This window comes from Alexandromys fortis, unplaced genomic scaffold (assembly GCF_014885135.2).
Source record: "Alexandromys fortis isolate MF-2015 unplaced genomic scaffold, M_Fortis_MF-2015_v1.1 scaffold_312, whole genome shotgun sequence".
Taxonomy (NCBI): Eukaryota; Metazoa; Chordata; class Mammalia; order Rodentia; family Cricetidae; genus Alexandromys; species Alexandromys fortis.
In genome coordinates, this window is record NW_026068184.1 from 671,402 (window position 1) to 812,291 (window position 140,890).

At 49.5% G+C, this 140,890-nt stretch overlaps 4 protein-coding genes across 7 annotated transcripts; 2 read left to right on the forward strand and 2 right to left on the reverse strand.

The window, feature by feature from the left end:
- Positions 1 to 12,122: 12,122 nt before the first annotated feature.
- Positions 12,123 to 55,158, forward strand: Por (cytochrome p450 oxidoreductase). Its single transcript, XM_050129261.1, has 16 exons — positions 12,123 to 12,259; positions 36,311 to 36,502; positions 47,040 to 47,088; positions 49,153 to 49,281; positions 50,012 to 50,161; positions 50,631 to 50,755; positions 50,873 to 50,962; positions 51,366 to 51,464; positions 52,369 to 52,485; positions 52,578 to 52,696; positions 53,363 to 53,544; positions 53,632 to 53,781; positions 53,909 to 54,179; positions 54,262 to 54,407; positions 54,506 to 54,591; positions 54,683 to 55,158. The coding sequence occupies exons 2-16, from the start codon at positions 36,324 to 36,326 to the stop codon at positions 54,825 to 54,827; spliced, it is 2,037 nt and encodes a 678-aa protein (XP_049985218.1). The 5' UTR covers positions 12,123 to 12,259; positions 36,311 to 36,323; the 3' UTR covers positions 54,828 to 55,158.
- Positions 55,159 to 55,319: 161 nt separating this feature from the next.
- Tmem120a (transmembrane protein 120A) lies at positions 55,320 to 63,427 on the reverse strand. Its single transcript, XM_050129262.1, has 12 exons — positions 63,221 to 63,427; positions 61,428 to 61,546; positions 61,105 to 61,221; positions 57,081 to 57,140; positions 56,789 to 56,884; positions 56,548 to 56,637; positions 56,387 to 56,452; positions 56,226 to 56,287; positions 56,049 to 56,141; positions 55,876 to 55,940; positions 55,718 to 55,786; positions 55,320 to 55,637 (listed from the first exon to the last, which is right to left on the reverse strand). The coding sequence occupies exons 1-12, from the start codon at positions 63,299 to 63,301 to the stop codon at positions 55,524 to 55,526; spliced, it is 1,032 nt and encodes a 343-aa protein (XP_049985219.1). The 5' UTR covers positions 63,302 to 63,427; the 3' UTR covers positions 55,320 to 55,523.
- Positions 63,428 to 66,977: 3,550 nt separating this feature from the next.
- Styxl1 (serine/threonine/tyrosine interacting like 1) lies at positions 66,978 to 93,668 on the reverse strand. Of its 4 annotated transcripts, none has more exons than XM_050129264.1 (9): positions 93,516 to 93,668; positions 86,265 to 86,368; positions 85,407 to 85,468; positions 82,083 to 82,254; positions 74,617 to 74,762; positions 73,474 to 73,619; positions 71,729 to 71,826; positions 70,240 to 70,352; positions 66,978 to 67,228 (listed from the first exon to the last, which is right to left on the reverse strand). In XM_050129264.1, exons 2-9 carry the CDS (start codon positions 86,365 to 86,367, stop codon positions 67,097 to 67,099), a joined length of 972 nt encoding a protein of 323 aa, XP_049985221.1. In that variant the 5' UTR covers position 86,368; positions 93,516 to 93,668; the 3' UTR covers positions 66,978 to 67,096. The 4 variants fall into 4 exon arrangements, with proteins under 4 accessions (XP_049985221.1, XP_049985220.1, XP_049985222.1 ...); XM_050129263.1 differs by having other exon boundaries at positions 86,265 to 86,371; XM_050129265.1 differs by lacking the exon at positions 70,240 to 70,352 and having other exon boundaries at positions 86,265 to 86,371.
- Positions 93,669 to 93,929: 261 nt separating this feature from the next.
- Mdh2 (malate dehydrogenase 2) lies at positions 93,930 to 108,085 on the forward strand. Its single transcript, XM_050129305.1, has 9 exons — positions 93,930 to 94,116; positions 99,966 to 100,134; positions 101,072 to 101,155; positions 102,891 to 103,000; positions 104,144 to 104,269; positions 105,333 to 105,410; positions 106,876 to 106,975; positions 107,270 to 107,421; positions 107,782 to 108,085. Exons 1-9 carry the CDS (start codon positions 94,051 to 94,053, stop codon positions 107,911 to 107,913), a joined length of 1,017 nt encoding a protein of 338 aa, XP_049985262.1. The 5' UTR covers positions 93,930 to 94,050; the 3' UTR covers positions 107,914 to 108,085.
- Positions 108,086 to 140,890: the final 32,805 nt, after the last annotated feature.

Sequence of the window (140,890 nt, forward strand, 5' to 3'; positions counted from 1 at the left end):
GAGGGATGGGGGTGGGTACTAGGGAGATGGGGTGGGGTGGGGCAAACGGGGTAGGGGTGGAAGATGAGGGTGGGAGTAGGGGAGAGATGGAGATGGAGTGGGGGAGGGATGGGGGTGGGTACTAGGGAGATGGGGTGGGGGTGCGTTAGGGATGGGGAATGAGGGTAGGGGAGGGATGGGGTGAGGGTAGAGGGTAGGAGGATGGGTGTGGGGACCCCTGAGCTCTCTGGCGAGGCAGCCTAGCCTAAGCCTCAGGTCCCAGTGAACAGTCCTGTCTCAAAAAAACAAGGTGTGTGTTGGGCAGTGGTGGCACATGGCTTTGGTCCCAGCAAACACTGGGGGCTACACAGAGAAACCCTGTCTCGAAAAACACAAAACAAACAAAAATCTATGGTTCAGGGCTCAGCTCCTGAGGAACTGTCCACAAGGCTCTGATTCCTCATGCATGCAAACACATACACCCACACCCGCATATACACATGTGTATCTCCCACGTGCACTCACACACGTTTATGCACACACTTGCACACCATACACACATATATACCCTCACACACATGTGCACCACACACGTTTACCACACACATGTGCACCACACACATCTACCACACACATGTGCACCTCCACACATGTTCCCTCACACACATGTGCACCACACACGTTACCCCCACACACGTGCACCCAAGTACATGTGCACCACACACACACCTAAGTACCCTCACACACATGTGCACCCACACTCATGTGCACCCTACACACAGTACACCCACACAGCACACACATAGGTACCCTCACACACATGTGCACCACACACATACATGTTCACTCACACACACATATGAATCCCCCCCCCCCAGAACAAAGCCAGAATCACTCACGGACTTCAGGATCCCATGAGGCCAAGAGCTGGTAGAGTTAGGGAAGGTCTGAAAGTTAGGGAAGTGAGTCCCACTGCTTCCCCTCTTTATTCTGATGCTAAGACTTATAAGGAAGCTGTCTTTCACTCATCTGTCTGTCATGAGGAGCCTCAGAACTCCCTGAAGAAGCAGTCAACGGGGGCTTGAGAAGATGAGTCAGGCAGTTAAGAGCACTTCTCACTCTTCCAGAGGACCCAGGTTCAATTCCCAGCACCCACAGAGCAGCTCATCACCTTCTGTAACTCCAGTTCCAGGGGGATCTCACGCCCTCTCCTGGCTGCTATAAGAACTGCATGCACAGGGTGCACAGACATATATGCAGGCCAAACACTCACTTCAAAGGATAAAAATATTTAAAAAGAAGTGGGGGAGGACAGCATTCTCTTCCCATTCCCTTTGGCTGACAAAAAAAAAAAAATCTGATTTCTTATCAGAGGAAAACAGAGCAGAGCTTTGACCAAGGCCAGACCTGTGATTGAGCTTCTGAATGTCTGAATGGATTTCAGCCCTGGGTCTCTGAACTTTATTAATTCAAGTTGCCTGGCCTTGGTGTCATCCTAGCCTTGTGAGTCTAAGTAACTCCATGGACTTACGTCCCTCACATTCCAGGGCAACACTGATAGCATTTGAATTTGTATTTCATCTAGTTTTTCCTCCAGGGTGGTCCTCTGTGGTATCTTGTAGAGGGAGTCAGTTCTTTCCTCTCATCGTGTGGGATTGAACATAGGTCGCCAGGGTTGGTGGCAAGCATTATTACCACTGAGCCATCTTGCTGGCCCCACTGGTAGCTTCTCAGCTTCTCAAAGCTGTGTTAGAGGGCTAATGTGCTGTTTTGGCTTTTATGCAGTGCAGGGGATTAGCCCAGGATCTCACAAGTGCTAAATGTTCTCTCTCTCTCTCTCTCTCTCTCTCTCTCTCTCTCTCTCTTTCTGTCATTCTTAGCCTGGAACTCATGTAGATTAGGCTACTTTCAAGTTTGCAGCCAGCCTTCCAAATACTGGAATTGCAGGCATTAGCCACAATGCTTAGATTGTAGTGTGTGAGATGTGTGTATGTGTGTGTGTATGTGTGATGTGTGTGCATGTGTGTGTGTGTTAAGGTCAGAGATCAATATTAGGTATCATTTCTCAGGAGCCTTTCACCTTTTAAAAATATTTGTTTTTATTTTATGTGTATGAGTGTTTTGCCTATAGTTGTATTAAATGTAGCATGAGCCTGCAATACCCACAGGTCCCAAAAGAGGGCGCAATATCCTTTGGGACTCGAGTTGTAAGGCTGGAAGGGGCCATGTGGATGCTGGGAACTGATTCATGATCCTTTGAAAGAGTTGTCAGTGCTTTTAGCCACTCAGCTGTCTCTCCAGGTTCTCTACTCTGTTTTTTGAAACAAGGTGTTGCTAAGCTTCCTTCCCAGAGGGAGACACAGGAGATCTACCCCTTCTCCTCAAGTCCTAACAACAAGCTGAGGTATGATTTCACCAAAGTTTACTTTGGGGAGCCAACTTCTTGATAATTTGCAGGGGTGTGGGTGGCCCTCCCTGACAAGGCTATGCTGGAAAATCTTTGCTCAGCAGGGAAGAGAACTTCTGCAGAGACACATAGATAGACCCTTCTCCCTTAGTCTTCCCCGCCTATGTACAGCAGCCCCTCCAATAGGCCACATGCAATTAAGGCACAGCCACATATAACAGGTTGCCAGGAGTGGCTAGATTCTCAGGTGAGGGTCTTGTGACCCCGCCCCCATGAAGGGATATAAACAGTCAACAGGTCAGGTGGGAATGATCTTTTTTTGCGGGGCTGGGGGGGAGGGAGTGATCTTTTTGTAAAGGGAGAAGCTGAATTTCCAAGATGGCAGTTGTGAAGGAAAGTCACACCAAAACAACGAATAGGCCTGACGTTTGACAAGCAGCTTAGGGTTGACAAGCAGCTTAGAATGGTTAGTCAGCAAGCTCCGGAATCCTCCTGCCTCTGCTTACTAGAACCTGGTTACAGGTGCATGCCACCACACCATGAGTGCCAGGATCTACCCCATCCTATGCTTGCCCCATGCTTGCAATACAAACATTTTACTGAGGGGAGTAATTTGGAGTAACTCCCCAGCCTGGGTTTGTATTTTCTTTTTAATTGACTTACTTATTTTTATTTTATTTGCGTTGGTGTTTTCTGCTTGTATGTCTGTGTGAGGGTGTTTGGTCCCCTGGAACTGAAGTTTCAGACAGTTGTAAGCTGTCATGTAAATTCTGGGACTTGAACCTGGGTCCTCTGGAAGAGCAGCCAGTGCTCTTATCCACTGAGCCATCTCTCCAGTCCCCAGGTTTGAAAAGAAGAGATCTTACTGTGTAGTCCTAGCTGGCTTCGAAAGCACAGACTTGTTCCTGCCTTTAAAAGCCTACCACTCTGGGCAGGCAGTGGTGGCAGGCACACACCTTTAATCTCAGCACTCGGGAGGCAGAGACAGGAGAATCTCTGTGAGTTCAAGGCCAGCCTGGTCTACAAGAGCTAGTCTACCACCCTGTCTCTTAGTTTATACTTCCTAAAAACCAGCCACTCCCTTTGGCATCAGCGTTACATAACCATGTTAATTTGGGGCCCCTCTTTCTTCTCATATGAAGACCAGGCACTCTTCAGCCAAATATGCCGGTATTTTCTGAGATGTAGAAGAGGACCGTGTACCCAACCTTAGAGACACACCATGGGTTCAGGGTATCTGAAGCTTCTATGTACCCATGACAGAAAAAGAAGCCAGGATGTGAGAGGTGCTGAGAGGTGTGGGGTCAGAAACAGGGCTCGTGAGAATCACAGCCGGAGAGGACCCCCTGGTTGAGAACATAGAAGCTGTGCCCCTGTAAGAAAGAGCATGTGGAACAGACACACACTCCCTGGGGGCTGGGGCAGGCATCCTAGAGGATAGACCCCACACTCAGGCCCTGGGGAAGGCAGGCTCTGCAGGGAGAGCAGAGCAGGGATAGCTGGGAGATGCTTTGCCAGCCCACTGTTAGTAATCAGGTCGGGTACACGGAACGTCTAGCTGGCAATCCTGAAACACCTATGTCCCAGTTTCTTCTTCTGCTTTTGCTGTGATAAAGAATACCCTGATAGGGGCTGGAGAGATGGCTCAGAGGTTAAGAGCATTGCCTGCTCTTCCAAAGGTCCTGAGTTCAATTCCCAGCAACCACATGGTGGCTCACAACCATCTGTAACGAGGTCTGGTGCCCTCTTCTGGCCTGCAGGCATATACACAGACAGAATATTGTATACATGATAAATAAATAAAAATTAAAAAAAAAAGAATACCCTGATAAAAGCGACTTAAAGAGAGAAGGGGGTTGTTCTGACCCGCAGTTCAAGGGCACAGTCCACTACACCCACCATCTAGAAGCAGAGATAAATGCATGCTGCTACTCAGCTCTCTTAACCCACTTAGACACCCCAGGATCCCAGCCAGGAAATGGCACTGCCCACAATGGGCAGAGGTCCTCTCACCTCAATTAACCGGAACAAGATAATCACTCCCAGGCGTGCCCATCGCCCAGCTCACTGGGGATTCTGTCAGACTGACAACATAAATCATGACGTTCTAATAGTTGGTGGACCTTGAGATGTCGACTAGATGTGACACCGTCACCTGGGGACTTTAAGATACCTTCTAGTTCAGGAGTTTGAAACAGCTATCAGACTGGGGACCTTGAGAGCACTCACTAGGCAGAGAATCTTAGGGTGGATCCTTCCCATTCTCTGGACCTCTGGACTCTTCTGTCGAGTGTATATTTCAGAGAGATTTGCTATGATATCGAGGACATGTTACATCTCAGCAGTAGAGCCCCTGCCTAGAATCCCCCAGTGAGGGGCTGGGGTGTGGCTCAGTGGTAGAGCACCTGCCTAGAATCCCCCAGTGAGGGGCTGGGGTGTGGCTCAGTGGTAGAGCACCCACTTAGCCTGAATGATATAGCCTGAGTTCCTCCTCCACTGCTGCAAAGGTAAGTGCTTTGCTATAGTCTGCTAGAAGACCGTCTAGCTCCACTGTAGGTGCTCTAAGAACTGGAGTGAGGTAACAGATCTACCATCCTGTGGCCCCTTTTGGCACTTTCTGAGCAGTCTTTCTGACTGCCAAGCCTGTACCTACAGCCTCTTCCCCCCTTTGTTTGATGGTGAGAGTTCAAAAGAGACAAGAGTCAAGGCAGGTGGCAGTGGCTCACACCTTTACTCCCAGCATTCGGGAGGCAGAGGCAGGTGGATTTCTGTGAGTTCGAGGCCAGCCTGGTCTACAGAGGGAGTTCTAGGAGAACAAGAGCAGTTACACAGAGAAACCCTGTCTTGAAAAACCCAAAACAAAACAAAACAAAAAACACAAGCATCCACAGAGTCTTGGGCAAGACAGTCCTTCTCTCCTAGAGACAGTGACATGTTCTGGGATGGCATCAGTCCAGTCCTTCCGCTAGGCTGACACCCAGGCCTAAGCTGTGTACCTCCAGTTACTTTGCCAAGGGGGCGGGGATCACTATGGCTTTGGATGACTTTGTTCCTGTTTTTGGCTCTCCCTGTAGTTCTTTTCCCATCCCTACCCACCCCGTGTTTTAGACAAGGTCTCTGTATGTACTACCTTAGAACTCACTGTGCTGCCCAGGTTGACTTTGATCGTCCTTTCTCAGCCTCCGAAAGTGACACACGTGCCACCAGGTCTGGCTTCCCTTTGGACTCTTACTACTTCATAGAGGAAAGCTATGGAGATCCAAGTGGAACACAGGTCTCCAATGCCTCTGCATTCTAGACCTAGCGGACCCATTGATTCACCAAATAAGATTAAGCATGTGTGATAAGAATGGCACTAGCCAGTCAGGATAGGACACAGAATTGTCAGCACTAGAAGGGGTCTGTCCCTGGAAGAGTTTCACAGAACCAGGTTCAAGGAAAATCCATACCTTTCTTTTATAGCTTTGTTTTCAATGCTAATGATTGAATCCAGGCTTCACAAACAGAAAGGCTTTGCCACTGAGCCACACTCCAGCCCCTCACTGGGGGATTCTAGGCAGGGGCTCTACCAGTTGAGGTTTATTCCACTGGATCCTCTAAAGTACCAGGTAACCTCTAGGCAGAGGAGGACTGCAGAGAAAGCACTCTGTGACTCTGACTTCAGGGATGGTTTGAGATGTTGTTTACACAGGTACGCTGTGACAGCACTGCCAACACTGTTGACTTGACCTTTAGGTTCCAGCTATCAGACCACAAAGAAGAAAGCGTATTAGAGCACAAACCCTGTGAAACCCCAGAATGCAAACACAGAGGTCCTGATAGTAGAACCTGGAGGCAGAGATGGGGACAGAGCTAGGGGCAAGGGCTACGTTGCGTAACGGTAAGAGATAGCACGACTGCTCATGGCTCAAAAGCTAAAGGTCTAGGTTGCTGCATTAATCATCAGGATGACGAAGAGGAACTAAATTAAATTAGATATCAAAATGACTACATTGGAAAGATGTGGAAGTGAGGGTGAGCTGTGGGTTCAATAACCTTAATCATATATATATATATATATATGAGCAAGACTTAAATATAGTTCTTGTCTACACAGTGAGCTCTAGGCCAACCAGGGCTATATAACAAGACCCTGACTCAAACCAACCAACCAATCAAAAAAAAAACATAAGTCTTCGATGACGTCAGAGTCAGCACCTAAAATATCAGGCATAGGGGGTGGTGAAATGGCCCAGCAGATAAGGATGCTTGCCTGAGTTCAGTTTCTGGGAGCAACATGGTGGAAGTTGAGAGCCGACTCCTGCGAGTTGTCTTCTGACCGCCACATGCGTGCTGTAGCACATGGACACCAACACCCCCCCCCCCACACACACACTAAAATAGGTAAAAATAGTAAACACGCACAAACATAAAACCCAACAACAAAACTTGGGGATAGAGCCAGCCCTGGTGACAAAGGCCTGTCATTCTAGCTACTCAGGGGATGGAGGGAGGAGGAGCAAAGATCGAAAGGTCTGTCTGGGTTACAGTGAGTTCAAACCTAGTACGAGTAACTTGGGGAGACCCTGCCCCAGAAGAAAACGTTTTCAAAAAGAGAGCCGGGGCTATAGCTTGGTGTCAGGCTGTGCACCGGCCTAGCAAGTGGAAGGTTTTAGTTCAATCCCCAGTCCCACAAAACAAAAATGGAGCTTAGGACAAAAGCAGTCACAAAAATAGCAATTTAAAATGTCTCTGTAGGAGTCATCAAGCCCCGCAACAAACAAATAAGCAAGCCAACAAACAAACAAACAAACAAACAAAACACTGATTGGTTAGCTTGGAATAAGAACCAAAAGAAAGGAGAAAATGGGGTGAGCCTTGATCCCCTCTGGGTAGCCAGGATAAGCAAGTGGTGGGGGGTTGGCAGACAGCTAGTGTCTGTAACCAGCCCTTAGGTGTATCTTGTCTTAAAATTGAGAAATATGAACTATGATTTAATTTAAAAACTATGCTATTTCTTTGTGTGGGGAGACACACACCAGGACACGTACACCATGGTGTATGCTGCGGAAGTCAGAAAGCAATCTGTAGGTGTCATTGTTCCCGCTACCTCGTGGGTTCTCGGGGATGGAACTCACGTCAATAGACTTGGCTGCAGGTGCCTTTACTGGCCGACTTCCCACCCCCATTAAAGAAGGGCAATTATGGCAGAATGTACCAATTGTGTGTATCATCAATGAGCTCTCATCCCTGTCTTTTTGTTTTTTTTTCTTAAATAACTAGATGCTCCTTACTTACAGATTTAGCAATAATAAAACACAGACTTGTTTCTGAAGACCTTCACTAACCATGTGTCATTAAACGTCCGCATTTGGTTATAGCCCAGCAAAAGCACAACCTCTCAGCCAAATTCTATTTATTTATTTATTTTATCTTGATTTTGATTTTTTAAAATATTTATTTATTTATTATGTGTACAGCATTCCTTCCATGTGTGCCCACAAGCCAGAAGGGGCACCAGGTCTCATTATAGATGGCTGTGAGCCACCATGTGGTTGCTGGGAATTGAACTCAGGACCTCTGGAAGAGCAGTCAGTGCTCTTAACCACTGAGCCATCTCTCCAGCCCTGATTTTGATTTTTTTGAGACAGGGTTTCACTGTAGTTTTAGAGCCTGTCCTGGAACTAGCTCTTGTAGACCAGGCTGGCCTTGAACTCACAGAGTTCTGCCTCCCCGAGTGCTGGGATTAAAGGTGTGCACCACTACTGCCCACCTCTTTGCCAAATTCTAGTTCACTTCACTTCTCTGTGCAATGCTGGGAAACTTCATGTAGTTAGAGTAGTTTGTGCTTCCTTGGCCGGGAACTGCTGAGTTCTGTCTTTTGCCTACTTGCGTTAATTAATCCTGCTTATTTAATTAATTAGCAGGGGCTCTTTATTCTGGACATACTCTTTGCTTGTAGTTGCAAATATTTTCTTCTAATTAGTTGTCTTTGGAGACGTGCTTGCTAACTTTTGACACACATCAAGTATTTATCTGTTTGTTTCCCTTACATTCGTCTCATTTGTTTGGTGTATGGATGGGTGTATGGTGCGGCAGCCAGCGTGTGGAGGTCAGAGAACAACTTTTGGCAGTTGGTTCTCTCCTTCCACAGAGAGTCCTGGGGATTGAATTCAGGTTGTCAGGCTTAGCAACATGTGCCTCTATCTGCCGAGCCATCTCACCAGCCATATTTAGTTATAGGTAAGAGCTCACTATGTAGTCTAGGCTGGCCCCAAAATATCATACCCAGCTTCTTCCTTCCTTCCTTCCTTCCTTCCTTCCTTCCTTCCTTCCTTCCTTCCTTCCTTCCTTTTCTTTCTTCAAGTTCTGATAGCCCAGAGCAGCCTCCACCTCCTCATGTAGCTCCGGATGTTCTGGAACTCCTAATCCTCCTGTGTCTAACTCCCAAGCACGGAGATTACAGGTTTTCACCATCACACTCAATTCATGGTATTTCTTTTCTCTTCTTCCTTTTTCTTTTTCCGAGACAAGGTCTTGTTATATAACCTTGACTAGTTTAGAACTTGCTGTCGAGACTAGGCTGGACAGACGATCCTTCTGCCTCTGTCTCTGTAGTGCTGGGGTTATCGCTATTCGTCACCAAGCCTGACTTTTATGACATCCCTAAAAATATTTGGCCAAGTGGTGGTGGTGCACACCTTTAAAAGATTATTTTATCCATATAGAATCTGATCGTGTATTAGTGTGAGGCCCACCCCCCACCCCGCCACCTATTTATTGACTGTTCATTTTCAGAAGGCAAAGGCAGTGACCAGGACATTGGCTGAGGAGCACAGGAGAAACTAACATACAGTCAGGAAGCTTCTGGAGTCACCCAGGTGAAATGTGAACCTAAGAGCACTGGCGTCAGGTGAAAAGCAGTCACCGGTGTGACTCAGTGATAGATCACTTGCCTAGAATTCCCCAGTGAGATGCCTGGGGCGGGGCTTGAAGAGACAGTCCTTGCCTAGCATTCAGAGGCCCTGGGTTCACTGGCCAACAGGGAGGGAGGGAGGGAGGGAGGGAGGGAGGGAGGGAGGGAGGGAGGGAGGAAGGAAGGAAGAAGGACAAAAACTAGCCACAAAAAAGTCCCTCACCCCAATCAGATCTGTATTTCTGCTCTAAAGGCAGAAGAAGGAAGTAGGATTTCAAGGCTTAGCAGAGCATCCGGGAGGCATTCGAGCGGTGTTGAAAGGCTGACACAAATATCGGGTATGGCTTTCTGCTGCAGCAATCGCATGGGTTGCTGTAAGAGTCCCCTGTTGCTCATTCCCTAGTTGGACTGGGCCAGCCCTACCCTGAGGTCTGTAGTTCACCAAACCTGTTGCTGGGGTAGATTCATTTTCTGTGTCAAACTGGTTCCTTCCTAGCCATAGGAATCGCAACCTTGGGTGCCATCGTAATCTCTTTTTGTAGGATTTTATATTACACTATTTTATTCATGGTTGCCTGTTTTAAGAATTTTTGAAGCCAGCTGGTGGTGGCGCACGCCTTTAATCCCAGCACTGGGGGACAGAGGCAGGTGGATCTCTGAGTTGGAGACCAGCCTGGTCTACAGAGTGAGTTCCAGGACAGCCAGTACTACACAGAGAAACCCTGTCTTGAAAAACCTAAAAAAAAAAAAACCAAACCAATATTTTAAAATTACATTGTGTGTGTGTGTGTGTGTGTGTGTGTGTGTGTGTAAGTCAGAGGATAAATTCCTGGAGTCATTTCTCTCTGTCCTTATGGATCTTCAGGATCCAACTCAAGCTGTCAGTCAGGCTTGGCAGCAAGCACCTTTCCTCGCTCAGACATCTCACAGGCCCATCCCTGTCTTAAACGGGGAAAGGGCCAGATGTGGCGAGCATGCCTGAAAGGAGCTCAAGGCCAGTCTTGGCTGTATGGCCTGTTGGAGTCCATCCTGAGCTACATAAGGCTCTGGCTTGAAAAACAATAATGTGTACATCCTAAATCCCAGCACTGGGGAGGCAGAGGCAGGGGGATCTCTGAGTTTGAGGCCAGACTGGTCTACAGAGTGAGTTCCCGTACAGCCAGAAAGAAAGGAAAAAAGAAAAACAATAATAAAGCTTATATATATACACATACACACACATTTAATGAAGATGGAGAGAGGTCTCTGAGAGAAGTTGCTCACTGGTCCAAGAGGAATTTGTAGTAAAGCCTATCTTCTAATTACTATTATTATTATTTGGAGACAGTCTCACTATATAGCCTTGATTGGCCTAGAGTTCTCTATGCAGGGCAGGCTGGTCTTGAACACACAGAGATCCTCCTGCCTCTGCCTCTGCAGTGCTGGGTCACAGCAGAACATTAAAAATTTTTATTGCATTTACTTTTTATTAGTGCGTGTGCAAGTGGCATACATGTGTCAGAGGGCAATCAGAGGGCGGCAGTTCTCTGCTTCCGCTGTTCCTCCTGAGCACAGACTGAGTCATCTTGAACAACAAGCACCTTTTACCCAGAGAGCCATCTTGGGTAACCTTTGCTAATAATAGTAACAGTCGTAAAGATAGTCTTTGCTGTCTAGTGCACTCACTCTTGCCCTTAGGAACAAAGATTGTTCAGTCACCCAATTCTCACGTTCCTGTTACCCCAAACCTGTAGGGGGCAGAGATGGAATTCTTAATTTCAATACAGCTGAATTTTCTGTTCTTTTGAATTTTTTTTTTTTTTTTTTTTTTTTTTACGAGTAGCTCAGACTGGCCCCAAACTCATTATGTAGCTAAGAGTGATTCTCCTGTTGCAGTCTTCTGAGTGCTGGGACTTGTTCCACTTTGCTCCGTTTATGCAGTGCTGGGATGGAATTCAAGGCTTCCTGCATGCTAGGTGAGCGCTGCACCAGCTGAGCTACATCTGCTGTGAATTTTTTTTTTTTTTTTTTTTTTTTTACGAGTAGCTCAGACTGGCCCCAAACTCATTATGTAGCTAAGAGTGATTCTCCTGTTGCAGTCTTCTGAGTGCTGGGACTTGTTCCACTTTGCTCCGTTTATGCAGTGCTGGGATGGAATTCAAGGCTTCCTGCATGCTAGGTGAGCGCTGCACCAGCTGAGCTACATCTGCTGTGCCTCTCTTTTATTTTGGAGGCAGGTCTCACTTGGTAGCCTATGCTCTCCTGGTCCTCGATCTGTAACAGCGTAGGCTGGTCTCGGACTCGGAATCCTCCAGCCTCAGCCTCCTGAGCGCTGGGATGACAAGCACGGCTGCTGGCATCCAGATTTCCAAACCTTGCTGCCATCGCCTCTTCCCTAGCCACTTTCCTCCCTCCAGCCGGCTAACTTTCAAATCTCAGTCGGGGACCCCCGGGCCAACGGTGCCCGCATCAGCCTCGACACTATCAGCCGACAAAGACCTGAGCTCGAGGCCAGCAGCAGGAGACCACACGAGGTGACGCCCAGCCACGATCCCGCATTGGCCCAAGAGAGCGAGTTCAGCTGCCAGGGGGAGAGGCAGGGTCACGCAAGTACAAGCTGCCACAGTCGTGCACCCCTAACTCCGATCTAAACCCAGGGCTGGGCGGGGCCTCTTCGAGAGGGGCGTGCCGTAACCCAGGCACCCGTGCAAGGCCTGGGGGCGGGGCTTCTCTGAGGAGCGAAGTGGGGCGTGGCCTAGGAACGGAGAGCTCGATTTAGGGGCGGGGCTTTCCGAGCAGAGTTAAGGGGCGTGACCCACTGGGACCGTACCAAGAAGCGCAGATTTGGCAGGGGAGCAAAGGAGGCCACGCCTCACCCCCTCAGCCTTCGGGAATGGTGGTAGCGCCCCAGTGGTGCGGGCTTGCGTCCGGCCCCAGTGCCTCAGAGATCTACCCGGCCGCGCACGGTGTGTTAGCGGGTCGGTACCGAGGGGCGCTGGGTGAGTGAGGATTGGGAGACTTCGGGGGGGGAGGCTCCGCGATTCCGGGTCACCTCCTGTCGTTACGACTACCCGGCTGGTGACTCCGGGGAGGGTTTTTAGGCCGGATCTCCGCGCGTTTCACCCCGTGCGGAAGGCGAGACTAACCACCTCGGCCCTTCTCTTGGGGTGGTGCTTCCTATCACGACCTAACCTGTCGCGGGGAGTATTGAGGGTCGTCGTTTCCAGACGCCCCCCTATAGCAGCCTTCACCTGAGGGTCGGATCTTTGCATTTGCGGGTGGGGATCCGGTCCTGTCGACTCCTCTCTCAGGCAAAGCAACATTCCCTCTCCAAGCCTCAGTTTCCCCACCTGCGCGACGGGACTTTGGGGGCAGCAGATTATAAAACCCACTCACATTAGAATGAGCTCTATGAGGAGAATAGGATCCGGCAGCAATCAGGTGGGCTCAGTGGAGGTAGCCTGGAGTCGTCCAGCTTGCATCCCTGGGGCAGTCACCCTCTCGGGACAGTGTCTGCGACACACCTTTGTCGGGCTCTCTTGAAGCAGCAGTGACACCCGGAGCTCTTGGGAGCAACTGGGTGAGAAGTCGAGTTCTGCGGGACGGCAGGAGCGAGGCATCTTTCCGGTACTTGACCTGGACTGTCCCGCTCCCCCCCCCCCCCAATTTTCTTTTCCCAAGACGATTCAGCATTGTGTAAGCTAGTGAGTACCCAGGATTGAGGATTTCAGGGACACTTCAGTGAAAGCGGCTGTGTGTTTGAAATGGAACCATAGAACTTCAGAGGCTAGCTCGGAGCCTAGCCATGCAGGAGAATAATGGAAGCACAAAGGGAGGCTTAACTGGTGGGGACGGCCCTGGGTTTGAGTCTTGCCACTTTGGTAGGATACATACACCATTCTTTTGAGCTTCAGTTTTGGCTTTAGTTGTCCCACTGCTTTCCCCTAGGGTTGCCTTGTTTTTGCTGTTTTGTGACCAGGTTTCATTATGCAGCCTAGGCTGGCCTGTGCCTGCCCTTGAACTGATTGATTCTCCTGTCAGCCTCCTGAAGACAAAAATTCTAGGTGTGTGTCACCTGGCCTGACCAGGGTTGTGACATTTTCAATATTCAGGAGATTGAAGCAGGAGAATGTTTGAATTCAAGGTCAGCAAGTTCCAAGTCAGCCAGGGCTGCACATCGAGACCCCGGCTCAGGAAAACTCTCTGAGAAGAAGAAAGAGCCTGGCCACTGGTATTGAGAACTGGGCTGTTCTTTGTAAACCAAGTGGTTATCTAGCCATGGAGATTTGTTCTTACTATACAGGGCAGTAACTCCTGGAGCTGTTTGTAGCTTTGGTTCATTAACCGCACACAAATTCTACTCTCATAGATTCCCCCTTGAATGGTAATCTTTGAATTGACTGGTAGTGGGAAAATTGGCTCAGAGAACCCAGATAGTAAAGTCAGGAAACCCAGAATGGTCCACCTTCACGACAGTTACAGTAGTCGCTTTATAGAGTTTTCACAGCCAGGTAGTGGTGGCGTACACCTTTTAATCCCCCAACTCAGCAGGCAGACGCACTCTGTAAGTTCAAGGCCATAACCAGGGCTACAGGAGGGACCCTGTCTGAGTTTTCACTTTTTTTGGAGAGTGAGTGGATCTTAACTTTTATACCCTCTGATATGGGAGTAGCCCAGTCATTATCAAAAAGTGGCCAGAAAACAGGCCTGCACTGGAGAGAACAGGATATTATAGTATTACCCTCACATCTGGCACTTGAGAAAATGAGAGGCAGGAGCTAGGCTGGAAGATTCCAGAGTTGGACTTTGGTACCTGGAAATCACAGGCTTGATGGCAGTGTGGATACCTCAGGTGAAGACATCCTGGCAGTAGGAGTTTATAAACACCCACAGGAGATGGATGTCTGTGGCCTGATAAACCATTTCACTCTGGGTTGAGGTTTTCTTAACTCCTTGAAAGTCAGGATCCTCATCCATTGGGTAAGTCTCTATGTACTTAGCAGATAGATTGTTTGGAAGGAACTGCCTGCCAAGAACAAAACATTTACTTACACTGCAATTTTGAACCTTAGTTGTTTTGAGACAGGGTCTCGGGTCACCCAGACTGACCTTGAATCCCCGATCCTCCTGCCTCTGCCTCCTGTGTGCTGGGATTATAGATGTGCACCACCACTCCTGGCTCGAGTGTCTACTTCTTAGGGATTTCCCCCCTTTGTGAAACCTTACACAACTGTCACACTGTCTTTATAAGAGGCTCCAGCAGCATCCTTGGCCGGTGTGTAATCACTTCACACCCCAAGCCAGGCCTCTGGGCCTCAGCTGAGTGAGCCATAACTTTCCTTAGTTTATTTTTTCTTTATCAGCTTTTCATACAGGTATGAAATCTATTGTGTATTGGGCATATTCCTTCACACACATACCCAAACATTTTTACTTTTTCTTTGCCCATTTGCCCTGTGCTAGACCAGCACTCTACCAATCCACTCAAGACTTGAGGGCATGGTAAGATCTTGTTTCAAAAAAGAAAAGAATAGGGGCTGGAGAGATGGCTCAGAGGTTAAGAGCATTGCCTGCTCTTTCAAAGGTCCTGAGTTCAATTCCCAGCAACCACATGGTGGCTCACAACCATCTGTAAAGGGGTCTGGTGCCCTCTTCTGGTCTGCAGGCATATACACAGACAGAATATTGCATACATAATAAATAAATATAAAAAAAGAAAAGAATAGAACCAATAGCACAAAGCAGGACTGAGTTCATACCCTCTTGTATGTCTTACTGCACATTATAGTAAAAGAAACAAATAGTGTCTATAAACAGGAAATACCACTTCATAGGGTTTTCTTTCTTTTTCTTTTTTTTTCTTTCTTTCTTTTTTTTTAATCCCCCTCTATTGTTTGTTTTGTGACAAAGTCTTGTCACAAAACCTTGACTGGCCCAGAACTACTTGTATAATCCAGGCTGACTTCAAATTTGTAGCAATCCTCCTGCCTCATCCTCCCAAATGTTGGGTTTACAGGGGATGTATCAGCTCCCTGGTGCCAAATCCTCATTTTTATTATTTATTTCACATGGGCTGCAGCGCAAAGCTCATCTTTCCATACAGTTCTGCTGTTTGGCATTGGGAAGAAATCTGGACTCCCTGCACTTGGTGCAGTACTGGGCCAAAGGTAGCTTATCTGTTGGGATAAGCCACAGGTACACACCAAGCTTTGATTTCTACATCAGTAAAGCTGGGGAAAGAATCTCTGTTCCATCAGTCTCCCGGATTAGCTTAGAAGCTTGCTTAATTTTTATTTTAATTAATTAGTTTAATTTTTGTCATTTGTTTTTTCTCATGCAGTGGATGGTCTTGAATTCCTGGTCCTTCTGCCTCCATCTCCCACAGATTAGGTTTTTTTTTTTTTTTTTATAAGTCCTTGTCTCTAAGTAGCAACCCTCCTGCCTCAGTCTTAAGAGTGATGGGTTTCCAGGTATGCCCCACCATGCCCAGGTAGAAGGTAGCTGTTGATTCTTGCTGTTCTTGGTAGGCTTAGGTCCCCATGGAATGACACTTCAAAGGCCCTTAGGGTGTTGTCTTTGGCTCAGCTCCTTCTTGCTGGGGACAGAAGCAAACAGAAAACTGAATACGTATGGCAGAATAAGCCAGATTTATCCCTGAGGTGACAGATGAGAGGTGCTTTGTAGTGTTGAGCGCTCAGTGGCCACATGGAACAGAACAGAGCAATGAAGCATGCAAAAGGAGCGGCCTTGGGAGGCCGGGAACTGTGCCAGGCTCTAGGCAGCTAGTACCACTGAGTCTTTCCCTGTCGGTTTCTCATTGACCTGAAGCTGGCTGATATGGCTGGGATGGCTGGCCTGCACATCCCAGGGATCCACCTGTCTCTGCCTTCTCAGCACAGGGGTTTACAAGTGCATGTCAGCATGCTGGCTGGTTTTGTTTGTTTGTTTGTTTAAGCTAAGTTTTAGAAATTGAAACACTTTACCAACTGAACCATTTCCCCAGTCCTTGTTTCTTGGGCTAATTTTTTTTAAATTATATTTATCTATGGGATAAGGGCATATGTTCTAAATACTATGTCAGAGAACAGCATGGAGGACCCAGAGACCAAACTCAGGTCATCTGTTGTGGTGGCACATGCCTTTACCCTCTGAGCCTCCTCACTTCCCTCTTCGAGTTACAGAGTCTTCTGCTGTAGCCCAGGCTAGCCTGGGATTCACTGCGTAGCCCAGGCTGGCTTTGAACTCAACACAATCCTCTTACTTTAGCCTATCAAACACTAGGAAGCCAGAAGAGGGCATCGGATCTCCTGGAACTAGAATTCAGAAAGTTGTGGGCTACCTGGCATGGGTGCTGGGAACCAAGCACAAGTGCCTTTAATTGTTGAGCTATCTCTCTAGCCTCCTCACCCCCGCTTTTAAAATTGAAATTTCATTCATTCTCTGACCATGAAAACATAAACATTTCACTTTTAATAGATAATCTGATGTTTTATTTTCTGCTTTATTATCAGGTGACATAACTGCCTTGCTCACTGAGCCATCTTACTTGCCCACTTATTTCAAGCTTTTGTTTTGTTTTTCAGGACAGGGTTTCACCATGTGTAGCCCTGGCTATCCCTGAACTTTCTTTGTAGACCAGGCTGGCCTTGAACTCACAGAGATCCACCCTCCTCTGCCTCCGCTTCCCCAGCTCTTATTTCAGTTTTAAGGTATGTCTTAGATGGAGGCCAATCTCAGAATTATCTTTTGATTGGCATAATGGGGTCTGGGATCTTCTGGTCTCCTTTGTATACTACAGCTAAGAGAACTCTACCTGTGATTTCCAGAAACTCAGCAGCTTCTGACTGGGGATGTGGCTCAGTAGGTACAGCGCTCACCTAGCATGCATGAAACCCTGGGTTTCATCCCCAGCACTGCATGTCATAGGACCCTGTCTCACAAAAGGAGAGAAGGAAGGAAGAAAAGGAAGAAAGGAAGGCATTTGAAGGCTAACAGAGCACTCCTGGCTATGCTTCCTTGGCAGTGATCTGTTCTGAGAGTGGACAGGAGATGGCCTGTGGTAGGCAATAATCATGGTGAGTTTGGCTTTGGTCCGCCTAATTGTATAACAGGGAGAATAATAGACAAGGTGTGCTTGCTAAGGTGGAACTTACGTCATTTACTTGCCAGTGGAGTTACAGATGGTATTGAGTCATTTGACTTTCTGTCCTCTGGTCATAGCTTCAGTGTCTGTGGCCCTTCCCAGCCTGACCTCTTCCCAGAGTTCAGTCTCCACATCATCTCTTCCTGAGGTGGTTTGTGTTCATAACACCATGAACTTGTAAGACTTTGATCTTCACAGTGTGTGTGTATTGCATGCTGGGTCTGTTGTATAAAAGTTCACAAGACCGAATAGATACACACAAACTCTCGGTAACCTTCCCAGCACACGCATGCAATGATTGAGGGTCACCCGGGGTCAGTTTTCAAAACAGCAAACAGAGATGAAGGCCCTCAGATACACAGATTGTGTCAGCCAATTGTGCCAGGCACCTCTGAGGTGGGGCTGAGGCAGGTACACATTCCAAACATCACAGAGTTTCCTGACCTGCGTTTGTGGTCTGGTGAAGAAGGTTATGTGCTGGCTTTGCTTACGGGTTCCGCGCCTTTCTGATTGTTTATGAAACCACAGTATCACCTGGACAGGTCCCTTATATAATGTGATTTGAGAACCAGGAGTATAGCTTAATGAAGGAGAGTGTGTCTGTCATTGGTTTGCTCACTGGTATTTCGTGTGTGTGTGTGTGTGTGTTTGTGTGTGTGTGTGTGTGTGTGTACATTTGCCATGGTATGTGTGCGGAAGACAAAGGGACAACATTGTGAAGTTGATTCTTAATTAGGTTGATCCTGGGGATTGAACTCAGCTCTTCAGATTTGGCAACAAGCACCTTTTCTCACTGATCCATCTCAGTGGCCCCTAAAACAGTATTCTTGGGGGGAACTGGGGCTGTCCCTCAGCACTGGAACACTTGCCTGCTGTGTTGGAAGGTCCTGGGATTCCATCCCCAGTACCATAACGCTAAATCAAGTTCTTGAAATGTGATCTGGAGTTCTCACAGTATTTCAGCAGTCATAAGCTGCCACCAACATGGTCTCTGTTCCTGACAGTGGCCCAGCCATCTTTCTGTTCCTGGCCCCCAGAGTTCTCAAGGACAAATGCTACCTTCCCCTTTCCCTTTTATTCCGGGTCTGCAGCTGCCATTACATCTTGTCTGGTTTGGGTCTTCAAATCTTTTCTGTGATTGCATGGTCTTACAGTAGCTGTTGTGTTGGTCCTCAAATTGACCTCTCTTCTTTAAGTATTTTTATTTGTTATTATTAGAGTGGATACACGTGTGTGTTTACGATGCACGTGTGTGAGTGTGTGCCACAGCATAGGACAGCTTTGGAGAAGAAGCAGGTCTCTCCTTCCATCTTTACATGGATCCCAGGAATCAAACTCAGGCTGCCAGACTTACAAACAGGTGTCTTTACTCACTGAGTCATCCTGATGCCCACTCTGCTTTCTTTGAGACAGGATTTTGCCATGTTCCAGGCTGGCCTGGAATTCATAATTCTCTGCTTCTCCCCACCCACTTCCCAAGATCTGTCCATGGTACCATTGCTAGATTGACCCCCCCCCCCCCCAATAGTTTTAAAGATTTATTTTTATTTTTATGCGTTTTGCCTGCATGTAGGTATGTGTACCACAATGTGTACCTGGTTTTGGTAGAGCAAGAAGAGGGTGTCAGGTCCCTTGGAACTGGAGTTATAGGCAGTTGTCAGCCACCACATGGGTGCTGGGATGTGAACCTGGGTCCTTGGCGAGAATGGTACACGCTCTGATTGATCTTGAAGACAGTTTTTGTTTTTGTTGTTGTTTCTTTGTTATTTATTTATTGAGATAGGGTCTCATGTAGCCCAGGCTAGTCTTAAATTTGCTCTGTAGCCAAGACTGCCTTTGAACTGCTGATCCTCCTGCCTTCACCTCTCGGGTACTGGGATTACAGGCACTTCCTGCCTTGCCTCCCTCAGATGCTGCTCTTTCCCACCCCTTGTCCACTTTGCTTAAGAATTTTTGTGCATCCAGAGGCAGAGGTGGGTGGACCTCCGTGAGTTTGAAGCCTGTCTGGTCTATAGAGTGAGTTCCAGGACTTCCAGAGCTGTTACACAGAGAAACCCTGTCTCCAAAAACAAAAACAAAGATTTTTGTGTATGTGTTTTCAGGGAGGTACTGGAGGCATGAAATCAAGGACTCATGTGTGCCGGTACATTCTCTACCTTTACTCCATACCCACAGCCTTGCTCACGAGTTTAAACCACTCTCCTTATCTGCTGAGTACATGTTCTTTTTTTTTCTGTGTTTACCTTTTATTAAGTAGCTAGTAACCAAAGGAGTCTAGCCAGACATGTAGCTTATTTCTGTAATCCTAGCCCTTGACTGAGGTAGGAGGACTGCAAACCAGAGGCTGGCCTGGACTACATAGTTAGACAGACAGTGTCTCATAATGTGAAATGCAAACTTTGTACCCCAGTGGCAATATAGTTGGAATGGTAGGTGAGTTCAGTGAGAGCAGAGAACTTGCAGTTATCTCTGTGAGGATAAGCCAGTGCCCGGAGCAGCACCAGACATAGGATGATAAGCACTCAGATGACAGTATAGAGGAGTGTAATGAATGAATATGATCATTCTCCCAAGAATATTGCTCATCTTTGTCCTGTGTGTTGACTGAGCCCAGATGTCCAATTAAGATTGTTATTCTAAGGTATAGTAGCTATGAAATTTTATTTTTATTATTTTATTTATTTAGAGGCAGGGCTTTGCTGTGTAGCCCTGGCTGACCTTGAACTCAGAGATCAGCCTGCTTCTGCTTTCAGAGTGTTGGGATTAAAGATGTGTGCCACCACAGCCCAGCTATTTTTAATTTTTATATTAAAATTGTGTGTATGCATGTATATGTACATGTGAGGGCATCAGATCCCCTGCAGCTGGAGTTACAGGTGGTGTGAGCTAGCGAATGTGGGTGCTGGGAAGTGAACTCAAGTCCTCTGAGAGCTGAACCTCGGTCCTCTGGAAGAGCAGCATGTGCTCTTAACTGCTGAGCTGGCTCTCCAGTTTTTTGTCAGAGCCTTTTATCATCACAACAACTAGAAAGTAACAAATGCGCAGGAAGTATTTGTAAGTCTGTAAGTTTATCGAATCCCACACTCTCTTCCAGCAAAACCAAGAGCTTAGCAGGACCTGGGAGGAAGTAGTTAGTTGTATCAGATGAGAATCAAGAGGAACTCTTGGGCTGGAGAGACGGCTAGGCAGATGATTCTGGCTGCTCTTCCAAAAGACTGGCTTCAATTTCCCAGCACCCACATGGCAGCTCACAACTGTTTGTGACTCCAGCTGCACGGGAGGCAACCCCTTCACACAGACATACACGCAGGCAAAACACTAATGCACATAAAATAAAAATAAATCCTTTAAGAAAGAGAGGAACTCTTGCGACTGAGCGTGGAACTCAGCGCAGTGCCTCCTGGCAGTCAAGGCGAAGGAGTGTGAGACATAGCTGACAGTAGAAGGCACAAGGCAAGTAGGTCCCTCACCTGGTGTGCCTTTCCTGGGCCTGCCTTTGTGTGCGGATCATTGGCACCGGCAGCTAGCAACAGCCCGGTGCTCAGTGTTCACAGAGCACTTAGTGTCTGCCAGGCGGACTCAGATCCGGGATTGTGCTTATGTGGGATGGAAGGTGTTAATAGTGGAGGTCAAGTCGTGGATAGAGCAGTCCAAAGAGCACAGGGATAGGGAGCTGCAGAGGTGGCCCAGTTCTCAACACCCACATGCTTTGGCTTACAGCTGCCTGTAACTCCAGTTCCAGAGGATCCGATGTTCTCTACTGGCTTCCCATATACATACCCGTATACAAACAAACACACATATACACAGAGTTAAAAATAGAATAAAAGAATTTTAAAGAAAGAATGGAGGAGTGGTACCCACAGGGTACCCTACCTAGACCTGTGTAGATGAAGGGATGAGGCCTCAGGCTCAGTCAGAACTCTATAAGGGTAAAGCTCTGGGGATGGGAGAAAGAGGGCAGAGTCAGAATGGTACCTTGTGACAAGCAGGGTTCTGGCTTGGGGATCTGGGGCGGTGAGTGGGAAGAGATGCTTTGCCCCAGTTGGAGGTGTTAGGTGCTCAGTCCCTCCCACATGCACCCTCTTGCCCTTCTGCCGGAAGAGCACTTTGCTTCCCTGCCTTTGCGTGATGGTTTGAATCAAGGACACTAATCCAGGATATCTCTCTCTCTCTCTCTCTCTCTCTCTCTCTCTCTCTCTCGTTTTTTTTTCAAGACAGGGTTTCTCTTTGTAGCCCTGGTTGACCTGGAACTTACTCTGTAACCAGGCTGGCCTTGTTACAAAAGTCTGCCTGCCTCTGCCTCCTGAGTGCTGGCATTAAAGACATTTGCCGCCGCCACCACTCGGTGCTCTGCCCTCTCTTTGCTTTTCTGTTTTGAAACAGGGTTCTAGTAAGTTGACCAGGCTGGACTTGAACTGTGTAGAGCAAGCTGGCCTCAGTCTCACAGCCGTTCTCCTGCATCTGCCCTCTGAAGTGTGTGTATCACCATACCTGCCCCTTAATTCTTAAACCATAGCAGTTTAAGTAGTTGTCCATCAGGAGTTGTGTTTTATTTGTTTACTTATTTTATGGATATGGTTTGTCTGCGTATATGTTTATGTCTGTATACTACATGTGCACAGTGCCTTATGGGACTAGAAGAGAGCGTCAGGACCCTGGAACAGGAGTTACAGTTATAAGGTGCCATGTAGGTCTTGGGAATCAAGCCTGGGTCCTCTGCAAGAGCAGCAAGTGCTCTTAACCACTGAGCTAGATCTCTGGCTTCCCATCTTGGTTTTTTTTTTTTTTTTGACACATGGTCTCTCATTGGCCTGGGGCTTACTGCTGAGTTTGACAGACTGACCAGTGAGCTCTAGAGACCCCTCCAGCCGGTAACTCCTGCTCTAAGGGATCTCACGGCCTCTCCTGGCCTCCCTAGACACTTGAACTCACATACATACACATAGTTGAACATGAAATAAGTAGTTTTAAAAATACTACTTTAAATGGAGAGTGTGAATTGAACACTCTTTACACGGGTCCTGGGGAGGGGACCCAGGTCCTCGTGTTTTCAAGGCAAGCATTTTCCTGACTGAGTCTCCCCAGCTCCAGCTCTTTAATCTCATCTTGTGTTACCCTTACAGGAGCTTGCATGATGTCAGGTTTCTCTCCATTTCTCACAAGCTTTCCTGATGCTCCCATCTTACATAACCGCACTAAAATGATCCAGAACCGGAAGTAGTGCTGGTACAGAGTGATTAAGTCAGACACTGACAGACTCCTCTGTGAAGGGCCAGATAGTACATTCTCGAAACTTGTGCGCTGTAATGTCTGACAGCTGAGCAACTGTTGTTTTATTTAGCAAGAAGGCAGCCGTAGGTGGCGTGTGAGTGAATGGGTATGGCTGTGCATTCCATGAAAGTATTTGAGCATGTAGGCAGTGGGCTCTGAACACGGGCCAGAGCCTGCTAACGCCTGGAGATGCCCCACAAGAATGGTACCCCGTTCTCAGCTCTAAATGTCTGCTGTGATGGCTAATCTTTACTGTCAACTCCTCAGACTCTAGGGTGCCCAGGAGATGGGCTTCTGGATATGCCTGTGAGGCTTATCTTATGTCATAGGTGTGGGAAGACCCATCTTGACTGTGGGTGAGTCTGTTCCATCATGGGGCTGGAGAGATGGCTCAGTGGTTAAGAATGTTTACTGCTCTTGCAGAGGACCTGAATTCAGTGCCCAGCAACCAGATCAGGCAGCTCACAATAGCTTGTAAGAGCTCCAAGTGACCTCACAGCCTCTTCTGACCTTGAACACCTGAACTCACGTACACATGACCACACATATACACATAATTTAAAATAAAATAAATGCATGTTTTTTAATGCTACTTTTAAATAGAGAAAGAGAACTGAACACAGCATTCATTTCTGGCTTCTGATTACGGGCATATTTGACCAGCTGCTTCACTGTGTAGCCCGGGGCTGGCCTTGAACCCGTGCTGATCTGCCTGCCTCAAACTCCCAGGTAGGTACTTAGATTAGAAGCCTGAGTCACCACACTGAACTAGTTACCTGGTTTTCTAGCTGGCCTTTGTGTTTGCCATCCTATCTCTTTGTCACCTGCCATCTTGTATTCCTTTGGTCAAGAAACCCACAATGGCATTTGGAGCTGATTTTAGACTCACCTAATCAGGAGCTGGGCCTTCTTATCTGGCCTGTGTATTTTAGACAAGGAGTATCTTCCCCCAAGAAAGGTAAAAGTCACACTCTGGCTTGGTCTGTCCTTTCTTCTGGGTCACAGGTTCCTGGCCTCCTTGGATTGCTCTCTGAAGTTCATAGCTGGCTTTCTTGCTCTCCTAGGCTCCTGTCTCTCCACAGTATAAGTATGCCTTAACCATGAAGGGCTGCTGGGAAGCAATTGTTTTTTCACAGTTAATTTGACAGTAAGTCAGAAGCCTTAGAAATACTCCCTTTGGTTTGGATTTGTGTGTGTTTGTATGAGTGTGGTGTACTTATATACGCATGTGCATTTGTATGTGTTCATGTATCTCACTGTGTTTCTGTGTATGTGTGCACAAATGTGTTTGTATGTATAAGTGTCTCTGTATATGTATATGTGTATCTGCATGTTACTGGTCGTATGTATTTCTGAGTGTCTGAGTATGTATGTATGGGTATGTGTCTCTGTGTTAATGTGTATGTTTATGTATATGCCTCTGTTTATATGCATGCATTTATATGTGTATCAGTGTGTCTGTCTCTATGTGTGTGTCTGACATGGGTCCCTGTGTCTGTATATATGTGCATGTGTGTGTGCATCTGCCTGTGCCTCTGTGTGTATGTGTGTCTGTGTCTCTGTGTGTATGTATGCCTGTGCCTCTGTGTGTATGTGTGTCTGTGTCTCTGTGTGTATGTATGCCTGTGTCTCTGTATGGATGTGTGTCTGAGAGACAGAGTGAATTGATGTTGGGGATGGAGCCCAGGACCTCACACAGTATTCAGTCACTGAACTTTACCCCTTCCATGTTTGTTTTCTACATAAATTTCAGGCCGTTTTCTCCCATAACCACAGTGCAGTGAATTCACATCAAGAGAATAACACTGTGCATGAGCTATCCATCACAGCCTGTCATTTCTTTTATAGCAGAAGTCTGCTTTCCAGTCTAAGGTCACTTGCTAGACCTAATTTACTACTCATCCCCTTTGATCTGGAGGAGCTTTTTCTTTGTCTTTCACAACCTTGACATTTTTCAGAAAATAGGGCCGTGTTTTTGTGGTCAGTTTGGATTCATGTGGTGTCTTCTCATGGTAAAATTCCAGTTAGGTATGCCACTGCTGGGCTGCTCTGTCAGCCTCTGCCGATTGTTTTCAAACTAGCCATGTTCTCAGCAGTGAAATTCTCCCCTTTGTTAGTTTATTTTTTGAGTCAGGGTCTCCCTACATAGCCCTGACTGTCCTGGAACTTACTATGTAGACCAGGCTGGCCTCTAACTCACAGAGATCTGTATGCCTCTGCCTCTTGAATGCTGGGATGAAAAGCATGTGCACCACCATGTCAGGTTTCAAATTTCCCTTTGTTGTCAGGAATCTTATTAATCATCAGAGGTCTGTGTGGGGGCTGGAAGTTGATGTCTGCTATCTTCTTTGGTGGTTCTCTGCTTTGCTTTTGGAGTCAGGGTCTCCCATTGAACCTGGCTCCTCAGTTGGCTACCCTTGCTGGCCATTTATCCCACAGCATCCTCTTGTCTCCCCCCCTAGTGCTGAGATTGCAGGCACACATTGCCAAGTCCAGCTTTTTACATGTTGCACAGTCAGCACTTTCCCCGATTCTACAAGCTCTAGTGCTCATGGTTAGTCACAGCAGTCACAGCTTGCGATTTGGCTGTGGCTTTGTGTCTCCCGTGAATCGTGTATTGGAAGCTGAGCCTCTGCTATCCTGATGTTGGCATTTTAAGGGAGGGGGGACTATTGTAGGTGACCGAGTCACTGAGGTGCTACCTTCAGGAAAAGTTTAAAAATAGATTTATTTTATTTTTAAACTACGTGTGTGTGAGTATGTGCATGTGAGTGCAGTGTCGGCGGAATTCAGAAGAGGGTGTTGGATCCCCTGGAGCTGGACTTACTAGGATGATAGACTTGAGCAAGAGGGAGATAATCCGATCTTTCTGTGATTCATCACTGGCTGTCTGATGGACAGTTGTCACGTGTTTGGGCAGTCTTTCTATGCGAGGCTGCAGTTTATCATTGTTTTCAATGGCAGCATAGCATTCCGTTGTTTATGTTGGAAGCAGAGGCGTCCAGGGTGAGCATGCTGCCAGGCCGAGTAGCAGACACCTTCCAAGCAGAGAATCACTGCATCCAAGAACCCTCTCTCCCTTTCTCTCTCTCCCTCCCCATAAGAACATAGCTTTAGAGCTAGACATGAGGACTCACACCAAGAGCCCCAGCATTTGAGAGCAAAGAGCACCTGCCTAGTAGTCTTCAGTGAGGGGCTGAGATCTTGACTTGGCAGTAAGATTACTTGCCTAGTTTTTGGTACACATCAAGTATTTATTTCTTTATCTTTTACCTTTATTTATTTGTTTCATTTATCTTTGTGTGTCTAAATGAGTGTGGGTGTCCTTGTGCCACAGCCTGCATGTGGCAATCATAGGGGTCTCTTCTCTCCTGCTGCCCCCAGTGTGGAATGGATGGAATGGGTGTAAGTGCCCTCACCCACTGAGCCATCTTGCCCGCCGAAGTGTTTCTGACAACAAGTACTGTATCTAGGCATGGTGGTACATGCCCTATGTTCCAGTGCTTAGGAGACAGAGGCAGGCGGATCTCTGAGTTCAAGGCCAGCCTGGTCTACAGAGTAACAGAGTAAGTTCCAGGACAGTCAGGGCTACACAGAGAAACTTCTCAAAAACCAAAACAAAGCAAAACAACAACAAAACGAGTCAAAGTGTAACTAAGTATGTCAATCAGCCTTTGATAGGGGAATGCATCTGAATGTGTATATATATATGTATGTATATATATATATATATATAATATGTTCTTAAATTTACAGGGTGGGGGGGGCAGGAAAGCTAAATTGTAAAGAGAAAATGACCCACATAGGGTGAGAGTCTGGCTGGAGTTTTTATTCTTAAACCTGTAATTTTTTTTTTAAGGGAAAATGTCATATGTGAGGTCAGAGGACAGCTTGCGGGAGTGGGTTCTTTTCTTCCACCATGTGTGTCCCCAGAATTATTTGAGCTCATCAGACTTTTTCCTTGCAGGCTGACCAGAGGGAGGGGCACTTAGCTTCAAGGGGGCGACCCACGTGTGGACGTTGGAATGTCACTCAGCAGAAAGGGTGGTGCTGGGGCCTGGAATTCCTTCCTGTTTGCCAGGAGGAGCCAGTCCTTTGTTCCTGGAGACTCAGCAGGGCATGAAAAGTCCCTAATGCAAACACTCTGGAGGCACGGGGCAGAACAGGCTGTTTATTTCCCCTGTGCAGTCTCTTAGAGCAGGAAGCCTGGCTCTGGGCATGGCACAGGCTGTTCCTGGGGCTGGTGTTTCCAGGAGAGGCCATTGAGTCCTGGAGCTTGAGTTACAGGTTGTTGTGAGCTGCTCAACGTGAGGGTAACAGACGCGTCCTCTGCAGGAGCCGTGCGTGCTCTTTACCACTGAACCGGCTGGCCAGCCTCCCCGGGGACCCATGTTTTAACTAAAGAAGTTAGTGTCTTTCTTTTACTTCTACCCTTCCTGAGCCCTTAGGATCTGCCATGAGCTGATGTGTTACTGTGCCCATTGCTTGCCCTGTCTTCTAAGCTCTTTGTTTCCTGTGCAAGGTCTTACTCTAGCCCAGCTGAACTAGAACTCACTCTGTAGCCCAGATTGCCTCCACTCAAAGCGATCTTCTTCCCTCATCCTCCCAAGCACTGTTTTGTCTAGTTTGCTCTTGTTTAACTGTGTGTATAGGAGAGATTAGGGATGGATGGATGGATGTAGAGAGTGATAGGGAGGTTCCTTTTGTGTGTGTGTGTGTGTGTGTGTGTGTGTGTGTGTGTGTGTGCTCATGTGTACCCGGTGGTGTTTCTCAGCTACCATCTGTCTTGTTTCCTTGCACATCCATGTGTGCCCCAAGGAGGCCAAAAGAGGGTGTCAGATCTCCTGGAGCTGGAGTTACAAGCATTTGAGAGCTGCTTGACATGGGTGCTGTGAACCCTACCTGGTCCTCTGGAAGGGCAGGAAGTGTTTCTAACCACTGAACCATCTCTCCAGCCCCTATACTTTGGTTTTTCACAGGCCTGGAACTTGCCAAGTAGGCTGATTGGCCAGGGAGCACCCTGTGCTGAGATTACAAGCGCAGACAACCATACGTAGCACTTTTCATTTGTTTTTTGTTTTGTTTGCTTATTTGTTTGTTTGGTTGTTTTTTAAGACAGGGTTTCTCTCACTGGCCCTGTCTGTCCTGGAACTCACTCTACAGACTAGACTGGCCTCGAACTCACAGAGCTTTGCCTGCCTTTGCCTCTCAAGTGCTGCAATTAAAGGCGTGCATCACTACTGCCAGGCTTTGTTTTATATTTTTTTTTGTTTTGTTTGTTTGTTTGCTTGCTTTTTGAGACAGGGTCTCTTTTTGTAGCCCTGGCTGGCTTGGGATTCACTGTGTAGACCAGGCTAGCCTCAAACTCCCAGATATCCTCCTGCCTCCACCTCCTGAGTTTTGCTATTATTACAGGTGTACACCACATGCTGGGCTTATGCAGTGCTAGGGATGGGACCAAGGGCTTCCTTTACCCTAGGCAAGTGCTCTACTTACTGAGCCACACCACCAGCCCTAGACCACCCCTTTTTCTGGGCTTGGTTAACTGCATGTGTGGACAAAGACTGATTTCTGCTAAGTCATGCATGCCTTCACTGGTGCCTCTGGTGGCCACCTTCCCCTTTAGCCACGTGTCAGTCATACGGTTCCAAATTAAGCCCTGTTATGTGGGGGAAAGGCCACCATTGGTCACTTGGCTAAAAAACGTTCTCTGGGATGCTAAAGTCAAGTCCAGGCAGGATTGGCACAGGAGCTATAGACACAGAACTTCCTGCAGTGAACTTCTCATCTGGACCCTGCTCACCCAGTTCTCCTGTTTCCTTGGGGCTCTAAGACCTCTAAGGTCCCTCGGTCTGGCCTTAGACTTTTGTTAAAGCTCAAGTCTACCCCTGTCCTTCCCGCCCACAAATCTGCCTCTGGCTCCTCACTCAACTCTTACCATATTCCAACCAGTCTGACGAGTTTGTGCTTCCTGGTCTGTCAGTAAAGGGGCAGATAGCCCCAGCTAGCCTGGAACTTGCTATGCAGTCCAGGTTGGCCTCTGGCAGTGTTTGGTGTGCACCATCACCCCCCCCACACACACACACACACATACACACCTAGATTGTCATCTTGGTATTTGCCTATTTTGAATTTCAGGTGATCAGTCGCTTCCAATGAGACATTATAAGAAAGTCATCAGTTGTATAATCAAGTGGATTTTTTTAATGTGGGACCTTCCTGGACTAGGGGTTGTCACTCAGTACACATTTGCCTAGAATTCCCCAGTGAGTGATTGGAGGGGTGGCTGAGTGACACAGTGCTTGTCACAGGCCCTGGGTTCCATTCCTAACAAAAAAGAGGAGTTTTCTTTGTGCTCATGTCTGGATCTGAGAACTCTTGTCAAACTCTGGTTTGAGCTCAGAAGAAGAGAGAATTTTTGTTGTTGTTTTTGACATTTTAAAATTATTCCTATTTTATGTGCACTGTTTTTTGGGGGGAGGTTGTTTGTTTGTTTTTGTTGGGTTTTTTTTTTTTTTTTTTTTTTTGCTTGCATGTCTGTTTGAGGGTGTCAGATCCCTTGGAACTGGAGTTACAGATGGTTGTGAGCTGCCATGTGGGTGCTGGGAATTGAACCTGATCCTCTGGAAGAGGAGCCAGTGCTCTTAACTGCTGAGTCATCTCTCCAGCCCAGTTTTTGTTTGTTTGTTGGGGAGGATGTATATGTGTGGGGGCATTATTGTTCTTTTAAATGGAATGGAGATTTCATTTCACGGTTTACTCCTTTTTTTCCCCCCTAGTTCTTCGAGACAGGGTTTCTTTGTGTAATAGTCCCACTTTGTAGACCAGACTGACTCAGAGATATCTACTTGCCACTGCCTCCCAAGTGCTGAGATTAAAGGCATGCACCACCACTGCCAGCCTCACTCTTGGCTCTCCAGAAATTGTATAAAAACAATTTGACATTACTTACAATTTATACCATTTTTTGTTTTGTTTGATTGACTTTAGTGCAATATAATCTTCACAGGTAATTTTAGATTAATATTGTTTAAAAAAAATCAAGGTCACGCATAGTGGCATACACATTTAATTCCAGCACTCACAAGGTAGAGGCAGGTGGATCTCTGAGTTTGAGGCCAGCCTGGTCTAGAGAGTAAGTTCCAGGACAGCCAAGGGCTGTACAGAGAAAACATATCTCAGAAAAAAAAAAATCAAGTTTACATCAAAAACAACTTTCCAGAGCCATTCAGTGTTTACTAAAGTTGCTGAAGCCAGTCATTCAGAGAGATCTCCATCGGACACAGCACAAAATAACCAGACCAGTGCTGCGTGCGCAGCTCAGATGGCAGAGGACTTGCCAAGCGTGCAAGAAGCTCTGGACTCAGTCCCCAGCACCACATAAACAAGACATCTCACGCTTTTGATCCCAGCACCCAAAAGGCAGAGGAAGACCAGAAGTTCAAAGCCAGCCTAGGCTACGCTAAACTAGCCCATGCCGTGTTGTTAAGCTGCTGCAGAGAGGGACAGGCTGGTATTCAGCTCCTGGTTCTGAGATCTGTAGACCGGATGGACAGTGGTGAAGTTGAGAGAGCCTCTAGAGCACTGTGTTGATCGCCATGATGGTGGCATCGCAGCCTAAACACTCTGAGAGCAGTGCTTGCTGACAGGAAGGGCGTGATAATCACAGCCTGTTTCACAAACTTGGAAAATGTGTCTAAGGCTGTCCTTGAACTTACAGACACAGCCTAGTTCTGTCTGCCAAGTGCTGGGATTAAAGGTTCCACTGCCTAACTTGAGACCCTGTTTTGTTTTGTTTTTAATTCATGATAAGATTTTTTTTTTAAAATCACCGTATCCAAGAACCAGGAAAAGCTGAACTTGAACGAGAGAAGATAATAGGCAAATGCCAACAGGAGGATAACACAAAGTATAAAAAAGAACCAAACAGATTGTAGAACTGGTGAAAATGACGGAGGGAGCCAGGTGTATTTGGGGCTAGTCTCAGCTACATACTGAACTTGAGGCCAGCCTGGGCTACATGAGACATTCAAAAAACAAAGGAAAAAAGGACTGGGGATGACAGTTGCCTGGTGTGCATGAGACCCTTTGGCTCTGCCCATGTTTCTGCTGCTGTGGTAAAACTCTCCAAACAGAGGCAGCTTAGGGGAGGACAGCGTTCATTTTACCTCACAGTTCACACACACAGCCCAACATTGACAGAAGTCAGGGCAGGAACTCAGGCAGGAAGCCGGAGCAGAGACCTGGAAGAAGAACACTGCTTCCTGGCTCAATTGCTTGCTTATGCTTAGCTATCTTTCTTCTATAGCCAACTGCCAAGAGAACCACAACCACAGCGGGCTAGGCTCTCTCCTATCAATCAGCAATCAAGACTGTTTCCCATTGCTGTGCCCAGGGGCCAATCTGATCTAAACAGTTCCTCAATGAAGGCTTTCCTCTCAGATGGCTATAGGCTAGGTTAGCAGGACAATTAAAACTAAGTAGAACTGGTTCATTCTATCCTCACCACTGAGCTACAGAGAGGAGTTGAATAGTCAGTCAGTGAGCCTGAAGATAGAACCTTAGACTCTCTGGTCTGAACAAGAGGAAAACTGGATTTATGTTGGTGGAGGGAGCCTAAGAGTCTTGTGGGAGCAAGAATAAGTCTTTAAGGGAACTGGAGAGAAGGCTCATTTCAAGAGTGCTTGCACCCTTGGGGGAGGGGGAGGGAAATGGGAGGCGGTGGCGGGGAAGAGTCAGAAATCTTTAATGAATAAATAAATAATTTTAAAAAAAAGAGTGCTTGCACCCACATCAGCCAGTAACATCAGCTCCAGGGGAATCTTACACTGCTTCTGGACTGGCAGGTGCCTGCTGCCACATTGCATGTGCATATACATATATACATGCATTAAAAAAAATAGGACTTAACCCAGAAGCAGAAGAGAGAGGTTAGGGCAGGAAGGAAGGAAGGAGGAAGGGAGGGAGGGAGGGAGGGAGGAAGGAAGGAAGGAAGGAAGGAAGGAAGGAAGGAAGGAAGGGGGGAGGGAGGGAGGGAAGAAGGAAAAAGTTCAGTAAAGTCTTGATTAAAAAGAACCCCAATGTAGCAAATGATATAAACTGACATTGAAAAAGATACTAGAAAGGGAGTCGGGGAGGGAAATGGGAGGCGGGGAGGAGGCGGAAATTTTTTTTTCAATAAAAAATTATATTAAAAAAATTTAATAATAAAAAACAATGAAGAAAGAAAAAAAGAAAAGAAAAAGCTACTAGAGTGGGTGGTGCTGGCGCACACCTTTTTCTCCCACTCGGGAGGCAGAGGCAAGCGGATTTCTGTGAGTTCAAAGCCAGCCTGGTCTTTAGTGTGAGTTCCAGGACAGCCAAGGCTGTTACACAGAGAAATCCTGTCTTGAAAAACCAAATCAAACCAAAGAAACAAACAAAAACCTCCAGCTACTATAACTGATTCTAAAAGCCCCAACCCAAAGAAATCCATACCAACAGCACATGGGTTCAGATGCCAGCCTCGCTGGATAGCCTGGTCACAGCTCCCAGTCACCCTTGGAGGCAGATTGCCTTGAGGAACAGTTTTTCTGAGAGCCTTTGGCAGGGGAACTGTTTATTAGGCAATAGTGTGATTTGTTTCCTTAAAGTTTTCAGCCCTCTGGAAGCCTCCAGACCTTGGCAGAGTTTTGTGAGCTGAGCAGTCGGACCCTCTTTCCTCCCTGAAACAGTAGGGTAGACACCGGGTCCCTTGTCTAGGCATATGTGATTGCTAATGACTGCCACTAGGCTATTTATAGTGACCACTGTTCTGCACCAGACAATGCTGCTTGCTTCTCTCTTTACTGTTTTTGTACAAGTGACTGACTCGTCCTGCATTGAGTGCGGGGTTGCCTGAGTCTTGTCTACTAACTGGAAGCTGCAAAAATGCTCAGTGGAGGATGGAGGATGACCTACCTGGTGCTCCAGTGTCATAACAGTCTCTGGAGAAAGAATCTTTTCGGTATTAAAAAAAAAAATCTAGCAAACAAAAAACATCTTCTAATCCCAGCACTTGGGAGGCAGGCAGAGGCTGGTGGATCTCTGTGAGGTCGAGGCCAGCCTGGTCTACAGAGCGAGTTCTAGGACAGCCAGAACAGCATAGAGGAAGACCTTGTCTCAAAACAACAACACCAAAATTTTAAATTCATTTCTAGTATATCAGTTTGTTTGTGTGACAGTACAGATCTGGAGATCAGAGGACAACCTGCAGGAACCAGGCCTCGTCTATCATGTGGGTCCTAGGAATCGTACTCAGGTCTCTAAGATTGGCAGCAAGTGCCTTTACCCACTGAGGTGTTTCAAGGGCCTGAGCCCTTGTGTTTTTGCCTCTTAGACTCTTTAGGAAACTGGCGAAGCCCCCACCAGCGTCCACTAGCATGAATAGGCAATAATTGGGCTATCTGCCTTGCATTCAGAGATCGCTTGCATCTCCTTGCTAGGGTAGAAGGCATGAGCCGTCATCACACCTGGATTAATTTTCTGAGGTCGGCTGAATCACAGACATGGAACCTACAACTTCAGAGGGTTAACCACACATTTTGGCTTGATCATTAATCTTCCTCCTTTCACCAGCTGGCCAGTTTCCACAAACCTAGAAAGGCAAAGATGGCAACTCCGCTCCAGGGAAGGGTAGACAAGTTGGACAGCCTAATTATTGGCTATTCATGTTAGTGAATGTTGATTGAAATAGCTCAGTGAGTCAACACAGCTGCACCACCAATCCTGGCTACTTCTCCTGAGTTCAGAGTCAAGACCATATATTCTACCAGGTGGTGGTAGTGGGACAGACCTTTAATCCCAGCACTCAGGAGGCAGAGGCAGGTGGATCTCTGTAAGTTTGAGGCCAGCCTGGTCTAACCTTATCTAGGAGCTTCCTCACAGATTTGTCCAGAGATTTGTTTCCATGGTGATTCTGAACACTGTCGAGTTGGCCATTGGTATTCGGTCACTCCAGGTATGGTGGTACACATCTGTAACTCCAGCATTCAAGAGCCTGAGGTAGGAGGATCTTACCTTTGGAGCCAGCCTGAGCTACATTGTTAAAAAATAAACATGAAAAAAATAATAAAAGGACCTCTATGTAGGGAGTAGTCTGACCATCAGAAGCCCCTCTCGGTGGGCTGAATGTGATTTGGGGGCTTAGGGGTATACCAGTGTTCCTGTGTTCCAACACTCTGCCATCTTCAGAACTGCCCACAAGGAAGGCACCTCCGTTTTAGAGCTGTGCGGTCAGCCTTGTGACTTGGCATTGTGAGCATCTGTCTACCTTTCTGGAAAGCGGGGGTCTGGGTTATCAACACTGCCTGCTGCTTCTCAGAGGGGTACAAGTGCAGGCTTCTTTCTCTGTGTTAGCATCTCAACCCCAAGCAGACCTTTGTTGGCTGCAGCTGGCTCCAAATGTCTGTTTCATCCCAATTCTGTGAGACAGATTTTCCTAGAATCCTCCCTCAAAGCAGGGCCTAAACGCCTCTTGGTCTGATTTTGTGAGCATTTGACAGAAGGTGCGTGGGCTTGTCAAAGACGAAGACAAGGTTGGACAGACACAACCAGCCCTGAATATGTAGTGTGGTTGAAATATTTAATACAGTGTTCTTGAGGACAGCAGAGTTAAATTTGTCCTTTAGTGTCAGATACCAGAGGATGAAGGCTGGGGGCGTGGTCTAGAAGTACAGCCCTACAGCACCGCAGTGGAACTCCCTACTGAGCTGTGTTCAGCCTTAGAGCCTGCCTAGAATCCCAGCGAGGGACTGGAGATGTGGCTCAGTGGTAGAGCACTTATCTACTACGTGGGAAGCCCCGGGTTCTAATCCCAGCACCACCCGGTGAGGACATGTCAGGATAGAAGTCGCTCTGTTGGAAAAGCGTGTGTAAAATCTGAGGAGGAGGCTGGTTCCAGTGGGCTGTAGAATGAAAGAACAGATAACCTCAGATTGAGGCTGATCCAGTGTTTTCCTTGAGGCTCTGACAGCAAACGGAAGCTGACCGGAAGCCACTTCAGAGGGCCTGAGTTGCAGAGCTGTGACTCAGGCATTTCTGGCTGAGTCACAGGACTGTGGGGAAATAGAAGGCGTGCCTGCTCCCGGTTCAGGGCCTCATGCTGTTCAGCTGTGCCCCAGATCAGCTCCACCTACCTGCCAGCTCTCCATGCTGGAAAAAGGCCAGCCAAGCCCAGTGTCTCCCCAGGACTGAGAATGAGGAAGACTTCCTTAAGATTGTGGCTTACTGCAGAGTGAGGATGGAGACTAAGACATGGAGGGCAGGGTGCAGGAGATGCCAGGGCCGCCTTTCCAGTTGGCCTCTCCCTCGGGGTCCCCTGAACAGCATTTCGTTCTCTTGGCAATGATGGATGACTTCCTGTGTAATGCAGAGATGGTTCTCTATTTTACAATGATACCAAAAGCCAGCATTTTAGTATCTCATAGGTTTTCAGGGAGGTGATTTTGTCCAACAGACCATGGAAGTGTTTTGAGCCTGTCTCATGACACCAAGATATTATAGTATTTGCTGGGTTGACTCTGTGTGTGTGTGTGTGTGTACACGAGAGAACAACCTTAAGAATTGTTCCTCAGAAAGCCAACTCCTGATTTTGAAACATGGCCTCTCATTAGCCTGGAGCTCAACAATTAGGGCAGGCTGCCTGGCCAGCGAGCCCAGGAGTCCTCTTGCCTTTCATCTCCCCAGCACGGGGATTGCCACCATACATGGCTTTAGAAGTTTATCTTTATTTGTGTATGAGTGGATGTCTGCTAAAGCACCCATGTAGGGTCAGAGGGCAGCTTTCAGGAGTCCATTCTCTTCTTCCACCGCCCAGCCTTTGCAGTAAAGGAGCCATCTCTCTGCTGGGGTCTGTGCAAACAGCATGACCAGCACAGTGTCAATCCAGGGAAGGCAAGAGAATATGGTTCAGCACCACTCAGTAGCTGGTGTTGGTTCAAACTTCAGGCAGCTTATTTTAAGCAGAATACAGTTTGGAAGAAAGTATGGTGATAATTAACTCAATCCATGTGCTCAACAAAGCTTAAGACACGATTATATTTACACTTTTGTAAACTACAAGTGACGTCTTCCATAAAGATAGGTTCTTTAGATTTAAACTAAGGGAGCAGGCTCAAGGTAAACAATGCCCATGATAAGGGTCTCCAGAAGGATAATACTGTAGATCGATCCAGGGGAGCCAGTGTGCCCTGTCCATACACATAGCACAGAGGTCCCCAGGTCATTACATCCGTCCACAGCCTTCTGGGCAAAATCCAAATCTTTCCCTTTGATGAGACAACTGGTGTGTTTAGCCTTCCTGGTTCCCTTGGTGCTAAACTGTGAGCACAAGGCTCTCCATGTTTCCTACAGGGTTGGAGGTGCTCAGGGACACTGTGACCCCATGACTTCCATTCTCGTTGTTGGCTAAGGGGCTCATCCTACCCTGTGCAGAGCTGACACCATCAAGGTGGTTTCGGTGTTGGCTCTTTCCTAGGCTGTAGCTGCTGGACTGAAACCTTGCTGAGTCAGCCCATGCAGCCCTCACGCTGAAGAGTTCAGATGGGCACTTCTGCCAGCCCCAAGGCCACTCTACCCCTCCTCACTGATACCTGCCATTTCTCTCTCCTGACAGTTCTGTCACTGATATGGGGGACTCTTACAAAGACACCAGTGCCACCATGACTGAGGCAGTGGCCGAAGAAGTGTCTCTTTTCAGTACGACGGACATGGTTCTGTTTTCTCTCATCGTGGGGGTCCTGACCTACTGGTTCATCTTTAGAAAGAAGAAAGAAGAGGTGCCAGAGTTCAGCAAGATCCAAACAACGTGAGTGGTGTCCCTCAGAGTCCCCTTGGCCACCCCGTTTGCTGGGCATCTTTGGCACTTTGTCCTTCTTGGCTGTTCCCTATTTGGGGTTTGAATTTGGGGTGTGACCCTACAGGTAGATGATGCTTTAAGTCTTCTTTAGTAATAGACATACATCAGACACATACACGTGGGAAAACAAAGCAGAACTGGATTCGGTCTTACCTTCTCCATCAGTGATTTCCTGAGCCAATGCCTCCTGACGTCTTTGCCCACTGTTTCCCAAGCCCTTCCAATATGTGTGGTTGTAGCTGAAGTAGATTCCTGACTTCACTGAGTTTATAGTCTCTTGCTGGGCCAACTGCAGAGACATTGAACCTTTCCCTCTCTGTTTCCTGGTCTGCTTAGTGGCTCAGAGAGCCACTCTCCTGGGCTCTTTGAACACTTGATGAGGTCATGGCGTGAATTGACCCACGGGGCCTGAGTTCTCTCTGCTGCTACATGTGTTAGTGTTGGAGTGTGAGTGTAGTTTGAGCCAGGCATCCTAAGGACCACTGGGATGGCATAAGAATCTGAGGCCTGCAGCCCAAGCAATCAAGTGGAGACAGGGGGGTTAGGAGTTCAAGGTCATGCTAAGCTTTGTGCAAGCCTAAGCTGTCTGAGTCTATACCCCCCAAAAATCAAAAACAAAACCAGAAGAAAAGAAAGTACTTTATTGAGAGTGTGAAAAGTACTTTGTAGAAAGGAGTTTACGCAGTGCCTTAATACGCATTGTTTGGGTGTTCACCTTCTGCCCCTTCCCTCCTCGCCCTTAGCAGTGACAGGCCCAGGGCCTGATGACTAAAAACTAGCCGAGCTAGGCTAAGCGACACATCCTAAGACTTGCCTCTGCACGGGAGCTTGAATCCTATCCTGCAGGTTGGGTTACACTGGAGGCTGGGGACACAGGAAGGGCAAGTGAGTTGGAATCCAGCTAGTCAGGATGCGTTGTGGGTGGAGGCAGGACGGTGCTTGTGGTGAAAGTGTGTCCTACTGAAGAGGAAGTGATCAGTGGCCTGGCCCGTGTCCCACCATCTGCTGCTGTGAACAAGCTGTGGGACCTGGAGCTGCCTCCCCACTTCATCGTCACCTGCTTATTGTCACCATCACTGGGCTGGGCAGTAAGATATCTGAACGTGGTGGCCAAGCCTCAAAGCCCAGACCTGTAGCAACCAGTCAAGAGATGAAGGCAAGGGAGTCACCTCATCTACAGAGTAAGCTGAAGGCTTCTTACCTGCACAACTTAGCAGAGAGCTTGCCTCAAAAACATCAAACAGACTCAGGAAAACAGCTCACTGGGTAAAGGCGCTTGCTTGCAAGGAAGGCTGGCAACCTGAGTTCTGTTCCTAGGACCCACATGGTAGAAGGACAGAACTGGCTCTGTCGCTGTCCTCTGGCTGCCACAAGTGCATTTTGCTCGTGCACCACTCTCTCTCTCTCTCTCTCTCTCTCTCTCTCTCTCTCTCTCTCTCTCTCTCTCTCACACACACACACACACACACACACACACACAAAGACACACACACTAGGAATAAATGTAATTTTAAAATAAGAAGTCAAAAGCCTGGAGCACATCTCTAGTCCCCGCACTCGGGAGATGGGTGCAGAAGGATCAGCTATACAACAAGATGGAGGCCAGCCTGGGCTACATGAGATCATGTGTCAAACAGAAGCAAAGAACAGCTGAGAGGCAAGGGTGATGGACAGGACTTTGTAGAAGCAGGTTCTAAAATACCCCAGGGTGCCTCATCTAAGCAGGCCCCTGCGCTGCACCCTTAGCTGTCCTCCCAGCCTGGTGGCTGGGCAACTTTGGAGTGCGACTGGGAGACACATTCCTGGAGGACAGGAAAGGGTTTCCCTCAGCATAAGAATTCAGGACCCTGTCCTGAGGGTAGAGCCACACCTAGGCTAAGGGGACTAAGGGAGGAACTGGCGAACTGGAATCCAGTCTCTCCAGCCTGGGCTGGCCCTGGGTACCTTCTTGGGGTGGGAGCATTGTTTGTGATGAAAATGTGCCCACCTGGAGATAAAGGGACCAGTAGCCTGGTCCCACCCTCCAAGCTGGCCTTGTTCCACCATCTGTAAAATGGAGGTTCCACTGCTCCACAAGAAAGAATATGAGATGCAGAATGTTTTTCAGGGGATAGCTTCAGCTACAGAGCGAGGTCAGGGCCAACCTAAGCAACTTCAGCAAGACCCTGTCTCAAAAACCAAAAGTTGCCAGCCTTGATGGGTGGTGCACACCGGTAATCCCAGCACTTGAGAGATGGAGGTAGGAAGAACAAGAGTTCACAGTCTCTAGGCAAGGTGACACATGCCTTTAATCCCAGCGTTTAGGAAGTAGAGATTTATATGGCTGGCTGGTTTTTGGTCTGAGTTTTTGGGTTTTTTTGTTTGTTTGTTTTTGAGACAGGGTCTTACAATGTAACCCATACTAGCCTCAAACTCACAGTGATCTTCTCTGTCTCCGAACATTTCTGGGATCAAAGGCATGTGTCCCCTGCTCTTTCATGCTTTGCTTACTTAGTTACTTACTTATTTATTTTAGTTTTTTTGATACAGAGTTTAGCTGTCCTGTAACTCCATAGACCAGGCTGGCCTCGAACTCATAGAGATTCACCTGCCGCTGCCTTCCAAGTATTGGAATTAAAGGTTCCCTTCCCCTCCCCAGCATACCATTATATTCTTATCATGGCTTCTGGTGACTTCTAGAAATGATGTCATAAAGTCTTTGAAGGTCTTAATAGGGGGTTGCGTGCTATGCTATGGAGCATGAAACCATTGAGCTTAGGTTATGTATGAGTGTGTGTGTGTGTGTGTGTGTGTGTGTGTGTGTGTGTGTGTGTGTGTAGATATGTGCCATGGTGCAGAGAACAGCATGCAGGAGTCAGTTCTCTCCTTCCGTCATGGGGGTCCTAGGGCCATTAGGCTCATCAGCAGGCGCTTTTACTCGTGAGTCATGTCTGATCTTACTTATCTTTTGAGGGCAAGTCTCACGTAGCCAGGCTTGCTGTGTTGGATTCTGGTCTTTCTGCCTCCACCCACCCTGTGCTGGCATTACGGTTGTGCACCACCTCGCCTGATTTATGTGATACTCAGCACCGAAAGGGTGGCGGGCAGCTTTGTGCAGATACAGCAAATGCTCTTCAGACTGAATTGCATCCCTAGCCCCAAGGGTGTGGATGTTTACACAAGCCAAAATAACGAGCCAGCTGCAATCTGGCCAGCAAGCACTCCAAACACAGAGAGGTATACAAGTCAGGAGGTGCCCCTGGGTACCCAGGTAACTCTCCCTGGGAGTTTAAACCTCTGCGGCCCTCCCACAAGTCTAAATGTAGCTAGCTCCCTGAACCTCTGAACACTGTCCCGGGTGCCACTGACCATGTGTGCCCAATAAAGATACCAGAGCCTGGAAATACCTACTTTCTTGGGCCAGGTTGGCATCACTGGCAGAAAGTTTACCCCTCCTGGAGCTGAGAGAGGGTGCACTGCCCTGAATTTTCACTTGAACTCTTCTTGGGCAGAATTCCTGCTGCGAGAGGTACCCACCACAGAATGGAGCGTGTAGCCTATCCCAGGCTGTCTGGTACAAAGAGAAGGTGGAGGTGGTGGATGCTTGGTGCAGTCTTGGCTCACAGTCATAAACATCTGTGCAAAAGCACCAGAACAGAACAGCTGTAGCCCTGTACATAGATCCTCTGGGGTACACTGTCCTGGGGTCAAAGGTGTACATAGTTAGGGAGCCTAAGACATAGGGATTGGTTTTGACTCGGGGTGAGAAAAGGGTTCTAGAAAGGGCTGCAACATGAATCTAGCTCCAGAAGCAGAGCAGGATTTGGGCAGCAGTGATGGTGTCCATAGATGGAGGTGTTGGGGTGGTTTGGGGAGCGGCAGGGGAGTGTGGGAAGTATAGTTAGAAGGGCAGGTTGGGACCAGATACCAGAGGGTTATGGGAGTGGCACAATGACCAACCCTGATTTCACAATGGCTGCATCCAGGTAATAGGGAAGGCAGTGGGGGGGCAAGGGCAGGAAGAGGTTGGAGAAACCATTTCAGGGTGTGGTTCCCTGGGGGGTGATACTGTCCCAGGAGAGGCTGCCCTTGAGGAGAACATAATGAAAGTTGATGATTGGACTCTCGGTGCCTAGAATAGATAGGAGGGTGTTTGCTTTGACATGCAGGCTAGAGCAGGTTTGAGGAGAGTGAGAGGAAGAGTTTGGGGATCCCCCTGGAACATTGGGTAGGGCTTGTTAGGACTGTGGATTGAGGGAAAGCCGGAGTTCAGACTCTGACATCTTCAAAAGCAGTAGGGGTGGGGCATGGCTGGAGAGAAGAGAATAGGGACTAAGGGAAAGGGTAAAAGCCAATTAGAAGTTAGGCCAAGTGTGGTGCCACATACCCGGAATCCCGATGGCTCAGAGGGTTAAAGTGATGTGCAATCATGGGACCCCGAGATAGGGTCCCCAGGACCAGTATAAAGAAAGTCAGGCATGGCTACACAATCGCGCTAATCCTAGCATTGATGCCTAGAGCTCGGAGGACAGCTTCCAGCAACCAGCGCTCTCCCTTCACCACGTGCATCCCAGGGACTGAACAGTTGAGGCTCGGTGGCAGGCAAGCACTTTACCCACTGTTGTCTCCCTGGACTTCATCAGGACATTTGTTCTCATCCTTGATTGGTTGATCAGAGCTTTGCCATTAGATTTTTAGGTTGGACATTTTTTAACTCATTATCTTAAAAGTCATTTATTGCGATTGATAACACATTATATTCTTTTCTCTTTGTGGAGAGGAGTCGGGTATATTCAGTTATAATTTGTGCATAATAAAATCCTCCTTGTTTTTCTTCCAGTGCTAGGGATGGAACCCAGATTCTTATGAATACTCAGAAAGTGCTCGACCATTGAGTCACACCCTGTTCTAAAACCCTTTTTAACTATACACACGGGTCCTGGGGATTGAACTCAGGTCATCAGGCTTGACAGCAAGTGCCTTTACCCACTGAGTCATCTTGCCAGCCCCATGTTTGAGTCTTGACACATGTACAGTTATGCAATCAGTATCACAGTCACCCATGTCCCATCAGCCCAAAATGCCCCACTCCCAGCCTTGTAGCTCGAGGTAGAGCCCTAGTGCTGCTTGTTTAAGAACGGCAACTTTTCCTAAACACAGCATCCATTCCAGGAGTTCTTGGCTTCCTGTCCCTCCCTTGCAACACTTATGTGAAAGAAACTCCAGCCTGTTGTTTCAGTTTCCTACAATCTGGATTTGGCCAGTTGTGCCCTCTTGGGGCTTGTTTAGAAAAGCCGCAAAGACTCTTGTTTCCTCAAGTGACCTTTATTTCCTTTATTTTGGGATTGCCTGCCTTTGAAATCGCAGCACTGCCCAGAGTCAAGGCTGCAGGCAACTCTTACGTCTGTCTTTATCTTGGCACGTCAGCAGATGGAGCATAAGGGGGTTCTTTCCACTTCCAGTCAGGGCCACCCTTTCTGTACAGATGTCCTTGCACCAGTGAGCACAAAACTAGAAACACAGATGTATTCCTCAGAGAGAAAGGCGTGGCTGCGGTGTGTGTGTGCGCGCGCGTGCATGTGACTCTCTGCTCTTGCAGAGGACCTGAGTTCGATTCCCAGCATCCACGTGGTGACTCACAGTCCCAGGGGCCTCGATGCCTTATTCTGACCTTGGAGGACACCAGGCACACACGGTACACAGATATATGCAGGTAAAACACTCATACATATAAAACACTAAAATACATCCAAAAACTTATTTTAAGAGTGAGAGAAAGACATTTTAGGAGGGAGCTACCATGTGAAGGGTAGGCAGGGCACCATGCATGACCCAGAAGTGGTTTGAAGAGGTCCGTCTGCAAGCATAGGTCCGGGACCTCTGTGCCGCCTGTTGAGGTCACCTGCACTTTTCTACTCTCCGATCAAGTGGATCTGCCCTTCCTGTTGACCCTCCAGATGCGGCCTGTCTCAGGATAACTGCTAGAAAGTCATTCATGACTGTCTACACTGTTTCATAGTGATGAGACGGGCGACCAGAAGGAACTTGGCAGGAAAGGGTTTGTTTACTTATTTTGTTTATTTAGTTTATTCAGCTCAAGTCCTGAATCCTGAAGTAGCTAGGGTTGGTTCAAACTTAGGGAGTCTGACCTTGAAAAGTTTATTTTAGGCATATGTTTAAGCACAGTACAATTTGATGAAAACTCTCCTCAGTCCTGTATGCAGAATAAAGCTTTGACATGACTACATCGAAACTCTGTAAAGTACCTATGACACCTTCCATAAAGACAGGATCTTTCGCTGTGTGCCAGGGCAGAGAATGATCCTGAACTCCCGTTTATCCTGTCTCCACCTTCATGAGCTGGAATTACAAGTGTGTGCATGCCATCCATCCCTGTGCTATGTCTCGTGTCTCTGGTGCTGGGGGGATCTCTGGGCTTCGTGCCCGGGAGTCAGCTACACTGCCCACTGAGCTACGTCCCTAGCTTTGGGTTTTTTGTTTTGTTTTGGTTTTGGTTTTGTGTTTTGTTTTGTTTTTTGAGACAAACTTACTCTGTAGTCTAGGCTAGCCTTAAACTCTGTCCTCATGCTTCAGCCTCCAAAATGCTGCTATCAGAGAGACACAGGGATGTGCACCGCCGCCAGGCCCAGCCCTTTTTCTGCCTTGACCTGAGGCCTCTGTCGACCCTCCACCTGCCCTTGGCTGTCTCCCAGCTCCCTTTGAAGCAGCTCCCCTAGGGTGGGACCCTGAAGAGAACTGTCCACTTTTCTCTGAGCTCTGCACAGCCCAGGCAGAGGAGAGGCTGACCATCCTGCCTGCTGTCCCACTCCTGCTGCCACCGTCTGACTCTCATCCTCACCCCCCTTTCTGCCTGTTCACCCTGCAGCCCGCAGACATTAGTTGCCAGACAGGCAGGCTCTGCAAGTTCAAAAGCAGATTCCCAGGTCCCTCGCAAACAGCGGGATAGCCCAGGAGGGATCAGTTCTGCCACACAGAAAATTTAATTTGAGTTGCCTTGGCTTTCAGAATTGCTTCTCCACGTTGCCTGGGACAGGAGCATAAAAATGCACCCCCTTGAGGCATCTGGGTTCACCCAGTGACTCAGTGCTTCCCCTCCCTTCTCTCCCCTCCCCTTCCTCTCCTCTTGCCCACTCTAGTGGCCTGCAGCTGACTTCAGAGGCGCCTGCTCCCAGCGGAGGGATGGGGGTGGGGGGCTAATTGGAACCTTTCAGGCTCGGCTGTGGAGCCGTGTGGTATCTGGGCTCCCACAACTGGGCCAGCTGCCACCTGCACAGGGCTCTGGGGTCTATGCCTGGGTACCAAGAGAGGGGTTCCTTAAAATCTTGTGCTGGCTGTCCCCGCTGCATGGGGCAGGAAGGGAAAGTATACCTCCCTGTAGTGCCCAGGATGTCCCCAGAGTCTTTCGGGACTCTGGCAGCAGCGATGGCTGGCTTGGTTCTTATTACTGCAACCTGCACAGTCTGTGTCAGGGCTGGGACAGCTTTGTTCTCCTTCCTTTTTTCTCCTAATGGGAAAGGGGGAGGGTGTGGGGAACGGGGCTCTGATATAAACAGTTACCAAGGAGACTGAGTGGGGGGGGGTGGAAATGTTCTTCCCTCAGTCCATACAGAAGGGGGGGGGTGTTACCCCAGCCGCAGGGGATCATGGGAGGCTGCAGTCTCAGTCCCGCTGGAGCTGCCAGATGTTGCAGAGTTCACAAGCTCATGGGGACAGAGGCAGGCAGAGGTGCCGGAGGATTCTGAGAGGACTTCTGGGGTGTCTGGGCCCAAGCTGCCTACTCCACCACACTGAGAATGGACAGAGCTGAACTTCCTTTCTGTTGGCTCCCAGCCAGCTGCAACAGAGCTCAGTGTGGGACCCTCCTCTTTCCTTAATCCCTGTTGGGAACAGGGGCATCATGGGATGTGCATACTCATCTCCGCCGGAGGAGCCCACCCTGAGGTCAGTTCCAGCCCTAGTGTAGATGTGTGGGTAGCCCGTGGACAGGCGGCTCATGGCTGCCATCCATTGCCAAAGGGAAAGGCAACTTCCTGGGCTAGGGTCCAGCTGACCCCCGGATAGGTGCTACCAGGTCTGCTTCCTTAGGCTGGCTGGGAGCTGCTCCCGGGATAGAAGGGCTGCCCAGGAGGGACATAGTGCAGTTGTTCAGCAAAGGGTCTGACTTCTTGTTTTCCCAGAGGCCACTGCCCCTGCTGAATCTGAACAAGTGAGGGGAGCAGACGGAAAGTTCTTCTTGTCCCCCAGGGCCAAAGCGAAGCTAATCAAGGGGCAGGCGCTGGGCCTCAAAGTGTGGGTCGAGAGATGGTCCAGTAAAGTGCTTGCTACATGAGTGTGAGGATCTGAGTCTGATCCCCAGAACCTGTGCGAAAAGACTGGGCATGGAGGCAGGATTGTATTCCCAGTGCTGGGCAGGCAATGGGTGGGCAGATCCCTGGAGCTTGGTGCCCAGTGAGCCAAACCTGCTTGGTGAGCGAGCTCCAGGCAAGTGAGAGACCTTGTCTGGACAAAGCTGAAGAATAACACCTAAGGCTGACCTCTTGCCACCTCCCCTCCCCCACAAGAAGTGCTGGGTGTCATGGTTGTGTCTCCAGGGTCAAGGAGAGTATCTCCAGGCAAACCTGTTGTCTGGGGCGCTCACCTCACCATGGCCAGAGCCAGCTGGCCTGGAGTTGGCCCCTTTCGTCTACAGCAGGAGACTAGCCTCAGGCCCCGTCGCTAGTTTGTGCCTTTGGGAGCCTGTTGCTCTGTCTCTTAAGAGCCACTTGCTGTCAGAGAATGGAGCCTAGCCTTTCCTGTCTCTCTGGCAGTGAGCATCGCACCTTTGGCCCTGTGCCACCTTAGGCTGTTAGGTGTCTAACACAGACTAGCCCAGACAGCTGTTCACGTTCCAAGACCTTTGTTCTCTTGAGTGGCACCAAAGTTCCAGGTGCCTGAAAGGGCTCAGGAATGCTGTGGAAATCAAGTTCGGTAGTAGCCGAGCCCTTCAGACAGTAGGACCAGGATGTCACGTGCTTTGTGGTGACAGGACCTAGACTTGCAGCCAGCTCTGCCTCTGACGTGGCTTCTCTGCTGTGATTTTCCCGGGCTCCAGCTCAGAGGACAGGACAGGCCCTTTGAAGGCAGAGATGGCATGTTCTACTCCCCACCCTCGGCTCCTGGCACAGTGCCCGTTCCCGCCCTGCCTGTCCCAGCTGGAGATGTGACTTCTATGGAAACATCTGTCTTTTGAGAAAAGCCAGGAGCTGGCTACTCAGCCAGAAAGGGTCAGGAGTGGGAAATATCCCCAGAGGCCTCTGTCTGCCTCTGCCTGCCAGATGCTGGGTGGGAGACCTGGAGCAGCCATGTAGGAAAGCCTTGAATTGTGTGCCAAGTGCCAGGCAGACACACAGATACCTCCTAGTTATTAAAGCCAGTCCTCAAGGGAAGGGATTTGAATTTGGGGTGGGAAGTGCTCAATGGATGTCTGTGCCCTATTGAGGATGGTCACCTTGATGCTGCAGGGAGGCAGGGAAAGCTTGCTCTGGGGAAGCTCAAATTCTGTGTTGAAGGGCAGTAGGGGTTTGTGGGAAGGAGTCAGGGGAGGCCAGGCTAATCCTGGGGACATCAAGTCCGTGTGTCTACTCACAAGGGCATAGTGAGTCAGTGACTTGGCCAGAGAAGCAAGAGCTGGGATTTCTTTCTAGAAGACCTTCTCTCACACCAGTCTCTACTCAGGGCTTCCTTTTTGTTTGTTTGTTTTCAAGATGGTTTCTCTGTGTACCCTTGGCTGTCCTGGAACAGGCTGGTCTTGAACTCACCCACCACCTGCCTCTGCCTTCCTAGTGCTGGGATCAAAGGCGTGCGCCACCACCACCTGGCTGTCCTTATTTCCTTTAGCAGCTGTATGTGTGTCTGTATGAGGATGGGTGTTCATGAGCGTGCACACGCTGCACAGGTGTGTGGATACCAGACACCACCTTGAGTTCCATAAACGCTGCTTTTTAAATCTTACGTATTTGTTTTGTGTAAGTGTATGCAGCTGTGTGCGCGGACAGAGGCTGGTGCGCAGGATGCCCAGCTTGTTCTGTGCTGCTGGGTCCAAGCGCTTGTCCTCATGACTGTGGATCGGGCCTTCTTAATTGTTGAGCTATCTTTGCATGCCCCCCACCCCCACTTTCTGACAGAGTTTCCCATTGGCTCACTGTCTCAGGCTGAAGCTGGAGCCTCTTTCAGCTTGTGCTCTGTTTGCCTGAGGTGATGGCAAAGGAAGAAGAGGGAGAGAAGATGGAGAGGGGCCAGACGCTGGGAAGGGAGCACTGGCAGATTACTCAGAGCTGTCCTCTGTAAGCCCATTGGTGGATCTGAGGCACACGAAGGAGTGATTGGACTGACTAGTCCCGCTCTTAGCTTCATCACTAGGGGCTAGCCTGTGGAATGTCCCCCAACTGCCTGTCACACCCATCCTGTAAGTTGCATCTGTCCCCCATCAAACTGTCTTGTTTTTCAGGACTTCATCTGTCAAAGAGAGCAGCTTCGTGGAAAAGATGAAGAAAACGGTAAGATTCCTCTTTCTGCTCCTAGTAGAGTCTGGCCTTGGTGGGCACCGAGGGGGCCCAGGAGAGGGCCTGATGGGGGGGCTGAGGGCTGTTGGAACTGAGCAGGCCCTAGTGCTAAGGGCATCCTGATCTTATCACAGCAGTAGGGGCTCTGCTTTTACTTTGACTGTCTGACTAAACTAAAACGTAAGAACCTATCCCCCCCCATTATCAACATTTACAATTTTGAGTCCATTCCCCAGAAGCCACATAAAAATCCAGACTGGGCAGAATATGCTTCCAGCTCCCAAAGCTCCCTGGTCAGCAAGCATAGCCTAATCTGAGTTCCAGAGCAGTGAGGAGGGAGCCTTATTCAAAACCAAACAGTGAAGGCAGCTGAGGAAGGACACCCAGTGTGGTGCTTGGGCTTCCACAGGTCCCTGCACACACACACACACACACACACACACACACACACACACACAGTTGGTACGTTAGAAGCCAGTGTGATGATGTACAACTGTAATCCCAGCGGTAAGAAAGATGAAGCAGGAAAAGCAAAAGTTGACACCGACTTGGGCCACCATAGTAACAACCCGTCTAAAAATTGAAGCCCAGAGATGGCTCAGTAGTAAGAATGCCCACCTGCTCTTGCACAGGAGTGGGTTCAATTCCCAGCACCCACGTGGTGACGCACAACCATTCGTAACTCCAGTTCTAGATCAGGTGCCTCTGACCTCCAGTGGCTCCTGAATACACATGATGCTCACACGCATACACATACAAATAAGCTGGGCGTGGTGGCGTATGACTTTAATCACAGCACCTCAAAAGGCAGAAGCAGGCAGAGCTCTGTGAGTGTGAGGCCAGCCTGGGCTACAGAATGAGTTCCAGGCTCCAAAGCTACAGATAGAAACCCTGTCTCGAAAAATAAAATAAAATCTGCCTCTGCTTCCTGAGTGCTGGGATTAAAGGCATGCACTGCCATTACCTGCCTTATTTTTATTATTTTTTAGTTATGCGGGGGAGGGTTTCGCACAAGAGTGTAGGTGTGCACTGAGGCCAGAGATAGTTTGATCCCTGGAGCTGGAATTACAGGGTGTTGTGGACCACTTGATGTGGGTGCAGGGAACTGCAAGAGCAGCAAGTGCTCGTAACTACTGAGCCATCTCTCTAGCCTCTGCCTCACCGTGTTGTACAAGAAACTTGATGCCTGCAGATTTTGGTATCCTGTGTATGGAAGGAGATTATGGACTCCCACAAATGCCAAAGGACCACATCCACTGTGTGTTATGTTTATTGATATATACATACATAAAGCAAGATGGAGATCAGCTAATCCATATTTTCCTAGTCCCCTTCCATTTTTTTTTGTTTGTTTGTTTTTTGAGACAGATTTCTCTGTAGCTTTGGAGCCTGTCCTGGAACTAGCTCTTGTAGACCAGGCTGGCCTCGAACTCCCAGAGATCAGTCTGCCTCTGCCTCCCGAGTGCTGGGATTAAAGGCGTATGTCACCACCGCCCGGCCCCTTTTTTTTTTTTTTTTTTTTTGGTTTTTCGAGACAGGGTTTCTCTGTGGCTTTGGAGCCTGTCCTGGCACTAGCCTTTTTTTTTTTTTTAAATATTTATTTATTTATTATGTATACAATATTCTTTCTGTGTGTATGCCTGAAGGCCAGAAGAGGGCACCAGACCCCATTACAGATGGTTGTGAGCCACCATGTGGTTGCTGGGAATTGAACTCAGTACCTTTGGAAGAGCAGGCAATGCTCTTAACCGCTGAGCCATCTCTCCAGCCCCCTGGCACTAGCCTTTTTATACTCAATATTAGGTTGTGATTTTTCCAGTGTCTGAGGATGGTCTTGCAATGTGTGTGACATTACTTGGATGACTCCAGCTGGAGTCCTTTGGGTGATGTCCTCTTCCATCATCACATCTGTGACAGCCAGACATCAGCCCTAGAGATTCAGTGAAGAACTGAGGTCAGGACAGAGAGGACTTACGAGGGCTCCACTTGCCAGGCCTGCCCTGTGTCTCTGCTCTGCCCTGGGCACTCGCTCACCCGTGTGTCTGCCTGCTCCCCTAGGGAAGGAACATTATCGTATTCTATGGCTCCCAGACGGGAACTGCTGAGGAGTTTGCTAACCGACTGTCCAAGGATGCCCACCGCTACGGGATGCGGGGCATGTCCGCAGACCCTGAAGAGTATGACTTGGTGAGTGTGCCCCACCCTGCTGCCCAAATATGAGGGACCCCAGGCTGCCTCTTCCCTGTCTATGGAAGGTGTTGGGTGGGATCATCTCAAAGAGCTCTAAGCCCGCCGTATGTTGAGGCTCTTAATACCTTGTGCATTACAGCTGTGGGAAGAGTGGGGATACAACGGAGGGGTCAAGAGAAGCTGAGAATGTGGTCAGAGGCCATAGTTAGGGGCAGTGGCATCCTTCCTTATCCATAAGCCATCCTGCCAATATTGTTCCTCTTAAGCCAGCATAGGATATGACAGATCCCAGCCATGTTCTTAACAGCTAGGGACAGGAGCATTTTGCCCCGACTGCCAACTCACCACGCTTATTCTCCTGGTACTGCCTGCCTCCATTCCCTTACATGGGGTGGCTCTGTATAGCGCACAAAACGGCCACGGTAGAAGGGAGGAGCGTGTGGCTCAGGAGTTGCCTCTTTGGCTCCCATATTCATCAGTAGCATCCCCCCCTTCCCGTCCTGCAAACTGAAAAGACATCCCTGTAAGGTGAGTCTTTTCTCAGAGCCTCTCCTCTCCCAATGCCCACTCCTTCTCTTCCACCCACTCTGCTCTCCTGCCACAAAGGTCTTCCATCTCCAGACTTCCTTTTAAATATATCTGAGATGCATGGGAGACGGCCTGGACCAAGGCCTTCCCACCTGCCACTTGGGCTCAGGCTACAGCGGTGACACCCCTGTCTTTCTAGGCCGACCTGAGCAGCTTGCCTGAGATCGACAAGTCCCTGGTAGTCTTCTGCATGGCCACGTATGGTGAGGGTGACCCCACTGACAACGCCCAGGACTTCTATGACTGGCTGCAAGAGACTGATGTGGACCTCACTGGGGTCAAGTTTGCTGTGAGTCTCCACAGAATCCTTTGGGTGCACACTGGCCTGTGGCACCTCCCCAGAACCCTAGGATCCTCCTGTGCAAGCTGCCCCATCATCGTTTTGCAGGCCAGGGGGTTTCCAGCAGAGAGCTTTATCCTTCCTTTAGTGTAGTTTCACCCTTCCAGAGCATCTCCCATGCTGCCAGCTGGCCGCACAGGACATTGGCTACTGGATGAGGGCCAGAACAATATAATTTGGCCAAGCAAGGAGGACTGGAGCCTCCAGCTAAGCTGGTCACTTAGATTTGAGGAGTAAAGGCTAGCCATAAAAGGAGCCATCTGTGGACTGCAGGTCACCTGAATAAAGTAATCAGGTGTTCTTCTCAGTGCCCATAGTGCCCAGGCTCCCAGTGCAGGGTTCAGTGCATCCCACGGTCATCAGACCCCACTGGGCAGGCTGAAGGCCTGGCCTCAGAACCTCCCTGCTGTCCCCACAGGTGTTCGGCCTTGGGAACAAGACCTATGAGCATTTCAATGCCATGGGCAAGTACGTGGACCAGCGACTGGAGCAACTTGGCGCCCAGCGCATCTTTGAGTTGGGCCTTGGTGATGATGATGGGAAGTAAGTGCCATACCCTCGGTACACGGGTCCCAGCCTGGAGTGGGGGCCACCTTTCCCCCAGCGCAGGGTTGGGAGCCACAAGGGTGACTAGCCCAGCTAAGCCTCTCCTCTCTCCAGCTTAGAAGAGGATTTCATCACATGGAGGGAGCAGTTCTGGCCAGCTGTGTGCGAGTTTTTCGGGGTGGAAGCCACTGGGGAGGAGTCAAGGTAAGTGGAAGGCCACGGCTGGAGCCTGGGGTGGGTGGCCCTGTGATGGAGTGAGGAGGGATGGGCATGGGATCTGGGAGGTCCTTGTTCCAGGTGAGGGGGCTCCCTGAAGGTGAGTGGGCTGAGGTGGGGTCTCCCTTCCTGTCCCGTGGCAACGCCAGGACACTGACTTCCTTTGCAGCTGTGTGTCCTGGCTTATTGATCCTCTCAGGCTCTCGGGGTTGGCTTCAGCCCTTCCCTTGCCTCTTGCTTCTCTGCTGTGACTGCTACAGGGTCCGCTGTGTCCTGCTGCCTTATGTCTTCCACCCATGACCACTGTGCAGTTCAACCCTTTCTTGCTATGACTGGCCCTGCAACCCCCTTCCTCCCAGCCCTGACCCCAGCCTTGGTTTTCCCCTCCCAGCATTCGCCAGTATGAGCTCGTGGTCCACGAAAATGTTGACACTGCCAAGGTTTACACGGGTGAGATGGGCCGTCTGAAGAGCTACGAGAACCAGAAACCGTAAGTGGAGGAAGAAAGTGCGGCTGACAGACCTGGGGCCCCTCGTGTACCCACATCCCAAGCAGATGTGTCCCTCCAGTCATTATTTGAGTGAGCACAGCGGGGTACTGCACCTTCACGTCCACTGTATATGGAATTGAGTGAGCACAGCGGGGTACTGCACCTTCACGTCCACTGTATATGGAAGGGCACAAGTTACCCGAGGGACAGGCACTGCTCCCCACTGAGACCTCGGGAGCCAGCTCTGGCAGGTCAAACTTGGGCAAGAAGCCCACTTCCTTTCCTTAGAATCCACAGCTATCTGGGCATGGCAGCTCAGCTGACAGTGTGCTCACCTAATGTGTGAGGCCCTGGTTCCATCCCCAGCCCTCCACAAACTGAGCGTGGGGGCACATTCTCAAGCTCAGCACACAGGAGTGGAGGAAGGAGGATCCAAAGCCCCGTTATCCTCACCTGTGAAGCGGGTTCCTAGGCAAGCCTGGGCTACAGGAAACCTTGTCCCAAAAAAAGTCCAAATCATGTTGCTCACTTTTGACCCTGCGTACCCCTGGGTGCTGCCCAGATTATTCATGCTGGAGCCTCCCCAGTCATCTGTCGCCCTGAGTCATGCCAGCCATCCTGCTGGGCAGACTCTTCCATCTGCCACGCCTAGCCACGCTGTGGTCTCTGTGTGAGTGTGAACGCCAAGTGCTATGCAAGTATCTCAGAACCTAGGTAGCTTCCACGGTGGCTCCACCCCGTGGCCCAGCCCTCCCATAGGCAGAATGCAGAGGGTCTCACATGTTTCTTAGGAGCCAGCTTGCTTTCCTGTCTGTGTCCCTTTGCTCTGCCCACCAGCTCTAGCTCCCAGCGTTTAGTATAAGCAGGTCCCAATCCAATCACTGATGACTTTTCTTCCCATCAGCCCCTTCGATGCCAAGAATCCATTCCTGGCTGCTGTCACCACCAACCGGAAGCTGAACCAGGGCACTGAGCGGCATCTAATGCACCTGGAATTGGACATCTCAGACTCGAAGATCAGGTACCTGCCGCCTCCCGTCTCCCTTCCCCTGGGGCAAGCCTGGCACAGAGTCATCTTCTCGCTTCCTCCTGAGCCTTGCGCTTCCATTCTAGGTATGAGTCTGGAGATCATGTGGCCGTGTACCCAGCCAACGACTCAACCCTGGTCAACCAGATTGGGGAGATCCTGGGGGCTGACCTGGACGTCGTCATGTCTCTAAACAATCTTGATGGTGAGTCCTGCAACAGGGCTTTGACTAGGCCTGAAGGTTGAGCTTCTGCTCTGGCCTGTGGCCCGGGTGCTAAGGCCCCATGCCCTAAGACTATGTATGAAGGTCTAGCCCTCTAGCCCTGTTATAGCTATAGAGGGAGGACACCTGAGGCCAAGAGCCAGGCAGCTAGGGAAGCCACCCAGCCATACATCCTCCTGGACCAGGGCTGCTAAACCAAGCCTTGTATCTTAGGCCCAGGCTCCACAGCTGTGGCTATAGGCTCCTGGGATTGGCAACCCTTGATGCCTTCTAGGTTCCTTTACAGTAAGCAGGTACTGGATGCTGCTGAATCCCAGGGCCTTCCACTGTGGACACAGTACCCGCCCAAGTCCTGGCTCTGCCCTTAGTGACTTTCAGTTAGAACACGTGGACCGAAGGAGCTGGTTCTGTTCAACACACACACACTATGCTTCCTCTAAGACCTGGCAGCCTACAATGGCTAGATCCCTCTGACAGACACTTCTGCCTGGCAGAAAGCTTGAGCCGTCCCACAGAGCCAAGGAAGCAATAGAGAGCAGGCTGGAGCACCAGCTTCCTGCTACAAAGGCCTGCAGCACCTCCAGCCCTATGACACCCTGCCCTGCCTCAGGGGGCAACCGCTCACTCAGTCCCCCTTCTGTGCTGCAGAGGAGTCCAACAAGAAGCACCCATTCCCCTGCCCCACCACCTACCGCACGGCCCTCACCTACTATCTGGACATCACCAACCCGCCGCGCACCAATGTGCTCTACGAGCTGGCACAGTATGCCTCGGAGCCCTCGGAGCAGGAGCACCTGCACAAGATGGCGTCGTCCTCAGGCGAGGGCAAGGTGAGCCTGCGTGTTCCCCCTCCACACCCCTCCACACCCTCACCCAGCACATATCCCAGGTCACCCACCTTCCTTCTGTCTCCCCAGGAGCTGTACCTGAGCTGGGTGGTGGAGGCCAGGAGGCACATCCTAGCCATTCTCCAAGACTACCCATCACTGCGGCCACCCATAGACCACCTGTGCGAGCTGCTGCCACGGCTGCAGGCCCGCTACTACTCCATCGCCTCATCCTCCAAGGTGAAGGGTGCCAGCTCAGCCAGGGAGGCACCCCCTAGGGCGAGGGACTCTGGGTACCCTCAAGGAAAACCACCAAGAAAGGGACTGTAGGGGGGTGAGGCCAGGCTCACACCAGTCCTTCCTCCAGGTGCACCCCAACTCCGTGCACATCTGCGCCGTGGCTGTGGAGTATGAAGCGAAGTCTGGGCGAGTGAACAAGGGGGTGGCCACCAGCTGGCTTCGGGCCAAGGAACCAGCAGGCGAGAATGGCCGCCGGGCCCTGGTACCCATGTTTGTGCGCAAATCTCAGTTCCGCCTCCCTTTCAAGTCCACCACCCCTGTCATCATGATAGGCCCTGGTACAGGGATCGCCCCCTTCATGGGCTTCATCCAGGAGCGAGCCTGGCTCCGGGAGCAAGGTAAGCCACAGGGCTCTGGTTTTGTGAGGAGTCAGGGCCAGGCCAGAGAGCTCCCCTTCACCACAGCCTCACCCCTGCCCAGGTAAGGAGGTTGGAGAGACAGTGCTGTACTATGGCTGCCGGCGCTCAGATGAGGACTATCTCTACCGCGAAGAGCTGGCCCGCTTCCACAAGGACGGGGCCCTCACCCAGCTTAATGTGGCCTTTTCCCGGGAGCAGGCCCACAAGGTGAGGCAGGTGGCTGTGCTGACAGGCTGGGCTGCCCCATGCAAAGGTGGCGCTGTGGCGTCCGGACTCTGCTCACAGCCCCCTCCCCCATCCCCTAGGTCTATGTCCAACACCTGCTGAAGAGAGACAAAGAACACCTGTGGAAGCTGATCCACGAAGGCGGTGCCCACATCTATGTCTGCGGGTGAGCAGAGAAGCCTGGGGAGGCACCCGGTGCTGACTACCCACCTACAGGGTGGCTCCAAGTCCCCTCACACATTCTTGTCCCCACCCAGGGATGCTCGGAATATGGCCAAAGATGTGCAGAACACCTTCTATGACATTGTGGCCGAGTTTGGGCCCATGGAGCACACCCAGGCTGTGGACTATGTTAAGAAGCTGATGACCAAGGGCCGCTACTCCCTGGACGTATGGAGCTAGGAGCTGCCGCCCTCCCATCCCTCGTTCCCTGTAATCACTTCCCTAGCTCCCTTCTGCTGACCTCCACCTCTGGTGGTTCTTGCCTGGCCTCGACACAGGGAGGCCCAGGAACTGACTCCTCCTGGCCTGAGTGATGCCCTCCTGGGCCCCTAGGCAGGGCACATGGCAAGAGGGACTGGGCCCACCTTTGGGTGATGGTGCCTTAGGCCCTCGGCAGCTGTACAGAGGGGCTCTTCTCTCCGCTGAGCTGGGTGCAGCCCCACCACACGATTTTGAATGAGTGTATATAATTTTAAATAACCTGGCCCTTGGAATAAAGTTGTTTTCTGTATTTGCCTGGTGTTGCTGGAGCCAATATGGGGTCTGTCTTGGGATCTGCTTCAGTTAGACAACCCCCCTCCCCAGACCAAGAGCCAAGAATCAGCATTGCTGTATTGGGGGCCCCAAGTCCTGCTTCCCCTAGGAGAAAACACCCACAATCCGTCAGAGACCTCCATGCCTCTCTTCCTTTATTGAGGCCCAGAACCCAAATACTGCAAGCTGGGCTCCAGGCCCAGGCCTTCCTCAGGGCCCACAGAGCCCACGAAGCTCAGGGGGCACAGAAGGGAATCCCCCATCCACATAGGGGTGCCCCAACCTGCTGCCCCCCTGGCACACAGGTCAGAAGCCCCTTTGGGGCTGGCCATCGGATCTACTCTAATCCTTCTTGCTCCCGTGCTGCTGGCTGTGGAACTTCTGGTGTACCACTCGGAGGGTCGTGAAAAAGTTGCCGAGGAAGAGAAGAAGGAAGGGGAAGCCACACATGAGCACCTGCAGGGGTTGGGGACAGCCGGGGTCAGGACAGGGAGGTCTAGATGGAATCTCCCGTGCATCCTAGTCCCCTGGCTCACCTGCCACTCCTTGCACTCAGGATCCCGGGCCAAGTTAAACAGTGTCAGCGCGTTAAAAAGCTGCCAGAACTGGGGGGGGGGGGGGGGGGGGGTCTCTTCAGTAAGTGTGGTGTCCGCTGGGACCAAGGGGTGGACGGGGACACCCAAGTGTGACTTACATGTCCAAAGAAGAGGAAAGGAAGCAGGAAGGTGAGGCCTCTCCACATCCAAGACTGGAAGCCCTCTGTTGGGGAGGGGTAGGGAAAAGCTGGAGTGGTGAAGGGCTGGAAGGGACAGGAAACCTTCACTCCCCAGGGGCCTCAGGGCTGCAGAGCAGGGCCAACTGACTTACCTACGGTGAGATCCATGGTGTGCCGTTCGCCCAGGGCGCGCAGGCGGTACAGGCACCCGCTCTGATAGTAATACTGCAGAAACTGCACAAAGCCTGGGTGGCCGACAGGAGCGCATGTCAGACCCGCTCTGGGCCACAGGCTTTCTCCCCCGTCCCCTCCCTAGCAAGGAAACTCACTCTGATACATGGAGAAAGACAGAAACTGGTTCCGGAACTTCTGGTACATGAGACCATCTGGCCTAAATTTAGGGGGAAGCAGAGGAAGGAAGGGGAGGTAAGAGAGCCTGGAGCTTCGGCTTCACCCCATCCCCTTGTCAACTGAAGTCTTGGTCACTCACCAGGTCAGCATGACTCCCGAAAGGAACGTGGACACGTAATGATGGAACACCCACCAGCCTTTGATCCTAAAAGAGAGTGCCAGTTACCCCTGTGAAGCAGAGCGGCTCCCCCAGATACAAAGTCCCCGTGTGCCATGACCCACCCCACTGCACATGCACACCTGGAACCGTTATTGATGAGGATGCTCTCTCGGATGGTCAGGGTGCAGTAATACCAGACCAGCAGGAAGTTGAAGGCGGCATCCGTCACCCTGGGGAGTGGGGTACAAAGAAGTGATGTCTGAGCCTTGTCCTTGTCCCAGCCCAGCCCAAGATCAGAGCCTTGTCCCAGACCCTGTCCCAACAAGACCAAGATCAGAGCCGTGTCCCTGACCCCGTCCCAGCCCAGCCCAGTGTGCACACCTGGAGTTGAGCAGGAAGCGGCAGCTGAAGGAGATGACAATGAGGATGATGGTGAGGTAGAGCTTGAATTTCTCATACTCGTCTTTGTAAGCAAACCTGGTGAGGCGAGGGACAGGCATCCGCACTCATGGGTAGGCATGCAGGGGTGGGGGCTTCCTTCTCCACCATGCCCAGAGGTCACAGGCCAGCCTGGAGAAGTTGACCCAGAACCCCAAGACCACACCAAGCCAAGTCAGAGGTAGATGGGGGAACCCTGGGTGAGAGCCAGCCCTCGACAGCCAGCATTACATACTTAGCCTGCTTGCTCAATAGTGTCACGTTGACATTCCCCAGAACCAGACTCAGGTACAACCTAAGGGACAGAAGACGGCCTGAGTGACAGAAACACTACAATCTAGAGCCCGCTGTCTTCCCCGTTGGCCAAGTTCTAAACTTAAGGGGTGACACTGACCAACCACACATGACACCTCACCTCTCTCCCTGCCTGCTCCAGAATCCTGTCCTTGGGTAAACAGTGTCTCCAGCTTGTGGTGCTTTGTCTGGGACCTCCCCACACAGGTACCTTGAGAGCCTGGATGCCCTTTCCCCTGAGAAACTATCCCCACATCTAAAACCACTCCTCACGTGTGGGCACGGGGACTTGGCATCTGGGCGGATGGTTATCTTCTCTTGCTATCCCAAGATAATCAAAAATCTTTGATTTTTCAACTCCAAGAAACTCGGGCCTGAGTCCCCTTCAGTGCTTCCCATACATAGCCATAGCCACACATCGGCCCTCATTCCCGTCTCCCTTCAGAACTCCAGGTGGAGGAGATGGCTCAGCCGGTGGTATGTGCCTAGCACCTGCGAGGCCCTGGGGTCAGTCACCAGCACCACATAAAAACTTACACCTGTAATCCCAGTTCTTAGGAGGTGGAGGCAGGAAGCTAGCAGGAAGCTGAGGCTAGCCTGGGCTACAAGAGACCCTGTCTCAAAAATATGCCATCAAAACCAACCCACAAAACCAGGCTCCTTGCCTCTCCACCCCTCCCACTAGTGAAACCCCAGGTGTGACAGCAACACTGTGTCACTCACGAACCAGCTGCGCCCAGCAGAGGGGCTTCTGTCCCCACTCAGACCTCAGCCTCAGCGGTACGGCAAAGAGACGCCTTCCTCCTACAAAGACGGCTGGGAGTTTGAACTCCCGAAGAGAGAATGGAGCCTCTGTCCTCAAAGATGCTTAGTTAGGATCACTGGTGCTGGGATGAAAGACAGCGACGCAGGGAAGAAGGAGTTTCTAAGGCTCACACATCCTGGACTGCGCGTCACTGAAGGAAGCCAAGGCAGGAACTCAAATGGGGCAGGAACCTGGGGGCAGAGCTGATGCGGTGGCCGTGGAGAGGTGCTGCCCACTGGCTTGCTCAGCCTGCCTTCTTACAGAATCCTGGAGCAGCAGCCCAGGCGTGGCCCCACCCACCGTGGGCTGGGCCTTCCCGCCTCATTAAGGAAACGCCCTACAGGCTTGCCCACAGCCTGAGCTTACTGAGGTGGCTTCTCAGTTAAGGTTCCCTCCTCTCAGACGACTCTAGCTTGGACCAGGTTGACATGAAAACTTGTCCAGACAATTGACCCCTTATCAACTCGACACCGCGACACTATTTAATAACCTTTCCTTTCTTGCTCGTTCCCAAGATCTCGCATTAATAAACATCACAATATGAACCGTATCACCAACTTAAAATCAGCAAAGACTTTGCCAATTCAAACACTTCAAAAGCGCAGTTTCTTTAAAAATTACAAAGTACTGCTGGACGGTGGTGGCACACGCCTTTAATCCCAGCACTTCGGAGGCAGAGGCAGGCGGATCTCTGTGAGTTCAAAGCCAGCCTGGTCTACAGAGCAAGTTCCAGGACAGCCAGGGCTACCCAGAGAAACCCTGTCTCGAAAAATAAACAAAACAAATTACAAAGTCCCTTTTAAAATTCAAAAGTCTCTGTAAAACTCCAAAACCTTTTTCAAAGTCTCTCAACTGTGGGCTCAAAATCAGTTAAAAATACTTTACTTTGAGAGAGAAGAACCAGGGTGCAGTCATAATAGGAAGAAGACCAAACCGAACTCCATCCAACTGTGTAAAGAACTCAGTGGCCAGCGTCTGGGACTCAGTCTTCAGAGCACTACCGAGGGGCCTGGGTCCTTTCTCTGGCTCCACCATCTTCAGCCTGCACAGTATCCTCTGCTCAGGCCAGCTCTACTCTACAGCTGGGGCTCTCCTGGGTGGTCATGCCATGGTACGGTCATCTCCAAAATGCTGGGGTCTCCAGACACAGCTGGGTAGCCTCTCCCAGGCTCTCTTCCTGGTGTTAAGCCTCAACTTCTCTCTGTGACCCCTTCCATTCTGGGGCTAACTACCGAGGCTGCACCTTCACCAACGGCCTCTCCTGGCCTCTCACAGTGCCAAGCCTCAGCTGCTCCCCATGAACCCTTCATGCCTTCAAACCAGGACCACCTGGGTGACTTTTGCACCTAACCAAGCACAGTAGCCAGAACGAGGCATGGCCACCTCTGGAACACAGTCTCTGTGTGCTGACTCTAAGGGAACACTTCCCGGAACACCTTCACCTCAGCAATGCTGGTCCGCCCCGGCTCAGCAGAACCACGGAATCCTAATTCTAAGTCACAAATGCCCACGACAGAGTCTTTAACCTTCCCCCTGAACGTCACAAGCCAGGCCTCCATTGTCTGCTCTGCTCTCAGCATTACCCTTCCGAGCGCTGACAGAACGGCCCACTGAGTTCTTGACGCTCAATGACTTTTCCAGCCCGAAGTTCCAAAGTCCTTCCACAATTCTCCCCAAAAGGACATGGGCACGTCCGCCACAGCAACACCCCACTATCCTGGTCTCAGTCAAGGCTACTATTGCTGTGATGAAACACCGTGCGCAAACGCAACTTGAGGAGGAAAGGGCTTATTTGGCTTCCATACCCTGGATCAAAGTCCATTGAGGGAAGCCAAGGTAGGAACTCAAACCAAATGGAAATTGGAGGCAGGAGCAGATGCAGAGGCCATGGAGGGTGTGGCTTACTGGCTTGCTCCTCATGACTTCCTCAGCCTGCTCTCTTATCGGACCCAGGACCACCAGCTCAGGGATGGCACCACCAACAATCACTAATTAAGAAAATGCCCTACATTAAAGCCAGGCAAGGTGGCACACGCCTTTGATCCCAGCACTAGGGAGGCAGAGGCAGGCGGATCTCTGAGTCCAAAGCCAAGCTGGCTACAAAGTGAGTTCCAGGACAACCAGAGCTACACAGAGAAACCCTGACTCAAAAAAACAAAAACAAACAAGAAAGAAGGAAGGAAGAACACGTCCTGCAGGCTTGCCTACAGCCTGATTCTGATCTTATGAGGAGGCATTTTTCTCAGCTGAGGCTCCCTCTTCTCAGATGACACTAGCTATGTCAGGCTGACATAAAAACCGTCCAGGACACAAATGCATTGCCCAGCACAGACCCAGCTCTATTACCCAGGGCATCAATCATGTCTGGCAAGCACTCTACCCAGTCAGCTAAATCCCCAGCCCTTGACTTGGCATTGGAATTTTTTTTTATATGTATGGGTGTTTTCCCTGCATGTGTGTCTGTGTGCCACATGTGTGCCTAGTGCCCAAAGAGGACAGAGGTGGTGTTGGATCCCTTGGAACTGAAGTTACAGACAGCTGTAAGCTATCATGTAAGTGCTGGGAATCAAGCCCTGGTCCCTTGGAGGAATACCAGTGCTCTTAACCATTAAGCAATCTCTCCAGTCCCTTTGCTTTATTTTTATTTTATTTGGGTTTTTCGAGACAGGATTTCTCTGTCCTGGAACTCACGCTGTAGACCTGGCTGGCCTTGAACTCACGGAAATCTGCTTGTCTCTGCCACCACCACCTGGCTGGTTTATTTTATTTTATTTTTGAAGGAGTGTCTCACTCTATAGCCCTGGCAGGCCTGACACACAGTATGCTGACCAAGCTACTTTGAATTCACTATATAGTCAAAGAGGACCTTGGACTCCCTAGCCTCCTGCCTCGGCTTCCAGAATTGTTAGGACCACAGGCATGTGCTCATTCCTTGCCTCTGAAGATGACATGGGCGTCCCTACACCAGGAAGCTGTGTCTGGCCATGTGTGGGGTTAGACGTCCATCACTGAGGCTCCAATCCCCTGAGCTCTCCCCTTCAAGCTTCCATGACCGTGAGCTGTCAGACAGCTGGGCCGTCAGCATGGTCTCCTTTGCCCATTGACCGAGAGAGGCTAGGGCTTCATAAAATCCCTGGAGCTGGAAGAAGGAAGGACTCACCCATTCTTCTTAGGCAAATAGGCTTCCATGTCAAAGAAGAGGCCTTGGCGCTCCTTCATCTGGCTTTCCAGCTCCTGCGCGGCCTCCGTGGACTCGGGTGGGAGAGAAGGTCTGCATCTGGGAGTATGGCGGGAGTCAGTCAGTGCAGGTGGGGGAGCCCGAGTCCTGCAGGAACCCCAGTGGGAACCCTTCGGGACAGAGAAAGGAACAGAGCCCAGGGAGTGGAAGAGTAGAAGAGCCACGCTGGGGTAAGCCAATGGCACCCACACCCACACCCACCGCGCAACAGCACCCACCCCAGCGGGAAGGCACCCCACCCTCACTTTTTCAGCACCAAGGCCAGCTCCTGGAGCCGTTTCTTCTGGCGTGTGATGGAACTGGTACAGTTGTCCTGGAGTTTGGTCAGCTCCTCTAGCTTCAGGCGGTACAGGCGGTGTGTTTCCTAGGGTGAGGAGAGGGCGTAAGCTTGACTGGGGAGCTGTCGGGGCAGGGAACCAGCTTGCTTGGGGACCTCCAGAGATAGCTCCAACCGAGGCAAACCAGGAGCTAGGTTTCTGAATCCTGTAAACTCAGATCCTCCACCGGTCCTCAACAACAGGTCAGCTGTCCTCAGCTCTGCCTGGGTGTTCTGTGCCACCTGCGTCTGGCATCATCTTCAAACAGTCTAGAGCAGTGGTTCTCAGCCTTATTAAAGGGTCTCAGCGTTAATATAGTTCCTCATGCAGTGGTGACCCCCAACCATACAATTATTTTCATTGCTACTTCATACACTGCAATTTTGCTACTGTTATGAATCATAATGTTAATATCTGTGCTTTCCAGTGGTCTTAGGCGACCCCTGTGAAAGGGCTGTTCTCCCCCTAAAATGGGTCGCGACCCACAAGTTGAGAACCACTGCTCTAGACCATAGGGGCTGCCTGAACTCAACCCTCACCTTCTCAGTTCCTCCTACCTACCTAACCTGACGGAGTGGAATCCAGGGTTATCCACGGTGCTTTTTACCCAGGCATTCCCAATGTGTCCTCTCGGATCAAAGTCACCAGCTTTCAGTCCTAAGGCCAGTCCCTCCCGTCTGCTCCCCTCCTGCAAGCACCTTTGGCCCAAGCACTTTGCCCTGGTGGGTGAACCTTGCAAGTTGCAAAGTAAAGACAGGGCAAGGAGCAGTGTGGGAAAATCAAGGCAGAGGGCATCGTAGTGATGGCAAAACTGGGAGATTTGGGGCCATCTAGGCCTCTAGAGAGAGTTTTAGTACCGGAAGGCTGGGAAGGGTTGGCAGCCGCAGTGGAGACATGAGGCTGGGAGCAGTCCAGCAGAGGCAAAGGTCTAACCTAGTCTCCAGTTGGCCAGGCTCCGCTATTTGGGTGTTTCTCATGCCAAGCCCAGCTGCCACATCCTCTTCAGGTTCTAGCATATGCCACCTCTGCCCAGTGACAGCCTTCCTGGAAGCAGCAGCTTCCTTCTCTCTAGTGTGGGCACAGAGAGGCCACGAACAACCTCCACTGGAACTGGGAGGTTTTCCAAAGGTCTGGGACAGACTGCCAAATCAGGAGGTTCGGGTACAGTCTGCCCCGCCCACCTCTCCCTACAAGAAAGAACCACACGCGCCAAGGCAAGGGACCCTTCTCCTGCCCCTAGGTGGGCGCTGTCCCTCTGTCTCAGATGGCTGAGATCTCCATCCAAACCTGGATTTTACCTAAACTTGCTTCCCTGCAGCATTCAGCAAGGAGTTGGCCAAGGGCGGGGAAGGCGTTTGCAGGGTGACAGAATCAAAAGGCCGGGCCCTGCTGGACTCTGCCTCGGGTGACTACTCTCCAGGAAGGGGACGCGGTCCCAGGTCGGCTAGCAGTGCAGTGGGAGAGGCAACAGAGGAATCCTGGCCTGTTTTCAAGGCCTTTGCACAAAGTCGAGAAGACCCAGTACAGAAGGATCCCGCCCAAGCACGCCGGGGACGCGCGGGCAATCGGGGCTGCCATCGAACATTTAAGAAGAAAAGTGGAAGAGGGCCTCGACCCCTGACCCCTCTGAGCTACCCTATGTCTAATCTAGGGCTGCCCGACCCTTGTCCCCGAGACCGAGAGACACGGCTCGGGGCACGGATGGCCTCAGGGACGCTCACCTGGATACCTTGGAAGTCCTGCTGCAGATCCTCCCAGTTGCGCAGGCAGTCGCCCAGCGGGTCTGGGGGCGGGGACTGCATGTCTTTGTCCACGCCACGGGCCGCGGGGAGCCACGAGTGGGGAGGACGGAGCTGCAACCCCGGCCGGCCCGAGGCGCCTCCGCCACCGCCCCCGTCCGCTTCCGGGCTCGCGCTGCCGCTGCTGCCAACGGGAAAGGGCCCGGCGTAATCAGCGCGCGAGCCCCGCCCCTAGGAGCAGCCAATCGGAGTCCGGGACGGGAACTGGGCGTGGCCGTGTGCCCGCAGGGCGTCTCCCGATTCTGTAACCGGACCTGTGCTCCCGCGATCCTACCCGCACGACCCGCTTCCTCCGACCACTCACAAACCAAGGCGACACGTGCTTCCAACACTTTATTTTTATTTTTTTAAGATATCGTCTCACTACGTAGCCCTGGCTGCTCTGGAACGGAGCGATTCCACACCCCCCCCCCCGGCCCCTGCCTCCCGCGTGCCGAGATTAGTAGCGTGAGCCATCCACCCTGCACTTCACACACTTTTGTCCTTGAGAAGCTGCCCCTCTCCTGGGACAGCCCGTGTCAGGCAGTCTCAGTAATTTAGAGATACCCTTTTCCTGGCCATAGTCCTTCGTACTCACCTCCCATGTCCTTCATACAGCATGTAGGCTGCTTCTAAAGTACAAAACCTAACTCCCCACCGTATCCCTGCTGATGACTTACCAGTGGGTCTAGAGCTGAGTCGGTAGAGGGTTTGCCTAGCACGCAGGAAACAGAGTTTAATCCCCAGCACCACGTGATAAATCGGATGCGGAGATGCCTGCCTGTGATCCCTGAACTTGGGAGGTGCAGACAGAAGGATCAGAAGTTCCAGGTCATCCTCATCAGGGGACACCTACCATTCATGGCTCTCCGTGGAAAGTTCTAGGTGGCAGGTGGTAGCTGGGGGTGTTTTCCTTCTTTCTTTCGTTTGTTACGAGACAGGGTTTCACTGTGTGTAGCCCTAACTATCCTGGAACTCGCTCTGTAGACAAAGCTGGTCTCAACTCGCAGAGATCCACCCGCCTCTGCCTCCCGAGTGCTGGGATTAAAGGTGTGTGGTACCACCTTTCAGCTAGGGATGTTTTCTTTTTCTTTCTTTCTTTTTAATTTGGTTTTTGGAGACAAGGGTTTCTCTGTAGTTTTGGTGCCTGTCCTGGTCTTGCTTGTAGACCAGGCTGACCTCTCCTCAAACTGACAGAGATCCTCCTGCCTCTGCCTCCTGAGTACTGGGATTAAAGGCCCGTGCCACCACCACCCAATTTATGGATGCTGTCTTAAATAACTGACACCCTACACATTACCCATCAGTCCCCTAGTGATCCGTGAGTCTGGGGAAGTGATTTAGGCAACTCCCTTCAGGACTTGAGAGGGCTCAGCAGGCAAAGGTGCCTGGTGCAAGCCTGATGACCCAAATTCAATCCTAAAACCCACGTTATAGAAAGAATCGGTTTCAACAAAGTCTCTGGTCTGCACGCAAGTGTCAAGAAATGCCTACATATGCAGATGTAAAATACTATAGGATGGCTTGGTGGTTAAGAGCAGTTCTTCCAGAGGACCTGGTTTCAGTGCCCAGCACCCACGTGGTGGTTCACAACCATCTCTAACTCCAGTCCCAAGGGATCTGACCCTCACTCACTTCTGGCCTCCACAGGCACCAAGCATATATGTGACACACAGACATATATGCAGGTAAAAGATGCCCATAAAATATAATTTAAAAACCACACACACACACACACACATCTGTAAAGATTTGTGGAATTTTAGGACCTGAGTCATGCAGGAAGCCCTGGGTTTGACTCGTGTGGTGGCACATGCCTGTATTCCCAGCACTTGAGAAGAAGATCAGAAGTTTAGTGTCATCCTCGGCTACATAGTTAGTTGTCCAGGCTAGCCTGGGCTACATGAAACCCTGTCTACAACAAAAAGAAAAGAAGAAAAACGGGACATACAATTTCTAGAAACCTGGGACTGGGTGATAAGAGGTCCAACATGTCTCCTTCATAAAGAGTTGGGAACAGAATTTATACCCAGTGATCTGGAGGCAGTGGTCAGAATGCTGGCTCTGGGCATTAGGCAAAGACCCCCATTCTGGGGACACAGAAGTCAGGAGAATCCCAAAGTCTGAGCTGGAGGAGCTCCACCCTGTGATGCTCTGCATCACCCTAGGTGACCTCCAAAGAGTGGAAGTCACCAGTACGTTCGACAGCCGCTCCAGCCAGAGGCAGCTCCAGAGTGTAGTTGTGGGGGGCACAGCTTGCCTCCAGGGGTGGGGGTTCCTGAGGAGCCAGAAGGAAGAGTGCATCTGCTCTGTTAATTGGACCAGAGCCTAAGAAGGCTGGTCATGTTAGAACACACCTGTAATCTTAGCACTCAGGAGATGAACACAGGAAAATGGCAAGGCTAAAGGCAACCAGGGGTATGTAATGAGACCTCAGTTCTTTTTGTTGTTGTTTGTGTAGCCCTGGCTATCCTAGAACTCATTCTATAGACCAGGCTGGCCTCAAACTCAGAGATCCACCTGTCTCTGCCTCCTGAGTGCTGGGATTAAAGGCGTGCGCCACCACCACTAGGTGAGACCTCAGTTCTCTTTGTTGTTGTTGTTTGTTTGTTTGTTTGTTTTTGGAGACAGGGTTTTTCTGTAGCTTTGGTGCCAGTCCTGGAACTAGCTCTTGTAGACCAGGCTGGCCTCGAACTCAGAGATCCTCCTGCCTTTGCCTCCTGAGTGCTAGGATTAAAGGCATGCACCACCACCTGGCAGACCTCAGTTCTTAAGATGAAGTGATGGCTCAGTGGTTAAGAGCATTGGTTGTCCTTCCAGAGGACCAGGTTTGGTTTCCAGCATTCACATGGTGGCTAACAACTGTCTTTAACTCCAGTTCCAGGGCATCTAATGCCTGTTTTTTACTTCTGTAGGAGCCAGGCATACACATGGTGCAGGCAAAACATCTAGGTACATAAAATTTTTTTAAAAATCTAAAATACATGTTTAAAGGTGTGTGTGTATGTGTGTCTGTGTGTGTAATGGATTAGAAAGAGCCAGTGCAGGACTGGGGGTGTGGCTTAGTTGGTAGAGTGCCTGCCTAGCTTGTGTACAGGAAGCCCTGGGTTCACCCCCATCGACACACAAACTAAACAGTGGTGCACACTGTAATCTCAGCACTGCGGAGGAGAAGGCCACAAGAGTATGGGTTAGAGTCCCCTTCAGCTACGCGGAGTGTGAGGCCATCCCAGTCTACATGATGCCTTGTCTCAAAAAAATAAAAGGCTTGCGGGGCAGTGGTGGTGCATCCCTCTAATCCCTTTAATCCCAGCAGTCAGGAGGTGTGAGTTAGAAGCTAGTCTGGTTGACAGGAGGAGTTCCAGGACAGAGGCTACACAGAGGAACCCTGCCTCAGGGGGAAAAAAAGACTTGCCTAACATGTATGAGGCTCCCTGTCAGTGTTCTCAGCCTGTGGGTTGATTGGCCGTTTCACAGGAGTCACCTAAGACCACTGGAAAACACGGATGTTTACGTTATGATTCTTAATGGTAGCAAAATTAGTTATGAAGTAGCGATGAAAATAATATTATGGTTGGGGGGTCACACATGAGGAACTGTTAAAGGGTCGTAACGCGAGGAAGGTTGAGAATCACTGTTCTAGGTTCAATCTCCAGTATTAGGGGAAAATAAAAAGAGACTCAGTCTTAAGACACAGACATGAAACCTCAGGATGTGAAGGTCTTTTTCTGGACCATTCCAAGTGCGTACCTAATCCCCACCACCCACTAAAAGTCCGAAACAAGGTTCCTCAGCGCCCTGGTCGGCTGCAGGTGAAGGTCAGTAGATGGGATCAGAGATATCTGTCATATATTCCCCATGGATAACTTTCTCCCACTCCAGCAGCTGAGCCACCAAGCCCCGATTCGGACGCATGTTGTTTTTGCATTTCTTCACGTGGGCCCAGGACCTCTGTGAATGTAGAGATAAGCAAGATTTCAGGACAGGTGGCGGGACCCTTCTAGACCAGATTACAACCACCTCAGTGGGTCAGGAGACATCTCCCCAGAAGCCCACATGACAGTTTAAGATAAGATGCTGGGACAGGGGCTAGGGCGATAGCTCATCTGGTAGGGTATTTTCCAGGCAGACAGGAGGAGCTGAGTTCAGTCCCCTGGGCCCACGAAAAAACGCTGTTTGCGGTGGCACACTTGTAATCCCAGTGTGGTGAAGTGGAGATGGGATCCCTGAAGCTCACTGGTCAGCTAGTCTAGCCTAACTGTGGAGGAGAGACAGAGAGAGAGAGAGAGAGAGAGAGAGAGAGAGAGAGAGAGAGAGAGAGAGAGAGCGCGAGCGAGCACCGGCCAATGAAAGAACTTGTCTCCAAGAAAATCAAAGGTGTATGATGCCCGAGGAGTGATAGCTGAAGCTGTCCTCCGATTCCCAACACACTCACATGTGCCTACACACCTGTGTGCACACACTCATAGGCACCTATACACATCCTCATGCACAATAACACGTGCACACACACACAAAAGGAAATTATAAATTATGTAAGTATTGAATGCAGATAAACTGGACCCAGCAAATAAAGCAGAGGAGCCAGAGGCTGGGATTAGGAGAGAACAGGAGGCTGTCAATCACTAGGCACAGAACATCAGTTTTGCAAGAAGTGAACATTTACAAGCTGGTTTTACAACCTGAATGTACTTACTGCTAAAGTACATATTTATAAGTCATTAAGTATGGGGGTGTGGCTTAATTGGTAGGGTGCTGGCCCCCTAAACCTATTATATACCTCAGCTCCTAACACATCTGCTGGGACTCTCACCCTGTCTACCCTGGAATGGAAGTGTGGAGCACCTGCCAGGGCATACTTGGTGAGGGTCAGCGAGGCCATCCGTGTTCTTCCTGTTACCGTGGGGCCCCGTGGAGTGTGGGTGCTGTGCCTGAGCCAATGGGCTTTGGATCCCTGCTGTACTATATGTAGCTGTGCAGCACTGGAGAGAGCACCCAGACTTACCACACCTGAAAGAAGCTGGGGAGCATAATGTATTTAAGCTGCAGGGTCACTGTGAACATGCCATTACATAAAAAGATTTAAAAGGGCCAGGGCCAATAGGACACAGTTATAACCCCAGCACCCAGGAGGCTGGGACAGGAAGAAGGATTATGAGTTCTCTGTAAGCCTGAATTCTACAGCCAGTTACAGCTAGGCCTGGGTTATTAATGAGTGTAGCAAAATCTATGCGACACAGTGAACCCTATCTAAAATAAAACAAATAAGCCACTAAATGCCAGCTAGAGGGATGGCTCTAAAGTTGCTGCTCCAATTGCTGCTCTTCCAGAGGACCCAGGTTCAATTCCCAGGACTCATATGGTAGCTCACAAGTGGGTAGAACTCCAGTTCCAGAGGATCTGACTCCCCTTCTGGTCTCCACGGGTACTGCATGCATGTTGTATACAGACACACAGAGGAACACCAGTGCACATAAAATAAAAATAAGCAAATCTTTTTTAAAAAACAAAAATAAACATATTTGTTATTATCATGTGTGTGCATGCCATGTATGGGGCATTCACATGCCACCGCACACTTGTGAGGTCAGTTGCATGCCATGTATGGGGGGTGCATATGCCACTGCACACTTGGAAGGTCAGTTGCATGCTATGTATGGAGAGTGCACGTCACTGCGCACTTGGGAGGTCAGTTATGCATTCAACAGTGAGCAGAGCTACAGTATGCATGCATCACCAAGCAGAACTGCAGTAGTCATGCATCACTCCACACCTCCTGACAGTGATACAATGTGGCCAGCTGTTTCAAGCTCCTGCTGCCTTAAACCCTCCCCCCATAATTGTGGATTATGACCTAGAACTGTGGGCTAGAATTAACCCTTTCTCCCTTAAGCTGCTTTTGTGGACTATTTTGTTACAACAAAAGAAAAAACTAGGGGCTGGAGAAACTGCTCAGCAACTAAAAACAGCCTAGGCTGCTCTTGCAGAGGGCTGGAGCTGAGTTGCACCCATGCTGGGTTGCACAGGCTGTCTATAACTCCATCTCCAAAGGATCTGATACACAGAGAAAGAGACAGAGAGAGTTAAAGAGAAAATAAATCTAAATAATAAATCTAATAATAATAATATAAATGATAATCTAAAAAACAAATAAATGACTAAGACAAGGGCCATATAGTTGGCTGTCATCCAGAGCCCAGACTGGCTGAGCCCCTGACAGCCTGAAGCTGCTAGTCTAAGCAAAGGGACCTTACTCTTGAGTGCTGTAAGCTGGGTAACATCCAAACTTTGGGGTTCTCTTCCCTGTTAAAACTAAGACCCTATGGTAGTGCTCCTGTCCTAAGTATGCCCAGATCTAGCTCGGACCCCATCATAGGATATCTGTGGCTCAGGGAACAATACTTATTGTTTGTTTTGTTTTTGTTTTTTGAGACAGGGCTTTTTATGTATTCCTGGCTGTCCTAGAATTCACTCTGTAGACCAGGCTGGCCTTAAATTCACAGAGATCCACCTGCCTCTCCCTCCCAAGTGCTGGGACTAAAGGCATGTGCCAACACCACCTAGCAGAACACATACTTTTTAAAGACAGGATATTATGTAGCCAGGGTGGTCTCAAACTTGCTCCTTAATTGAAAAAGACCTTGAACGACTGATTTTCCTGCCTCCCTCTCCAGTCATAGTCCCAAGATTACAGGCCTGCCCCAATATACTCTCTTTATGTGTTGATGGGGACTGAACCTAGAGCCTTTGTTTGAGACAGAATCTCAATGTATGGCCCTGGCTGTCCCAGGATTCACTCTGTAGACCAGACTAGCCTCAGACTCACAGACCTCTACTGGCCTCTGCCTCGAGTGCTGGGATTAAAGGTATAAATTACCATGGCTGGCTTGGACCTAGAGACTTTTGCAAGCCAGGTGAGCACTCTACCAGTCGAGCAGCAGTCCCAGCCCCACCACACATACCTTCAAGGTCTCCTCATTATAATGCATGAGGAAGGCCACCACAGCAGCACTGCTGCGACTGATGCCCTGGGTGGAAAAGACCAGGATGACAGAGCGGAGCCGGAGGTGAAGTTCTGCAAAGAAAGGAAGCAAGAGGGCTATGCATGGCCCTCTTCCCTGGGGACCTCAGTGGCCATCAAGAGACCAGCCTTGCCAGCCTAGCAGTGCAGGCCTGGAATCCTAGATGTTCAGAGAAAGAAGGAAGAAGAAGAAGGAAGAAGAAGGAAGAAGGAAGAAGGAAGAAGAAGGAGGAGGAGGAGGAGGAGGAGGAGGAGGAGGAGAAGGAGGAGGAGGAGGATTGAAAGTTTAAGGCCAGCCTAGGAGAATACAGGGAGATGCTGTCAAAGTAAAAGATAAAAAGAGGACAGGGTAAGGGTGTCCTAGAACCCCCCAAAGAAGGGTTGGGGCATAGTTCAGTAGTAGAGCACCTGCCTAGAATCCCCCAGGGAGGGGCTGGGGTGTAGTTCAGTGGTAGAGCACCTGCCTAGAATCCCCCAGTGAGGAGCTGGGGTGTGACTCAGTGGTAGAACACCTGCCTAGAATTCCCCAGTGAGGGGCTGGGGTGTGGCTTAGAGGTGGAACACTTACCTAGCATATGTTCCACCCTGGTTGCATTCTTAAAGTAAAAAAAAAAATAGGTGAAAGTGATGAATTGCTGGACAAATAAGGGTGGAGGAGGCTACTACCCTACTCCCAGCCATCCAAGCAGCAGCTTGGGCTGGGGGCCTAGTTGGTGCCATGCTGGCAGCCAAGACTCCTGACCCAACTCAGCCTCGCTCTACCAGGAATCTTGGTTTTCCTGGTCAGCTCTGAGCCCTGGGTCTAATAGAAAGATCTGCCCTTGTTGTGCTAAGCAGCTGAAGAGCATTGCTATGCCAGGTAGGAAGTCAGAGCAGAGCCAAGTAGACACATGAAGGACGATGGGAATCAGAGCTGGATGGTTTGGGGACCTTCCTTCCCTGTGGTGGCTTGAATGTAACTGGCCCCCACAGTCTCATAAGGAGTGGCATTATTAGGATGTGTGGCCTTCTTGGAGTGGGTATGACCTCGTTAGAGGAAGTGTGTCACTGTGGGGGCAGGCTTTGAGGGATACTGCCCAATATGCCAGTTGACTTCCTGCTGCCTGCCTATCAAGCTGTAAGGACTCTCAGTTCCGGCATCATGGTGGGCTACACACCACTGTGCTCCCCGTCATGATGATAATGGAGTGAACCTCTGAAACAGGAAGCAAGCTACCCCACTTAGATGTTTTCTTCACTAGAGTTGCCGTGGTCACGGTGTGATGCTGTCACTGGACGCCACTCCTCAGCTGCTCACGTGCACACAGCTGAGGGCTTCGGAGCAGCTGGGTGTGCTAGATTTTGTACTTCCCCAAGTCCTGGGGGGGTCTCAGCCAGGGATAGACTTGTGAGCACAAGAAGGGTGCTCCCCATCTGGAAATTTTCCTTACCCATGAAGTGACAGATGTGACGGAAAGAGCGGAAGAGGCTGGAATAGGAAGCATCCTCAATCTTGATATGCAAGAGTTTGTCTGCATCACCTACAAAACTAGAGGAAGGCAGCGGGGTGTTAAGTATCCGTTTCCTGCTTGGTTGGACCATTCCTTCCAGAAGGGAGGCTTCTTAAGACTCAGGAAGTAAAGGAAACTTTCAAGTCTCAGGAACTGAGAAACCTGCAAACCCCAGCAACTTTCTGAAACTTACAAGATTCACAAGGCCCATCCCCAAGCAATATAGGCAGTAACAAGTGCAGGTGAGAGGGACTCTCTGGCCTGAGGAGCTGTCCGAGCCACAGCTATCATGAATCCTGACTCCACTCCCTGTGAGTTCTAATCTCCCTACACATGCACCTGTTAAGAAGCCACAGTAAACTCACTGGTTCTCTATGCTGAACTTTGGTGTCCTTGTTTTCAGTCTGTCATTAGTGTCAGACTAAAGAGATGCTACTTTCTTCACATCACCCCAGAAAAAGTCAGCCAGCCCCACTGGGGTCCCTTGTCCACAGCACAGAGACCACAAGGGAGTGACTGGGACACGAGGATGGCAGGGAGCAGTAGAAACATTACCTGGGGGCTGGGGAGACGGCTCAGCTGATATAGGGCTTGCTAGGCAAGCATTAGGACATGAGTGATTCCCCAGCCCCCATAGAAAAAGTAGGCTTGGTGGCCTTCACTTGTAATCCCAGCACTGGGAAGTGGAGGCAAATGGATTCCTGGCCTCACTGGCTAGCCAGTTTAGCCTACTTAGTGAATTCTAGGCCAGTAAGAGGCCCTGTCTTTTAAAATATGTGGACAGTTCCAGCAGAATGACACTGGAGGTCGTCATCTGGCCTGTGCATAAAGTCACACAAATGCACATACAGAGAGAAAGTCTGACAGAAGACATCTGCCTAGGATCCCCCAGTGAGGGGCTGGGGGCGTGGCTCAGTGGTAGAGCCACTGCCTAGAATCCCCCAGTGAGGGGCTGGGAGCGTGGCTCAGTGGTAGAGCCCCTGCCTAGAATCCCCCAGTGAGGGGCTGGGAGCTTGGCTCAGTGGTAGAGCATTCTGCTGGAACTTTCCAGTGAAGGAATGGAGCTGGCTCAACAGAAGAGCATTTGTCCAGTGTGTGAGAGATCTGGGTTTAATCTCTAGTACTGAAGGAAAAAATAGCCACAACAAACTATGGCCGTAGAAACATGTATAAATTAACGACTCTTACCCTAAAATAAAAATCATGAACTGCGGAGACCCAGTCAGCAAAATGCCTGCTGCACAAATGTGAGGACCTGCGTTACAATCCCCAGCATCTGCATAAAAAGCTGGGCTAATAGGGGCACACGTCTGTAAATCTAGGGCTGGGGGCACCGAGACAGATACCCCAAGCTTGCTGGATAGCCAGATTGTCCAGTCCATGAACACCTCAGTGTTCTCCCTCAGTGGAGAGCTAGACAGTGGTGGCTCATGTCTTTACCCTCAGCATTCGGGAGGCAGAGGATCTCTGTGAGTTCAAGGTCAGCATGGTGTACACAGCAAGTACTACACAAAGAAACCCTGTCTCAAAAAACTGAAAGTAAATAAATAAATAAATAAAGTAGAGACTGGCAGAGGAAGGCACCCAACATCAACCCATGGTCTCCATATGCACAGGCCCATGCATGTGTGTGCACACTCACACACACACACACACGCACACACACTAGTATCACCTTTACTTACTAGGGTGTTGCCTCCATGGAAACATTGACATGGGCTTTAATTTTCAAATCCTTGTGAATCTTAGCATCGCAGGCTTGACTGAATTTGCCCAGGAAGATCTTGCCTGGCATTATCTCAGCAGGGTATGGCTGGAAGGCATCCAGTTCCTGGAGGGGGAAGGAAGAAGGCTGCCACGGGTCCACCACAGAAGAGAAGGGGAGGTCCAACCCTGGAGGGGTAGCTCTGAAGGTGACCTCAGAAGGGCAGTCCCAGAGCAGTGAAGGAGACGGGAGCTTGAGTTTCAAATACACCAACAACAAATACCTCCCATAAAAAGTCTGAGCCTAGGGTGTAAACAAGGACTGACCACAGCATCACAGTACATGAACGAGTCTCCACACTGACACTCCACGCCCTCATGGCACTGGTTTGTACCTGGCCATGCACACAAGCGTTGGCACTGACAATCTGTAGCCCAAAACTTGTCCAGTTGAGGCTGGTGCCTGCTGCCAAGCAACTTGAATTCAAATCCTTGTGCCCCACATGTTTAAAGAAGACAATCTGATTTCCAAATATGCATCACAGCACTTGTAAGCATGCATGTACACACACAGAGAGCACAAAACAAATAAATGTAATCAGAAAAAAGAAATCTAGTAGCATTTTTGGTACAAAAGACTAGAAAAGAAAAGGTTTATCATGACTCTCGGTTTCAGAGAGATTTTAATCCATCACAGTGGGGAAGGCACAGTGGTGGGGTCCTGTTCATGGCAGTGAGGAAAGCTGCCCACCCCAGGACCTACTTCCACCTGCCAGACTTCATCTCCCAAAGGCTTTGTGACTGTCTAGGAGGGATTCTGACTGGGGAAAACTGTTCAAGGCATATGCTATGGGGAACATTTCAGAGTCAACTCTGGCACTGTCTGATTTAACATACTGCCCCCCAAACCACACCGTCTCTAGCGCCTCATGCTTGGCCTCTCCATAATGTGTTAACTCTGAATTTGTCATTATGGACTGAACTCCCCAGTTGTTCCGGGCTCATTTCTCCACTCTCCCGTTTCTCCTATGTCCTCTCTCCCTATCTTCTCTCTTTCTGCCTCCACTTACCTGTCAGTCTCCAGCCTCACTTCCTGGTAGTGAACGCTCATCCTCTTGCCTCACCTGGGGCATCCAGATGATCTTCTGGGTCCGGAAGAAGTGGTACAGGCCAGAGAAGCACTCGTAGCCTCCTCTAAGGACATAGACAGGTTGGCGGGTAAAGAGGGTGAGCATCTGTCCAAATTCCACAGCAGGTCCAGGTAAGAGTTCTACGGGTGGGGACCAAAGAGATATACAAGGTGTTTTAGCATTTGCCTAGTGTTAGAATGGATAGCACTTCCATCTAAAAACCAATTACTTAGAAATCCAAGTAAAGGGGCACATCAAATAAAATTAGGAAGCAATGCCTGAGTCAAGTACAGAGAAGAACGTCACAAATGGAAACTTACTTGCTTTTAAAATTGTATATGGATTTATGGGTGTTTTACTTGCATGCATGTCTGTGTGCCACATGTGTGCAGTGCCTGCAGAAGTCAGAACAGGGCAAGGGATCCCCAGGAACTGGAGTTATAGACAGTGTGAACAAGTATTTGGATGCTGGGAATCAAACCCAGGTCCTCTAGAAAGAGCAACCAGTGCTCTTAACCACTGAGTCATCTCTCCAGCCTTGGATTATTGATTATTTTTAATTATGTATATATGTGGGTTTATGCACACGAGTGCAGGTACCCATGGAAGCCAGTAGAGGGCACCTGATCCCTCTGGAGTTACAAGTGGTTGTGAGCCACCTGACACAGGTTCTGGGAACTGAACTCAGGTCCTCTATGAGAGCAATACGTGTGCTTAAACAATGATACTTAGTTATAATTAAATAATATTCCATTCTGTGCATGTACTGCATTTTGTTTCATCCATTCATTGGCTTATTAAGACATCTGTACTGAGGCCAGGTAGTGGTGGCACACATCTTTAATCCCAGCACTCAGAAGGCAGAGGCAGGTGGATTTGAGTTTGAGGCCAGCCTGGTCTACAGAGCAAGTTCCAGGACATCCAGGGCTACACAGAGAAATCCTGTCTCAAAAGTCAAAAACAAAACAAAACAAAAAAGCCATCTGTGCTGTTCCCACTGTGGGCTATTATGTGTGGTGTGCTCTCATTCCCTTGAAGTACGCACCCCAACCCTCTGAGGAATCACCATTGCTTTCTTTACACTAGACCTTTTTATATTCTGTTCTTATACTGTGTTTTGTTCAGGTTAGTTTTGTTGTTGCTGTTTTTGTTTTGTTTTTCAAGATGAGGTTTTTCTGTGTAGCCCTGGCTGTCCTGGAACTTACTCTGTAGACCAGGCTGGCCTCCAACTCACAGAGATCCACCTGCTTCTGCCTCCTGAGTGCTGGGACTGAAGGTGTGTGACACAAGTGTCTGGATTTGGGTTAGTTTTTTATTTTTCTAAGATTTATTTTCTTTTTAATGGTGTGTGTGTGCAGGCATGTGTGCATTGTGTGTGTGCGGGCATGTGTGCGGGCATGTGTGCATGCATGTGTGCATTGTGTGTGTGCGGGCATGTGTGCATTGTGTGTATGTGGGCATGTGTGCATGCATGTGTGCATTGTGTGTGTGCGGGCATGTGTGCATTGCGTGTGTGCGGGCATGTGTGCATTGCGTGTGTGCGGGCATGTGTGCATTGTGTGTGTGCATGCGTGTGTGCGGGCATGTGTGCATGCATGTGTGCATTGTGTGTGTGCGGGCATGTGTGCATGCATGTGTGCATTGCGTGTGTGCATGCATGTGTGCATTGCGTGTGTGCGGGCATGTGTGCATGCATGTGTGCATGCATGTATGCATTGCGTGTGTGCGGGCATGTGTGCATTGCGTGTGTGCGGGCATGGAGATGAGAAGCCAAGCCTTAGGAGTTGGCTTTCTCCGGCCCCATTTTGGGATCCAGAGATGGAACTCAGCTTGTGGGTTTGTTCATAGCACTCACTACATAGCCCAGATTTGCCTTTGAAACTGTGGCCAGTCATGAACCACTGTGCCCAGGCCCCTTTACACTGTGTTCAATGGTGTATAACGGTTCTGGTGTCTCCACATGCTCATCAACATTTGTTATCATGTGTCTTTTTTATTATGCCCACCCTAGAGAGTGTGCAGTGACATCCTCTTGTAGTTTGTGAGATGAGGTCTATGTAGCTCAGTCTGCCTGGAACTCATTATCTTCATTATGCTCCTGACTCAGCCTCCTGAGTGTGGGGGTTGCAGGCATGTGTCACTGTGCCTGGCTGCAGAGAGAGACTGTAACTGTGTCATATGTGGAAATCAGTCATGTAGCAGGAGTCTATTCTCTTCTTCTACCATGTGATCCTCTTTTGATGGTTTCATATAAATTTAGACCTTAAACTCTTTCCTGAATTGTAATTATGCTATACAACAGTTAATATTCAATATCCACTTGTCTGGACACTGCGGAGACATATCAGTGGATGCAAATGTGAGGGTGTTTCCAGGGAGAATTACCCGAGGACGGAAAATCTATCGTGAGTGTGGTGGCACCATTTCATGGCTGGGTGCTGGGACAGATGAAAAGAGGAAATGGAGGGCCAGTGAGATGGCTCAGAGGGTCCAGGTGTTTGCTGCCAACCCAGAGGACCTGAATTCCACCTCTGAAAGCCAAGGGGTAGGAGAGAACCAACTCCTGCCCACTGTCCTCTGACTTCCACATGCACGTCACGGCACGCGTGTCCATCCCCTACGTGCACACACACGTGAGGTGGGTTAACTGGCAGAGCATAAATGCTCATCCCTGCTCTCTGCTTTCCGGTTAATCATGAATTGAACAGCCTCCTCCACTCCACTCCGACCCTCTGGAGCCATGAGCCAGAACCCATCCCTGCTCTCTCTTGGTCCTGCTAGCTCTTCTGTCACAGCAGGAGCAGGAAAGTCACTAATGGAGAGAGACCTGGCACGGCTTTCACAGAGTGTCTGCACCATCCTGCCTCAGCCACTGGTCCAGGAAAATTGGTCTACAGACCCTGAAGAGTCAGTCCACTAGCAGGAGAAGGCCATGGCTCTGTTCTCCAAACCGACTTCCTGGGACTGGGAAGACGGCTCAGTCAGGACAGCATCACGGAAGCCTGAAAACCTGAGTTCCATCCCAGAATCCACATAAAAACGCTGGGCTTGCTCGTGTGTGCTGGTAATCACATCAATGATCCCATCAGTGTAGATGGACAGATCCCTGGAGCTCCACGGCAGGACAGCCCAGCTCAACCGGTGAATTATACGTAACAAGAGACTCAAAAAGTAAGGTGGGGCCAGGAAGATGGTTCAGTGTGTAAAGGCGACTGTCACCAAGTTAAATGACCAGAGTTCCATCTCAAGACCTGTGTGGTAGAAGGAGAGAACTGACTCCGGCTGATACCCACACAAGCTCTGGACACCCCACTCTAAAAAACAACATAATTTACTTGTTAGAAAGAGAAGAGCACCCGAGGATCAACACCTAACGCTATCCTCCGGCCTCCTTAAGTTCAAAGGAAAATCAACTAGGGAAAGAAAATAAATGCGTTTGATTAAATAAACTGAACTGTTCTCAAAGACAAGGACACTTCCAGAAGGGACTGATCAGGACATAAATGACAGGGACCTATCTGGAGGATGAACCTTGGTCTGTAAACCATGGTGGGAGGTGTTCAGGCAGAAGTCACCCCCCATCCCCATGGGACCTGGCTAGAGGTCCCCAAATCCATACAGTAGGCTACAGGGCACCAGCATATCTCTCTTGAGCAAGAGACTAGTGGGTCAGAGGCCACAGGGGAGCTGGGCTAGAAGTCCCAGGCCACAATGAGGCTATTACCTTTAGCCTAGATATCCGCCTCTCCACCTCTAGAGACCTACAGTCCACAACTACAGGGTCAACATTAGTGATAACTGGGGACTGCCACAGAACCCAGCTACTTCACCAAGCAGTTTCAGAAGCTGCCATGCTTACTGTTTTATCAAGAATAGCAGCTGGGCATGTTGGTACAAACCTGCAATTCCATCTCCAGAGATGGAGGCAGGCGGATAGCAATTTGATCCCTGTACTGGTAGTGGTAGTGCGTCAGGTGTGCACTGCCACACCTGGCTGAAAGGTACCATTCTAGAACCCTGCTTCACAAAGGCATCCTTTTGTTTGTTTCTTCTTTTTTTGAGACAGAGTCTCACTACATAGCCCTGGCTGGCCTATATACTCCCTATGTAGATCAGGTTGGCCTGGAATTCACAGAGAACTTCCTATTCTGTTTCCTGAATGCTGGGATTATAAGTGTGTGCCACCAGATCCAACCTGAAAGGCACCAATATTTTAACAGAGGAAAGTCGCCTAGAGTGGAGATGCTACATTTGGTTGTGGTCTCTTTCTGAGTAGGAAACTCAATAGCACAATGCCACCCCTTTACAGAGTAAAAATATTTTTTTTAAATTACACTCATTTATTTACTTATTTACTTACTTGTGGGAGGCATGCATCTACCATAGCATGTATATGGAAGTGAGAGGTCAACTTGTGAAAGGTGGTTCTCTCCTTCCATGTGAGTCCAGGGATCGAACTCAAGTTGTCAGGCTTTGTAGCAAGCACCTTTATTGCTGGGCCACCTCACCAGCCCAGGTCCTTAGTGATCCAGGGTGAAACTATGAACAAGCTGGGCATGTCACACAAACCAGCAAGTCCAGCACTGGGTCAGAAGTTTAAGCTACAGTGATGTCGCGGACAGCCTGGGCTATGTGAGACCCTATCTCAAAAAAGGTGGGGCCAAAGAGATGGCTCAGAGAGTAAAGGCACAAGCCGCCTGACCATCTGGGTCTGATCCCTAGGACTTACATGGCAGAATCCACATACGCTATAGCATGTTTCACACACACACACCATATGTACATAAAACATAATTTCTAAAAAGTTTTAATTATGTGTCTGGGGAGCCCTCACACACTAGAGGGTCAGATGCCCTGAAGCTGCAGTTGCGAGTCCCCCTACATAAATGCTGGGACTCCAACTCAAGTCCTCTGCAAGAGCAGTCCATGCTATTAAATCACTGAGCCATCTCTCCAGCCCAAAATGCACAAACAAACAAAGGGCTAGGGGCATAGCTCAGTTGGTAGAGAGCTTGCCTAGTTATCATGCCCAAGGCCCTGGGTCCACCCCCAGCACTGCATATGACACGGAGGCACATACCTGTAATTCTAGCACTCAGAAGATAGAGAAAGGGACTTCAGAAGTTCAAGATCATCCTCAGCTATATAGTTAGTGAACTGGAGGTTAGCTGGGCTACAAGAGACCGATTCAAAACTAGCAAATATCTACAAACTGTAGCCCAAAGGAACCCACACATGGAAGAAGAAATTTCCAAGTCAAAGACCACTTAGAAAGAGTCTCGATGACGATGTTGTTAAAGGTGGAATCTTAGTGCCACCCAGTGGCAAGAAGGGTCAACGGCCTTCTCATCCCATCAACATGGGGTTGAAAAAAACGATAAACAGCTTCAAATTTTTAATGAAGTATCTTGGAGCTGACTACATGTGCTTTTGTGGAGTCTTTTTTGGTTTTTCGAGACAGGGTTTCTCTGTGGTTTTGGAGCCTGTCCTGGAACTAGACCAGGCTGGTCTCGAACTCACAGAGATCCGCCTGCCTCTGCCTCCCGAGTGCTGGGATTAAAGGCGTGCGCCACCACCACCCGGCTTTTGTGGAGTCTTTTAATTTTGTATTCCTTTATTCATCTCTCTGTGTAAATGTATGTGCATGTATTGCAAACACATGTGGAAGTCAGGGGACAACTTGTAGGAGCAAATTCTCTCCTTCCACCATGTGGGGTCCTGGGGATCAAATTGAAGTTGTTAAGTTTGGAGGCAAGTGCATTTGCCTGCTGAGCCATCCTGCTGGCTCCGGTCTTTGCATAGTATTGAGGATTGGTGGCCTGATCAGATTTTATTTGTTTACTAAGATAGAGTTTCACTATATAGCTCTGGCTGGCCTAGAACTTGCTATGTAGACCAGGCTAGCCTCAAACTCACAGAGATCCACCTGCCTCTTCCTCCTGAGTGTTGGAATTAAATGTGTCTACCATTACACTCCACTATTTACTTTTTTTAAAAAATTTATTCATTATGTATACAATATTCTGTCTGTGTGTATGCCTGCAGGCCAGAAGAGGGCACCAGACCTCAATGCAGATGGTTGTGAGCGACCATGTGGTTGCTGGGAATTGAACTCAAGACCTTTGGAAGAGCAGGCAATGCTCTTAACCTCTGAGCCATTTCTCTAACCCCTCCACTATTTACTTTGAAACAGGGTTTTATATACCCCCGCCTGACCCTGAATTTGCTAGTAGCTGCTATCAGCCTTGAGCTTCTGTTCATCCTGCCTCCACATCAAAGTGTGCACCATCACACCCAGTACATGGTGGACCAAGTACTCCATGCATGCTAGGTAAGCACTCTGCTACCTAAGCTACAGTTCCAGACCAGTTTTTTGTTTGTGTGTGTGTGTGTGTGTGTGTGTTTTGTTTTGTTTCCATTTGAAACATGGTCTCACTCTGCAGCCCAGGCTGTCCTGAAACTCAGAGCAATCCTCCTGCTTCAGTCTCCCCAGTGCTGGGATTACACACATGTGCTACCACACCTGGCCCCGGCTGACACTTGGATTATAACCTCTGGAGAAACAATGGGTCTCCTGCTGAATGGCCCCTGAATTCTGGGCCCAAGGCTATGATAATTAGCATATTGTCCTTTAGGGCCACTGATTTTTGGATCATTTGTTGCACAGTGATACAGAGCTCACTTGCCAGGCATGTGGGTAACTTCACCTTCTCTTTCGTCCTCTTCCTCCTGTTCTTCATCCTCCTCCTCTTTCTCTTCTTCTATCTTTCCTGTGTGTGTGCATGTTTTTGCATGTGTGGAGGTACGCATGTATGCAGGAGATGGCTTAGTTGGTAAAGTGTTAGCCTTGCAAACTGAGGACCTGAGTTCAACCCCTAGAGCCTGTGTGATAAAGCCAGGCATAGTGGCACACTTTTGAGATCCCAGCACCAGGAAGGCAGGGACAGGTAGACCCGAGTGGCACTGGCTAACCACCTAGCCTTCTTAGCACTCTCCAGGCCGGCAAAGACAGTCTCGAAAACAAGGAGGATGGCACTTGATGACTGACACTTGAGGTTGACCTCTGGTCTCCACAGACCTGTGCACACACATGGAAATAAAACTAAAATCATTCATTCTTCCTCCTCTGTTTCCCTCGGGAATGTGGTCACAGCCACACAAAAATGAGTGCAAAAACCCACCTAGGAAGGCTGGGGGTGTGGCTCCCTTGGTAAAGTGCTTGTCTAGCATGCTTGAAACTCTGGGCTCCGATCCCAGCACTGCGTGATCCAGGCATGAGACTGTACATGTCTGTGATCCCAGCACTAAGAAGGAAGAGGCAGGCGGATATCTGTGAGTTTGAGGCCAGCCTGGTCTACAGAGCTCCAGGACAGTCTGGGATACATAAGAGAGACCCTTTCTCAAACAACACCAAAACGACCAAAACACTAAGAAGAAGAGCTCTCTTGGGGTGTCATTACCAGTGTTCTCGTTGTCGTCATTGCCCTCTCTTTTCTTGTCTTCATCCTCGTCTTCCTCTTCATATTGCCGCCGGATGTGCAGTTCCAGGGAACTGGTGTTGCTGTCATACACGATGCAGTATCTCACGCACTCCAGATCCACGGACTCCGGGATAAGGTACTGGTTGTCTTTCTGAGGAAACAACACAGACTTGTTGCTGGGAGCTCAGCTGGGTATACTGTCCCTGCACAACATCCAGAGGAGCTTGAGGTGGTGGTTGGAGGAGTCCTGTCCTCCTTCCCTTGCTGACTCCTGAGCCAGAAATACCATTAATAGATGGAAGAATCTCTGGAACCCCAGAGGGGTCTCCCCTACCCTCCACTAAGAAGGACAGCAGCAGGAGACTAGACAGGAGATGGCCTGGCTGGAGAATGGTTGGTTCATTATTGAACACACAGCTCCTCAGAGGCACTGTGGCTGATGAACGAGAGATGTTGGCAGTAGATCCAAAACCAAAATCATTCATGAAGATGATAAGACAACTTGAGTCTTGAAGCAGAAGTCTCGAGCAAGTGAATGTCACCAAGAGTACCATGAGATCAAATGCAGGATATGGGATGGCAGGGACTTGGGTCTTCTGTTTAGTCTCTAATCATATTTCTGACTGTCCCCACCGCTGTGACAGAATGTCTGAGGAGAGCAGTTTACAGGAAGAGGTTCATTCTGGCTCATAGTTTGCGGATACAGTTAATTGTGGGGATGAGGTGTGGCTACTGGAGTGTGAGGTGGCTGGTCACGCTGTGTCCATAGTCAGGAAGCAGAGAAAATGCTGGTGCTCACTTTCTCTCTCTCTTTTTATTTTTTTCATGGGGGTGAGGGTATGGTGGTTGAGACAGGGTTTCTCTGTGTAGTGTTGTGAACAGGCTGGCCTCAAACTCACAGAACTCCACCTGCCTCTGCTTCCCAAGTGCTGGGATTAAAGGCGTGCGCCACCACCACAGGGCTAAATTTGAGATTTTTATAATCCAGCCTCATTTCTGGTCCATTCTCTGCTTCCTGATTATGAACAAAATGTGACCCTGTTGGCTTACATGCCTACCCCACTAGGACAGGACCATATCCCTCAACTGCAAGCTCAAATACCCACACCCTTACTTCCTGTAATCGCTTCCCTCAAGGGTTTTGTCACAACAAAGATGAGAAAAGTAACTAAGAAACGTGTTGTGTACTGAGGTGATGAGCTCATCTGAGGAGAAGACAAACTCATCAGGGGAAGGGGTGAGGTCACCTGGGGAGGGAGGGAGGTCACCTGGGGAAGGGGTGAGGTCAACTAGGAAGGGACAAGCTCACCTGGAGGGGTGAGGTCACCTGGGAAGGGAAGAGCTTACCTGGGGAAGGTGTGAGGTTACCTGGAGAGGGCAGGAGGCTATGACAAGTGTCCATGTATTCTACTTTATAGAATAGTGTCAAGGCAGAAAGTTAAGGGTCACAGAAGTCCAGACCAACAAGGATCTCTGCAACTCAAAGGGGAGAAATCTCATTGGTCTAGAAGCTCAAGAGAACATTCAGGAAGATGCCTGTGGCTTGGTGGGGGTCAACATGTGACGTCCCAGCATTGGGAAGCTGAAGCAGGAGGCTCAAGAGATCAAGGACACCTAGGCCAAGACTCTGGCTAATAATAAATAAGGGTCAGGTGGTGGTGGCACACACCTTTAATCCTAGGAGGCAGGTGGGTCTCTGTGAGTTCAAGGCCAGCCTGGTCTACAGAGCAAGTTCCAGTACTGAGAAATCGTGTCTTGAAAAACCAATAAATAAACAAACAAACAAATAAATAAGAATGAGGGCCAGTGAGAGGGCTCAGCAGGGTAAGGTGCTTGCTGACAAGCCTGAGGATGTAAGTTCAATTCCTTGGACCCACATGTAGAGGTTATGTTCTGAGCTCCACAAATGTGGCATGGCCTGGCCAGGCCCAGATACATACCCACGCCCCACAGAGAGAGGCAGGGGTCAGGGCCTGGGGACGGATACACACACACACACACACACACACACACACACACACACACGGTGGGGAGGGTGTGTAATAAAGGGGGCTAGAGTTAAGAGCACTAGCTACACCTGAAGAAAACTTGAGTTTGATTCCCAGCACCTACCTTGGGTGGCTTATATCTGCCTGTAACTCAAGCTGTAAGGGGTTCAATGGATCCAATGTCCTCTTCTGAACTCTGCAGGCATCTGCACTCATGTACAAACATGTACACACACACACACACACACACACACACACACTTTTCAAAAAATAATAATGCAATAAAAATCTTAAGAAACATAAGATGAAAAGTGATAGAGGAAGATAACTACCATCCTTTGGCTTACCTAAACACACACGATCACATGACCACATGATATACACATGCACAGCAGTGGTGGCGCATGCCTTTAATTCCAGCACTTGGAAGGCAGAGGCAGGACAACCACAGAGTTCGAGGCCAGTCTGGTCTACAGAGCAAGTTCCAGGACAGCCAGGGCCATTATACAGAGAAACCCTGTCTTGAAAAACAAACAAAAAAACATAATACACACACAATCATGCAATACACATACATGATTACATAGTGCACCTATACAACCATAATACATAAATACATTTACACACACATCACACATACACCATTCCACACACATACACACACACACTCATATATACACATGATCACATAATACATACACTCACACAATCACATAATATACACACAGACACACACACACATACAGACACACACTACACATACACCATACATATATCACACACATATATACTTAGGCACATGAACACAGACACACACAATCATATGATCACATAATATACACATGATCATATAATACACATACACAATTACATAATACGTATACACACACATGATCACATAACATACAAACAAACAAATGGTAAACAAAGATTGGGAAGTGTCTGAGAGAGGCAGAGGGAAGGCCTCTCTCTGGTCACTGGTCTGCATGTGCCAACAATCTGTACTGACTACCTACCAGATGCCTGAGACTAGACAAAGTAGACCCAGCACCAAGCTCACAGCCAAGTCGTACGTACACAGGCTGTGTGGACCTCAGTTCCCAGACACCCTGACTGTAGGCCATGATGCCTACTTAACAATGGCAGGAACAGCGAGTGTCTACCAGAATGAACTCAGGGGATGTGGGAGGGATCCGCGGGACATGTACCATCCCTGACAACCTGCCTCTCACAGCTAATGCCCCCTGTGGACCAGGACAAAGCGTCCCTCTCCTCCTGCAAGGCCCCCCGGCTGCCTGCCTCTGATAGCTGATACCTTCTTTACTCTGCGGGCCGTGATCACGTGGCTCTCGTCATACTGTCTTTTGGATCGAACATCTGAGAAAGAAAAGAGTTGAACTCAGAATGGGAACACTGGTGGGTAGGGGAGTAATTGTCCACTCCAAACACAGCTGTGATCTCCACACCTAGTGTGTGCAGTGGGCCATGGAGGCAGGAAGACTGGAAGTCTGAAGGCAGCCAGGGCTTCACAGTAAGACTCTCATCTTCAAATGAATACTTTCTACATTTATGTGTGCACTGGAGGGTGCACACATGCCACACACAGTGGGGATCAGAGGATACCTGTGGAGTCAGTTATCTTTCTCCTATGTGGGTTCCTTTACCCACGGGGCCATCTCTCTAGTCCCTAGACTTTGTCTTAAAACAGAAAAAAAATCCCTTTAACTACACCACCTCTACATCTTCCTTTCTTCTTTTTCTCTTCCTTTCTTTTTTCTTTTTCTTTCTATCTTTTTCACCCCTTTGGTTTCCGAGACAGGGTTGTTTCTCTGTTTAGCCCTGGCTGTCCTGGAACTCAGTCTGTAGACCAGGCTGGCCTCCCAGTCACAGAGATCCACCTGCCTCTGCCTCTCAAGTGCTGGGATTAAAAGCGTGCCCCACTATCCAGCTTTTCTTTGAGACAGAGTTTCACCATGTAACCCAGGGAGCCTGAGAAGTCTTAGTGCTGGGACCACCAGCCTGCACTACCAACATACCCATTGGTTAACTGTGTGTGGTTAACTGGCTATGTGTGCGGGTGTTTGTTTTGGAGTGTTTTGGTGTATGTGTTGTGTGTCTGTATGTTGATGCTGGTATGTGTGTTTGGGCTGGTGTGCTGCTGTTTTCCACTTACCCAGTAAACAGAGGTAGTTGGGCTCAGCTAGTCTGGACAGCTTTGAGACCTGATTCAAGATGTTATAGAGTTCTGTTGGCTCACAGAAGAGCAACTCAGCCATCCTACTGGGAAGAATCAACCGTGCACAAGTTAACACATCTTTCTTGGACCAATGACCAGAAAATGAGAAACTGAATTAAACACTTCAAAAATTAGAAGGGGCTAGAGCTGTAGCTCAGTTGACAAAGTGCTTGCCAAGCATGTATATGAATATGCATATATTGTATAAATATGCAAATGTTATTATGATTTATGCAGCCATAAAATACCAAATATGATAAAGTTACTATTTGATTCTCTCTCTCTGTTTGTATGTGTGTGTGTGTGTGTATGTATTAGGAATTAAGCGTAGGGCACCTGAATGTTAGACAAATGCCCTGTCTGAGATATGTCAGTAGCTCTCAAGACCTGCATGGTGGCTCTTTTAAGAGGCAGGCCCTGTCACCAAACACTTAAATTGTGTTTATGAGCAGCTAGCAGCATACTTCTTGGTGGTGGTTAGCCACATGGTTAGACAAGAATTATGGGTTAATTTAAGTTGTAAAAACGAGTTAATAAAAGCCTGAGCTAATAGGCCAAACAATTTGCAATTAATATAAGTCTCTGTATGTTTCTTTGGGATTGGATGGCTGCAGGATCGGGTGGGATGGAAACTTATGTCTGTGTGTGTGTGTGTGTGTGTGTGTGTATGCATGTCTGCGTGCGTGTGTATGTGCGCATGCATGCGTGCGTGTGTATGTGCATGTGTACACGTATCATCTGGCTTTTTATATGAGTGTTAGAAATTGAACTCAGGTCTGTAGACTTGGATGGCAAGTATTTTATCAACTGAGTTGTCTCTCTAACCCCACCCAAACTGCCATGCCAAAACTTATACACATATATGCCGCACCTCTAACACCTGGTTATTCTTTAGTCATAAACAACACCATTCCCTGCCCAGTCACTGCAGCCCTCCTGTTGCAGACCTAGTTCCCTCCTACTCCCTCCCATACGATCTATAAACTTCACCTCCTAATGGAGTCCAAGCTGGTCAGCTCTATCCATCTCTAGCGCTATCATCTGAGCCTAAAACATCATCAGGGGCTAATTTAATTGCTGTCAGTGAGGCTTCTTGCTTTCTGTTTTTCCCTGCCTTTGTTATTATGCTTTGGTGTGACATGGCCCCCAAAGGCCTACATGCTTGAATACCTGGTCCCCAGCTAGTAGTTCTGTTTTGGAACCTTTAGGAGGCAGAGCTTCCTGATCTACACAGTAAAACCTTGTCTTAAGATACAAAAGTGAACATTATCTGAGAATGACAACTAAGGCTGCTCTCTGGCCTTTACATGCTTGTATATTATGTGTGTGCGCATGCACACACACACACACACACACACACACACACACACACACACAGGTTTACTACCTAAAGGGGCAAAGGACCAATCATCACTGGTGGAAGATTTGAGAAACCATGGGTCATGGCTTTGAAGACAGGAAGACTGATATATGACCATGCTCAGCCAGGGGAACTGCAGACAAGAAAGATTCACGAAAGCACTGTGTGGGAAAATGAGTCAGCCCAACTCAGCATGGGAACTTTCCCGCCCCATCTCTACTTTTAACCCCACTCTACCAGCAATGGGAGGTCAGAAGTCACCATTCACCTGGGGTGGGGAAGAGAATTGAGGAAGAGAGATAAAGAAGTAGCAAAGCCAGATACTATAGTTTCCAAATGCAGGCACGTATAGAAAACAGGAAACTCAAGGGGCCTGGTGATGGAGCCTCAATATTGAATTAACTTCAGAGTTTATTAGCTCAGTGACCAGGATGTTAGACTGCTGTGATACACCTGGTAACCAGGGACAATCCAAATGCTGCAACGACTTAAAGAATGGTGAGATGGCTCAGGGGGCAAAGGTGCCTGCCAACAACCCTGATGACCTGAGTTTGATTCCCAGGATTCACACAGCGGAAGGGGAAAACAACCTGCATAAGGAGAGAAAGACAGCGTCCGCTGGCCTTTGCTATTCAGAAGTGCTGGCCTCTCCTGTTGAGATCTAAGTCTAAGAGAGTGGTCCAGAATAAAGGAGCCCTCTTTATATAATTAACAACACAACAGGTATGGTAACAAAAAGGAAGGAGCCTCTTTTACAGGGGCTCATAAGGGAGAAAACTTTCTTCTGGCCTTGCTGACCCAGAAAAGAACACAAAGGCACAGCCAGAGATGATTACGCTGCTGTATCCGCATGTTCCTATGTATGCGGGGTGAGAGGACACTGCTTTCCATGTCTCGCTGCTTCTAGGGCATGGCCATGACCTGCTCATCACATCTCATCCACACAGACACTGTTTGGAGTCAGGGCCATGAGGGAGTCACAGAGGAGGAACGGGAAATATGGTCCAACTGAGGCTGTGCTTCAGCTGAGCTTATAGGAGTGAAAGGCATTGCAAGTCCAAAGCAGAGTGAGTCGGATTACAACGTTTTCTCAGGGGTCAGTTGGTTCTGATCAGGTTGAGTACACAGGGTGTAGGCAGAAGGAGTAGGTATAAATGATCTCCAAGTACACTACTAACTTGGGTACAGGCTGGGTGGGTACAAGTGTGATTTATAAAGGCAAATTTTAAACATATTTCTCAGAAAAAGACATTCTCACATTCCTGAACCACCCTGACTTCCACACACGAACCATGATATTCGGATGCCCCCTGCCCCACGCATGTACACAACATAAATAAAAATGTAACTTTTTTTTTTTTTTTTTGGTAAAGATCCGAGTTGACTTCACAGTTGCCTTCTCCTTTGTTATGCTTTTTAAAAGCAGAGCCTCGAACACAAGATCCCCCTGCCTTAGCTTCCTGAGTGCTGGGATGACTTACGGTAGCTCAGCTCACTCAACGTGAATTATGCTGAGGGTCAAAGCACTGAGCACAGAGCCTGCCATGGAGCCACAGATGGATGCAAAATCGGAACAATAACTTGGTTTTAAGAGAGGTGGACAGAATTTTTTTTCCAACTATTAAATCATTTCAGATAGAGTGGATAGAGAAGATAGGAGGTAGTAAGTCACTAGACAAGCGTGTAGCCAGGATACAGAGGGGAGGAGCCTGCAGGCAGAGGATGGTCTTGAACTTGATGCTCCTGAAGCCATCTCAGGCCTCTTGAGTGCTGGGACTACAATCTTGCATGCACTACCATCCTCTGTTTGTGTGGTTGTGCTGGCTAGTTTTATCTCAGCTTGAGACAAGCAAGGGTCATTTTGGAAGAAGGAACCTTAACTGAAAAAATGCCCCCATCAGATTGGTCTGTAGGCAAGCCTGTAGAGTATTTTGCTGATTGACTGAAAGGATTTAGTTTTGTTTTTATTTAGGTCTTTGTGCATGCATGTGTACTTGTATATGTGTGTGTGTGCTTATGTGCAAGTAATACAAGTAAATACAGGTGCTAAAGGGGGTCAAGAGAAGGCGATGGATCCCCTAGAACTAGAGTTATAGGCAATTGAGTGGGTGCTGAGAACTGAATCAGGTCCTCTGCAAGAGCAGTACAAACTCTTAACCACTGAGCTATCTTTTAGCACACCCACGTCTCTTTTTATTTTAGTTTTGAGACAGGTTCTCATGTAGCCCAGGCTGACCTCAAACTCTCTTATGGAGTTAAGGATGAATTCCCCATCTTCCTCTACTCCTGCCTGTGCTTCTTAATTGTTGGGTGATGTGGGAAGTCCTTCTGTGTATGTGATTAATGAATAAAGAAGCTGTCTTGGCCTGTGATAGGGTAGAGTAGAGTTAGGCAGGGAAAATAAACTGAATGCTGGGAGAAAGAAGGCAGAGTCGAGAGAAGCCATGTAGCCCTGACAAAGACAGATGCCAGACAGAACCTTGCCGGTAAGTTACAGCCATGTGATACACAGATTAATAGAAATGGATTAAATTAAGATGTAAGAGCTAGTCAATAAGAAGCTAAAGCTAATTTTTAAGCAGTAATTTAAATAATATAGTTTCTGTGTGATTATTCTGGGAGTCTGTGTGGCCGGGAAACGAACTAGCGGCTTCCTACTAGCTGGGAATAGAGGCTGGCACCACCATGCACACGTCTGCTTTATGAGGTGCCAAGGATACAACCCCAGACTTATTGCTCACTAGGCAAGTTCTCTACCAACCAATGCACACCCCCAGACCACTCCACATCCCTGTCATTCATGCTGCAGGCCTGGTTAACCACAACTCTTACCCTCTACCCTTGTGACCTGCTTTGCACTGGTCCCACCCTCTGCACTTCTCTGACTACCCCGTCCTTCACATCTTAGCCATCTCGTTATGTAGTCTCCCAGCCACTCCATTCCCTGCTACCCTCAGGCCCTGGGATCCTGTGCATTTAAACCAAGCCTGTTTCCTCCTAACAGCTTGTGATGTCTCAAAGCTCTTGCTGGACACATCCTAAGGAAGAAGATCCAAGTTGCTGGACTGGTTTTCAGGCGCCCAGAATCATCTGATGTTTCCAACTTCCTCTAACTCCCTCGGCTCTAACAGAATTCAATGAGGCCCACTCTCAGACTGGTCTCAAGTCAGACAAACAAAAAAAGAGATGAACTCTGTGGGTACAGTGTTTGCCTATCGTTCTCAAGGCCCTAGATTCCATAACCAGCACTGTATAAACTGGGAATAGCCGTGCAAGCCTGTAATCCCAACACTCTAGAGTTAGAGGCAGGAAGATCAGGAGTTCAAGGCCCATCCTTGACTACACAAAAAGTCTAAAGACAGCCTGGGGTACATGAAAACCTGCCTTAAAAATAATAATATCCAGTCAGGTGGTGGTGCACACCTTTAATCCCAGCACTCGGAGGCAGAGGCAGGTGGATCTCTGTGAGTTCAAGGCCATCCTGGTCTACAGAGTGAATTCCAGGACAGGGTCCAAAGCTACAGAGAAAAACTAGTCTCAATAAACCAAGAAAGAAAGAAAGAAAGAAAAAAAAAAGCCAGGCAGTGGTGGCATATTTGGGATGCAGAGGCAGGTGGATCTTTGAGTTCAAGGCCAGTCTGGTCTACAAAGTGAGTTTTAGGACAGTCAGGATTACATACAGAGAAATCCTGTCTTGAAAAACAAAAGTAAATACTACTACTACTGCTTTTAATAATAATACATAGCTCTTGACCCCTAGCTGAGGTCAGAAACTTAAAGAATTTCCAGAGCACAGGCACAGAGACAAGATCAAGGTCAGTGCTTACCCAAACACCTCCACCCCAACAGAAAGAATGTGTCTCCGAATACAGGACTACATTTTTCGGCCTCCTCCATTCCCTTGCCTACATACTTCCCACTACTGAAGAATCAACAGCATGTTGGTCCTCTGGTTCCACTGTGTGGGTCCTGATTTGAACTCAGGTTGTGAGGCTTGGCAAGCAAGCTTCTTTGCCCACTGAGTCATCTCACCAGCCCACTAATTCTGGGCAAGTTTCTGGAAGAGACACCTCCCTCCTCCAGGGGTTACATTAAAATCGACCCATTCTCCTGGCAAGTGGTTCAGAAGGTTCATTAACATGACCTCCACTCCAAACCTATTTCCCCAGGTTCTCATAGCACTGGCTCACTTCTCCAACTGTTGCCCCATGTCACTCGAGTCATACCTAAAAGCAGTAAAGAACCAGAGAAGGCATCCCCAGCTCCAAGACTAGGCCAATCCAGCAAAGAGGTGGAGGCCAGGGAAGGGAGGGCAAGTCGGTCATTGTGAGCTTTTATGTGTTGGTTGTTCTTAAGCTCTCATGTCGTTTGTTACCCCAACTCTGGCTTTCTGTCACTGTCCCCAGTCAGACTGTCACTGATGTAGGTGTTATAGTCGTCCACTGAGGCAGCAGGCTATGGTACGACTGTCTGCCCCTCAAACTGAACTGGTGTGTGTGTGTGTGTGTGTGTGTGTGTGTGCACATGCCAATATGACTGGGGGTAGACTAGCAGGAAAGTACTCTACCACTGAGCTGTACTCTAGCCTCCTTTTATTTCCTATTTTGAGACAAGGTCTCCCTACTTGACCCAGGCAGATCTTGAACTTGCTACTATCCTGCTTCAGCCTCCAAGAACGTGGGATTACAAACCTGCTCAAGCGGAGCTACAACACCGAATTTATATTTTATTGTTTGAGAATTTCACATATGTATAAAGTGTTTTTATCAAACCCAACCCCATGCCCTCCCATCCAGTCCCTTCGCTACTCCCAGATCCTGGACTTTTTTTGTGTTGTTGTTTTGGATTTTTTGAACAGCGTTTCAGGCTGGCTTCAAACTCATAACAATCCTCCTCCTGCAGCCTCCTGAGTACTAGGATTACAGACCTGAACCTTCACACCTGGTAATGATCTGGAACATCTTTTTACATGTGTGCCGTGTGTGCATGTGCATGAACCAGAGGTCAACCTCAGCTGTCATTCTTCAGGTGTTCTCTACTGACCCTTAATTTTACATTTTTACCATCTTTAATTCCGTTTATTTTTGTCTCTGTGGGTATGTGCAGGTGAATGTAGGTACCGACAGTGGCCAGAGGTGATGGCTATCCCTGGAGCTAGAGTTAAGGAGGTTATGAGACACCTGGTAACTTTTCAAGGCTCTGAACTCTGCAAGAGCAGCACGTGCTCTTAACCACTGAATCATCTCTCTATAGCCCTGATATATTGGTTTTTTTTTGGGGGGGAGGGGTTCGAGACAATTTCCCTGTGGAGCCCTGGCTGTCCTGGAACTCACCATACAGTCCAGGCTGGCCTCGAAATCAGAAATTCTCTTGCCTCTGCGTCCCGAGTGCTGGGATTAAAGGCATTGCGCCACCACCGCCCGGTAAACTTTAAAATGTTTGCCCTCGCCCGCACTACTGGCGGGTTCGAGGGGTAGAGACCGGGCCAAAGCCCGAGTTACAGTCTCCTCCTCACCACAGGATGGTGGTCCTAGACATCCCCTGTCGCTAAGTCAGTGCTAGAATTTGCTGATACCAGCAGGGTGTGTGCGAAGCCTGCAAAGTCAGCAAGGCTCTGTGCAGCTTGTGGGACTGACGGCACTGACCCGGTGGAGTGGGGAAATGCTGCCCACCCCGCCCCGGAACTTTCCTCGGCTCCCCAGAACCCACTCCAGCCTCGCTCCGGAGGCAGGGAGGCTGGGCTCGGCTGAGGTCAGAGGCTCGGGGGCCGCCTGACCTGCGGCGCGACTTTGGTCGGGTTCCCCGGCAGGACGTGTCCGGAGCCCCACCTGGGAAACGGCTCCTGGAAGGCGCTTCTAACCTAGCGCCTGTCTTCTCCGCGCTCTGGGGAGAGCGCCTCACGTCCTCCAAGCACCGGGTTGCTAGGGGCGTCCCCGCGAGTCCGTCTAATTCACGCGACAGTACTAGCGGGCGAGCCTCAAAGTGGGCGGGGAGGAGCCCGGGACCAGACCAGGCACAGACGAGCCTCTCTCGCGAGATCTTATCAGTGGGCGGAGTTCAGAAGGGATTCCTTACGAGGGACCGGGCGGGGGGGGGGGGGGNCGGGGGGGCGGAGAGGAGGGGGACGTCAGACTTTTCCCGCGAGATCTCGGAAGTGGGCAGGGTCTTTCGGTAGAGGCTTAGCAGCGCTTAGCCGAGCCTGTGTCGCGATATTTGGTGGAGCGGAGCCCCGCTTTTGGCGTTTCTCTCGCGAGATCAGGTGGATCTGCGCCGGGCGGACACTGCGCAGAGTGGAGGTCGTTGGAGTCACTTGTTCACTGTTAGCTTGTTCGCCTGCAGGTCCGTGTCCCGCCCGCCCCAACCATGCTGTCTGCTCTCGCCCGGCCTGCCGGCGCCGCTCTCCGCCGCAGCTTCAGCACTTCGGCCCAGGTATGAGGGGCTTTCAGCCTAGCGGGGAACTCCGGGGCGGCGCGTGCATCCCGCGATCGCGCCGGTTCTCAACCCGCAAAGCTCATCCTGGACATCAGGGCCTCCCTGACATCCTGTATGGAAAACCTGGGAGAGGAGCCGAACCGGGCCAGGTTTCCTCCTAAAGTGTGCGTTTCCTGTAGGTTCAGAAGCCAAAGCTCTCAGTCCGGAAGAAAATTGCATTCTATGCAACTCAGCATTGGTTCGGCATAACTGATTTTCTCCTTGTAGCGCCCATGTGAGTTATTCGTGAGTAGGAGAAATAGCGCATGACATTAACTATATAGTACAGGTATCCTGAGCCTCTCAGGATAGAGAACGGAGTCAAGGTTACAGTAGTTTAACAGAATTGATTGAAATTCAACAACTGTCCGTGGCTTTTCCTCTAAGAGATTATTTTCTTTATTTATTTAGACCAGGCTGGTCTTGAAGAGATGCGCCTCCGCCTCTCCAGTGCTGGGGATAAAGGCACGCACCGTCACGCCTCGTTTTTCTTTCTTTCTTTTTTTTTAATAATTTATTTCCTTTTTACGTGTTTTGGTGTGAAAATGTCAGGTTCCCTGGACCTGGAGTTACAGACAGTTGAAAACTGCCAAGTGAGTGCTGGGAATTGAATCTGGGTCCTCTGGAAGAGCAGCCTGTGCTCTTAACCGATGAACTATTTCTCCAGCCCCATGCCTCGTTTTTCAAAAATGTGTATGTGCACATGTGTGCAGAGGCAAGAGAAGGACATCGAGTACTCCATCACTCTCAATCAGCCGTTCTCAGCCTGGGGATCAAACGATCCGTTCACAGAGGTCACATGTGAGATATTTACATCACCATGCATATCAGTAGAAAAATATAATTATGAAGTAGAAGCAAAAGTAATTTTATGATTGAGGGCCACCACAACATGAAGAACTGATTTTGAAGGGTTGCAGCATTGGGAAGGTTGAGAACCGCTGCTCTAGACCTTATTTCTTTGGAATGAGGCCTTTGCCTGAACCTGCCAAGCTGGAGAACTGGGGATTTGAACTCAGCTCCTTAGGCTCTCACTCACTAAAGCATCTCCTCCACTAGAGCCTTTTTCCCTTACGAATTATTCTTGGAGGATCATCCCTGCTGTGGGTAGAGTTGGCCTTGGACACCTACAGCTAAGTTATTTTTAGTCATCTTCTACTTGGACAGTGGTTCTTTAACCAGTGCATGCCAGAATCAATGAAGGAGTCCCAGGATCATGCCCAGAGGCTTTACACATCTCTAGCAAAATCGATACAACCAAGGCTTCAGAAATAATTACCTAACCCAAAAGGAAACTGATAATTTGAGGGGACTCCAAATTTCTGGTCATTTAGGTCATGTCTCCTGCTTCCCATTTAATAAATTCATTGAAAAATAAAGATTACAGGGGGCTGGAAGAGATGCTCAGCAGTTAAAAGTGCTTGCTAATCTAGCAGAGGACCAGAGTTTAGTTCCCAGGACCCAAGGCAGGTGCCTGGCTAATGTAGTAGGACTCTGTCTCACAAGATGAATGAGAAGGTGCCTGGGCTAGGTGAGGAGTAAGTTAATTGGTAGGGTAGAGATGAAGATGGATGCCGAGGAGTAGAGCAGGGCTAGCTCAGCAGAGATGGTGAAGAATGTGAGGGAGTGCTGGTGTGTGTTCGCGCACAGATGAGCCTGTTAAGCAAGTTCTGTACCACTGATCCACAGACCCAGGTTCAGCCCAATTGTGTTTGTTTGCTTGGGTTTGTTTGTTTGTTTGTTTATAGAAAGAGTCTCACTGCAACCTTGGCTGGGCTGGACCTTCTCAAACTAGAGATCCACCTGCCTCTATACTTCCTATGTGCTGGGACTAAAAGTGTGGGCCACTTTGCCCAGCTTCCATTTGAATTTTGGTGGTTGCATCTATGCCCTGAGCAAAATACAGAATTCTGTATTTTGATTTAAAATTTTAAAAATTATTAATGTGCACATGTGTGTACCTTGTTCACATGTGGAGGCAAGGACAACATGGTTTTCATCTTCTGACATGTAGGTCCTATGACTTGAACTCAGGTCATTCAAGCTTGGCAACAGCCCCATCAGTCCCAGAGTTCTGTAGTAGATATGCTGTTGTCTCCTGTTATAAAATGTCGTAGTAAGGAGCCCCAGAGAACAAGTAGGGGTGGACAAGGAAGGAAGTTGAGGTTTTATTTTTAATTGGAAGGAAGGGCAGTGTGTGTTTGTGTATGTGTGTGCATGCACATGTGTGTGTGTGAATGGTAGAGGGAGTAGGACACTTGCTGGAGTCCATTCTCTCTCCACCATGTGGGGAAGATTAGAGATTGAACTCATGTCCTCAGACTTTTGAAGCAAGTGCTTTTACTTGCTGAGCCATCTCAGGCGCAGGCCCAGCATCAGGGAATGTGACATTTCAGCGAAGGCCAGAAGAAAGCATAGGTCACATGTAGAAAGGGTTCGGGCAGATGGGCAGTAACTGGCAGTCCAGTATGTGGGGCAGGGAGGCCAGGAATGATTGTGAATATGGGGGAGGTAGAGAGAACCCAGCAAGCCGTGTACAACTTGGGCATTTTCTCAAAGGTGGAGTACCATTTTGAACAGAGCAGTTACTTAGGCAGAGGGAGACAGTCTGCTAGTCAGTGTCTGGGTGACAGCTGTGGATGTGGTGAAAGGTGGTGGAGCTAACTGAATTCACTGATGATAAAGGAGAGTAGAGTCATGGGTGATGCCAAGGTTTCTACTGAGATAAGTAAGAGTTCTGGAAGGGCTTGCTGGGGGTGGCACTCAGTGGTAGTGTGCCTGTTTGGACTCCCCCAGTGAGAGACTGGGGTGTAGCTCAGTGGTAGTGTGCCTGTTTGGACTCCCCCAGTGAGGGGCTGGGGTGTGGCTCAGTGGTAGTGTGTCTGTTTGGACTCCCCCAGTGAGGGGCTGGGGTGTGGCTCAGTGGTAGAGCACCTGCCTAGAATCCTCCAGTGAGGGGCTGGGGTGTGGCTCAGTGGTAAGAATGTAAAGACTTAGGGAGAGCAGGTTTAGGGTAGTAGGAAGGGTCAGTAGCTCAGCTTTGGATGGATTTAGAAAAAACATATTAAAAAAAATGCCAGTTGGGTGTCCACTTAGCTTTTGAGAAAACAGTAGAGTAAGTCCAAAGACAACTAGAACCAAGTATGTTTGGTCTCTAGACTTTGGAACCTCCCTCTGAATGATAAAATATAGCCAAGGTCCTCAATGCTTCTATTTCTAATATACATGTGCGTCCATGTAGTAGGAACACAGATGTAGAGGGTTTAAAACAAAGAGCCGCAGACTTGCATTCTGAGCGCAAAGGTCGTGACTGAAATTACAATCTATCCATCTTCAGAATAGTTGCCGAGCAGTAAACTGTTGAATGGGACTCTGGGCTCTCAGTAAAGGCCAGTGGGGTTGGAAGGAACCCATGTGATAATGCTTGGAGAGATCCCACTGGGGTCGGCAGGATGGCTCAGAGGGTAAAGGCACTTGACCCCAAGCTTGTCAGCTGAGTTCACCCCATTCTTTCACCCACATAATGGGTTGTCTACTAAGTAGATAATGAAGTATAATAAAATAATGCTTTTTTGCAGATCCATTACTTGGGGACTAGGTTTGGTGTATGTTGGCAAAGTTGCTGTGGTGTACGTCAGTGCACAGCATAGGACAGAGTGAGAAAGCCCTCTCCTTCCTCACCAGGTTCCCATCAATATTATACAGATCAGACCCTCCTAAAGACCCTATCATGGACACTAGCTCTTTTTCTTGGTAGCACTTAAGATTTTTATAGGTTAAAATAAAACAGCAAATTTGGGGGCGTTACACAGGGTTTCTCTATGTAACAGCTCTGGCTGTCTTGGATCTCACTTTGTAGACCAGGCTGGCCTCGAACTCACAGAGATCCTCCTGCCTCTGCCTCCTTAGTTCTGGGATTATAGGCATGTGTTACAACTGCCTGGATAAAAGGTTTCTTTTTCCTTGTTTAGTTTTTGTTTCTTACTTTTTCAGAAAAACAGGTTTTAAGCTAGATGTCATGATGCAAGACCTGTAAGCCCAGACCAGTTTCTCTGTGAGTTCCAGGTCAGCCTGGGAACTCAAAGCAACAGAATAAACAGAAACCATGCAAATGGTTTTCTTCTGTTCCCCATTTGGGATTACCTTGTACTTTACTTAATGGAACCTTTGCTGCCCTGTCCAGTGAAATGATGTAGGTGTGCCAAGGGAGGCAACGTGGTGGTGCTGGAGTGGAGGATGGGAGATGGTGATACAGGAGCAGGTTGCTTCAGGCAGGACCTGAGGGGCCAAGTACTTCCTGTACTGCTTCCCTGTTAGATTCTTTTTTGAGACAGGCCTCCCTGTTTAGGCCAGGCTGCTCTCCCATCTATCTCAGGATTCTTCTGCCCCCTGAGGAACAGCTTTCCTGAGTGTGTGCTCCACCCCACCGCTCACATGCACCTTTTTTTTTTCCAGTACCAGGGATGGAACCCAGATCCCCTCATACGTGCTTGGCAAGCACTGTCACTGAGCCACACCCTAACCTTGGGCTTTGGTTTTGATAACTGAAGCCCATTATTATTTATTACTTATTATAGCCATTAATTACTGTCCAATGTACACTTCCTGCTGCCTATCCATGTGACCTCCACCCACGGGTCCAGCCAGCCTTGGACTGAAAATGCTACCAAAGAAAAAATACGGCCTGCAGTGGTGGCTCAAAGGTTAAGAGCAGTTGCTCTTGCAGAGGACCTGAATTCAGTTCCTAGCACCTACACTAAGCAGCCCACAACTGTCTTTAACAGTTCAGAGACCTGATGTCCCCTTCTGGTCTTCTTGGACATGCACGTACATGGCATGTATCCATACAGACACATGTACATAACATACAGGTATAAATAAAAATAATAAAAATTTTTCAAAAATACATTACATACTGAACATGTGCAAGCTTTTTTCCCTGAATAACACTGTATTCACGATTATATTCATATTTACATTGTATTGTTAGAAGTAATCTTTGTATTTTTAAAGTTTGTTGACATGTAGGTGTTAATGAAGTTAGAGAACAACTTTTTTGGAGTTGATTTTCTTCTTCCACTCTGTGAGTCCAGAGACTCAAACTCGGCTCCTCAGACTTGCCAGCAAACACCTTTATTTGCTGAGTCATCTTGCCAGCCCATAAGTAATCTTGACATGGTTTAAAGTACAGATGAAGAGGGCCTGAGGGTACAGTAGAACACTTAATTAACAGGAATGAAGCTCTTGGTGGTTCAATTCCCAGTTTCTCAAAAGCCGCATATGGGGTGGGGGGGGGGGGAAGGACGGACAGGAGGATGTGTGTCGGTGATACATGGTGCTACTGGGTACTTTGGGAGGCTTTGGCCCTGTGGGGTGAGGGATCCTGGAACAAGCCCCTATGAGCACCGAGGAATAAACCACAGAGCAAAGGTAGGGACGTTATCAGTCCAACTGGCTACCTGGGTGGAGCTGCCTCTTATCGCCCTTGGCTTGTATCCTCCCGTCTCCAGGCCTGGGTTCTCTGCTCTTGAACTTTGACTGCGGGATGAAGGTCCACAGCTCCACCACAGGCTGCTGGTCGATACAGCTGTTGCCTCATTCTTTGGCATCTTGTCCTCTAAAGAAGCCCCATTCTGCTGAGCAGTGGTGGCACACACCTTTAATCCCAGCACTCGGGAGGCAGAGGCAGGCGGATCTCTGTGAGTTCGAGGACAGCCAGGGCTACACAGAGAAACCCTGTCTCGAAAAAACAAAAAGAAGAAGAAGCCCCATTCTATCTTAAGTGATATCTCTCTGCTTCTTTCTAGAACAATGCTAAAGTAGCCGTGCTGGGAGCTTCCGGGGGCATTGGGCAGCCCCTTTCTCTGCTCCTAAAGAACAGCCCCCTAGTGAGTCGCCTGACCCTCTACGATATCGCTCACACGCCTGGTGTGGCAGCGGATCTGAGTCACATCGAGACCAGAGCAAACGTGAAAGGTACATGGCTGCCGTGCAGTAAGCCAGGGCCCAAGTTCTAGAGCAGGATCTTAGGTGATTTGGACCTGGGCCCACAAACACTTAAACAGTGGTGTCTTTTAGAAGGCTGAGGCTGAGCTGCTGGTGGTGGGCATGGTGGTGCACACCTTTAATCCCAGCACCCAGGGGGCAGGGGCAGGTGGATCTCCGTGAGTTCTAGGACAGCCAGGGCTACACATAGAATCCCTTTCTCAAAAAAAGAAGAAAGCTGAGGCTGGCAAGATGGCTCTGTAGGTGAGTGGGCCCTTGCTGTAAAAGCCTGGTGACCTGCATTTGCTCCCCAGAACCCACGTGGAGGTGGTGGAAGGAGAGAACCAATTCCCCAAGAATTATCCTCCACAGGTGGGCTGTGTTGACACTCCCCCCCCCCATAATTACAAATAATTTGTTGTCTAAGTATGAAGCAGAGCATGGTGATATCCACCTGTCACCCCAGCCCTTGGGGGTAAGGCAGAAGGGTCCTGGGTTCAAGGTTAGCCTGGGCTCAATAGCAAGACCTTGTAGAAAGATCTTCAGAGTAGTTGGTAGAGTGCTTGCTTGGCATACAAGAATTCCTGAGTTGAGTCTGAGTCTCCACCACTCAGGAAGGCCAGCTGTTTGGTATCCTAGGCTACATAGTACAACATAATTTTAAAGAGGCAGATCTGGACCCAGTCACAAACCTCCTGAAATCCTCAGAAATAGACTCTTTCCCTCTAGATAGTAAGAGTAATGGGGTGTGGTGATGCAGGTGGATCCCTGCCGGTTTCTGTAGAGTCCACTTCAGAGGGGCTCTTCCCCTTAGACAGGGGATGTCATTTCACAGATGGGACCCACCAGCTTTGATCCCTCCCCTCAGATGTGGTGGCTTCCCTGGGCTCATACAGGTGACATTGCTCTAATGGGGTGTTCCTCCTAGGCTACCTTGGACCTGATCAGCTACCAGATTGCCTGAAAGGATGTGATGTGGTGGTGATCCCAGCCGGAGTGCCCAGGAAGCCAGGTGTGTGGTGGGGAGCATCCTGGAGTGGGGGGAAGAGGGCTCAGCTGTTCAGGTCAGTATCAGAGAACCTGATTTCAGGTCCTAACACCCACATATTCCTGTAACTCCAGCTTCAATAAGTACAACACCCACTTACAGCTTAGTAGACCTACCACATACATATAAATACATTTTTTAATAAATTTTAAAAACCTTACCTGAAGTGTCCCTCCCCGCTGAGAAGGGCTTTCTGCTGAGAAATGTGGATTTCCTTCCTCTCCCATTGCAAAGATCTCCAGAGACTTCCTCCTTGCCCTTGGTGACAAAACTTGAAGCTGACAGCAAATGTCACTCTGTTTAGAGGGCCCTGTCCGCCACCCAACTCCACCTCAGGACTCCTGCTAACCTCTAATGGCCCCCAGTGACTCACTCCATCTGCACACCCCAAGATTCTGCTGTCTTTAGCCGTAGTGGAGCGTTTTTTTCTGTAAAACAGATTTACTTAAAATGGGAGCCCTGTTCATGCTGAATTTAACAGTTAGCACCTGGTACCTATTTCAAACTATGTGCATTGACCTTCAAGGTGGCAGTAAAGGTGCATGCACCAAGCCTGACGAGTTCAGTCCCTGGTACCCACTTTGACAGCAGTGCCTTTAGTGTCTTTCCGTGGGCTCTCTTTGCTTTAGTTCCTGTGCATGTAAAGTTTCAGAGCTGTAGCTAAATATTTTGTTTCTTTGGGAAGGGGTCATGACCCATTTTCAATGAGAAGACTGAGTTTCCTTAACTCCTAATTGCTATTTAAAGAAAACTTTTCCTGGGGCTGGAGAGATGGCTCAGAGGTTAAGAGCATTGCCTGCTCTTCCAAAGGTCCTGAGTTCAATTCCCAGCAACCACATGGTGGCTCACAACCACCTGTAATGAGGTCTGGTGCCCTCTTCTGGCCTGCAGGCATACAGACAGAACATTGTATACATAATAAATAAATAAATATTTAAAAAAAAAAAAAAAAACAAAGAAAGAAAGAAAGAAAAAAAAAAAACTTTTCCTACCTTCTCCAAGGGTTGTGTGTCTCACTTGGTCCCTTCAGGTGTCAGACAGGGAAGCAAACCCCATGAGGAAATGAGAATGAAAACCCAGTGCAGACTGACTTCGTCAGCCTGGATCAGACTTTGGGGGCTCTAATGCAAATTTTAAACCCAGTACAATTTGGGGAAAGATTTCCAGGCAACAATCAGTCCAATACCAGGTGGACAATACATCTTAAGGTGTGACTACAAGGAGACTCTTTTACACAGTACGTGTGACCGTGAGAGCAGGTCCTATAGCTAAAGGGCCTAGAACCTAGTGGGGGTTGAGGTCAGTGGGCCATAAAGTACATGTGACATCTCCCCTGAGGATGGGTAAGGTCTAGCGAGGGAAGTCTGGGATGATCGTTCTGGGGTGTTGGGTGAGATCTGCCTTCACAGTTAACAAAAAGGTCACCAGGGCGTTAATAAAACCCAGCTTTCTAGATGGAATGCAGGTATTTGCTTTATAAAAACGAACTCCATTCAGGAGACACTCCTGTGTTTTCTGATTCTCTTAGTGTTTTTCTGTGATTATAAGGACTTCAGTGCCCCCCAACAATGGAAGGTGACTGCCAACTCTGTGAGTTGCCCTTTGACACACACACGGAGAATAAATTAAAATGTAATAAAAAAAAATTTTTGAAATTTCATCATGTTCTTTGTGGCTTTCTCACCCTGGACTATCCCAGGAATGACGCGGGATGACCTATTCAACACCAATGCTACCATTGTGGCCACCTTGACTGCCGCCTGTGCCCAGCACTGCCCTGAAGCCATGATCTGCATCATTGCCAACCCGGTGAGTATGGGGTGGGGTGGAGGGGGCAAGGCTGGTCACGTGTGTGTTAGATGCACACATTGGAGGTGTTGAGGTCTTGGAATGTATCCTAAAGCTGCCTTTTATCACCAATCAAGAGCTCGTACCTGGCTCTTCGAACTGACTGTCCTTCAGGCAGGTTACCTACCTTCTCTGTATCTTACTTTACCCACCTGGGACACTCATCTCCTTTCTCTTTCTCCTCCACCACCTTCTTTTTCTCTTTACTCTTCCTCTTCCTCTTATTGGATGGGAGGGGTGTGGGCAAGGTCTTACTTATGGGCTCAAGTTGGCCCATAACTCAGTCCTACTTCTGCCTCCCAGGTGCTGGCATGGAGGGGTTCCAGGTGCACCCGCATGCCTTGCTCAAATTGCCCACCTATATAACTCCTTTCAACGGTTGTGGTAGCCTGTGGCTCCTCTCCTCTGTTATATTAAGTGCACAACATAAATCTTGCCATTTTATTCTGTTTGATTTCTGTGCCTGGGTGGTGTCCTAAGCTCTTGCCCCATTGCATTAAGTCATTCAGTCCTCACACCTCATGAGGTAGTTGTATAGTTTCCATTTGTCTTAGTTACTGTTCTGTTGTAATGAAACAACACAGCCAAGGCAGCTTATAAAAGAAATCACTTAATTGGGAACTGGCTTACAGTTTCAGAGGATTGGTCCATGCTCATCATGGTGGGGAGTGTGGCAGGCAGGCGGTCATGGTGCTGCTGCAATAGCTGAGTGAGAGATTGAGGCTAGTGTAAATCTACCATTGGTGACACACCTCCTAATCCCTCCCAAACAGTTCTGCTAACTAGGGACCAGCTATTCAAACATGTATGGGTATGAGGGCCATTCTCTTTGAAACCACACCGTCACACGGATAAATTTTACAGGTTCTAGGGAGTCAGGCAGCTTGTTCACCTGTTCTTAGCCATCCTCAGCCCAGAAGAAGAATTCGCCTCCTATGTCCAAGATGATGGCTGAAGGGCTGTCAAGGAACAAGTGTCCTTGCAGTAAAGGGTGTCTTTGTTCACATGGCACGGCTACCTTGCCTTGTAGGTGGCTTACAGTTATTGGCAGGCCCTGTTGCTGGGCTCCACCCTCAGCTGACATCTGTCTCATGGTTTTCCCAGGTTAACTCCACCATCCCCATCACCGCAGAAGTTTTCAAGAAGCACGGCGTGTACAACCCCAACAAGATCTTCGGTGTGACAACCCTTGACATTGTCAGAGCGAACACATTCGTGGCGGAGCTGAAGGTGTGGGCCCTGTGGGCGCCTCTCAGTTGCCTATTTTCTTAACTGCTCGGCTACCCTTGCTCCTGGGCAGGCATGGAAGATGATGGGGGTATGGACTTGGGGGTTTCAGTCTCTGTAGCTGGCTTCAGTGTTTTCTGTAGGCGCTGGCAGTGAACAGGCCCAGACTTAGCATGCCCTCTGCCCTGGACCTCTTCCCAGTGCATCAGGGTTCGGACTTTATCTAATCCCTCGTGGATGGGAGCCATTTGTCCCATTCACCATGCCCTGGAAAATCATAAAGTATCTGGACTGTCATCCGGGCCTTCTAGTCCTACCTCCTTTTCTTTTCTTGGGTTACCCGTGTAGCTTACCTTGAATTCTTATCCCACCAGCTTCTCCACTCTTAGACTGTGCCCAACTCATTTTTTTAATGCGTAGAGATATGAGTAGGCATATTTTTTTTTAATTGTATGTGGGTCTGTGTGAAATTGTGAGTGCAGGTCCTTAGGTGTCCAGAGAAGAGCATCAGTTCCTCCCGGAACTGGAGATGCAGACAGTTGTGAGCTGCTGTGTGGGTGCTGGGAGCCAAACTCTGGTGCCCTGTAAGAGCAGCAAGCACTCTTGCCACCGTCTGTTCTGACGCCTTTCCCAGCCTGCTTGAGCCCTGCTGTTCTGCCGTCCAACTCCGGTGTGGAACGACTTTAATTTCTCGGACTTGAGGGAGAAATCTTTCTCTGGAACAGAACGTGGGGGTACTTGTTTGGACATTTCCAGTCCTAGGAACGACTGTTGCTGTCCTCTGATTCCACAAGGATGTCAGGTGGCTAGAAGGGTGGACAACACAGTCTGGCCTTGTGACAGAGGAGCATGTGGTGACCCCTCCACATGCTGTCCCTCTCTGCACCTGCTCACAGTGACTGATCATAGGATAGGGCCCAAGTGCTAGGCACAGCCAGGGTCAGACTCTGGGTCATCCTGGTTTGTTTCTGAGCGTTCTGGGTTTCCAGTCTACACTTTAGGTGACTGCGACTTGTTTTCTACTCAGAGCCCTTGTTAACAGTCAGGCTTCCTGCCTTGTGAATAGGGTTTGGATCCTGCTCGGGTCAACGTGCCTGTCATTGGTGGCCATGCTGGGAAGACCATCATCCCCTTGATCTCTCAGGTATGTGAGTGGCTGTGAGAGAGAATGCATGTGTGCGTGTGTGTGTATCTCAGGAAGCTTTAAGATCACACTCAGGGCTGCCTTGAAGGTCTTGAAACAGTCTGGGGTAAATGGGACTGGCCTGTGTATTGTGCAGGGATTCCTGCCGTGTCTGAACCCAGTTGTCTAGGGTCTTCCTGACTACAGCCTGTGGACCGGATGGAATCAGAAGTTGCTGGCTCCAGCACACTGGAGATCCCATGAGATCAAAGATAGTGTAGGAGGCCGGGTCCCCACAGGTGCACAGCTGTAGTCCCCACTTGTGGGAACTGGAGGCAGGAGGATTAGGAGTTGAGGGTTATTAGCTGTGTAGCGATGACGTCGAGCTCTTTGGTGAACAAAACAAAAGAGTTAGCACCATGTGGAATGAGGTCTGTGGATCAGCTCCGTGGCCCCAGAGTGTGACATGCCTAGGACTCGTATCTCTGGTACTTCTGCATAGAACTTTGTTTTAAAATGTATGACAGTAAGTGAAGCGAGAGGGAACAAGGCATCCATCTGATGTCATGGGTGGAGGTGGAAATACGGCTCAGTGGCTACAAGCACTTGCTATTCTTCCAAAGGACCTTACAGTCAACCACCTGTAACTCCAACTCCAGGGATCTGCTGCCCTCTGGCTTCCATGGGCATCCCCACACATAAGATGTTCACATACACATAAATCTAAAATAGTGATTCTCCAAGCTCAAGTGTCACGTGAGGTGGGAGAACTTGTATAAATGGGGACACTAGAGGAGAGTTGGCAGTGACGTAATTGGGTGCCGCTTGGTCTTCTGATGGATCCTCATGCCTGCGTGTAGCCATGGAGCGTGCTGCTCAGTATGCTGAACCCTTGAAAAGTGAGAGAGAGGAGGCTCAGTCAGCAGAGTGCCTGCCGTGCAAGCATGAGGACCTGAGCTGGGTTCCCAGACCCGCGAGAAAAAAGCCAGGTGCAGGATGTCATCCTAGTGCTGAGGAGGAGAGAGGAGGGTGTTTGGGACTTGCTAGGCAGTCATCCTGACTGAGTCGGATCTGGGTTCAGTGAGAGACCCTGTCTCAAGGTATATATGTAAGCTGGAGGGTGATTGGTGGAAACCCCTGACATGAGCCTCAGGAAATGCATGTGTACACACAAGCAAGGGAGCCAGGCATGGTGGCAGTCCCATGTGGAAATGCATAAGATCTGTCTCAACCAAGCCTCCAAAAAAAAGTGAATTTGCTTTTGTCAGTAGGAAATGATGTTGGGGTCTCTGGTTGAGTGGTGGGGACCGCTGTCTGGCATGATTGGGGCCCTGGGTTCCATCCCCGCTACTGTTTTGAGTCTGGTTGCAGTGGTGCCATGATGGGAGGTGGAACACACTGTGGAGTGGGGGTTGGGTCAAGCCTGGGAAGGGCGGAGGTCGTTGTACCAGAAAATTACTCACTCAGTCCCTGGCTTGCCCTGCAGTGTACCCCCAAAGTTGACTTTCCCCAAGACCAGCTGACTGCGCTCACCGGGAGGATCCAGGAGGCTGGCACGGAAGTTGTGAAGGCCAAGGCTGGAGCAGGTGGAGTTCCACACATCCCTGGGGCTGGGGACTCTGACACTGGGGCCAGGATGTTAGCACTACAGGGAAAGACTGCTTATCTCTGGGTAGGGAATGGGTGTCCCACTCAGAAGGTTCTAGAAGGCAGCGGAGATTCTTTGGGAAGAGGGTGGCTTTAGAGTTGGAGACAGTGAAATGCAGAGGTGCAGACCAGATTTCCTAACGTGAGCTGTGGTGTGTAGGTGCTTTTCTGGGAGCACAACCCCTGGTTTCTGGGGTCTGGTGCTGGCTGTGCTGACCACCATTCTCTCCTAGGCTCTGCCACTCTGTCCATGGCTTATGCTGGAGCCCGTTTTGTCTTCTCCCTTGTGGATGCCATGAACGGGAAGGAAGGTGTTGTCGAGTGTTCTTTTGTTCAGTCCAAAGAGACAGAATGCACTTACTTCTCCACACCCTTGCTGTTAGGGGTACGTATCCAGGGTAACCGAGGCTGTGGTTGGTGCCTGGTTGGCTTTGGGGAAGGGAGAGTCATGTCTCAGGAGTCAGAGCTGGGCCTGTCACCAGGCAGTGCAGCTATAATTTGGGGATATAACAGCTACAGATGGCTGTCCAGGCCAGACGAGCTTTGAAAGAAGCTGATCCCTCCTGGGCTGGGATGCAGCTAAGCCTCTGCTTAGTGAGCCCAGCAGCAGTGAGGGGCTGGGGGGCTTGTCTTAGCTAAAGAGCACCTGTGCCCTCAGTCTCCTGGGTGCTAGGATTTCAGGCCTGTGCCACCAAGCTAAGCTAGAAACTTGGTTTCACGTATCACCATATTCCCTCTCTTCCAGAAAAAAGGCCTGGAGAAGAACCTGGGCATTGGCAAAATCACTCCTTTTGAGGAGAAAATGATTGCCGAGGCCATCCCTGAGCTCAAAGCCTCCATCAAGAAAGGCGAGGACTTTGTCAAGAACATGAAGTGAGAGGTTCAAGTCCCAAGCAGCCATATCACCCTAACTTATTCAGCATCATGTCACTGAAGCCAGCAGGGTCTTCAGTTTGCTTTGATGGTGGGTGTTGTACCAGCATCAGCATCCCTTCCCAATGGTGGCTGGTCTGTTGATAATGACAATAAAGCAGACTGATTGTCTTTTTCACGGTCTCCATCAGCTTGCTCCAGGGCCTCATCACCACACTGTGAATCAGAAGTAGTCTGGCTGGGCATGGTGGTCCACACCTTTAATCCCAGCTTTCAAGAAGAGAGACAGAATCACTGATTTCAAGACCAGACTGATCTACATACTGAATTACAAGCCAGCTGAGGCTACATGGAGAACCCATGTCGCAGAATGATAATAATGTAATAATAATAATACTAAGAGCTATGATCTGTTCACGTGTTAGGCAGAGACCTCTGAAGCTTCAAGGAAGTCTAAGCCAAACCTGATAGTGCATGCCTGTGATCCCAGCTACTGTAGAAGGTGAGGCAGGAGAATCTGAAATCAAGACCTGCACACACTACAGTTGAGAGCAATTGCAGGCAGCTGAGGGAGACCCTGTCTCCAAATATTGGAGCAGTGGGGTTGGAGCTCAGCAATAGAACACTAGCCTGAGCTTCCTCCGTGTGGGCTTAGGGGTTTGGCTGGGCTAGAATGCTTCCTAGCATGTCCCAGACCTTAGGTTCTGTCGTGCTTAGTTCAGCCATCAATTTGACACAGCCTAGAGTCACCTGAAAAGGGATCTTTTCTATTCGGTTTCCCTGGTTAGATGCACCTGCAAGTGTGCCTGTAAAGCCTGTCTTGTTTCTAAATTGGTATAGAGCAGCCCGGCCCACTATGGATTATGCATTGCCTGGGCAGGTGACCCTGGGCTGTATAGGAAAACTCACGGTGGGGCTGGAGAGATGGCTCAGAGGTTAAGAGCATTGCCTGCTCATCCAAAGGTCCTGAGTTCAAGTCCCAGCAACCACATGGTGGCTCACAACCATCTGTAATGAGGTCTGGTACCCTCTTCTGCAGGCATACACACAGACAGAACATTGTATACACAATAACTATTTTTTTAAAAAAGAAATCTGGCAGAGTGAGCAGGCTTCCTGCCCTTGTTTGGAAGTGTGAAGTGAGTTCCTTGATCTGAGGTAATGCAGTGTGGAATAGCAGCCAGCCTGGTTGTCAAGTTCCTGCCTTGACTTCCCTCAACGACGGGCTGTGACCTGGAAGTGTGAGCCACAAACCCTTTGCTTCCCTGAGATGGTTCTGGTCACGGTGTTTGTCATAGCAACAGAAAGACTGGAACAGGTTCAGTTCCTAACTCCACCAAAAAATAAAAGGTCTGAGGACTGCCCTGAGTTCATGGTCAGCCTGGCCTACATAAGTGCCCTGCTCCAGGAGAGAAAACCAAAGCTCACTGCCATTTCTGACCCATTCTGTATGTGACACTCCACAGCCTTTTTGGGCAGCGTGTGCTGTTGGATAGGATCCTTGCAATCACCTGACAGGCTGGTTCTAAGAGGCAGGCCAAGTGACGTCTTGGATGTGGCTGTTCACTGCTCATGTTCTAGGACTGCCTTGTGGAGGGCCCCTTGGGAAAGCAGACTGGGTTCTTACCCACTACCCATTATCTCCAGGAAATACATATATATATATATGAGAGAGAGGTAGATAGTGGGGCTCAAACTCAAGATTCTCATCCTGGTTAGTCTTGTTTGTATAAACATTTTTTTAAAAATCTTATAATAAAAACATCACAAACCAAAAATTAACTAGACCCGAAGTCCATACAACTTAATGAACTTATGTACAATTAGAAACAGAAATTGTAGCCAGGCGGTGGTGGTGCATGTCTTGATCCCAGGAAAGGCAGGTGGATGTCCAAGTTGGAAGCCAGCCTGGTCTACATACTTGTAGGACAGCCAGGGGTGCATACAGAGACTGTCTTAACTAAGGGGAGAAGAAAAGAAAATCACCCGCAGTAAACTTTACGCTTTAAGTAAATCCGTGGCAGAACGGGAACTAGGAGGAACATTAGCTTTATGGCCACTAGCTGGTGGCTTTTTGAGTCTCACTATGTAGTCCGAGTTGATGTCAAAATCCTGGTGCTGAGGCCAAAGGTGTGTGTCACCATGCCCATGCTGGTTCCTGGTCTGAGAATTAGCAGGAAAAACGCAGGTGAAGAGCCAGGACCGCAGAGTGCCAGAAAAAAAGTCCCAGGTGGGAGCAAGAGTCGTGGGTCTTCCCTGGCTTCTCCCATGGAGGAGAGTGCTGGGCTGGCTCTGCAGACTGGGGAGCATTTCAAGCTGCCAAAGGAGCGACTTTTAAACTTCTGACCCTGAGACACACATGGCCTTACCAGCTACGAAGTTCATGCTCAAAAGCCTCAAGAGGGAGATGGTTCAGTGGATTTATTCTGTATAAGCAAGAGAAAGGACCTGACTTCGATTCCTCCCACACACCCAGCTAGCCTAGACAAAAGCAAGCTTCCTATTCAGTGAGATCCACTGTCTCAAGACAATGAAGTAGAGGACAATAAATAAAGACATCCAACACCCTGTTAGTAAAGTGTTAGAGGCATGATTATTAGAACCTGAGTTCAATTACCAAACCACAAAAAAAAAATCCAGGTGTGAACCTAGTGTGGTGGCGCACGCCTTTAATTCCAGTACTTGGGAGGCAGAGGCAGATGGATCTTTGTGAGTTCGTGCCAGCCTGGTCTACAAATTGAGTTCAAGGACAGCCAGAGCTGTTACAAAGAAATCCTGTCTCAAAAAACAAAACAAAAATCCAGGTGTGATGTGTGTTTGTAATCCCAGCACTGGGCAGGTGGACGGATTCCTGGAGTCGCTGGCCAGCCGGCCTGGCCAGATCAGTGAAGGGAAGGCCCGTGAGGAGAACTGTCTGGGAAACAGTGCGGAGAGCCAAGGTGTTCTGAGGAACATCTGAAGCTGCCCTCCACACACAAGTGCACATATGGGCACACACCTGTACACACATGCACACAAACACAAACCTAACCAAGGGTTTTTTTGTTGTTGTTGTTGTTTTTTAATCTTAATGTTTTGCCGGGCAGTGGTGGCGCACACCTTTGATCCCATCACTCGGGAGGCAGAGGCAGGCGGATCTCTGTGAGTTCGAGGCCAGCCTGGTCTACAAGAGCTAGTTCCAGGACAGGAACCAATAAGCTACAGAGAAACCCTGTCTCGAAAAGCAAAAAAAAAAAAAAAAAATGTTTTAAGTAACTTTACAATTTTTTTGTTAGGGTTCGTAGCTGTCCTGAGCACATGCCTTGGAGCCGCAGGCCCATGACAGGAGAAACAGGCTCGTTTGGTGAGACTGCAGACCCAGTTGAAGGGTGTGGCTCTCATCCCGTAGACCAAAGAAATAGTATGTCAACAGGGCTGGGCAGGGACGGGGCTAACTGGACGTTCTCTAAGAACAGTATATACGTCTAGCTGCTGGGCCATCCCTCCAGCCCCTCCTGGGCTTCCACTGGCCCCAGAGCTCCCGTATTATTCGGCCTGGCTGGCTGGCTAGCAAGTGCCAGGAAAGAATCCCCCTGTTTCCATCTGACCCCACTGTGGCGTTTTCAAGGGCATATTGCCACTTTTGGCTTAGGTGGTGCATCCTTCAAATTCGGGTCCTCCGTTCTAATGTAACATGCGCTTCACCCACCCAGCCATCTCCCAGCACAGCTAGTGAGTTTTTAAGGGAGTGGAAATGGGGGCTGAGAGATGCAGTCTCCCCGCTTTCCATGCTGCTCATTGCCACCCCAAGGTTGGTCCCCTGCCTTACCTACTGTCCCGTACAGCCAGGAAAGAAAGGTGAAGGAGGCAGTTAGAGTGTTAACGAGCACGTGAAGCCGAAAGCCAGTCCTTAGCAGCACCAAGGAGCGGGGAGCCAGGATAAGGACAAATGAGACGCAGAAGATTGCCGGAGTCGGGAAGGAGCCACAGTCGCGCTAGAAAATGAAAAGGAAAGCAGTGTAATGAGGCGTGGGAAAGCAGGGAGTACCTAATCCGGGCTTCTAGGTCAAAACGCTGCAGTTCCCTCTGTGGCCAGAAGAGGGCGAGAGAGTCCGATGCGCACAGCTTCCTGGCAAGGCTAGGTCACTCTGGAGTGAGATTAGCATTCCAGAGCCAAAATCAGGCTAGCCGTGCTGTCAGGTCTTGCCTCCTCCAGGCGGGAGGGAGGAGACAGTCACCAGACAGAGTCGAAACGAACAATAAAGGGAGGGTCAAAGAAAGAGCCTCACAAATTGCAAAGCAAAGCTCCGAGTCTCTATTGCAGGTTTGTAGGGGGAGGCCAGACTAACCTTGGGTTTCTCTTGTCTCCGATGCCCTGGACAAGGACACTGATGACATCCAAAGGAGAGAGGGGGGCTGAGATTCAAACCCAGGATAGGAGAAAGCTACTGGGAGGATGGGGATGGGATGGGGGGATGGCACTCGGGCCTGCCCTGCAGCCTTCTGCAGAGGGAGATATATATCCCACTGTAAAAGGCTATTGTTGAGTGGAGAGATGGCTCACCAGTTAAAACAACTTACTGCTCTTCCAGAGGACCCGAGTTCCGTTTCCAGCACCCATGTAGGGCAGATTACCACTGATTAAGCTCCAGTTCCAAGGTATCCGACGCCCCCTTGTGGCCTCTAGGGGCTCCTGCACTCTTGTGATGCACATAAAATTATGCAGGCACACACACATACATAAAAATAATTAAATCTTAACCAAAAAAAAAAAAAGGCTACTGTCTCCTTTCTCTCTGCCAGTGTTCTAGACCAGGGGACCCCATTGCTTGGGGGCAAACATCTAACCAAGCCAATTGACTGGAACACATTCTCTTTCTCACCTCTTCATTCTGGTCTATGACATCTAATGGGGTCACCATGGGGCAGGCTGCACCAGATGGCAAAAGTGGAGACCCTCTTGAAGATAGTTACACCAGGACAGCTGACCTATTGGTGAGATAGTCACACCATAACCTGCTAGTCATCTGTGGCTGCTCTGTCTGAGGCCACTGCCTGTAGATCTCCCCTAAAGCCCCATTTAGTAAAGGGGTAACTCCTGGCAGCAGCATGAGGGTCCCTAAGTCCATTGATTGGTACCTAAATGCTTCTGGTACCCATCTAAAATCAAAGGTTTGATTTCATTTTTAATTATCTATATGTTGCAGGGCGTGGAGTGTGCATGTGTGTGCAGATCTCCCTGGAGTCCAGAAGGGGGCGACAGATCCCCTGGAGCTAGAGTTTCAGGTAGCTGTGAGCTTTCTGATGTGGGAACTGAACTCAGGTCCTCTGCAAGAGTACTAATAAATGCTCTCAACCACTGAGCCACCTCTCCAGTCTCCCTCCTTTGGTTTTATATTTTGAGGCAGGGTCTCACTATGTGGCCCAGGTTACCCTAAAACCATGATCCTTCTACCCTAGTCTCCTGAGTGCTGGGGTGTGCCATTGTGTCTAGCTTTATTAAATTCTTTAAAAGATTATATTTTGATTTTATGTGTATATGAGTGTTTTGCCTGCATGTTGTATGTATGGACACCATGAGTGTGCAGTGCCCACAGAGGCAGAAGAGAGCACTGGATCCCCTAGGACTGAAGTAACAGATGATTGTAAGCTGCCATGTGGGTGCTTGGAATCTATCTTGTGTCCTCTGTAAGAGCAGTCAGTGTTCTTAACTGCTGAGTGTTGACCGAGGTTTCTGTCCCACCTGGTCCCTCAGCCTTTCAGTCCCAAAAGAAACACAAAGAGGTCTACATTAATCATAAACTGTTTCGCCTATTAGCTCAGGCTTCTTATTAACTCTTACATCCTACATTAACCCATAATTCTTGTCTGTGTCAGCCACATGGTTTGGTACCTTTTATCAGTTCTCATCTTGCTCCCTCTGTGTCTGGATGACTACTGCAGACTGACCCTTTCCTCTTCCCAGAATTCTCCTGTTCTTGTCACTCCACCTATACTTTCTGCCTGGCTACTGGCCAATCAGTGTCTTATTAAAACAATACAAGACCATTGTCCCAAAGCAGCTGAGCATCGTGCTATTAAAATCTCCTAGAAACAAACTGAAGTTTGGGGGTCCAGAGGAAATATATATCTCCCACACCAGGGCCCTCACAGACTTGTTCACCACAATGAGCTACACTTCATTTTACTTTTCTTTCTTTCTGTATGTCTTACTTTCATTGCTTCTTGTGACTGGCGGGCTGGTGGCCACCTGGCTTCCGGTAATTAACACACCTTTACACAGATGAAATACTATTCTACAACACACATCTGTATGTAATCTAACACCCTTTTCACCATTAGGAAGGTACTTTGGAATGTACAGACCCTTAGTTTCCACCAACTCAAAGGCGAAGAATGCCGTCAGATAGTGTCTGATGCCCACAGTGCAGCTTCGCTTCCTTCCTGTGCCCCACCTCCCAGATGTTTCCGTCAATGCACAGGAGAAGTGTCTTGATTTATTACTTTCTTTGTTCTGTCACTAAAAATTCCCTTGGTCTGTGACCACAGTTGGAACCTGGAATTTGGAGTAACCTGTATCTGTATTACTAGGGCCATTTGCCTCATGTTTGGCTTCAGAATAAACTATCTTTTTCTTAAAAACACGGTTTGTTGATTTTTTATTATTTTATGTGTATGTGTGCACACTTGCTTGTATGTGTGTGCACCCTGTGTGTGCCTGGGGCCCTCGGCGTTCAGGAGAGTTGCAGGAACTAGCATTCAAGAGGTTGTGAGCCACCTGGAGGCGGGTGCTGGGAACTGAACCTGGACCGAGTGGAATCACAAGGGTCTTTAGGGGGAGCCAAGTGAGGATGTCTATACGGGAAGAAGTGATACAGGTCCTGGGGAAGTGTGAAAATCTTACACTGCAATCGCTGAAGATGGAGAGCGGGGCCACACGCCGAGGAATGCAGGCCACCCTCGGCTGGAGAAGGCTGTAAGCAAGCTGAGATGAGTCAATGGATCAAGCAGTTCCAGGCAGATATGAGGACCCGAGTCCCAGTCCCAGTACGCATGCCAATGTCAGGCCGGCATGGTGGCCTTCCTCTAGTTCCAGCACTCAAGGGGCAGAATCAGCGGAGCAAACAGCTTAGCTAGCTGAGCCACGGCGGAGTTCGGGAGGGAGACCTTGACTCGCTGAATATGGTGGAACATGATTGAGGAAGACTCCCAGCACCAGCCTCAGGCACACACATGCACACACACACCTATACACACACATGTGCAAACACATGCACATACATGCATACCACACACCTTTACACAGGAATAAATCAAAGCAAAAATAAGATTAGAAGTTTCCAGAAAGACCCAACCTTGCTAGTGCGTGGTTTTAGACACAGTGGCTCTGGAATCGTTGTATCATTATTTATTTGTGTTTTCGCTTGTTTCAGTGTGAGGATTGAACCCAGGACTTCACACATGCTGGGCAAGCACTCAATCACTGAGCTACCCTCAGCTTTCTCTTTTGAGAGGGAAGGGTTTCAAGACAGGGTCTCACTGTGTAGTGCTGGCTGTCCTGGAACTCCCTACATAGACCAGGCTGGCCTCGAACTCACCTGCCTCTGCCTCCCAAATTCTGGGATTAAAGGCGTGCACCAGCACTGCCCAGCCCAACTTTCTTTTTTTAACAAGTGGTGAGTGTGTGTGTGTGTGTGTGTGTGTGTGTGTGTGTGTGTGTGAGACCTGGGGTCTTAGTGGCCCTTCTTATGGACCAAAAGGGGCTAGCCCCAGACCAGGGCCAGTCACTGGATGGGGGAACCAGTCACTCCCAGAGTGGTGCACCTCAGGAGATTACACTCCTGACTAGCAGTTCTTGGGGACCTGATATTGCATCTCTACCCCCCCTTTGTGTGTATGCTTACATGTGTTTTTATCTTGTGTGCACATGTGTGTTGTGTGTGTATAGGTATCTGTATTGTCTGCCTGGGTCTGTCAATACTAGGCGGCGGGCTATCAATCATGCTCGGGTCTTCCACCCGTCTGGCAGTCATTTCCACTCTTCCCTGCCCTAGAGACTATTGTGGGTGGTTTGTCCTGGTCCCCAACCGCAGCAGGCACAGCTCTGTCTCAGAACCAGACCAACTCTTGGTCCCTCCCCACTTCCCTGGGGAGCCCATCGCTGGCCTGGCTCCCATTTAGTTCCAACAGATCTCCTTCAGATTAGCCTGTGCCCTGACCTCAGCCCCCATCACGCAGTTTACCCCCCTCCCCTCTCAACCACCAGCCCTGCAACAAACCCACCTGCGACCTAAAAATAGCCCTCTCCTCTGGCTTTCTCCCTCCGCAGCTCCTGCTGGTTTTAATATGCTCCCAGCCAGGCTGGAGTTGAGCTGTGCACCAGGCAGACCTGGTAATTAGGTTAACTCCGCTCCAGCTCCAGCCAGAGGGAGGCTGCCTGGCTGGGGCCAGGCAGGGGGGATTGCCAATGCTCTTTTCACAGGCTTGGGGAGAGTCTCTGAGTGTGATGGGTGATACCTGTGTGTCTACGCGTGTGATATATATCTGTGTGTGTGTGACACGGGTGTGATGTGTGCGCGCGCATGGTGTGAAGTATGGATGTAGTGCCTGTGTGTATGTGTGTGCTGTGTACAAAGGTGTTGGGGGCAGAACTCTAGCACTGTAACAAAACACCTGAGATCATTAACTTATAAAGAAAAAAGGTGGGCCCGGTTGATAGGGCCGGCCTAGCATTTGTGAAGCTGGGGTTACCCCCACAGCAGAGTGTAAAATCAGGTGTAGTGGGCAGACATAATTCCTGCACCGGAGAAGTGGAGGCAGGAGGATCACCGTGTCCCCACACCACGACTGCCGCCCGTTTGGACAAATTCCAGAAGTGGCGCTCTACAAAGTCCTTGCCTGGCTTTTTTGTCCGCTGTCCCACAGTGTTGAGGGAGGCCTCTGAGGAGTGTCACTCACCCTGCGGCAGACCTGTGTAGATTATCATCATCGAAGTGGGTGGGAGCTGAGGAGAGGGCTCAGCTGGAAAAGCACTTGCTGCACAAGAGTGGTGACCTGGGTTCAGAGCCCCAGAGCACACAGAAAGCATGGTGCCGCTCACCTAAACCTACTACGGGGGAAGTGGAGACAAAATGATTCCCAGGGTCCCAGGGCCATCCAGTCTAGCCATATGTGTGAGCTCCAAGTTTAGCGAGAGACCTGGCCTCACAGAGCACTCTCCCAGAGGCCAGAGTTTGGTTCCTGGCACCCACAATCGGACAGTTCACAACTGCCTGTGACTCCAGCTCCAGAGGCTCTAAAAGTTTTTTCAGCCATCTGCACTCACATGTACACACACACACAGAGAAAGAGACAGACAGAAGCAGAGAGACAGAGAGAGACAGCGACAAAGAGAGAGAGAGACAGAGAGAGACAGAGAAAGAGATAATACAGCCCAGGCTGGTCTCGGATTCACGACAATCTTCCAGCCTCAGTCTCCCAAGTGTGGATCTTGCAGGTGTGAGCAGCCACACTCTGTATTGCTGTGGAGCTTTAATAATATTGTTTTCCCTCTCTGAGCCTCAACTCTGCACCAGTGACGTGGAGGTAGGTGCATTGTTGCGAGGGTGAACAGAGTATACAACGTTCAGTAGGAACTTCATAGGAGGAGCTGGGCTGGCAAGCTGACTCAGTGGGGAGGAGGGGGGCATTGCTTGCCACTGAGTCCGATGGCTTGAGTTTGATCCTGAGGCCCACAAGATGGAGAGAACTCCACCCCACAGTCTCTACACATACACACACGATAGATAGATAGATAGATAGATAGATAGATAGATAGATAGATAGATAGACAGATAGGTGTAATAAAAGAAAACAACAAATAAAAACTGTCTTTAGGAGTCACCTCACTCGGTGGCAAGGTGCATCAGCAGCATGCTGTGGGCACGGGTGCTGTGCCTCTGTGTGGCTGCTGTTGCATGTAGGACTGGGATATTGTACATGTAGAAGGCTGCAAGGATGTGAGGTGTGGCTGGGACTTGAGTTTGGGACATGGAGAGAGGGTCTAAATATATTCATGGACACGATACAGGAAAGGGGGATTGGGATGCTGGAAGAGTGTATCCCGGAGGGAGGCCTGGGTGGGGCGTGTGTGTGAGATCCACATACGTGGTATGTAGGAGAACACGCGTGCGATGCTTGTGAGCCTGTCACGTGTATGTGGGAGTGTGCAGTGAGCTCAGGTGACTGAAATCTGTTCTGCCAGCAGACAGATGCTGGAGATGAAACTGGGTCACATACTCCCAGGCAGCCCCAGCTGCTAGCCCCACCACCCCTCCCCTGCCTGCCCTGTCCCCAAGGGAACACATGGATCCAGGTGTGCACTCCAGACCTTAAGGGAGAGGTCACTGTATATTCCCTGGTGGGGGCATCCCCACGCAAGGCAGCTGTATTTGGACATTGGAGGTGTGGGATGTGGGATGTGGGGTAGAGGGAGTGCAGGGTGTAAGTGATGTTTATAAGACTTGTCCAGGAGGAAGAAGTGGCCCCAGGCCACAGCAGTGGACAAAGCAGTTGGCCACCCTGCAGCCGCTCCTCTGCCCTGCATGCCCTCTCATTTCCAGCTTGCTCTACTTTCTCTTTTCAAAAGCTTTACTGTTAGTTATGTATAGTTACATGTGTTTCTCTCTGTGTGTATGTGTACATATGATTGCAGTGTTCAAGAAGGCCAGAGGAGGGAGCCAGATCCCCCAGAGCTGATGTTACAGGCAGTTGTGGGCTGCCTGGCTTGTATGCTGGAAATCAAACTCAGTTCCTCTGGGAGACAAGCAAATGCTTCTAACAACTGAGCCATCTCTCCCGCCCATCCTGCTCTTTTCTGTTTTATCTTTTATTTTGTGTGTGTGTGTGTGTGTGTGTTGGGAATGGGGTGGATACGTGCATGTACCAGAACATGCGTGTGGAAGCCAGAATGAATATCGGCTTATCTCTCTCCACCTTAGTATATACACAGTGTGTGTGTGTATGTGTGTGTGTGTGTGTGTGTGTGTGTGTGAGAGAGAGAGAGAGAGAGAGAGAGAGAGAGAGAGAGAGAGAGAGAGAGAGAGANTGTGTGTGTGTGTGTGTGTGTGTGTGTGTGAGAGAGAGAGAGAGAGAGAGAGAGAGAGAGAGAGAGAGAGAGAGAGAGAGAGAATGGTGTGCCTGAGGCCTGAGGTGGTCAGAGAACACCTTTTTTCCCCCTCTCTGTGTAACAACTCTGGCTGTCCTGGAACTGGCTTCACAGACCAGGCTGGCCTTGAACTCACAGAGATCCACTACCTCTGCCTCCTGAGTGTTGGAATTAAAGGCATGAGCCACCACAGCCTGGCCAGGGCACAACTATTCAGGGTCAGTTTTCTTCTATGTGAGTCTCTAGGATTGAAGGGGCTTTGCCTGCTGAGCTTTCTTTCCAAGCCCCTAAGTCCCACAACATCTAGGACACTACCATCAGCTGGGGAACAGGCTTTCTAAGTTAGAGGCTGTAGGAGAGAGGCATTTCAGATCCAAACCACGCGGGGCTGTGGTGGTGCATGCAAAGAGCCTGCCAGGGAAGGGAGTGCCTGAGACTATGAGGTCACCAGGGCTTCAGGGGACTTCCCCTATTCTTGGTAGGCTAAGGGCTCTGAGGGAGCTAGGAAGATTGAGTGCACGTCCAATTTTGCTATTCCCCTGAAGCAGTGCCCTGCCCCCCAAAGTCAAGGCAGCAGGAGCTGCAGAGATTAGACAAAGGAAGGAAGGGGGAATGGATGCTCAGCCAGGGCAAGGTTCCCAGTCTCAAGTTCCAAAAAAAAGACTAGAAACCAGGGCTGGTCAGGGCCAAGATTCAGCGGCAAGCTTTCACTAAGCCAACTTCGTTTAAGGGATGATCTTTGCGCTGAGACGGGAGGGCGCTGCATCCCTGCACCTCCCCTGGCCTTCCTCCAGTCTGCTCCACACCCTCAGCTGTGGCTCCTCAAGTGAGAGGCTGCAGGCCCTCTGAGGGTCCTCTCCTAGCCGTCGACTTGCCTGCTGCCCCCTTTCTCTGCCTTAGAAAGCCCAGACAGACAGAAGGGCAGACTCTCCCTGGAAGGAGAGAGCAGTCGGACTGGTGCTTGGCCAGCCCAAAGCCCCAGCTGATGAAATATTAATTCAGCAGGAAGGTGGAAGGCTGGCTGAGGAGTCACCCTTGGGACTCTGGGGTGGCAGAGCTGGCGGCAGCAGCTGTAGCCTGCCCTTTTACCCATTCCCGACCTTTGTTCTGTAAGGATCTTCACACACACACACACGTGCACACACACACACACACAGAGACACACACACACACCAAAGACACAGGCAAAGAAACCTGTGAGAAGGAGGAGGGGCAGGAAGGAGGGCTCACACAGACAGGCTCCAGTAAGACAGGCAGCCACAGATGGCAGAATATACTTACAGACTTGCATGCCAGACACACAAGCTCACAAGAACACATGGAGATCCACCTCTCTCTCTCTCTCTCTCTCTCTCTCTCTCTCTCTCTCTCTCTCTCTCTCTCTCGTGTGTGTATGATGCCTGCATGCATGTTTGTGTGTCATGTGTATACCTGTGTGCCTGGTGCCTATGGAGGTTAGAAGAGGGTGGTGATGGGAGTCGGGTTTGGCATTAAAAGTACGGCTTTGATCCCAGCACTCAGAGGCAGAGACAGGTAGGTCGCTGTAGGTTTGAGCCCAGTCTACACAGCAAGTACTAGGCCAGTCAGGGCTACACAGTGAGACCTCATTTTAAAAAATTAAAAAAAAAAAAGAGAAAGGAAGAAAAGGAAAAGAAAGACACAAATAAGAAGGTAATTGATCCTCTGAAACTGGACCTCCAGACAGTTGTGATCCGCCATGTGGTTACGGGAACAGAACCCGTGTCCACTGCAGGAGCAACAAGTGCTCTTTACTGCTGATCCATCTCTCCATCTTAAATTTCACATTCTGACTTTCCTCCCTCTCGAGTCCTGTTCCTTCTAGACGGTTCTGGCATGTCTAACGCTGCCTTCTGAGATAGCTGTGAGGAACCCCTAGTGTGGCTGATGCAGGAACCGTCATCAACACGTCAACCGTATTACACTAGGGAACAATCTCTGGGATCCCTCCCTGGCTGTTGCTGGCTTTCTCGTGCTCAGCATGCCCAGTGAGCAGGCGAAAACAGGACAGTTGTTGGAACAGACAGGCCGCTGAAGGCCACACACAAAGCCACTAAATAGTGGCTTGAACTCAGGATCCCATGACTTCCAGCCTAGAGGAACCAAAGGCCCAGTCATCCCGCTCTCAAGCTCCTTTTGCCAGGCCTGGGGGCCCACACCTGTAATCCCAGCCCCCAGCGGTCCGAGGCACAGGCTTGACAATTGCTGTGAGTTTGAGGCCAGCCTGGGACACACAGCAATAGTCTAGCTCCCAGAACCTCAGCTGAGGATGGAGCTTGGTTGGTAGAGTGCTTGCCTATCATCCACCAAGCCCTGAATTGTATCCCCAGCACTGTATATATCAGGTATGGTGCTTGGTGAGTGTCTATAATCCCAGTACTCTGGAGGGCGAGGATCAGAAATTCAAGGTCACCCTCAGTTACGTAGTGAATACGAGTACTCCAGCCAGGAGTACATGAGACACTACTGAAACAGAAGAAAGGGAGAGAGCAGAGGGGGTGGACAGGATAAAAAAAACTCTCTCCCCAGTGGGTTTTATTTTTACACCCCTACACAGCCTGCCTGCTCCAGCCGCCAGGACATAATGACAAAGGACATCTTTGGAAGTGTCCCCTAGCGGTCTGGCTGCACCCGGCCTTCAGGAAAAGCGCTGGTAAGGATTCTAGATAGTGAGGACCGTGTCCAGTTTCAAATGAATAACTGCTTTTGCTTTCAGAAGCGCTCGGAATAGACTTGCCCCGCCTCCTGCTGGGTCCCGCATCCGCAGCATGAGTACTCCAGGCCTGGAGAGGGCGCTGTGAACCGCGAACTCTGGGACGCTCTAGCCACCAAGCAGCCCAGGAGGCCGCCTCGATGGTGGTGCGCTGTCCAGCATTTCAGCAATCGGCAGCGGCGCCCGAGGGAAGACGGGGGCGCGGGACCGTGGGGAGGCCACAGAGCTGCCTTGCCAAGCAAAAGACCGGGGACAAACGGGACCTGGAAACCCGGCTCCAGCACCCAGAAGACTGTAGAGGTCAGCGGGGAGGTAAGAGCCTCCGATGGGGCGGGGGTGTTTCCCAGAGGGGCTGGGCTGGGTTGGAGCTCAGGCCTCCCCTGCTGGGGGACCCAGATGTGCAGAGAGGATCAGTGTTGAGGGGTGATTGCTGGAGTTATCTGTCCGAGGGGTCAGACAAGGTAGAATTAGAGCTAGAGAATGCTGTTCTTTTCACCAAGAGTCATGGAGAAAGTGTGATTCAAGGGTCAAGGGGAAGGCTCTCCTGGACATAAACTGACCATGGTCCAGTCCATGAACATGCTAAGAAGGCCCTCATTCAGTTGCCCTTCCCCCCAACTTAGGAGACTCACCTGCTCCCCAGGGAAAGGAGACCCAAATGCAGGGACACTATAGACACCCATCACTTGCAGAGGTGGGGAGAGCAGGCCACCCCCACCCAAATCTGGATGCTGAGCCTCCGTCCAGCAGGGGGGTGCCTGTATAAGGGACAATCTGGCCTTTTTCCCAGCTACCCAAACCCCCCGGGGGAGGCAGGAGCTGGCAGTGAGAATTGGGTCTCTCACAGACTGGCATTTATTCTCACGCCGGGGAGCGGATGGAGGCTGCAGATGTGAAAACAGCCACAGGGAGTTTAGAAGGACATTCTGCAAGAACTGTTAAGGCCCTGGGCAGGTCTCGCCTTATGGCAGGTTTCTGGTAAAGGACTGTGAGGAACGACGCAGCCTCTGGCTTGCCAGCGTCTCTCACTTCCTTCCAAGGGCTTGTGCCTGGACAGTGTGATACCTCCTGCACTTCTGCAGTTCTTGTTCCTGACAGCCTGTCCCCATTAGGGCAGACCAGGAAGATCTGGAGAAAGGCCGCTCAGGTCAGATGTGGCACTCCAGTGTCTGTGTTCTACCCCAGCCATAACTTCTCATTCCCACCGACAACTGCTCTGGGCATGGCCGCACCTGGACTATTTTTTTTTTAACCTTGTATCAAAAGCAAAGGGCAGTTACTTTGAGGGGCAGCAAGAGTTCTACCCAGAGGATCATCTTAAGGTCATGACCTAAACTGGTACCAGACCTCCTCCCCTCCCAAAAACCAGAAATAGAACTATGTTGACTAGAAAATCGCTCCCACAGAACCTTAGTTCTGGGGTTCCTTGACTTTATATCCTATCCCACTCTCCTGGGTCGGGTGGAGGAGGCATTCTGGAAAGATGACTAAAGATTGGGTTTTCAGAGGTGAGTGGTGGGTGGATTGAGAGTCAGGGACTCTGAATTCAAAAGGGCATGGGATTAAATGTAGGTTATGTGACTTCAGGTAAACCCCTTAGCCTTGCTGCCTGTGCCTCCTAATGTATAAACAGGTGGAGTGCTGATCTCTTTTGTCAGTGAGGGTGAGTCTCGGGGCACTTACTGAGAAAGTGGGCAGAATCTTTTGTGGTTAAACTCCTGGGATAATCTATATAATGGATGGGAAGCTGTTTAAACGGTAAGGTCAGTTGAGATGGCTCGGTGGGTAAGTGAGAGCCCTTGCCATCGAGCCTGGCAATCTAGGTTTGACCCCTGGGTCCCACGTTATGGAAGGAGAGAAATAAATCCCACAAGTTGTCCTCTGACCGCCACATGGCCACTGTCACTCATGTCTTTCCCTCCACAAATAAGCAAGTATAACGTAGCCAGGAGGTGCTGGCGCACACCTTTAATCCCACAATGCAGGAGGCAGAGGCAGGCGGAGCTCTGAGGACGAGGCCAGCCTGGTCTGTGGAGTGAGTTCCAGGATAGCCAAGGGCTTTACAAAGAAACCCTGTCTCGAAAAACAACAACAACAACAACAACAAAAAAGTAAACTGTAAGATGCCTAAGATGTTAGATGACAGTAAAGATGTTAGACGGGTATTAGCAAACCGATTACAAAAGTAAACACTCTCTACAGAGATACACAGAAGTGTCTGAAGTGTGTCTTTTGATTCCCCAAAGACATCTCCTTTGGGAACCATATTAACTGAGGGTATCCACCAGAGTCTATGCTTGGCATAAGGCTGTAGCGGACCCCGCTAATCCTCACCAATGCTTCCCAAGAAAGATTTCGTTGGTCCTTTTTTCGGAGCTAAGAAACGAGGTTTGGCTGACTTTTTCAAGGTCACAAAGCCACTGAAGCTATCTTCCCTGGGGCAGAAGTATTGCCGAGGACCTGTCCCAACTTCTGGCTCTCATGGTCCAGATAAGCGTCAGTCTCTAGACTCGTGACATCATCTCCCAGGTGTGGAGCTCGAGGCGCACACAGTGAGGTAGGGTGGTGGCTGCCCCAAGGTCACTGGGACCGTTTGGTGGTAGAGTATATTTGAACTGGCATCTGTGCACCCCTACTGCAACCTGCCCTCCATCATGGTGCCCCCCCTAAGGAGGAGGAGTCCCATCTGGTCACTAGTATACCTCCACCCTACCTCCTCCATCGGACAAGCTCTTGCTGACCTCAGCAAGCCAGCAGCTGCCCATTCCCTTCTGAGAGGTTAACTCTCCCCTCCTCACACAGCCTCCAGTCAGAGCAGCTGGCAGTCCTGCTGGGGTCAGCCTCCCTCTCTACGCACATCGCCTCTGCCCACAAATAATTCACTCCGGGGCCAGCACCGTGGCTTTCCCATCTTAGAAGTAGGTTAGGGCGCTGATGAGAAAGGAGATTACTGGTTTGCTTTTTTTTTATGTTTTTTTTTTTGCAGTTCTAGGGGTGGATAGGCCTTGCACATGCTATGCAAGTACTTTGTACTGAACTAAATCCCCCGACCTGTGTCTCTTCCTTAACCTATGCTTTGAACTATCACGTGGCTATGAGCTTTCACACACACACTCATCTGTCTACTGTCTTCCCTTTGCAGAGAATCCAAACAAGACCCAGAAGTATGGTATGGTTTTTATCAAGGTCTTAGTGCCATCTAAGGCCTCTGTCCCCAGGGCCCAGAGTGACTTCCAGAACACAATGTTGTCCTTGGTTCTCCATGCTCCCCTACGTAACCATCTCTTAGAGTACTGTGGACTAGCACAAGTCAGGGGTAAGAAAACAGCAGGGCTGGGGATGGGAATCTAAGGGCGTTTCTGAGGACAGCTTCAGTCCTGACTTCTTTATGACCTTCAACAAGTCCCTTCGAAACTCTGGCTCCCAGTGTCCCTGTGTAGAAAATGATAGATTCTTACAAGATGATCACCCAAAGTTCTCATCAGCATCAGGATTATTTTAGTTTATTTATTTGTTTTTTATGGTCATTGGTGTTTTGCCTGCATGTATGTATGTGTGAGGATGTCAGATCCCCTGGAATTAGAGTTACAGACATTTGTGAACTTCTGTGTGTGTGCTGGGAATTGAACCCGGTTCTCTGGAACAGCAGCCAGTGCTCTTAGCCACTGAGCCATCTCTCCAGCCCCCAGCATCAGGATTTTTAAGATCTCTCTACTCTATAAATCTGTATTATCAAGCCAAGCCTGGTAGTGAAGGTCTGCGATCCCAATTGTTTGGAAGGCTGGGGTAGGAGGATTTTTTTGAGGTCAAGGTGAGTCTGGGCAACATAATGAATTTCAAGACCATCTGGGACAACTTAGCAAGACCCTGTGTCAAAGTCAAAGGATACAGCTCAGTGGTCGATGATTTGCTTAGTAAGTGAACCAGTGTTCAATCCCTTCTAACACACACAGACACATGCACACACACACACAATCTGGGGGTTGAGGAAAGGCTCAGTCAGTAGTGTTTGTTATCCAGACATGAGAACCTGAGTTCAGATCCCCAGCACCCACATAAAAAGCTGGGTGCTGTGGTGTATATCCACAATCCAACCACTAGGAAGATGGAAACAAGTGTATCCCTGGAGCTCACTGGCCAGTCAATTTAGCTAACCAGCAATCGCCAGGTCACTGAGGCCCTGTTCCAAAAGAAAAAAAAAAGATGGAGAGCACTTGAGAGAGACACTTGATATCACCTGTTTCCTTCACATGCATATAAACACGTGTATTTATGCACACGCATGTCAGGAAGCCTGTGGTTCCATCAGCAGAACTTACCTCCAGTGTTTCAAGGTTTAATCTATCAGTTGCTGCAGCCAAGCAACTTCCCGACAACAGAATCAACTTCCAAAGAGGATGCATAACCTGGAGAGGCCTCTTGGCTGCTCTGAGGGTCCCAGATACCACACTGAGCCAAGATTAGATTCCTCTCTAGTCTGAATTTGGAGTGACCAGTAGAACACCAAAAATGCCCTCCATCTATCTACCAGGATTGTTCCTGAGAGCCAGGAGGCTCCCAGCACTCTGCACATGGGGCAGAAGCAACGGGAACTGTTAGCTGAGAGCGGTTTGGGGAATCAGGGAGAGCAAGGCATTTTGCTGAATTCCACCAGGGAGGGCTGGGCTTGACAGGAGTGCCTTGTTAGGGTGCCTAATGCAAGAAGGCCAGAAGGAAAGAGAGACCTACTTGATTCTGACACTGACCCAGAGAAGGGCCAGGAAGCTGAGGGAGGGAGTAAAGGAAGAGGAGATCAGTGATAGGGACCTGCCGAGGGGCAGAAAGCTTGGCAAGGAGGAGGAACTCCTGGAGGTGGCCCTGTTTGGCTGTAACATAGAGAGGAAGAGGAGGTCAGGGCTCAGGAGATGACTCAGTGGTAGAAGAGCTTGCCGTGCAAGCATGGCGACCTGTGTTCAATCCCCAGAACCCACAGTAATATATATGCATATATATGCATATATACACATATATATGCATGCCAAGATGATGGTGCCCACTTGTAATCCCAGCACCAGGGAGGCAGAGACAGGCAGAGATCTCTGGGACTCCTTACCCAGCCTAGACCAACTTGCAAGCCCCAGGTAAAAAGTAGAGACCCTGCCTCAAAGCACAAGGTGAAGAGGACTGGCTAGATAGTTTAGTGGGTCAAGGCTTGTGCTTCATCACCTAGTTTGATCCCAGGGACTCACGAGGTGGAATGAGAAAACCAAGTCCCACAAGCTGTCCTCTGACTGTCACACACGCACTATCATACACACACACACACACAAATGCACACATGTGAACACACACACAAATGCACATGCACACCACAAATGCACATGTACACATGTGAAGGTACACACATGCATGTACACATGTTCATACACACACACACACACGAGGAGGTAGGGACGTGAGGAGGTTAGAGACAGGGTGAGAGGTCTAGAGGCCCTTGATAGGAAGAAATTCTTAACCAGCTCTTGCACCTGCAGTCTGGACCAGCCTTGTTCATCACAGGCTACACCATGCTTTCTGGCTCCTTCACTCTCTTCTGGGTCATGGGCACAAGAGGACGACAGTTCCACCTGCACCCTGGTCCTCTCAGCCCTGTGTCATCCAAAATGGGGCTCTTGGGGGGATCTGGGCAGGCGATCAAGATCTGGGCTGAGGCCCTTCAATGGCTATGCAGACCTTGGCTCCAGAGCAGCCTACCGAGCCCCTAGGGGTCCCACCACATTAAAAGCTGCCAGCCTGCGGCGATGCTTCCTCAGCAGGCAGCCTAGTTTCAGCCTCTGCCGCCCTCGCCCTGGCCTCCTGCCCACTGCAGAGGCTGCTGTGCTAGCCAAAGCCAGCAGGCAGAGCCTGGGTCTCTCGGTATCTTGCTGGGGCCTCTGAAAGCCATGAGAAGGTCGGGCCAAGCTCCCTGATCCTGGAGTGCAGACAGCTTTGTCATTTTGGGGGGAGGGGGTTCCCTTTCTGCCACCATTCCCAGAATTATCCGGGACAGATACAGGCAGGCAAAAACAAATTGGGTTGAATTCTTTCTTTAGCAGGGTCATGGGCTAGCCTAGGCTGAACTTAAACTTGTGGCAATCCTCCGGCCTTCCAAGTCCCAAGTGCTAGGATTACAGGTATATACCACCATACCTAGCGTGTGTTGAATCCTTTGATTTTACAAATGGTCCATTTTCAAGCAGGCCAAGGTGCACACTGGCAATCACAATTCCAAGAAGTGTAGCTCAGTAAGAGTACTGCCTAACATGCCTCCTCCTCCTCCTCTTCTTTTCTTCTCTTTCTTCCTCTTCCTCTCCCCCACCTTCTCCTCTTCTTTTACAGATGAGGTTTCTCTGTGTAGTCCTGACTGTCCTGGAACTTGCTCTGTAGACCAGGATATCCTCAAATTCAGAGATCCGCCTGACTCTGCCCCAAATCCTGGAATTGGGAGCATAGACTACCCCAGGTGGTGGTGGTGCACACCTTTAATCCCAGCACTCGGGAGGCAGAGGCAGACAGTTCTCTGTGAATTTGAAACCAGTCTGGTCTACAAGGTCTACAAGAGTTCTAGGACAGCTAGGACTGTTGCACAGAGAAACCCGGTCTCGAAAAACAAAAACAAAACAAAACAAAAAGGCATGAAACTACCACCAGCTGGCAAATTTTACAAGGTTGGATAATGGTAAAGCACATGCTTAGAATCCCCCAGTGAGGGGCTGGGGTGTGGCTCAGTGGTAGAGCACCTGCCTAGAATCCCCCAGTGAGAAGCAAAGGCGTGGCTCAGTGGTAGAGCCCCTGCCTAAAATCCCTCAGTGAGGGGCTGTGGTGTGGCTCAGTGGTAGAGAATCTGCCTAGAATCCCCTAGTGAGGGGCTGGGGTGTGGCTCAGTGGTAGAGCCCCTGCCTAGAATCCCCCTGTGAGGGGTTGGGGTGTGGCTCATTGGTAGAGCATCTGATAGCATGCACAAAGTCCTGGGTTCCATTCATTACACACACACACACACACACACACACACACACACAGAGAGAGAGAGAGAGAGAGAGAGAGAGAGAGAGAGAGAGAGGTTCTTACCACCCTAGGATAAGCACTAAGGCCATGGTCCTCCTCACAGGCTCTTCCTACATGCTCACAGCTGCATGAGACTGAGTCACTAGCAATGTGCTGCTGGGAGAAGTCTGCGTCCTTTTTTTTTTTCTCCAGCCTGAGCATCCTTAGGTGCCTTTAGGGGTTGTTCAAAAGCATACTATTCACCTCGTTCTGGAACCTGAGCCCCTGTGAGTCCGTAAAAAGAGTGGATGTGGGCGAGGCTGCTTTCCAGCAAGCCAAGGAGAGCAGAAAGCCTCGCCTCACAGGTGACCCTCCTGTCTTCGGCAGGTCCAGCCTCAGGGTCTGGGCGGCTGTGTTTTGTTTGTTTGTTTTCTCCTTGAAATGAATGACTTTGGGGCCTGGGACAGTTGAGCCAGAAGGTGAGGTTGCTCAGGTTTGTCAGCGCCCTTTGCCAGACACTACAAAAGCAAGTGTCCAAAACTGCTGGTGGGGAATAGGCCTCACATCCCCTGGGGAGAGCACAGATCCTGCAGACTTCAGAGGAAAGAGCTCAGAGCTAGTCATATGACAGCCATCTCCTAGGCTCTGCTTTCGCCTGAGCCAGCCTCCATCCCCAGGACCGTCTCCTACCCTGTTAAGAGGGCATCTTCCTCCTGGTACACAAGAAGTCATAGATGATGGGTCTGACAGCAACTGCGTAAGGATAAGATCCAGTGCATACCAGAGACAGCAGTCGCTGTCTGAGTGGGTGGCTCGACACAGTCCATACTCGGCGAGTGTCTCTTTGTTCCTGGGTACCTGTGAGCCCCAAGGACACAGAGATCAATCTCACCCCAACCTTGACCTTGAAGATCCCCTAGAGCGGTTGTGGGAACTGACAGTCACGGGCCTCTGAGGTTCGGCGAGACAGACGCTCTAGACACAGCGATGTGAGCTGCGGAAGGAGGCCCCTGGGAGAGGTGGTGCCTCTTTGGGCCCTGGAGACTGATAAAGAAGGTGCCAGAGGAGTGACACTCAGAATAGCAAGGGTAATGGCATGGCGGGGCGGAAAGTCTTTGGTGAGCTGGGGATGACACGCCTGCCATCCCAACAGTGGAGGCAGGAGGATGTAGAGTATCAAACCAGACTGGGTACACAGGAGGACCTTCTCAAAAATCTGGGGAAAGAGATGGGGGGGGGGGAGAGATACAGGGGAAGAGAGAGAGAGATGAAAGAGGGAGGAGGGAAGTGAAAGAGAGAAAGGAGAGAAGGGGGAAGAGAGATGAGAAAGAGAGGGGGAGAGGTGAGAGAGAGAGAGAGGGATGAGAGAGACGAGAAAGAGAGGGAGGGAGGGAGGGAGGGAGGGAGGGAGAGAGGTGAAAGAGAGAGAAGAAGAAGGAAGAGGAGGAGGATGGAGGGAGGAAAGGAGAAATATACCAACACCAAGGCCAGGAAGGAGCTACTGTTCAGTGAAGGAGAAGCTAGTGTTCACTAGGGCAGCAAGCGACCGCACAACTGAAGAGAGGCAGGTTCTAGCCCCCAGGAGACTTGACAGGGATGGGTATGCATGTGCCCAGACTAGAATCTCCGAGAGAAAAAGGAATACCAGTGGTGGGGAGAAAGCCGAGGCTAGAGTCTTCAGTTTATCCCCGGTTGATAATACAACCCTTAGCACCTGACAAAGACCCCTGGTTAGCAGCGTGGCCTTCAGGGCTGCTAGAGCAGTCACCCCAGAAAGGTCCCGGAAGTATTCTGGAAGAGATAGATGCTGGGACACTCAAATGGTCCTGCTGATGGCCAATCTCACCCCCCTCCCATCATCTGGTCCTAGACACCCACTCAGTATCCTCCGAAGAACACCTCTTTGCTGTTCGCAAGTGGTGTGTGTGTGTGTGTGTGTGTGTGTGTGCGCGCGCGCGCGCGCGCATGCACATATGACTGGCAGAGGAATTGTCAGCCGGTGTCTTATTTATTTATCTGCCTAATTACTTATTTATAGACAGGGTCTCTCACTGGCCTGAAGCTCACCGAGTAGAAAAGGCTGGCTGGTTAGGAAGCCCCAGGGATCTGCTCATGTCTGCCTCCTAGCACATAGATGATAAGCACACTTTCTTAGAAAACAACAACATAGATAGATAGATAGATAGATAGATAGATAGATAGATAGATAGATAGATAGATAGATAGATAACCAGGGTTCTGGGGCTAGAACTCAGATCCTCAGCTTGGCTGGTGAACTCTTTGCTGACTGAGCCAACCCCTCCGGTCCTGTTGTCTGTTTTTGCTTTGTTTTTATTTTTTGTCTGTAATTTGGATTCTTCTAGATATTTTCACATACTATGCTCGGGCACACGTGCCTTGTGTAGCTCAGAGGGCAAAAACTCACAGGAGGTAGATTTTGAGGATCCCACTCAGGCTGGCAGGGTTGGCTGCAAGTGCCTTTACCCACTGAGCCATTTTCCAGCCCCGCGTGGTTTTGTTTGTTTGTTTATTTTTATTTTTCTGGCTTTGATTTTGGTCTGTTGTTTTGAAGGCAAGGTCTCACGTATCCTAGGCTGTCCTTGAATTTGATACACAGCCAAGACTGACCCTAAATTCCTGATCCCCCTCCCTCTGCCCCCAAGTGCTAGGATTATAGATATGCTCCCCACTGCATTGGGAATTCTTCCTTTCTCTGTCTGCTTCCCTGGGGTAGCGGGGAGCTAGTGGGCTCATTCCTACCTCCATTCAGTCCCCAAAGCTTTGCTTGGTGCCCTCCTTCACTCACGGCTCCGTAATCGTTGTCACCTCCTGGCCCATGTAGGACTTGGATGAAGGAGGATGCGGGACCATCTTGGCACTGAAGCCCTCTGCTCAGCAGACAACTTGCCTAGAATCCCCCAGTGAAAGGCTGGGCATGGCTCCATAGTAGAATTCTTGCCTAGCCTACACCAGACTTGAGGCTCCATCCCCGACACTGCAAAAACAAAATGTCCTTTTTGTTCTAGAGTGGGTAATGTTTCTGCGGGTGACATGGCTTAGACGGGAGTGTCGGGCTTTTGAGCAAGATAGGGCTGCCTGACCGGACAACTTAGACGGACCTCACAGAATCCAGGCAGGTCTGCCAGAAGGAAGGGCACTCCTGAAGGAGGAAGAGAGATGAGGGAAGCCCAGGGCCAAGGAGCCTGGGACTCAGCAGGAGACGGAGGCAGCTTGTGAGGACACTAGTGCCAGGTGTGGATGTGAGGCTCTGTGTTTCTCCCGCAGGCAGCAGAGAACACAAAGAACATTCCCAGCGGGGACCCACTGGACAGAACTGTTTGGAGAAGGGCGAGCATGATTTAGACAGATGGAGACTGGGAGGGCGGAAATATGTTTTCAGGACACGAGTCACATGACCTGGGACCAATCCGGGACACCCAAATTCACTGCAGCATGATCTGATGATACAGCATACCTGCTTCTATGTTTCTAGAAGAGTCCGTGATATGAAAATTCCTACGACCTAACCTAAATGAGCGAGTCTAAGGGTCAATTTTGTTTTGTTTTGTTTGAGACAGTGTTTGTGTAGCCCAGGCTCTCTTGGAACTCACTCTGTAGACCAAGCTGGCTTCTAACTCACAGAGATCCACCTGCCTCTGCCTCCTGAGTGCTGGTATTAAAGGTTGTATCACTGCCTGGAAAAGGGTCAAATATTAAAGCACCCGGATGCTAGTACACATACAGAGTTGGGAAGCAGAGCATTTGGAAATGGATCTTGGCAGTAGAGCACTCACCAAGCATGGGGAGCACTCACCTAGCACGGGGAACACTCACCTAGCAAGGGAGCACTCACCTGGCATAGGGAGCACTCACCTAGCAGGGGAACACTCACCTAGCAAGGGAGCACTCACCTGGCATAGGGAGCACTCACCTAGCATAGGGAGCACTTACGTAGCATAGAAAGGCCCTGGGTTCCCAGCACCAGAAAGCTAAGAGAAAATAAAAATGTAAAAGAATAATTCTAATACTTAGGAAACTAAGTTGTAGGATGGAGAGTTCGAAACCAGCCTGGACCTTGTCTCAACAAAAATTACAAAGTTGGGAGTGTGGCTCAGCGGTAGAGCATCTGCCTGGTGCACACCAGGGCCTTGGGTTGCATTCCAAAATAAGTTCTTTTTGAATAGTTGAGAATTCTTGTCCCATTCTTAAATATGTGGTTCCCTCTGCCCTAAATGCCCTCCTTCCTCCTCCTCTGCCTCCTTCATCTCCAGGCTCTGCTCAGACAGCTTCTGTGAGGTATATCAAGTCAAGGTGTCTCTTGTGTGTCCCTGAGGCTCCTCTGGCTCGGCCCTTGACATCTCTACTCTCATTCTTCATTCTTCTTGGTTCCCTGTTCTGCATTTCCCAGGTGCCAGGCTCTGCCACCTGGGTTCATGCATCCCTCTCATCCTCACAACACCCTACAAAGTAGGGGTTCCCACCTGAGGGAAACGGAGGCATGGGCCTCGAGCCCAGGTGCTTGGGCTCGGTGCCATTTAAAGGCAAGGACCTGAGCCATGTGTCGTTGTCAAAGGTCCCCATGCTGCATAGGTTGACATTAGGGTGGCACATTCCCTCCTCTTCTGAGGGGCCTGGAGGCTGGCCATTCCCATCCAGGCTACTGTGCAACTTGAGGAGTCCATGGCCCTGGTGAAGGTGATAAGCTATGAGGCACGTGTTCTGGGAAGGAGGAGGCATCAGACACAGAGAGTCGGCTCTGGAACCTTAGCCAGACAGATGCAATTTCCCTTCCTCTCCTGGCCTCTCCCACAGACGTCTCCTCTACTGGGAACTGACCCCAGGACCTTGCGCATGCTGAACAAGTGACCACCCTCTGCGCAGCAGCCCTAGACCCTCACGAAGGGATTCTAAGCAGGAGCTCTTCCACTGAGCTACATCCTCCGCACTCTTTTTGCTTTTGACTTGCAGACAGACTCACCAAGTTGCCCAGGCAGGCCTGAAGCTATTGGTCTCTGGGGATGACAGACCTGTGCTTGTAGACCCAGCTCATTATCACCCTTCCACCCTGGCCAGGGTCTAGGCAGAGCTCACTGCACGAGTCGGTTCCCAAGTGGTGATGGAGATTCCTTGTTGATGGCAAAGCAAGAAAGGCAGGCATAGGAAGGCATGAGTACCCATCTCCCCTGGCGTGACATCAAGAGACTCGCCCCTTCCTTCCCAGAGAATCAAGGGCCTCCTTCATAGCCCCACTTCCCATCCCCGAGGGATCCACGGGTTATTGTCAACGATGCTGTTAATTAACTGCTTAATTAACTATTTAGGATAATCAGATTAATTGACATTAATTGGTTACCATTTGTCAAGGACCCTGAAAAGCCGTGCCTCTCAGAGTTGAAGTGTGTGTCGAGCACTGGGCAGAGGTCTCGGAAGGAACTGTCAGAATGCTCTAGAGCTGAGACTGAGCAGGTGGCAGGCAGGGCCGGGACCAAGGGCTTCCAGCAACCATCCTGGGTCTGTCCGAGCCCCTCCTGGGTAGCCTGCTGAGCTTTTGAGTGCTTTGGTGGTCTCTTCTCCCTTGGATGTTTAAGAAAGAGCTTGGGGCTGGTGAGATGGCTCAATGGGTAAAATTCCTTGTCACCAAGCCCGACATGGCCTGAGTTCAAGCCCCTGGGACTCACACAGTGGAAGGGCAGAACTGGATCCTCCAGGCTGTCAGATGACATCCGTGTGTTTGCTATGGCATGTGTGTGTGTGAGTGTGTGTGCGTGTGTGAATGTGTGTGCATGTGTGAGTGTGTGTGCGCGCGTGCGTGTGTGTGTGCATGTGTGAGTGTGTGTGTGAGCACACAATCTTTTAATCAATTTGTTTTTTTAAATGGTTTGAGGCAGCTATGTATGGCGCCTCTACCACGCAGCCTGGCTGAGGCTGCCTGCTTTGTGAGTTAGAGCTCAGAAAAGAAGTTCTCCTGCTGCCCTTTCTCCCTTTCTCTCTGATACACCAGCCCACGTGTATCCCCTGCTCTGCGCGGTTTTTCCTTCCTCTTCTCCACCCCCGCGCCAACAGCTGCGGGGCCATGAGCCTGCCTGCCCTGTTGTGGTTTTCATTCTCTCTCAACATTGTAATGAAAGCATCCTCCAGCTTCAGATAAAACGAAACAACAAAGGTTTGATATCTGGGGATGGTGGTTGGGAGGCTGAGGCATGACAGTCACAAGCTCAGTGACCTCCTGGGTTACATAGTTCGAGGCTAGCCTGGGCAGCAGAGGGACACAGCCTAGCAAAGAAAGAAAAGGTTTGAAAGAAACAGTCGGGGTGGGGGAGTGGGTAGTGGGTAGGGCCTCTGGGGGATGGATCTGTCGGTAAAGTGCTTGCTACACATGTGTGAGCCTGAATTTGATGCCCAAAGCTGGGCGTGGCAGGGCATAATTGTGACTCCAGCGCAAGGGAGATGGAAACAGGAGGATCTCTGGGGCTCACTGCCCAGCAAACCTAGCTTTGTTGATGAGCTGTATTCCCCGTGAAGGGCCCATCTCAAAAACCAAGGTAGGCCAGGTTTGGTGACTCGTACCTTTAATTCCAGCACTCAAGAAGCAGAGGCAGGCAGGTCTCTGTGAGTTCAAGGACAGCCTGGTCTACAGAGTGAGTTCTGGGACAGCCAAGTCTGTTACACAGAGAAACCCTGTCTTGAAAAACAAACAAACAAAAACCCAAAAAAATTAATTAAAAAATAAAAATACAAACCAGGGTGGACAGCTCCTGAGGAATGGTGTCTGGGATGTGGCCTCCACTAGCAAACCTTCACTGGGATGTACACGAACTAAAAAATAAAATAAAATAAAATAAAAAGGAACCAAGGGAAAGAGGAAAACTCTCCTTCCCCCATCTGTAAGGGAAGTCCTCCTGAAGAGAGACCTAATTCTAAATATGCTATAAGTAGGTCACCCTATAACAACTGCTGGGGTGTGCCATACACACCCAACTTTTTTAAAAACCCAGAAAAGTGAAAAACTAAAAAAAAAAAAAAAAAAAAAAAAAAAAAAAAGAATAAAGCCAAGTCATTGGGAGATGGTGGCGCGTGCCTTTAATCCCTGGGAGGCAGAGGCAGTTGGATCTCTGAGCTTGAGGCCAACCTGGTCTACAGAGTGAGTTCTAGGACAGCCAGTACTACACAGAGAGACCCTGTCATGAAACACCAAAAAATAAAACCTGAGGAAATATGAGCAGAATAGGGCTGATAAAATGTGCAAAGAAGGAGCCCCGATGAGAGGAGCTGGTTTGCATTGTTTAGTCAGTTTCAGCCCCCCAGGCCCACAGTGCATTTTGACGCCTGTTGAAAAAACATGACTTACCGTTTTAGATTACAGCACTTGAAACAACAAGAAAAATTACTATAAAATTCATCCCACGTTTTAAGAAGAGAGGAAAAAAAAAGTCAACCCACTCAAAAATGCGAGTGTGAATTTGTCTTCAGAGACTTTTTCCCCAAATCAAATCATCAAATCCAAGTGGAAAGCAGAGAAAGGACGCAGGAGCCTGCAGTCTCGTTTCGGTGAATTTTCTCTTTTGTGTGAATTTGCCTTATTGGGACCGCTGTCTTAACGCTCTGGCCTCCACCTCCCAAGTTCTGGGATTACAGATGTGTCCACCCCTGCTTGAGCCCGAGTCTTGCCTTGATTTTTCTATAGACCCCTTCATTTCTCCCCTCCCCCTCCCTGAACCTTCGTGGTGAGTCTCTGGTTTTCCTAAAAGACTACATCCTCCCTCCCCGTTTGGTGCAGTGAGCATGTGGAGTTTTAGTAACCAGAGATGCATATAAATGTGTGGCAAGATAAAGGGGTCTATTTGGTGAGAAAATGGAGTTCCCGGCACAGAAGTGCTTCCCCAGCAGGAAGAGGACTCCAGGCTTGATTACAGAGACCGTTAGTGTGGAAAGACACAGGGAACGAACGTGATGTCTCTTTCTGTCTCTTACTCCCTTTACTGCCCAATCTTGCCGCCCCTGGGGGGAGGAAGGACCGGGAGAGACTGGAGGCTGTTGCCTAGCAACGAGAGTCGCATCTGGATCAATAGGAAAGGCAGGCGATGCTCCAGCCCCCAGCCCAACTCTCTTTGGCTCTCTCTTTGATCTCAGCTGGCCCAGCAGGAACCTGAGGGGGATGCCCAGGGCAGCCTGCCTGATTAGAGGCAAGTCAATAGAGGGAATTTTCCATAGTGAGGTTATGTGGATGGAGGCGGCATCTGCCCCAGACTCCACCAACACTCTCCAAAGGGAGAAACCAGCTGTCTGGCAGTACTCGCCTCTCCTACCAATAGCTTCTGAGTTGACACATCACCTCCCAACAACTTCCGTTTACTTATATATTTGTTTGTTTGTTCAGTGTGTGACATGTGCAGGTATGTGTGTGGTGTGTGCACATATGTGTGTGGTATGTGCAGGGGTGTATTGTGGTATGTTCAGGGATGTATTGTGGAATGTGCAGGTATGTGTGTGGTATGTGTAGGTGTGTGTGTGCGTGTGTGTGATATGTGCAGGTGTGAATATAGTATGTGCGGGTGTGTGTATGATATGTGCAGGTGTGCATGTGTGATATTAGCAGATGTGTGTGTGTGGTATGTGCAGGTGTATGTGTACGGTATGTGCAGGTATGTATGGTGTGTGCAGGTGTGTATGTGGTATGTGCAGTTGTGTGTATGGTATGTGCAGGTGTGCATGTGTGGTATTAGCAGGTATGTGTGTGTATGTGTACGGTATGTGCAGGTGTGTATGTGGTATGTGCAGGTGTGTGTATGGTATGCGCAGGTGTGTATGTGGTATGTGAAGGTATGTGCAAGTGTGTATGGTATGTGCAGGTGTGTGTGGTTTTTGCAGGTGTGTGTGTACGGTATGTTCAGGTAATGTATGATATGTGCAGGTGTGTGTGTGTGTGGTATGTGCAGGTGTGTATATGGTATGTGCAAGTGTGCATGTGTGGTATGTGCAGGTGTGTGTATGTGTGTGTGGGTGCACGCACATTTGTGCCTTGTGTATGGGACTAGATGACAGTCTTAAATTTTGTTTCTCACATGGCACCCTCTTTATTTTAAAAGCAGGGCCTCACTGACCCTGGGGCTCAGGCAGACTAGCTGGGCAGGAAGCACCAGGGATTCGCCAGGGATTGCAAATGCACACTCCCCGGTTTTGCATTTTTGTTTGTTGCTTATTTGTTTTTGTTTTTTTGAGACAGGGTTTCTCTGTGTAGTTCTGGCTGTTCTGTAACTCACTCTGTAGACCAGGCTAGCTTCAAACTCAAAGATCTGCCTGCCTCTGCCCCCTGAGTGCTGGGATTAAAGGCGTGCACCACCATGCCCAGCAACCATGTCCAGCTTTTCTCCTTAAGACCTTTTAAATTGGTTTGTGTGCATCCATGGGTGTGTGGATGCCCTCAGAGGCCAGAAAACACTGGACCCTTGGAGGCACTGGATACTCTGGTGCTAGAGTTGCATATGGTTGTGTACTGCCCTGCAGGGTGCTGGGAACTGAAGGCCTGGAACTGCTGAGCCACGGCTCCAGCTCCACATCTGAGATGGGAGCTTTCCATACATTTTGTCAATTAAATCCTTTCTCTAACCCTTTATTTTATTTTTGAGATAGGATCACAGTTTATTCTTTTTTTTTTTCAAGACAGGGTTTCTCTGTGTAATAGCCCTAGCTATTCTGGAACTAGTTTTTATAGGCTGGCCTCGAACTCACAGAGATCTGCATGCCTCTGCCTCCCGAGTGCTGGGATTAAAGGTGTGCACCTTAATCCACCATGAAGCTAAGATAGGATCTCATTTTTTCAATACTGGCCTTGTACTGCCTGTATAGCTGAGGATTATTTTTATGCATGTGTGCATATACAAACGTGCACGTATGCGCAAGTGCACACACCATAGCAAGGCCTATCTGCGGAGGTTAGAGGATGAGAGTCACTTCTCTCTTTTGAACCATGTGGGTTCTGGGGAACCAAACTCAGGCTTGGAAGCGAGTGCCTTTACCTGCGGAACCAAACCTTCTCGACTAGCCACTGAGGGTGACCTTGAAATGCTAATCCTCCTGCCTCTACCTCTCAAGTGCTGGGATCACAAGTGGAATGCTGTGTTGGAGATGGAACTCAAGGCTTTGTGGACACTAAACAAGCAGTAGCAACTGAGCCACACCCTAAGCCCGCAGCTCTGGTGTCGATGGCTGTCTGCTGATTTGGGGGGGGGTCTGTGTGGGGTTCGAGAGCAGTATTACCTGTTCTGGTCTATTCCAGGGTCTGTAAGCCTGGAGTGTAGAGTATCTGTCGCCCCTGGTTGATGATGCTCGTCTGAGCTCCTGGTGTGGTGGGGTCTGTCCCATACAAAGCTCTGTATGGCCAACTCTGGACTTCGGTAGTCTGCACTGGGGTCACTTGGGTTGCGTGACCCAGACTGTAGTTTCTCCTCGGCAAGCACATAGTGGAGGCCACCTTGGCTCTGGGAATCTGCCATCTCAGCTTCTGCTCTGGGATTCAAGTTGGAAGCTCTAGAATAGGGGGAGGAGCTTGGCTAGAAGACAAGTCCTTCCTGTCTCATTCAGATGCTGGGCCGGCTTCCCAGCCTTGTGACGGGGACGACAGTGTAAGCGTCAGAAGTACGCAGACTGGACGTTGGGAGCAAGGACTAAGAACAGCTTCTGCTGAAGTCCCCAGATATGACAGGTGACAGTAATAACACACAGGCAGTGAGTTCCCTACCACTGCAAGCACAGGCTGATTTCTTTCCTTCTTTATTCATTCATTTCCTTCTTTCTTTCCTTCTTTCTTTCTTTAATGTGCATTGGTGTCTTGCCTGCATGTATGTCTGCGTGAGGGTATCAGATCTTGGATCTTGGAGTTACAGACAGTTGTGAGCCACCATGTGGGTACTGAGACTTGAACCCTGGTCCTTGGGAAGAGCAGCCAGTGCACTGAACTGCTACGCCCTTTCTCCAGCCCCACGGGCTAGATTTTTCTTACAGTTAGTTCATCAGTTAGTTAGTTGGCGTGTACCATGACACACACATGCAGAGGTAAGAGGACAACTTACAGGAGTCACTTCTCTCTCCCACCATGTGTGTTGGGGGCTGAACTCAGGTCCTCAGCCTTGGTGGCAAGCAGCCTCCTCCACTAAGCCATTTGCCTGCCCCAGGTTGGATTTTTGCTTTATTTGTTTATTTTGACATAAGGTCTCACTCACGCAGCATGGGGCAGACCTTGAACTCACTATGTAGCCAAGGCTGACCTCAAACTACTGATCCTCCTGCTTCCACCTCCAGGCACTGAGATGGTCACAGCTGGCTGCCCTGTGTGAAGGCCCCTACCAGACACTAAGAACAGGAAGATAGACTAACTAACCATTTTTAGAGAGACCTCGACTAAGCTGGGCATTGTAGTGTATGTCTGTAATCCCAATACATAAGAGACTGAGACACACGAATCATGAGTCAAGTCCAGAATAAGAAATTAGGTATGGTAGCACACACCCCTAATCCCAGCACTTGAGAGGCAGAGGCTGGTAGAGCTCTGTGAGTTTGAGGCCAGACTGGTCTACAAAGTGAATCCCAGGCTAGCCAGGGCTACCTAGTGAGACACTATCTCAAAAACAGGGCTGGGGACGTGGCTTGGCTGGTAGCGGTAGTGTGCACAAAGCCCTGGGTTTGATTCTGGGTACAGCTGACACTGGGTGTGTTGATTAACGCTTGTATCCCCAGCACTCAGGAAGGAGAGGCAGAAGAATCAGGAGTTCAAGGCCATCCTTGGCTACAGAAGGAGCTCAAGGCCAGCCTGAGCTACACAAGACAATAAATAATACATAAACAGACAAGCAAAGATGCCTGCCACTCAGCCAGAGATAGAGCATAGCAGAACAAGAGCAGAAGTCAAAAGGTGGCCCCAGAGGCACATCCCCCAGAAGGACATATTTTAGAAAGTCTCTGGAGGCTTCAGAGAAGAGGTGACATTGCCATTTCGGCAGAATGAATGGAAGATGGGGCATTCCAGACACAAGGAACGGTATCGGCTGATGGTTCCGAATAGTGCAGAATATAGCAGGGGAGATGGGAGCTAGCCTCTCTCTGGACAGGTTGCCCAAACCCACATAC

What these genes read in the sequence shown, in the direction of transcription:
- Tmem120a (XM_050129262.1), bottom strand. Translation starts at nt 63,301, where the DNA reads ATGCAGTCCCCGCCCCCAGACCCGCTGGGCGACTGCCTGCGCAACTGG. An exon ending in CGCTTCCTGCTCAACTCCAG is followed by an intron (nt 56,638 to 56,788) that starts GTGTGCACACTG and finishes CCCACTCCCCAG; the next exon opens with GGTGACGGATGCCGCCTTCA. An exon ending in CTGAGTGCAAGGAGTGGCAG is followed by an intron (nt 55,638 to 55,717) that starts GTGAGCCAGGGG and finishes CAACCCCTGCAG; the next exon opens with GTGCTCATGTGTGGCTTCCC.
- Por (XM_050129261.1), top strand. Translation starts at nt 36,324, where the DNA reads ATGGGGGACTCTTACAAAGACACCAGTGCCACCATGACTGAGGCAGTG. An exon ending in GCCACTGGGGAGGAGTCAAG is followed by an intron (nt 50,963 to 51,365) that starts GTAAGTGGAAGG and finishes TTCCCCTCCCAG; the next exon opens with CATTCGCCAGTATGAGCTCG. An exon ending in CCCGGGAGCAGGCCCACAAG is followed by an intron (nt 54,408 to 54,505) that starts GTGAGGCAGGTG and finishes CCCATCCCCTAG; the next exon opens with GTCTATGTCCAACACCTGCT.
- Mdh2 (XM_050129305.1), top strand. Translation starts at nt 94,051, where the DNA reads ATGCTGTCTGCTCTCGCCCGGCCTGCCGGCGCCGCTCTCCGCCGCAGC. An exon ending in TCTGCATCATTGCCAACCCG is followed by an intron (nt 103,001 to 104,143) that starts GTGAGTATGGGG and finishes TGGTTTTCCCAG; the next exon opens with GTTAACTCCACCATCCCCAT. An exon ending in TCATCCCCTTGATCTCTCAG is followed by an intron (nt 105,411 to 106,875) that starts GTATGTGAGTGG and finishes CTTGCCCTGCAG; the next exon opens with TGTACCCCCAAAGTTGACTT.
- Styxl1 (XM_050129264.1), bottom strand. Translation starts at nt 86,367, where the DNA reads ATGGCTGAGTTGCTCTTCTGTGAGCCAACAGAACTCTATAACATCTTG. An exon ending in TGACGACAACGAGAACACTG is followed by an intron (nt 74,763 to 82,082) that starts GTAATGACACCC and finishes CCCCACCCGTAG; the next exon opens with AACTCTTACCTGGACCTGCT. An exon ending in AGATCATCTGGATGCCCCAG is followed by an intron (nt 73,620 to 74,616) that starts GTGAGGCAAGAG and finishes TTCCCCCTCCAG; the next exon opens with GAACTGGATGCCTTCCAGCC.